The sequence below is a fragment of the Pinus tabuliformis genome, chromosome 6 (genome assembly GCF_031772625.1).
Source record: "Pinus tabuliformis cultivar Carrire ecotype Pingquan chromosome 6, CPIR1, whole genome shotgun sequence".
NCBI lineage: Eukaryota > Viridiplantae > Streptophyta > Pinopsida > Pinales > Pinaceae > Pinus > Pinus tabuliformis.
The window spans coordinates 362,824,407-362,968,585 of record NC_142292.1 but is presented as its reverse complement, the minus strand read 5'-3'; the positions used below and the strand labels follow the sequence as shown (position 1 = coordinate 362,968,585).

The window sequence follows — 144,179 nt, the reverse complement described above, 5'->3', positions numbered from 1 at the left end:
TGGACATCTAATCCAAAATGTAGTGCTATGTATGGATTTCATAATTTCTTCGTTCATTTTTGAATTAGACTCTATATTTCTTCTTTAAAATAAGTGTCATTTTGTTTGATAAACTTGAACACCTTTATAAATTCCTTTAACTTTTATTTTCCTCAATTATATATTTTTCCCCCTTTAAAATAAGTTAATATAACTCCATTATTTAAATAAACTGCATCTTATATTTATTATAATGCTTTTAAAAAACATTCTTCATTTTTTATAACTTGTTATCCTTATGTCTCTTTATAGTTCTAGATATAATCCTTTATATACTTTAATATATGGATCTTTTAAGTAACCTTTTATAATAATATCCACTTTGTACTAATATATATTTTCAATAATTTTATGAGTTGAAATACCCCTTATATAATATAAAGTTTCTCTTACATATCTTTTATTTATAATCTTTTTTTTTTCTTTTTTAAAAGTTACAACCCTAGTGAAACATGGCTATTCACCTCTTTGGAGTATAATATAAAATATATGTCCACTTATGTGTCTTTGACTTGGTTAATTTTCTCTATGTAAAAAATAAAACTTATCATTCACATATAGAGTTTTTATATTCTTTTTGTTTTTCTTTTACTTTGAAAATACCATGGACAATTACCATGGGTTGCTAAAACCACGGGCTTGTAAACTACTTAATGAATAATCAAGATAACATTATATACTCTTCATTCTCTTATGTATAGTTTTAAAGATATTTGGAAATATTCTCTCTTAACTTTATCATGCACTTTTTATCAATAATGTATAACATTTATATATATATGAATGTTCTCCTTCAAAATTTACATCAGACTATATTTTTTTTTAAATCGTTATATGTACTTTTTTTATTTTCTTTTTTCTTCAACTATCTTATTTTTTTCTTCCTTTTTTTTGTTTAATGGCCAAAACGTTGAATGACTAAACTAGCAAAACAGAGAACTCTGACTTTGTGTAGCGAAATGCTTCAATTGTGACAACGACACGGTTGACGAATGATTAATGGCCAAAAGTTGGATCAGACTGATTTTCTTCAACAGTGGAGTGTCTAGAGGATCAAACACCTCTGATACCAATGTAACAACCAAAAGTCATATACGCAGTGGAAATATTTACAATACTTCATAGACAAAAACATCTATCATAGGATAGTAATTGTAAATTGTATATTCTATAAGAATTGATATAGGATGATTACAAATGAGAATGAATGTCTTGTATATATATCCAAGTAAGTACCCTTTCACGAGCAAGCATGTCTCTAAGACATGCTTTTTCATAATTAACTAACCAATCATTAGTTAATTTACTTATTATTTATTATCTATTTTTATTTATTTTCACATAATTTATGTTCATAACACACCCTAGTTTGTAACCTTTCATTTTCATTAGAAATTTGATTATATGTCTTGCGGGCGTAGTATAAATCACAGAGTGAACATGTAATGACATGGAACCTCCATGTCCTATTTAAATTTATATGCCCCAACTAACCATACCTACCCAACTTTGAAATTTCTCGTTTCTCACTTTCTCCTTGTCATGGCAATGAGACAGCAACAGCACCGAGGACCCTTTTCAATAAGGGCTTGTGGGATTCCATGTACGAAAGGAATGGAACAAAAAGTAAAGCAAAGCAAGAGAATCCAACAAGATTTTCATGCAAAAAGAGAAGACAGGTAGTTGCTAACATACAGTCTTGAATGTAGTTCTCAACATTTAAACGTAATACTTTTACAAAGCAAAACAAATGTTCTCAATCTGCCCCTAAAATTACTTTTAGTCACCAGTATCGGTGATTAGATATGAATCAAAATTTTAATGAATGTAAAGTACTGCTAACACGGAATTTGAGTTTCACGACTACCACTTACTTTAAGAAGAACTAAATGTAACGATATCAAACCAATGAAACTAACAATTTTGTTATTACAAGTACACAGAGCATATTTACTAATGGAATCCAGAGAAATAGGAAATATACTAACAACTCTACGGATATGAAGATTGCTCTCAAAAATAATAAATATAATAGCTATATAGGAATAGGGGGCTTCAGGTGCAAAGAGATAACCCTGCCATACATCTATTCCTTCTTCATCTCAAGCGAAATGAGTGACCAAGTTATACGAGGACATTGTCGTCTCGTCTCCACCAGAAACACAACACCGCCTCCTATACTCTAGGATGATCTGATCTACTCATTGTTTCTCTAGATATACCACACAAACACAAATAGATTTATATATATCTACTTGTATGTTTTTGAATGGGGTGTCTCTACATATTTATAAGCAAACATTTAACTTGATTTGATTTTTCTATTGACTATAGACTATTCTTATAGATTAAGGATGTAGTCAATGTGACTAGAGAGATTCATTTTAATCATACTCATCTTATATACTTTTCAATGATTGAACAACCTAATCGCATCTTGGTAGGGTACGATTGGACCATGCATGTTGATAATTAATAATGTTTTTCCTGATTGATCAAGGCTTCTAGAAGATAGTCTTTCATCACACAAATATCCCTTGATGACATTACATTGAAAAGAAACTTGGAATGAGGCCAATAACAGTATCCATCTCCCCACGAGAATAGAATTGAGTTGTAAAAGGTCCCAACTAACATATGTAGAATTCGACCACCATGTACTTGTTACTAGGTCTCTACTTGTATTACGCGTTGAACATAATTATTTTAATTCATTCGAATTGATGTTTTGGAGTTGTGGAATAGCTAGTATGATAATTTAATTTTCAAGGTTGAGATAAATGGCTTCAGAATAGAAGAAAGCAAGAAAACCTTTTGGCCAAGAGGTAGAGGGGGGATAGGAGAATGTCTATGATAACTTACAGTCTAGAAAATGGATAGCACATGTTGCTAATGATGCCAATACAGAGTCTACCTCTTCTGCATTGGGTAGTCTCAAGAAAGGAACCATGTCATCTCTCAAAGGCCTCCATGATAATATTGAGAATGGCAAGGAAGTAATTCCACTACCTAGGTTTGGTAGTTTGTTTCCTTCACCTTGAGAAATTAAATGATTTGCATCATTGTTTCATGGACTGTCAATAGGGAGGCAAATCAAAGAGGAAGAGGAATTGTTTAATTGTTCATGCAACTATTGCATAGGCACCTAGAATTAGCTATGATAAGAATCCGTAGAGTGTTCCCTTGCGAGCTTGGGTGAAAATGGCTCAACTTAGTTGTGAAAAGAACAATCATTTTCTCGGCCAATGAATTAAATTGGATTCACCTTTATGATAGTGTGAATACTAGTATTATTTCAGTGATTTCTGAGGCATTTCCATTCACATTTTACGATAAATAAGTGCCTTTCAACTATTTTAATCATGGTAAAAGCACTACCTTGATTGCTTTAAAGGAAATCCACTACTCAAATAGATTTGGTTAGCCCTCCCTAGATACGATTGTTGGAAGATATGTTTGGCATGAAATAGGGCTAATTAATAATTCTTAATCCCAGCCTTTAATCATCGCAGAACATGCCAAATGCTATTGGCATAGCATATCCAATCAAGGAAGTCCAAGCCATCAAGGTCAAAAGTCTTAGCCTTTAATCATCATAGAACATGCCAAATTGCTATTGGCATAGCATATCCCATCAAGGAAGTCCAATCCATCAAGGTCAAAAGTCCTCAATTCTTTTGAAAAAGGATGGTTTTTGTAGTTCAATCTCCATCCATTGCATAATCATTATTGGTTAGTCCTCCCTAAATCTGATTTTCGTAAGATTTGCTTGGCATAAAATAAGGCTATTTAATAATCCTTAATCCTAGCCTTTAATTATCGTAGAGCATGCCAAATTGTTATTGGAAAAGCATATCCAATCAAGGAATTCCACGCCTTCAAGGCCAAAATTCTTGGATTATTTTGAAAAAATATGGCTTTTGCAGGTCAATATCCAACCATCTGTTAAAGGCTCCTTTCCACATAAGAAAAGCCAACAACTCTACTTTTTCAAGGAGGAACTTCAACCGTAGTTATTATCACAAGAATTATATGTACTATGCTTTGATAGGGCATCCAAAAAAAATTCGAGCATAATAGGTGCATGGGGGCGTTGTTTCACCCCAAAGTACAAATCAAAATTAATGTTTTCTTGGAGTTTGGGCACATATTCTAATAGCCAAGCGGAGCTTGATGCATTATTCATATGGATTGACCTTGTTAGAAGTTTGCATCATCCTTTGGGACTCTAATAACACCATCTAGCATGTGTATCTAGGCACTTCTCCCAAGGATCCAAACCTCTAGTCCATCTATTGAAGAATTTGAACTGGCTTGATTTGAAACTCTAGTCCATCTATTGAAGAATTTGAACTGCCCTAGCCTTTATCTAAGAGGTGTGCTCCTTCCATGTCTTAAGCATTTATAATTGGCTCACATACTTCTTTGCATGTCAGGTGGAAAGTCAAACTTATGCAACCTTGCCACTGAATTAGCAAGTTTTGTCATAACAAATGATTTTATTATTGGACATCCCCTATGTTAGAATTGGTTTTTCCAACACTTTATTTCCCTATGAGCTAAGTATGGTGAGTTGTAAGCTCACATAAGAACTTGTATTTACCCAATTTTCGTAGTTATCCTAGGCTAGAATTGGTTTTTCCAACACTTTATTTCCCTATGAGCTAAGTATGGTGAGTTGTAAGCTCACATAAGGACTTGTATTACCCAATTTTCGTAGTTATCCTAAGCTTCTACCATTGTTATATATAGAGGCTTTCTATATACATTAACAAAGGAAGCTTTATATAGATTAACACAATATTGTGAATATTTCAATACTCTTACGTGGTATCATTGAGGGCGATACCTGTTCTGCTGAATTCTTTTTTGAGTTTTTTAATGATCTGAATGGGGTTTTAGTTTTAGTGTCTTCTCCAAAAAAAATTATTACAAATATGTTTAAGTGATAATGGTTTTGATGTAATATGAATTATCGTTGTTGTGATAAGTTCGTAGTTTTTAGAGAGACATCGAGTTTATGTTTCAAATCGCGAGTGATGAGAATCTTGGACAAGCGTCGATAACACATATTGCACACCGCTTGGTACTATAATGGCGGTGTCTTTTCCGGTGGCGTTGAGATCGTGCAGCGCCCTTCATTAAATGTGAGGTCGTCAAATTTGGCGGTGAATCTAAGAATCACTCTCGAAAATCAAACCCATTAAATTCTGGAGAGGATCATCGTATTTTCGCACCAAAGACTCCAGATCGGTTATGCACTCCTCCAAAACTGCCTTGCCCTGGACACCTTCTTTCTAGCAGCAAGCAACCATCTGGTGGCCAAGGCCATCAAGTTCTCAGCTGACAGTCAAAGGCGTGGCAACGACAGCTCTCTCGGCCTGCAGATTTGTTGAGCACTCATGAGGTCGTAAGGGGATTCAATTTGGTCACTCTCTTTCATTCTCTCTTTGAATGGTTTCAATTGGAGTATTTAGCTCATCACCGTGGGCAATGTGTTGCCCCTCAAATCTATTCTCGGTGGAGAAAATTTGTAACCCTGCGCAGTGGAAGCTTTGAGCATCCTGAAGCAAAGCACGCGCCCACAAGCGTCTCTAGGTTCAACCAAACAACGTTCTGCTAACATCACTTTCCTTGCAAGGAGACCTTCTCCATACAAGGAATCACCATGTTGGGTGTATTGGTATTGCGCTTCTTCAACCTAAATTTTGTCTTCGTTTTAACTCTTTTCTGGCATATATTGTGCACAACCTCTTCTCCAACATCTATTGGACCAGTCTAGTATGTGATTTCGTCCTCTATGAATCTACAATGAAGATTCAAATCACAACACTCTAAGTTTGGAAGGCGTTGTAATTCTAGAATTTGGCACAGCACGTTTGTATGAAGTTCTGGCCATTTTTTAATTTGCCCACATATTTATTTTTAAGAGAAAGGTCGTATGCACTTTATAAAAATATTTTCTTTTGGATATCATAAAAGGGGAAGTGGATTGAAAAGTGTGAGGCAAATTTTAATTCACCCACATAAAGAAAACAAAGAAAAGAAAATTATTTTAACGTCTACCATGTTAAAAAACGCTTATGGGACAAATTGTTTCTTTATCTAGTTGATGTATTCGACCTTTTTCTTGTGAAACCTCATAATAATAACTCTCAAATGAAGTGTTTTTTATTTCCACCTTTCCAGAAGAACAAAAAATACATACTATTTCATCCCACATTTCTTTTGGCCTTTTCTAGTGTTGTGTTTCAATGGAGTTGATGAGAAGTAGTCTTTAACTGAGCAATAAGAATTTTGGCTCACCAAGAAATATTGGCCTCTATGTACGCTTTTTTTTTATGATTATGAATAGGATTAAACACTTCTATTTAGTATTTTTTCTTCCCCCCTAACTCCTTATTCCAAGTATGCTTGTGGAACTTATCCATAACAAAAGTTTTTTTTCTCTTTATTATTTATGGGACACGTGTTCAAGCAAATACCCCGTTTACAAAACCATTTGTTGTTTTGTTGCATCCAAGTCTTCTTTTTTTCGCACAATATGTCATTAAAGACAACCTTAGGCCATCTGCCCTCTTCCATTTGCTCAATTTTTTTTAAATACCTTATGACTCACATCATAACAATTGCTTCAATAAGAACAACCCTTGTCTCACTTAACAATATAGCATGAGGAACTGCACTTTTAATTTTGAATTTGTTTGTAATCAAACGCTTCTGAACTTTCTCAATTTGTTTCCACTGCATGTCGGATGTACTGCTGGCCCACATTTCACAATCATAGAGAATCAATGGAATCACTAGAAGCCCAAAAAGAGTTTGAGTGGTTTTCCAGTCCCATAACTTTGTCTCTCTACACCTATTTTGAAAAGCATAAAATGCTTTCAACCCCCCAAAATTCATTTCTTTCTACAGCCTTCCTAACTTAAATTTTTGTTGAAGTCAATTCCGAAGTATTTGTAATCCGCAACTTCTTTCAAAATGTTGTCTTCAAAATAGAACTTATGTTGGTTATGTTTTCTATTTTTAGAGAACCGCTACTTTTGTTTTGCTAATATTAATTTGCATCCCTACCCTACTACAAAAATGTTCAAGGGATAGTAAGTGTTCTTGCAAACCAAGAGCAGCTTTAGCAATCAGAATAAGGTCATCTGCATACAAAAGAAGTCTTATAACAAACTTGCCCAAATGGATACCATCACCCCCTTGTGAAATTAACCACTCCTCAAACTTGTAGATATATAAACCAAAAAATGTAGGAGACAGTGGGCAACCTTGCTTGACCCCGATATCGCTTCTAAAACTTTCAGAAATGTCTGTTGAAGTCCTAATTTTGACTTTCACCTTTTCATGCATCCTATGCACCATTGCTCTCAAATGTTTAGGAACCCCAAGTTCCTCCATTATGTGCCAAAGCTTATCCCTAAGAACCGTGTCAAATGCTTTTCTAAAATCAACAAAGCAACAACAACAACAAAAAATTTGTTTTCTCCCAAGCTTTTTCAATGATTTGCCTTAAATTTATGCAATGATCAACTGTGGAATGTTTAGGTATAAAACCTGCTTTCCCTTTAGCACGCTTATCTATTTTTTCTTCCCACTTGTTGATTTTATTTTCTAGCATGCTTCCAAATAACTTTGCAAACAAAAGGTTTATCATTATAGTCCTATAATTGGAGGTATTATTGACGTCACCACTCTTGAAAAGAGGTATTGCCAAACTAGTTGTCCAATCTGTGGGGAACCCCTATTGTATAATTTTATTGAAATTTTTTGTAATGTGAGGTGAAAGAATTTTTGAGCCCCACTTTAGATACTTTGCTTGGAGTTTAGATAAGTATTTTACTTTTCCAACACACAACTTCTTGATACCCATCTCTACCTCTTGCACCGTGAAGAGTTCAGTAATAGTGTTGACCAAGACGGGAGGGTCAACATTGGGATATTGCTCATAGAGTTGTCTTGCATAGTCAAACCACTTAGAAGTTGTATCATTATTTTCAGTTTGCATCTTTCTCAGTTGGAGCTCCTTCCAAAATAATTTGGAATTATTTTTCCCAATGAAGATTAGTTCTTCCCTCCTTGAAACCATGAAATCGACATTTTTCTTTCTTAATCTCTGTTTGTAAGCCTTGAGCTTTATGCTATCCTTGTTTGACTATTTCCACATTCTCCTTTCCTTTTTGCATTCCTTGTCAAACCAAGCATTAACTCAAAAGCAATTTGATTCAGACTTCTTAGATTTTGCTTTTTGCATTCTGTAAGTGCGCTTTGAATTAAATGTTTTAATTCATGGCTATGAAGGTCGTGAATCGGGATTTTCTCCTTCTCGAAGATACTCTCTAGCGTCATCTTAAAGGTATTGCAATTTTTTGGAGTCAAAAGAATTCTGCCCTTTGAGAGATTTTGTTGAACACACTTTGTTTTTTACTCTAAATGTTATTTTCAGTCCAACATAAACTTAAATAAATTGGCTTGTGATCTGATTTTAAATCTCAACGTTGATCTCAATCAAAACTTTCTTCATTTTCTCACACAAACCATGCTAGCACCTTACATAATCTACTACACTTGCTCCATTGTAAGTATTGCAAGTGAAATTATTGGACTTTGTCCATATAGTCAAGCCATTACAAATGACTAAATCAAAAGCCCCACATAAAGTAAGCAATTGTTCACCAAAAATATTGCAGCCCTTGTCCTTTGAAATTCTTCCCACTGATGATTACTCTCTTTTGTAAGCCAAATAGGGTCGCAATCTTTTTTAAAACAAAGAATGCTAGCTTGCTCATTTGCAGTCCTAGCATTGAAATCACCCACTATAAGCACTTCACCTAGCTGAGAATATGTTGCAATATCTGTTTTTAAGGATGCAAAGGGACATTTGTGGTCAAACCCTCTACTTTTGTATATTTTTGAAGCTTGCAGCGCAAAATAGCATGTTGCAATTCTAATGTGATTTCCATTTTCTGATATTTTAAACCAAATGAATTGTTTATTTGAGTCTTCTTTTTCTAACTGAATAAGATAGCCTTCTTTTTCCCTCACTAATACCATGATACCCACGTGTCATTATTCCCTGCTGCCTTATTCCACACTGTCATCTTCCAATGTCCTTCAAAGAAAGGTGTCTTGCACCCTTCATGCGCATGTTTTTCTATGATGCAAATAATGTCTCTATCTTCCGCAATAGGCCCCAACCCAGGGCCTTGTCTCCATGGGTAACCTCTGCAGTTCCATAATCTCAAGGAAACTTGGGTATGACTTGATTGCTATTTATTTTGACATGCAACACTCACAGTTGAGTCTTTGTCCTTGCTTTCCCATACTCACCTTGCTTCACGGTTTCCTGTTGAAGAGTTTGTTTCTTCTTCTTTATTACCATCTTGTTGTTCTATTTTGGAAGGAGGTCCAAATCGCGCCATCATAACTTTACCTTTATAAATCCATGCTCTCTTTCCTCCATCTCTTGTTGCCCTAACCTTTGACATTTCCTCTCTCCTTTCCTCTTGTTGTCTTAAAGTTAAATATTCTTCTAGAAAAAAGCAAGAACCCCTCTAGAAATGCCTTTTGCTTAAAATGATATATTTATCATGCAAACTAGGCATGATGACTTTTATGGGCCTTTCTTTCTCACAGTTAAACTTATCCACCCTCCATGCTTGGCATATTTTTCCTTGCCATAGCAACTTGTCTTTCAAGAAATCCCTTGCAAGGTCAAAAGTACATTCATTTTTTCCATAGTCTTTCACCCCTTTAATAATTATGTTTGCTGCTTTATTTTGTCTTTCCTTGATTTCTCTATCTTGCATGTTGTCAACTTGAATGTTTGTTTCTCCTTCCCTATTAGTAGCATTGCTAATCTCCTTTCCTTTCTTCTCTAGCTTTCTCTTCATGGTTGTTTATTTGGGCAACCGCTTTTCCTTTATCCTGGGATTGTTCCACATTCACCACCTTTGTATTGTCCACTACAGATTTCTTTATGTTTTGCACATCTGCCTCCATGCGATGTCATTCTTTCTCCCCTATCAAAAGAGCTTCCTACAGCAATGTCAATTGTTCTTTCAAAACTTTATTGCTTTCTGCTAAAGCCTTGTTTTCAGTTGTTATTTGCTAGGCCATGCAGTAACTTCATAAGGCAAAAATGATTCGTCTATTATTCCATCAGGTAGGTCTTCATTATATACATGAGAGAGAGACTGTTTAGTTCATCTCCCGATGATTATTCATATTTCTTATTTATCTATTTACATATATTCACTCAATCACAAGGATTAGGTGTCAACAATCCCCCCTTAATCTGAAGGGATGTTGGTGAGTCCAAGCATCATTCTGAATCGTTCAAGCTTTTCTCTTCCAAGTGCTTTGGTGAAGATGTCTGTAATTTGCTCATTTGTGGAACAATGATGGAGATGGATTGTTTTGGCCTCAACATGATGTCGAATTAGATAATATTTAGTATTGATGTGCTTCATTCGATCATGGAACTTTGGGTTGTTGGCCAACTTTATTGCAGAGGTATTGTCAATCATGAGTGGAGTTGATTGTACTTGTCTTACCTGCAAATCTTCAAGAATTTTCCTGAGCCACACAATTTCTTTTGTTGCTTCAGCGACTGCCACGTATTCTGCTTCTGTTGTGTAATCTGTTGATCCAAGACTCATAGCATATCCTGAAGTAGATACCCCAGTTTCTTTGTCTCCATCGAAATCTGAATCAGAGTATCCCATCACGCTGAATTCGTCCACCTGTGTATACTTGATTCCAAAATCTTGAGTTCCCTTCAAGTACCTTAGAACTCTTTTTGCAGCAGACCAATGTCCCTCACAAGGCTTTTGCATAACGAAATGTCTGGCCTGGTAGTAGTTAGGTAGTTGAGACTTCCTACAAATTGTCTATACTTTGTTGCATCCTCAAATTCTTTTCCTTCAATAGATGTGAGCTTTAAGTTTTGTTCCATTGGAGTAGTAAGAGGATTGCATTCTGTCATGCCAAACCTATTCAACAGATCTCCAATGTATTTCTTTTGAGAAAGAAATATGGACTTCGAATGTTGAGTTACTTCAATGCCAAGATAGTAATGAACATAGCCCAAAATAGTCATTTCAAAACTTTTCCCCAATTCCTTATTTATGGATGCAATGTAGTTTTTATTGTTCCCTGACATCAAAAGATCATCTACATATACCACAAGATATACAACTATTTTGCCAACTTTCTGGACAAATAAAGTTGCATCATCGAGATCATAATGTTTGAAATTGAGTTTCAGAAGATGCTCAGTTAATTTTTCATACCAGACTCGCGGTGCTTGTTTAAGGCCATACAAAGGCTTCACTAGTGTGCATACTTTATGTTCGTGTCCTTTCACAGCAAATCCTTCAAGCTGGGACATAAAAACATTCTCTTTTAGATCTCCATTTAAGAAATCAATTTTTACATCCATTTGGTGGACTTTCCAACCGTTCTGAGCTGCTAGTGCAAAGAATGTCCGGATGGTAGCCCATTTTGTTGTGGGGGCAAAAGTCTCCTCATAATCGACCCCTTCCTTCTGTGCAAAACCTTTTTCCACAAGCCTAGCTTTGTGCTTGTCAAGTGAGCCATCAGCTTTATACTTATTCTTGTAGACCTACTTGCAGCCAATTGGTTTGGTTGCTAATGGAGGATCAACCAGCTTCCAAGTGTCGTTATTTATAAGGGCATCATACTCCTTTTGCATTGCTTCTTTCCATTCATTATGAGAAGCAGCTTCTTTGAAGGAAGTTGGTTCAAAATCTGTAGACAAGTTCAATTCACAATCATAAGAAACATCCATATCAACAGGTGAATTAGAATCATCCACATCACCTCCATTTTGTCGGTTTGAATTTCTAGTTCCTATCTTTCCAACCTCATCAGGATAAACACTTTCAAGTGTCTTTGTCAGCCACTTTGGGGGACCTTTTTCAGATGGTCCAAGCTGAGTCTCCCAATTCTATCAATCACATCACTTAAAGCATCATCCGTTGTTGGAGTTTCATGTGGGGGAGAGTGTTCTTCAGAAGAAAATTCCACATGTTGATCTAGTATAGGAATCCCCCCTTCAAGATGTAGAATCTGATTATCAAATTCTTGAAATGATTTTGCTTTTGCGAATCTATCCAAGCGATCAAGTTGCCGCTCAACAACATTGTCAGTTTTGGATGATTCAAGAAACATTACATCTCTAAATACAACAAACTTCTTATTTACTTCATCATAGAGGCAGTATGCTTTGGAGGTGTTTGAATACCCCAAAAGGATACACTTACGACTTTTAGCACCAAATTTGTTTATATGTACCTTTGGTATCAAGGCATAACAGGTGGAATCAAAGACCCTGAGATGTTTTACCAAAAGAACATGTCCATACCACATTTCATATAGAGTCTTGTTTCTTATAGCATTAGATGGACATCTATTCTTTATATATGCAGCGCATATAACAGCATCAGCCCAAAACATTATCTTTACATTTTTAAAGAAGAGCATGGATCGTACCATATTTAAGATTGTCCTATTCATTCTTTCAGCTACACCATTCTGTTGGGGATTATTAGGCATGGTTGTTTATGTTTGATCCCATGTTGGTGAAGATAATTTTCAAATTCATTTGATGTGTATTCTTTTCCATTATCAGTGCGAGTAGACCCAATATGAGATTGTGCATCATTTCAATCCATTTATGAAAATTCTTGAATGTTTGAAAAGCATTAGATTTGTTCTTCAATAAATAAACCCAACACATTCTGATGTAGTCATCAATAAATCTCATGATATATTTATTTCCATTTGCAGAAGGAATAAGGATTGGACCACATAAATCTGAATGAATGAGTTCAAGTTTTCTCTGTGCTATTGAATGTGAATCATGAAAACACTGTTTGCTATGCTTTCCTAGAATGCAAGCATCACATTGCTTAAATTTCCTAGGAATTGTAGGCAAACCAACAACACCATTTTTCTTCAATAAGCAGAGACTGTCATAGTTCAAATGTCCAAATCTAGCATGGCATAATAAACTTGATCGAAGTGTACCTTCTTCATGATGAGAATTGTATGAGAAATGTTGTGTATGAGCAGAGGTTCATTGTAGCTTGAGAAGTCTTTCTTCTTCTATTCCCCTCATGACAAGTGAGTGGTCAGATGCTTTTCTTACCTCAAGCTTACCATCAAACATATGAATGGAGTGACCTTGCTAGCGAATGTGGACCAAGGACAGCAAGTTTCTCGAGCTGTGGAAAATATAGAACATGATGCAGAAGAAAATATGGAAGACCAGGCAGTTTAACCCTGATTGTGCCAAGCCCTGATGGCTTGATTTTTTATTGGTCTCCAAAGTATACTGCCCCATCAACATTATCAGTGAAATCTTCCAAAAAAATATGTTTTCTGAGTCATGTGGCAAGTTGCTCCTGAATCAAGCAACCAATCATTTTTCCAAGAAGCAAGTGAAGCATTAAATAAATCTTCATTTACTCCAATGTTACATTGTGCCACAACATAGTGAGCAGATTCAGGTGTTTTACCTTTATCTGTATCATCAGTTTTACCTTTCTGTTGGTTTCTTTTCTGCTCAATTTTATCCCATGGTAGCTTGCATGTAGAGGCATCATGTGATCCATTTCTTTTGCAGCGTATGCAATGCAAATCTACCTTTTCTCCTTGAGAATGTCTGCCCCCCTGCCTCTGAAATATATTCCTCTTCCTCTTCGACCACCTCTTCCTCTTGTAGAATCTTGAGCAGGATGATTTTCTTTATGAGCTAGGCACACAGTCTCTTAAGAAGATTCAGGGGCTATCTTCTTTCCAAAAGCTTTCTCTCTTTCAACAAACTTTTTCACAAGAGAGTCAAAGGTTATATCTTTGAAATTTCCATTTGCTTGCAATGACTCAAAATAATTGGAGTAAGTAGGAAAAGTGCCTTGAGAAAAGCAATAAGAGGAATATCCAATTCAACCTTAGTGGGTTTGATATCATGCATTATAGACTTTACTTCAGATGCAAGAGCAAGAGGATCATTATTTTGCAGTTCAAGAGTGAAGAGTTTAATCATGAGTTGAACAACTTCAAGTGCAGAATGTGAGTCATAGAGTTCTTTTAGCTTTTGTAAGGCTTCAAAGGCAATTGAATATGACACAATATGGCGATTCACCTCTTATTTACAGATGTTGCGCTTAATGCATAAGCTTTGTTGTTCTTGTTTTCCCAAATGACGAGTTCTTTGTTTGAGGTAGGTTGTACTAGTTCATTGTCTCTGTCTCCGACACACACTCCTTTCCACAACTCATTGAAAATGAGGGTGTGCTTTATCATCCGGGACCATTCAAGATAGTTTTCCTTGCCAGTGAAAACTATTCCCACCATGGATATGATTGAATGAATTCTGTAAAGAAAAACTTTTTCTGATAGAAAAATACTTATGCAATATATAGTAAAATTGTACTTCTTGTGGTAATTTTTTTTTAACATTTCAAAAGGGAATTTTCTCCATGTATAGTGTTTGTCTTTCATGAAAATATAAAACTTAGATCAGCTATGCATTCTCAAAAAAATTTCAAATTTCATCCTCATCATTTTTCTGCAACGTTCTTGAATTGTTTTACATGAAAAGGCAACAGAAAAAGGTGGAAGATTGCAGCGACCATATGGACCCTTTTAAAAATATTCAACGCACAATATATATCGAATATGTTTTGCTGCAATATATATTGAATACCATACAACATACCCACTTCACTCACAAAACGACCTTCAAGAAAGAAAGGAACACCAGCACACAACAACCATGTATAAAAGGATTGCAGCGATCATATGGCTTTCAAGGATTCATGCAGCATATCATTTAAAATTTCCCAGCATAACATTAACGCAGGATTCACACAGTGATTTGAACGAACCGTTCCATTTCAAAGAAGAAGCATTCCATCATACATTTCTCTCTTCAGCACATACAAACCAAAGCAGGAGTTTCGACCAGCATTCATTCAATAAAATAAAATGATCTTCACCCCCACGACTGTGCACGATTGTTATGGCAACTTCAACTCATTACTCAGGGCAACAATCAACTTCATACATTTCAGAAATTTTCTTTCAAAGAATTAACACAGAGTTTCCAGAGTTTATAGGGGAAGTTTCATCGGACATCAATGGAAAAAGGTGGAAGATGTCGTGACAGAGAAAAATGACAGAGAAATCGAAACCATCTCAGCATTGGAACTAAAATTGGTTTTGGAATATTCAACAAAGGAACCTGATAACCTGCATGGAGCAACGTTTTGGTGACTGTGGCAACAACGTTCAGGTGACTGTCGCAGTAGCGTTAAGGTGACTGCGTGGAGCAAACTACCAACATTTATGAACAGGAAACGTTTAAAATGGAAAAATAGTGCTTTGTATGGAAGGCTATTTTGAATGGAGAGCAAAGGAGCAGAGGAGCAAAATAAAGAGTTACAAAGGGCATAAAAACTAAAAAAAGGAGTTGGCTTTGATACCATGTTAGGCCAAGCAGTAACTCCATAAGGCAAAAATGATTCGTGTATTATTCCATTAGGTAGGTCTTCATTATATACATGAGGGAGAGACTGTTCAGTTCATCTCTTGATGACTATTCATATTCCTTATTTATCTATTTACATATCTTCACCCAATCACAAGGATTAGGTGTCAACATTTTATGATCTCTTTCCTACTCTTTAACTTCTACAACCTTCAACTTATGTTTTGCATTTAACAATTCTTTCACATAAAGATCAAATGACCAAGTGAGTGGTGTGGCTTATAAATCCTAAATGGAGAAAGGTGTATATTTAAAAATGGAGAAAAGGAATTAATTAAAGTTTTTTTAAAATTTCAAAAGGGGAGAGAAAACCTATTAAAAAGTAAAACAGGAACCTCCTAAAAGAGGAACTATTTAATTTCCCGACTAAATTATTTTATGAAGAACCATGTGCATCATTAGTTTTCAATGGAAGAAAAAGTCACATTTTGATTAAAAATAAAATCTTTTGAAGGTTTTCAAGTTTCTTCAAAAAAAATAATTGGGCTAAAGGTTTTAAAGAGATATTAATCCCTAAAATTTTCAAATTGTGATGGCTTTTTTGGAAAATGACCATATACCTATTTGGTTGATGTATTTGGTGGTTATAAAAAACCTTCTTGTTGGTTAGTCATCCAAATTTAGGTGAATTTCTTTTATTTGCCTTGTAATTAGAAGCTTCAAGCTATTGTTGTCATCATTAATCCTCTTTTTTAGCAATTTTTAATTTGCCAACTTGGGCTTTTCAAGATGGGTAAAAAATTGCAAGAGCTTCATGAGAAGAAAGTAGCGGATGAACTTCGTAAAGAGGTTCTTCAATTGCAGTTTGTGATAGTTATCTTGCAAGCAGAAAATGCAACACTTAAAAATAGGTTGCAAACATTAGTAGTTGAAAAAAACCAAAAGGTTGACCATTTGTAATCAACCATGGGAAAATACTTCCAAATGCTTGCAAATGAATGTCAAGAGAAGATTGATCTCCTTGATGACTTGCAGGAGGAAGATGAGTCTCTTTCCAACTCAAATTTGAAAACGTAGCTAAAAGAGCAAAACAATCAACATGTTAGGGAGATTGATTGTTTAAAAAAAACAATGTTAGAGCAATATCAACTTTTGAGGCAAGATTATGATGCCTTATCTCAACAGCTAATTGAGAAGGATGAGGTTATTCAACAACTGCAAAAGTCTAAGCAAGAACTTGAATTGGAAGTTAGTCGTCTTCAAAAATTTGAGATAAAGACACTTGATGTTGAGCTATCAAGCTCTCCTTCTTCCACACTTGATGATGTTGAATGCCAGAGGCCTAATGTCGATGATCATGAATCATCACATGCCTTTATCACCCCCAGTTTTGAAAACCATGCTATTTATATTAGATCTCTATTACCGAGTAAAATGGGATATACCTGAGGACTTGGGAAGAATGGACAGGGAATTATTGCTCCTATTAACCATGTAGTGCAGACATCAAGAGCATGTCTGGGATATGATACCGCTACTACCTCATCAGCTACATCCAACTATGAGGTGCTTCAAGATGAAAATGTTGTGACACCCAACTTTCAGTCTGCAAAAATAAAGACTAAGGCATCTTCACATCCTCATCAAAGGAAATCATTCAGGCCCCAGCATTCTTGGTCAACTACTAGTCCTGCATTCATATCGTTACAAAAGAGATGTGAAAGAATGAATCGCAGACCACTGCCAACCATCATGATCGACTATGGATGGATTGATGGATGGTCATGGCGTCATTTGAATCAATGCTTGCCTCATAGTGTCATGTTAGATCAGTGGTTCATTGTTGATTGCCACTGTTCCCTTAATCGTGCTCCAGGAGGGGAATTTGCTGACCATGAAGATTGTTGATTTTTACGCCTTTCGCAGTTGTGTTTTAGGGGGGCAGTTAGATGTTGACAAATATTGTTGCCATTTCCTTGTTGACAATTGTCATCTTTTGTGTTTGATCAATGTGATGGTGACAGTGTTCAAACAACTTCAGGAGTGTTTTTGTACGACATTTGCTATACATACAGGCCTCATTGTTTGTTTGTTGGTTGATGGTGTTGCTTTTGTTTGAAGCCTTTGTCATGGTTCTTTACCGACCCTTATTTTTTCTTAAGTTTTTTGGGAGAAGTTGACAGTGTTTGCCACCCTTGTGTCTCTGCAACAATCCTACCCCAGAGATCGACAGACTCATTGAGGTATCATGGCTCTCATCTTCAGAGTTTTAGTACTTCAGCATTATGTACTTCTTGATTGGAGCGGACCTGTGTTCGTTTCATTCAATGGATCGTTATGGGATCTAGAATTTCAACTCCATGATAATTTGAGCACTGGCATCTTCCTCTCTTTTGGGGAGGAGTTTTTTCCTACGAGTTTTTCTATCTCCGCTTATGAGAGTTTGTACATGGGTACCTAATTAGGCCTTGTTGTTAGGACCCATTCTTTGGTTTTTCTTTAGGTACTCCCTAAGTTTCGGTTAAGAGGTGAGTTAGAGTTGATTTTTCCAACGCTTCATTTACCTATGAGCTAAGTATATTTAGTTGTAAGCTCACACAGGGACTTGTATTTACCCAATTGTCGTAGTTATATTTAAGCAGCACTGGGCTTCCTCCATTGTTATATGATGGAGGCTCTCTATGTACATTAACACAATATTATGGGTATTTCAATACTCTTACAACCTGTGCACTTGGACAATCACCTCGTGGATTTGATCGGCAAAAGGAATGGTGGCTCTCTTTAAGATGATTATCATAAGAAGTATTAGCTTTCCTACCTCACTAGTGTGGCAGATATGGTGAAGTATGAAAGTGTTAATGGTTAGTCATGGGAGTTGTTAATGGCTTGGATCTTAGGGCTACTTCACGTGAGGCCTTCCATTGTTATGGCTCTTACGAGATCATTTTCTGCAATTGATCGACAAAAGGAATGGTGGCTCTCTTTAAGATGATTATCATAAGAAGTATTAGTTTTCCTACCTCACTAGTGTGGCAGATATGGTAAAGTATGAAGGTGTTAATGGTTAGTCACGGGAGTTGTTAATGGCTTGGATCTTAGGGCTTACTCACGTGAGGCCTTCCATTGTTATGGCTCTTACAGGATCATTTTCTGCAGGCGGTTATTGAGTGTGAAGTGACGGGTCTTCTTGCCATTGTACGGTTGACAAACATGGCTTGCCAACAGACTCCGAGTTGGCAGGAGGAGGCATGCCTTCTGCTCTAGAGACGTCTGAACTACAACACAATTTTAATATCTCCAAATACGTTTTCCCCAAATGGCGATGCAACTATCCTCCACTATGGAAATTTTAATTGAACCTGGCCAATTGTTTCTATGGATGATGAATCTGTAGCCTTCAAAATTCCCCATCAGTATATTTGGATCACCCCTCCATAATTCAGCCCCATTTCGCATCAGTATATCTTTTTGCTCCTCCAAAATTTAGTTTAATATTCTAGGATTTTGTCCTTTTCGCATCAGTATATCTTTTTGCTCCTCCAAAATTTAGTTTAATATTCTAGGATTTTGTCCTCTTTTTGGTTATGGTATACTAATACATGTTAAACAACTATTTCTAATACATATTTATATGCAAAAGAATGGCAATAACATAATATTTTTTACAAGCATGCATCTTATTCTTAGATTTATATATTAATAAATCATATTTTTTGTTTTTGCATGTCATTCTACTAAAACAACTTAGTAGACACTTGATGAAGATTCGTTGGAACAGGTTAGTAGACATTGACACTTGCAATTTAATAGGTACACAATATACATGCCACCATTTACAATTGCATGACATAATAAACATCGCCATGTGTACATCATCTCAAAAACATAAATTGGCATTTATCTTGGAAAAGATTCTCATGTGTGATTGGACAATGTTTGTTTGATAGTTTACAACTTTTACTACATGTACATATACATCAATAGAATTAAGAAAAGGAATAGTGAAGTATTTTAGAAAATGTTTGGCGGAAAAAGATAAGGAAGCAATTATGTCTTATCAACATGAACTCCACAAAGAGTCATTAACAAAAACGCACAACATCAATGATCACGATTTGTATTTAGCAAAAATGTCTATATCAACTTCAATTAACATACCTTTAGAATCTCGAGGACTATGGGGAGACATTTTTTGTATACATTGGTTATCAAATTGGTTGAAAAATCCAGTTAGAATTTGCTCCAAAACAAAAATGAAAATGTATTTGAACTTTAATTCAACAATTGCAACAAATACTTATGACATACTATTTCATGATGAAGATCATATAAATGGCCACTTTGAGCCATTGCTTTACAAAAAAGACTCTATCATGGATTCTGCCACTTCTAGTAGCAAACCAACAATGTGTATGAAAACATTAACTTATCCATCTTTGAACATCGAACATTTAGGGTCATAACCAACCTCAGTAGAGTGCCCATGTTCAATAGCATATATGTTGAGACTGCATTTGAAACATATTGTTATCTTTTAGATAATGAATATAATGTGCCATGCCTTCGACTTTCATTGCACAAACATTTTGCAATGTAGTTGTTCAAAATGACCCATTTGCAATTAGATGCATAGTAGAGCATATATACTTTAGTTTCATAGAAAAGAACAAAACAATAACTACTTGGCAAGAATACAAACAATTAACATTGCCCTATAACAAAGGAAATATTGAAAGTGATCTATTTGTCTTTGCTTGGTTAGGCAAAATGCTAAACATACATTTTGTCATTTGGTCTGCCATTACAATGTCCATATTCAAGAAAATATGTAATTCAAAAACAATACTTAGAACTTTGAACATATTGCAATATGAAACAAGTATAAGTCATCTCTACTATGAACCTTTACAACAAATAGGCAAAATTTAAAGTCAGAGAATAGGTGAACTTGGCGCAACCGAATTCAAAGCATGTGAAGCAATAGCTTATCTTGGTGCAACCCAATTCAAACCATATTGTACTAGCTTAAACAAGTACAACAAAAGTTTAACTTTGCATCTTGTTAAAGACATTATTCGAAGGAAGTTGAAAACACAAAAAATCAAACATACCTATAACACAACAATAATGAAACAACACATGGTGCTAAAAGATTTAGAGCATCCCTGCACAAAAACATCTCATTGTCCAAGTGACATTAACGCTCAAGATAGTGTCATCTTTGAATCAATGCAATGTTTGAAAAACAATGCTGCGAACAAGTCTGAAGCAATAGACCAATTAAATGCACGCAAATTCAAACCATCTTCTTCCTTAAACAAGAAGAAGGAAAACTCGTTTTTGCATCTGCTTAAAGCCGCTATTCAAAGAAACTCGACAACACATAAAATAAAGCTTGCATATAATACAACAACAATGAAACAACAAGTAGTACTAAAAGATTTGTGTCAATCAAGATCAAGAAAAAGATATAGGAACAAGTCCGCAAAATTATCAATGTCTGAATAAAAATATTGAGAACAAATAAATGATACACCTATCTTTCATTATTCAATATGTCAAAGAACTTTCTTTAAAAGAGATGTTTTGTCGATGAAACAAGTGAACCAAAAAACACATGCAAAGAACATTAGCAAACCACTAGATTGTTCCCATGAATTTGAAAAACCTAGTTTTGAACATGTCAAAAATATTAGTCGCTTCATTTGTAGGATTTGCAAAAAAAACATTTTCAAATGACACAATTCCTAAATATGCAATTCCTGCAAAAATAAGAAGAAATAAAGGCACTATAACACTTAGTCAACTCACTGAACTAGAAGAAAGACTAGTGGAATTATGATTTCCCTTTTTGCAAACACACAAAATGAACCATGGACATAAAAAACCACAACTAGGTTTAACTAGAGGAGTCATCAATGTCCCAACTAACAAATGTAGAATTCAATTTGCATTGCCTCGAAACATAAAAGACACTAACACAATGGCAGTTGTGCTAAAAAAGCATTTAAAATTCAAAAGTGCATACGCATTTGGTCGAATTTGAGTTCACATAGTCATGAAAGCATTAAAACAATTATGCAAAACAACGTTGTAAAAGTTAGAAAATGCCAACATAGACGACAATTGGAAACAAGTGTTCATAGAACCAAGGAGCATACGACAATACATCTGCCATTGAAAATAGTGAAAATGATAATCAAGATATTGATGAACCAATCACAAAAACATTGGTTCAAGGTTCACTGATCCACATACTATCCATGACCTTCTAAATAGGCAAATTAATATTGCACCTGTTGCAGGCTATGTGCCATTAGGAATTTCCCAAGATAAATACTCGAAAGAAATGAATTTTCATCATTATTCTATGGAAACAAACACCTAAGTGATCTGTTGAAAAACTCTACATATCAAAAAATCTATAATAGGAAGTCCTGTAGTCCTACATAAAAATCAGGGCTTTTCTTACCATAAAACTAACCTATTTTATAAAGCAATTCGCATTATCATAAACCAAGTATTGAATGTTCTGTGGATTAGAATTAGAAAAGGTCAGTTAAAAGGAAGAAAACTACTTGCACATGTCAAATCCAAACCAAATTTGGATTGCAATTTGAAATATGACATTGGGTACAAGGACTTGAAAATAATTCGCACTTCACCAAACTACCATCAAAAAATACATGAAAAAAACTATATGCAACGATTCGACAACTAGATCCCCCTACTTTCTTCGTGTCCTTTAGTAGCATAGAGCATCTTTGGGAGCCTTTTGATGAATGCATTGAAACATATAACGAAAAACACAAGACCAAACAAAAATGAATTAGAAGAAAATGAGCAACACTCGTTAATAAGAAATGACCATGTAACTTGTGCATGTTATTATAGATCTAGGATGGATTCTTTGTGTCAATTAATAGCGCACGATTATAAGTATTATGGAGAAATTGATGACTACTTCTACATCACGGAATTTTAAAACAAAAGAAGTGAGCATGAACATGGCTTATTAGCTTATTATGGATAGAATCTACACCAATCTATGGTAAAGACAAACATTAATGTTGAAAATTTTGTTCATAAATACTTGTCCACGAATTCATCGGTTCTAACAAAAGACCTTAGAACCAACCAACATCATTGTCACACAAAAACCTGTAGGGAACATAAAAATTCTAATTACAAATTTAATTTCCCAATACCTCCAATGAAAACAACAAAAATACTTGAACCTCTTGAATTTGATATCGTTAAAACGAAAACAAATCCAAAGCTAATATTTGACACAATAAACGATGTCAATTATGATGAAAATGTAGAAAGAACAGCAAGAAAAATAGGAGAAGAAAACACAACAGAATGACCAAGAGATACGAAACTGAATTTGGATCGGACTTTATTAAACAATGATTCTCCATCTTACATTTCATGAGCATTCGATAGTTTTATGTCACCAACTACTGTTATATAACTAACTATTCGGTATACAACCGTCTATTTACAATTTTACCTAATTCGTTGTCAAACTAACAAACTCCACCTTGACAACAATTTTCCCATTCATTATCTTTCATGCAAGCCAAGAGAAGCTAAACACCACCGCAGCTTCTCTACTGTAACTGGCTTTGTGAATATGTCTGCACAATTCTCTCGTGTATGGACCTTTTTAAGAGCTACTTTTCCGCCATCGATCACATGTCTCAGAAAATGATACCTTACATCAATGTGCTTGGTTCTGCTACGATAGGCAGGGTTTGTAGCCAAGTGAATAGCGCTTTGACTGTCACAAAGTACATTCACTTTCTCTTGCGTCCTTCCAATCTCATCGAGCAGACCCTTTAACCAGATTGCTTCTTTACTGGCATCTGAAGCAGCTATATATTCAGCGTCGGTAGTGGACAACGCAACTGTTTCTTGAAGCTTTGACATCCAACTAATTGCTCCACCTGCAAGAGTAAAGACATAACCTGTAGTAGATCTTCTTTTGTCCAAATCACCTGCATAGTCAGCATCTACATATCCACAAACTGATCCTTCACTACCATTAAAGACGATGCAATGGTCACTTGTGCCTCTTAGATATCGAAGCACCCATTTCACTGCTTGCCAATGTTCTTTACCTGGATTTGCCATGAACCTGCTGACAACTCCGACTGCATGTGAAATGTCAGGTCTTGTAGATATCATCGCATACATTAAGTTTCCTACATCGTTTGCATATGGTACATGAGACAAATATTGCTTTTCTTCATCAGCTCTAGGACTCAAAACCGAAGAAAGCTTAAAATGGGAAGCTAAAGGAACATTAACAGGTTTCACATTATTCATAGAGAACTTTTCAAGTACCTTCTCCACATACTTCTGCTGTGACAACCAAAGCTTACCATTTTTCCTGTCTCTGTGTATCTCCATGCCCAAGATATGTTTTGCTGCTCCAAGATCCTTCATATCAAACGTCCTAGAGAGTTGAGCCTTTAACCTGTTGATCTCTTCCATGCTTTTGCTTGCAATAAGCATATCGTCAACATACAAAGCTAAGATAATGAATATGCCATTGAAACTTTTGAAGTACACACAATGATCATACTCACTTCTTATAAAGTTCTGGCTCACCATGAAGGAATCAAACTTCTTGTACCATTGTCTGGGAGACTGCCTCAGACCATACAATGACTTCCTGAGCTTGCAAACTAATCTTCTACTGCGACCTCGTACAAAACCTTCTGGTTGTTCCATATATATCTCTTCGTTCAAATCACCATGTAGAAAAGTTGTTTTAACATCTAACTGTTCTAACTCAAGATTAAGCAACGCAGTTAGTGCCAACACAGTACGTATAGAGACAAGTTTTACAACTGGAGAAAAAATCTCATGAAAGTCTATACCTTCAACCTGAGAATACCCTTTTGCTACCAGTCGCGCCTTATACCTTTCAATACTACCATCAACTTTCTGTTTCAGCTTGAAGACCCATTTACGTCCAACAACACTTCTCCCTTCAGGAAGCTCTACAAGATCCCAGGTATTGTTTTTGGCTAAGGAGTCCATTTCTTCTTCCATAGCCATTTTCCATTTCTCGCTATTTGTATCATCTACTGCTTCCTGATAACAAGAAGGTTCCCCATCTTCAGTAACCAAAGCAACAGATGAAGCAGAATCTTCATACCTTTTGGGAGTTTTCCTTTCCCTTGTAGACCTTCTCAGAGCGACTGGTTGTTGAACTGGTTCAGAAACTTGCACTGGTTTAGAAGCTTCAACAGCTTCCTTTGTGTCTTCAACACCTTTGTCTCCAGAAGTCCCTCCTTCCTTTCGACTGTCACCGAAAGTTCTAGCCTCCAACTGAACTTGTTGACTCGGCGATACCTGTTCCTGTTCAATTCTTTCAACATTTGATTTTAACAAAGAGGATTCATCAAATGTTACATCTCTATTGATGACTATCTTCCGCAATGTAGGATCCCACAACCTATATCCTTTCACTGCATAGTCATACCCAACAAAGACATAACATTTCGACTTTGGATCTAATTTTGAACGCTGATTTTTCGGAATAAGAGAATAAGCATCACATCCAAATATCCTCAAATGAGAATAGTCACAAGACTGACCTGTCCAGACTTCTTCAGGAATTTTACAATCAATTTCTACTGAAGGTGACCTGTTAACTAAATAACAAGCAGTAGATACTGCTTCTGCCCACAACTCCTTTTGCAAGTTAGCATTACTGATCATGCTTCTGGCTCTTTCCATAAGAGTCCGATTCATACGCTCAGCAACACCATTTTGCTGAGGAGTATAAACAGCAGTTTTGTGTCTAACAATGCCCTCATCCTTACAGTATTGTTCAAATTCAACAGAAGTGAACTCACCACGATTGTCAGTTCTTAGACATTTAATAGATTTGCATGTTCTTTTCTCTACCATTACTTTAAATTGTTTAAATACATTTAATACATCAGCTTTCATTTTTAGCATATAGACCCAAACTCTACGAGAGTAATCATCAATGAACGTTAAAAAATACAATGCACCTCCATATGACACAACAGGGGAAGGCCCCCACAGATCAGAATGGATGTAGTCTAAAACATCTTTACTACTATGATTGCCAACTTTAAATCTCTGTTTACACTGTTTTCCATACACACAATGTTTACAGAAATCTAAATTCAAGGATTTCAGACCGAGAAGAGATTTACGTTTCTTCAGTATGTGAAGACCTTTCTCGCTCATATGACCCAAACGCTAATGCCACAGACGAGTACCTGCTTCTTCCTTTTCTCACGCAACTGCTGCTTCACCGACCTGAGTACTTCCTTTTAACCTGTAAAGATTTCCGACCTTTTCTGCCTTCATAACCATAAGGGCACCTTTGAAGACTTTCAAGACGCCATCCTGACCTGTAAACTTATAACCATCTGAATCCAACACTCCCAAAGAGATTAAATTTTCTTCAAATCAGGTACATGTCTAACACTAGTTAATGTCCTAACTGTGTTATCATACATCTTAATCCTGATATCTCCCATCCCAACAGTCTGACATGACATATTGTTACCCATAAACACAGAACTACCATTTACATTTTCATACGAAGTAAACCAATTTCTATGTGGGCACATGTGATGTGAAGCACCAGAGTCTAACAGCCGGCTATCAAAACTCTGAGAGACATTACATTCAGGTGAAGTTTCATCTATCATACACAATTCTTCAGCAGATAAAACTTCGTCTACCATACCTGAATTAGCCTGATTCGCTTCGTTCTTTGGGTTTTCGGATTCCTTCCGTTTCCAACAGTCCTTCTTCAAGTGTCCAACTTTACCGCGGTTCCAACATTTTGCCTTACACTTCTTGCCCTTCGATTTCGACCTGGAAGACCCCCTTGGTTTTTCTCCTCTTTCCTTTGAGCGTCCTCTAGCGACCATGGCTTCTGATGCAGCTGTTTCAGTGCTGGATTTCCTTCGTACTTCTTCAAACAGAAGAGCTCCCACGACTGATTCAAACTTCAAAGAATCAGCAGAGCTGAAACTGATTGAAGTTACGAAGTGATCCCATGATTCAGGCAGAGAACACAGCAAGGTTATGGCTTTATCTTCTTCCTGTATCTTGACTTCCATATCTGTTAATTGACAAATTAGTGTATTTGTATTAAAAACATTCAAATGTTCTGCAATGTTTGAACCTTCTTTCATTCGAAGACTGTATAACTGTCGTTTCAGATAAATTCTGTTGGTTAACGATTTTGTCATATAGAGTTTTTCAAGTTTTTCCCACAATCCTGACATTGTAGTCTCTTCAACAATGTTGAAGAGAACTTCATCCGCTAGGCATAACCGGATGGTACTGAGAGCTCGGGCATCCAAGTCCTCCCAGTTTGAAGTAGTCATGGTTGTAGGTTTCTTAGTTACCCCATCCAATGCCTTGTGCAACCCTTGTTGCACCAGCAAATCCTTAACCTTCAGTTTCCAAAGAGAAAAATTGCTCTTTCCGGTGAATTTCTCCACCTCGAATCTTGCATTTGACATCTTGGCCATTTTCCTCCTTCCTAGAGTTTCAGTCTTTCTAGGGTTTTTGCTTTAAAAAAAAAAAAAAAAAAAATCTTAACCTCTGGTGATTTAAACAAACAATGAAACCCTTCCTGAATCCTTTCTTTTCCTCCAATTTGTATAAAAAACCACCACTTTTTTTAAAAAACTTGACTTGATTTCAATATTTCAATCTGTTGTTTTGTTTCAAAACAAAAGTTCTGCTGAAAATAAAAAACGTTCTGGAAATTTTAATAAATACCCGGGTTCAACAGGCAACAGCAGCTTGATGGGGTTCCTCTTCACGTGGCTCTGGCTTTGCACACAGGCAAGTCACTCTTGTATGCGCAGATCTGGCAGCACTTATGGCTGCAACTGTGGCAGCAAACATGCCTCCTCCTCGACCAACGAACACTCACCACTCAGATAGCAAATACACGCAGGTCTAGCGCTGGTTCAAGCAACACACAGAACTGGTTCAGGCAACACACGGAACGATCCTTCACGCAGAGAAATCTTCCACAATATCGAACGTTTATTTTTTTTTCCACCAGCGCGAGGTCTTTCACCTCTGCATCAACCCTTCACGCAGAGAATTCCGCTCCATGCTTACAAAGTTCTAGGACAAAACAGCAATATCGAACGTTTATGTCTTTCACCTCTGCATCATAGAGGTAGACAGTTATCCACAACGATGCACCGGCCTCCTCTGCACCGACACGCAGGGGTCTCCACCTCTCCAGAGTCACCTGCACACTACGTTCAAACCGGCCTCCTCTGCACCGACACGCAAGGGTCTCCACCTCTCCAAAGTCACCCGCACACTACGTTCAAACCGCCTCCTCTGGATTAGCGCTCTTCAAGACCTCCCACAGCAACCTCATAGCTCTGATACCAATTGTAGAAAGAACAGCAGGAAAAATAAGAGAAGAAAACACAACAGAATGACCAAGAGATACGAAACTGAATTTGGATCGGACTTTATTAAACAATGATTCTCCGTCTTACATTTCATGAGCATTCGATAGTTTTATGTCACCAACTACTGTTATATAAATACAACCATCTATTTACAATTTTACCTAATTCGTTGTCAAACTAACAGAAAATGATACATTTGATAGCTTCTTCCATAGCATTGAATTAACAAATGATGAATACATACATGTTGTCCAGCGTACACTAAATCGCCCAACTTTACTGCTACAAAGAAAGCCAGCGAACACTTGGACAAATAGCTTTGCTCAACACAACCTGATAGTGTACACTAAATCGCACAACTTCACTGCTACAAAAAAAGATGGTTGACACTTTGACAAATAGCTTTGCTCAACACATCCCAGCAATTTGGATTGCAAATATTGACTCCACTTTGTACTTGATTCATATGTCGTCGTGATGTACTAGTTCCTATATGACAAAAGAAGATAAAACACCGCACAACTTCACTGCTACAAAAAAAGATGGTTGACACTTTGACAAATAGCTTTGCTCAACACATCCCAGCAATTTGGATTGCAAATATTGACTCCACTTTGTACTTGATTCATATGTCGTCGTGATGTACTAGTTCCTATATGACAAAAGAAGATAAAACACTTACATCAACATTCAAGAACATACGTGAAAATCACCTTAAAACAAAATATGATATCATGAATACTATTAACTGTTTTGGAAAAGTTCTAGTACACATGAAACAAATGTTTGCACAAGAAGCACTGCACATTGTGCTATTGCTTCCATTAAACTATAGTTCACGAAAATGTATTTTCATTAACACATATCCCATTGCTTCCATTAAACTATAGTTCACGAAAATGCATTTTCATTAACACATATCCCATAGAGGAAAGTGCTATTGCTTCCATTAAACTATAGTTCACTAAAATGTATTTTCATTAACACATATCCCATAGAGGAAAGTGCATTTGTTTTGAAAGGGAAAAACGACTTGCAAAGGGAACGAGATGACTATGAAGACATAATGTAACCATAAATTATTGACTATTATATTCTACGATCTATAGCTATTAATGCTATATGTTTAGCAAAATTTGCATCTAATTATAGAAACAAAGGACAAAAACGCAAACAAACAAATAAGCCATATGTCATTTGGTGTGTGAGATATAACAAATACAAAGACATTGAAAATTATTGTAGAGGACAATTAATGTTACACTATCCAATTAATGTTACACTATTCGTATAATGCGACTACGATCAAGCAACATCACCCAAGTTGGCAATCTGCATATGTTGCATTGAAAAATACAATTAGGAAAAATGAACAAAAACTTAGAATTGTTACCAGACCTACATGGCGTGACATGGATGATGCAATCCATGCAATAGAAATACAGACTGAACAATTATTTGACATAGATAGTTTAAAAGCAAATAAAACAGAGAATACAATATTCTCTAAATCCATCAACGAAAAATACGATACCTATGATTTCCAAAGTGATTTGCAACATTTTCAACATACAAAGAACTTGACTCTAATATCTACAAGGCCATATGAAATTGTCAAACAACCAAATATACTAGAAGACATAAGAGTATTATAAGTTAATATGACAATTAAACCCAAAACAAGTAAAATTAGTAGTTGACGTGATAGCAAGAAAACCCTATAGGCCAAATGAACCAATCCATTTGTTCTTGATAAGAGGTGCAAGAAGAGGAAAAACATTTACAGCACTAGCAATTTTCCAATCCTTAGTACGCATGCATAATGGCACATTGGCTTATAATCCATCACAGCTAAAAGGAATAATCACAGCGCATACATTAAACGTTGCATTCAATGCAGGCGATGTCACATTACATTTTGCATTCTATTTACCCTTTCACAACATTGATTGGCCTTAACTAAACAATGAAAAGTTAGATACATTATCAAAGCACTTTGAACAACTTCGTGTACTTATATACGAGGCATCACTTGTTGGTGTAACAACGCTTTATCGGATTGATGAGGGACTCCGCCAAATCTTGCATACACCAACTTCATATTTTGCTAATGTTGACATGATATTCTCTGGTGATCTCTACCAAGTAAGCCCTGAAGAGACCCTCTTATATTTGAAAACCCAAGAATCAACAAAAACATAATTCCATATGGCTTTTGGTTTTGGATAGTGAAAATAAAATGTTATCAACTATATACATCAACGCGTCAAAAAGGCCCAATCTTCATCAATGTCTTAAATAGGATGAGATTAAACACGCAAGCTGATTAAAATATTGCATACATTAATGAAAATTGTCATAGGCTGCAACCTTTAAATCCACTTTCCATTACATTTTGTACGTTTTGTACTGAAAAAAGGATGTTCATAATCATAATACAAAAAAAAAAAATCACTAGCACATGGACAACAAATAACATTGAATGTTATTAATGAGCATGAAATTGTTGGATCAAATTATTTTGCTTTTGAAAAGATAATAACATTGTCATCAACAATAATAGTCAAAAAAAAAAAAAAACATGTTAGTTGAGTTATATGTAGGAAACTACAATAGCAATTGATGGATTAGTCAATTGTGTTGAAGGCATTTTCAAAGGTTATTCATTCAATAACAATGGAACTGGCATTGTTTGGATAGAATTTCCAGACATAGACATTGGAAAGCATCAAAGAAACAAATTCAAAGAGCTATATGAGATAAATATCTTGTCAACTTGGACACCAATTTTTCGAATTGCAAAAGCATTAGCAATGTCTCACAACAAATCGCAAATCACAATACGAAAACAATTCCCAATACAAGGAGCTATATGAGATAATATAAACAATTCCCAATACAAGGAGCTATATGAGATAAATATATTGTCAACTTGGACACCAATTTTTCGAATTGCAAAAGCATTAGCAATGTCTCACAACAAATCGCAAATCACAATACGAAAACAATTCCCAATACAATTAGCTTGTGAAAACAATTCCCAATACAATTAGCTTGTGCACGAACAATACACCGAACACAAAGACTAACATTGGATCAACTTGCATTTGACCCAACTGATGTCACCAAACATGGGTTAGTATATACTGCACTATCACGTGTTACAACCATTGACTCATTATATTTGATTAACAAACTAACACCCCAAAAATTTCATGTACATTTCATGTACAGAAACTAGAAACAATTGTTTCATGGAAACTGAAATTTACCAAAAAAAAAAAAGCCTAGCAACCCAAATGTTTTATCAACTGCGACTTTAAATACAAGTAGTCTACATGCACATCTTAGTGACATCGCCCATGACACATACTTATTGGACAATATGATTCTATGTTTTGAAGAAACACACTCGTACATTCCACCCAAAAACAAACAATTTCTACCATTCCAACTTTGCCATAGCAAATTACATGCATGGCATCCTCACTTGTGTAAAGAAGAAGATATTGATCAAAGCAACAAAAACATTTTGTAACAATAAAATTGAACTCACACTAATTGACATCTACTTCCAACACCCAATTTGCTTAATAAACATTTATAAGCGCCATTTGAACAAGTGTCTACAATAATAGAAATGATTACAAAAGAAAAATCACAACCCACATATGTTAATTGTGTCTTCTTAATCAGTAGTGATTTTAACATTGATATTCAATTAGAAACAACTCACAAACTACATATGTTAATTGTGTCTTCTTAATCAGCGGTGATTTTAACATTGATATTCAATTAAAAACAGCTCACAGTTAAGCTCTTACATAATATATGAAAACTAGGAACTTGCAAGAAATAACAAGTTATGTCCACGATCAAAAACAACAACGATAAATCATATCTAAACAAATTTTCCTATTGAGCAATGTGAAATCAATCTTGCAAATGCATGATTGTACCATAATTTATGCTTTGCTACAACAAAAATCAAAACATGTTATATGCTTTGTTGCATTTCTGATCACAACAAAAGCTAAATTTGTTTGCATCCCTCGTTTGCAACAATCCAAGTACAATAATGTGCTTGCCTTAGAATTGTCAGTGCATCTAATTTATTCTTTGTCTTTTGGTTTCATAACTTTCTATTTTCATTAGGAAATTTGCGGTGTCAAAACTGAAATGTGTTTCAGTTACACAAGTAGTGTTTCAAACATCTAACTCTTGTGAAATGTTTTCAATAAATGATTTACAATATATTCATTTCCTTTGTGTTTTCATACATGTACCAATAGAAAAAATGTCAACTTGTAGAGCAGATAGTGCAACAAGTTGTTGCGCAAATGAATAGAGTCATTAAGCAGATAGTGCAACAAGCAGAAACGAATACAGTCATAAAGCATATAGTGCAACAAGCAGAAATGAATCTAGCCATTTGGACAAACGGTTCACCTTTTTTCCTTTCACAATCAAGAATGAACCAACCAGACTTTGCATTTTTACATTAATTAATTTTTACATTTTCTTTGCCATTTTAGTGTTTTTCGTCTTTGTATTTATACACTAATCAATTTCGCTTTTTCTTTTGTCATTTTACTCTTTCTAAAATAGCAAGCAAGCAAAAGAAAAAACAACAAAGCGAGAAATAGTGGCATCGTCCATAATGGACATTTGCATGGGAAGTTTAACAACTATTTTTGAAGGTTATGTGTTTGTGTTATATGGTCCTGCTTCTACTCCAGTACCCTTCTCACCACCGAAGGCACAACTTAACAACTATTTTTGAAGGTGATGTGTTTGTGTTATATGGTCCTGCTTCTACTCCAGTACCCTTCTCACCACCAAAGGCACAAGTTGTACACGCCGACCTTGTTGATGTGCATGGACAGCTTACAATAACCATCAACATAACTGATAAACTAATCACTCAATTTGCCTCGTATTTCTCTGCCGGCAAAAGTGTTCGCATAACAAGATTCAACGTCACTGAGAAAAGCAAATATGAAAGAGGTGATGCTAGCCACTGCGTCTCGTTGAGAGAAGCAAATATAAAAGAGGTGATGCTAGCCACTGCGTCTCGTTGACTTCAACATCTGTCGTTGAGACAATACCCATGCTTTGTTCTGAACGTTCTATGCTTTTGGAAGCAAATATAGATTATTCAGTTGGAAGCTTCACAACACTTGTCATAGGATGCCAGCAAAACAATTGTCGATTTGAAATATATGTCAAAGACGGTGAAACAAACAGTGACTTTGCCACATTTTCGTGTCAGATTTTCTGTTTTATTATGCTTTGCTTTTATGGTGTCCATTTTTGCTTTTTCTTGCTAAAAGAATTTATGTTTTGATGTTTTTTTTGTTACAGCTACTCAAAATTTTCACTTGAATTTTTTTCAAGGTGTATTAGGTGTATTTGACCAAACAGCACAAACAAAAATGTGTTGAACTGCAATAAGATATAGTAAGGGGAAAGACAGTCTTGCTTCTTTTCAAAAACACGGTTCGAAGTGGACCAAGAGTCGAACCAAGAGAATCGCATACCATATATACATGGTTCGAAGTGGACCAAGAGACTTCGAACCAAGAGAATCGCATACCATACATACATGTTTATCAGGGTTTTTTAAGCCACTTAATGATGAATTGACAAAATCTTATCTATAGACTCTAAAACAAAACTCTAGGCAAGTTTTGAATTGCATTTCAACTACTTATATATAGACTCTACCAAAAACAAATGTTCAACAAAGTTTTCAATTGCATTTGAACTTTTTATAAGCATTTCTTTATTTCTTCTTGAATTATTCGCTTTTTCTCCTACTGTTTTTTCTTTTCCTTACATTATTCATCTACTATAAACCTAACAAAAATATTTGTATTCCCAATTGAACTACTGCAGATTATTGGAATTCTCAAAATAGTTATCTGTTTTGCTTGCCATACAAGCCATTCAGCGGCGAGTGTAAACAGCTAATTAGAACAACGGAGGACTGTCCAGTTGATAACTTGCTTTATTGCACAAACTGTGGTGACAAAAAGCTATTGTCTTATGAACACAATCTACAATGTAGAATAAAAGATGCAGATGGCAAGCTAGATTGCATCCTTAAGCATCCTTTCAAAAGACCACCTTCAAATCTTCTTTCCAAGTCTTCTGCAAATATCCTTTGCATAATATAAACAAAACATCTCTACAACTGTTTTCATGTTACGTGCATTTTCACTCAAGTGAACCTTCACAATTTCGATAGACAATATCATTCTCGATATCAAGAAGATTTGATATCTTCAATTACTTTGTTAATCTTAAGTTTTGTAATATGCATGTTGACAGTTCCATTAAGCCTCAGTTTTGTAACATGCATCTTAACAGTTGTAAATATGAAAAATTTTGTATATGTCTTCAGAGTTTTGTTGTTCAATGAAAAAAGATGTATCTTCTTTCTCTTTGTTTTTAGCCTATCTCTCCATTATAATGCTTGTTTTTTGCCATCAGTGCGATTTTTATTGTTTCAATTTTTTTCCACTTCCATTTGCATTTTATTCTATTTATTATAATTTAAATAGTGACATCAATCCTAACCACTAGACCATATAATCGCCTGATTATTAGTTGTTACCCTAATCTTATTTGGCAGCAGTTGCGAACCAATTTCTTTAAAATCCCACAGAAAATAATTTTCCAAGTTCCTCCTTTATGCCCCAGCTGACCATACCTACCCAACTTTGAAATTTCTCACTTTCTCCCTGTCATGCCAATGAGACAGTAGCAGCGCCCAGGGCCCTTTTCACTAAGGGCTTGTGGAATTCCCGATACGAAAGGAATGAATCATAAAGCAAAGCAAGGGAATCCAACAAGATTTTCACACAGAGAGAAGACGGGGAGTTCCTGTGACCCAAAAAAAATTATATTTTATGGGGTCATAATTGCTGGAGGAGGAGGAATAATTAGCCTTCTTGTTTACACTTGTTCTCACAGTCTCCATCTCCCCACAGCAATAAAATTGATAATCTTTTGAGTTGGACCGGAATAATTAGCCTTCTTGTTTACACTTGTTCTCACAGTCTCCATCTCCCCACAGCAATAAAATTGATAATCTTTTGAGTTGTAAAAGGTCCAACTGCTATCAATGGCTCCACATGCATGGTGCCTTAACTTGCTTCAAAGGTTTTCCTTCTCTGACAGCTTTTGCTAAAAAAAAACAAATCAATATAGTTGGTAATGGCCATGTGATGTCCTATATTGAGGATGATGATATTATAGAACTGTAAATGATCTCAGCCACTTCAATGCGTTAATGCTCTTGGCCCACAGGCAAACCAAGTTTCTTGACCGACCATCCAAAATCTGCTGAAGACATACATACAGATAGACTTGTATCTGTAATTTGGTGTTGTGGAATTTAGTTTTCTCTGTTATTGGAGATTGATCCAGACTATTTATGATCTTATCTGCACAGAGGGATTAGTTTTGCTGCAGCCAGGATCGGACAGAGGTGCAGTGAAAGAATCCAAGTTTTTGTTTTGCTTATTGGCGTTTCTCAGCACTTGGGCAAATTTTCTTATGTCTGGTAGTGAGACAACTGTGTTTTTTAAGTTGCACAGAGCAATAATCCTCATAGAAATAGTTGTAGGTGAAGGTCAAACTAACAGAATTAGGGTGGAATTGGAATTCAACATCTGTGTTATTGGTAGAAGTTGATCCGAGAGGACAATATGGCTTTGAATTCAAAGAAAACAACCCACTTGGCATTGGATTCAACTAAGGCAGCCTCTTTGGCATCGAATTCAAAGAGTTTGTGTTCTAAAGAATGGTATCGTTATATTCTCGGTGTTTTGTACACATTTGCTCCCAAACATCCGATAATCTCATCTATGCTCTTTTGTTTTGGGCTATTGTATGTTGTTTATCCTCGGCTCTTTTTCTTCTAGTGTCCTCTTCACCTATGCTTATCTTCACTGCCCTGTTCCTGGAAACACTGCTCAGCCTTGGGCAACCTCACATACCCCAGATTGGTGACATAGAAGAAGAAGTTTATGTCACAAAGTTGTCGAACTGAAGATTCAAAGAAGGTATTGATGATTTCTCTACCAGAAGATATATTGATGCAGAGAATCTTCTCTACTTCAATTTCCAACCTCTCATGGTACCATTTATGTTGGTTCTCCTCCTAAATAAGGTACAAGTCCTTATATTCCTTAGAAGCCATTGAAAACTCAGGTTCAAGACCTGGGAGCAACCTAGTAAAGCCTTTCAGGAACAAATAAAGCTGGTGCATATCCTCATATTAAAGGGATCATTCATATATACAAACTTTAGTTTGAATCCAAGGTAAAGCTTCAAGGAGTGTTGTTTTTTCATGATGGAGAAACTCGCTTTAAGCTTTACAAAATACATTAAGGCACTTTATGATCCATCACAGGAAACAATGCTTTTTGTTAACAATGCTATATAAAACAGAAAATGTGCGACTCTTTACCCAAATAAGGATAGAGCCCACTGCAGGAAACTGCTGCCTAAACATCCTAAAGAGGAGTAGAGGCAAAGAAACGGAGACAGGGGACAGAGCTACTAACTACACCAAACAGAGCTAGCCTAGGCATGCACACTTCTACCACACCTTATTTGTAGAGGAAATCATTGGGCTTAAGAACCTCATGGCTTGCTTGCATTTCTACTTCAACATGTGTCCATTCTTTGACTACATCTTGCACTACAAAACCACCAAAGTGACAGGTAATCTAAAAAAGGTTATGGCATTCCTTGTAGGTAGACATTGAATAATAGCATTTTGGCAACTTCACCATGAGTTACAACGAGAATTTCAATCTTGCAATATATCGTCTCTGCAACACTCAATTTTATTCTCTCAAATGCTCTCCTTACTGGTTATATGTCTAGTTACATGAAATAGATAATTGCTTCAGAAATTAAATCTCTGTCGATCTTGGAAATGTTGCACTAATTTGAATTTCCATGTTTAATTCTATGCTGCAGTAATATGTTGTTGTTGTGATATTGTACCCTATTGCCAAAATCTGCTGCAAATGTCTCTTAGAGGCTTAAAAAAGTGTTTTGTTTAGATCTTTTCTTAGAGGTTAAGAAAAGATGTATCCCTTGGCAGATTCAAGTTGGCATGTCTTTTGTTTAAATATTTTCTGCTCGAGAATGACACTGCTCTTTTGATTTTTAAGCTTTTGCAAATTTGCAGCATTTTCAACATGTTATGAACGGTGTACATTAATTTCAAGATATTAGAATAGAATTGTAATTTTGATAGGTTCATGTTTATTTTTAATTTTATCTTTAAGCAATACTATATCTTGATCTCTGAGGTTTTTTTTACTGCAGCTTTTGGTTGTTCGCAAATAATGATTTATGTTCTTAAACAGGCCATTGGGCTCCTAATCATTTCTATTCTGCAGCTCTCTTCATTGTTTGTTGACATCCATTGGGCTCCTAATCATTTCTATTCTGCAATTGTCTTCGTTGTTTGTATGTTTGCTCTTTATCATAATTATATGATTTAAAGGCATCAATGAAATTGAGTGCTTGCTCATTTGCAGTGTGAGCAAGTTCCTCCCATGAATAATCCATACAAATATTCCAAATTTCCAGATATCAGTTTTGCAAACTTGCAGAGTGCTCATTGAGAAATTCATAAGCACTTTGTCAAGGACCATGGCAGAGATAGCACTAGTCAAGACATTTATTGCAGAGCAAGTTCCTCCCATGAATAATCCATACAAATATTCCAAATTTCCAGATATCAGTTTTGCAAACTTGCAGAGTGCTCATTGAGAAATTCATAAGCACTTTGTCAAGGACCATGGCAGAGATAGCACTAGTCAAGACATTTATTGCAGAAACTTACAGTAGTTGCAATTTGAAAAATTATGAGTGGTTCTAACTAGCTGTGAACTTTTATGATTATAAAATTTGTTTTTTGTTTATGATTTGAAATATTACTTTGGCAGACTTGACTTATTGCAGCATTTTCAACATGTTATGAACTATGTATGTTATTTGGATACAATTGTATAATCTGGAGCTCTTGTTACTGGGTTGTACTTGAAAATTCTGCAAGTAGCGATTTATGTTCTTGGAGTTTTTCACTATTCCTGTTTATGCCCGAAGGGCTCCTAATCATTTCTATTCTGCAGCTGCCTTTGTTCTTAATTTATGCGTTGGCATGTTGTCTTGATAATGTAATTCCCTGCAACCTTAGAAATGAACCTTTTATTAAACTATGTAGAGAAGCACCTAAGACAGTCATGAAGGTCAAATGTTGTAACTGTATTTAAGCTGCCCTCGGCATGCACCAAGTGATACTGACACTAATGATCATGTCAACATGGCATAAGTAGAGTTCACTTCAAGTACATTTGCAGGGACTTACTGCTTCGCAGCTCGACTTGTTTATAATTTGAATTAGTCCTCTCATGTCAATTAATAATATGGTGAGTCATGTCCCTTCAATTGTTCACTTTTATAATCTCTTTATACTCTAATATAGAGTATTTAAATATTTTCTCAACTATAGGATATATATGATAATCTTTATTACAATTTGAATTAATCCTGTCGTGTCAATTAATAATATGGTGAATGTCCCTTCAATTGTTTAATTGACACCTTTTCACATCACACAAATCTTATGCCAATAGTGGCGGCTTGAATGGATCGGTAGATTGATTTGTTTAGGCAGTGAATCTAATAGACACCACTGGAACAATTATTTCCCTGTTTCAGGGGACGTCATGGGACAGGTTATTGGCAAGTCAATTGGTGGCGCATCGGTTTAAGGTTGATGCAGACGACAAGTCAACACTGTGGAGGGGTAGACGACTGGCTGATGGCCAACAGTGGTCGTCGTCAATCACATTGTGTGTGGCAGCTCGCAAACAGAGTTGGCATGGGAGATGGCAGCAGATTGGGGATATCGCAGAATAGTTGACGTCAACTACAACTATGATGGAAGCTGCAAGAGAATTGAGTAGTGGTGGCGACTTAGGTCGAGGCAATTGTTTATGGCTGATCGGAGGCAGCGGCGGCAGGCTGTGGCAGCATATAGCAACTGGCCAGAGGCTTTGGCAGTCGAATTGTCTTTATGTTTTTGTTTTATCTATATATATATATATATATTTATTTATTTTTATTTTTTTTTATTTTTTTTAATAATTCTCGTTTTTTCCAATTTTTTTCTATATATATATATATAGCCAAAGGCTTGAATGACAACACTGGAAAAATGGAGAAACTCCAAAAACTATGTAGCAAAACACTTTAATCGCAACAACATCAAAGTTGACGAAGAGTTGATGGCCAAAGACCGGAATCGGAGAACAAGGCTTTGATATCAATGTAACGAACAACTTTGTTTACACTCTGATACCAATGTAACAAATAGAATATGTATATTGGTTAAGTAATCCAAAATAATTGGAAACTAAAGACATCCATCGAGGATAAGAATATTTATATTGAATAGTGTAATAAAATATTTGATATGAGATATGTTTACAAATGAGGGTTTGCTCATATACCTAGGCAAGTGCCCCTTCGTGAATGGTCATGTCCTTAGAGACACGCCTCTTCAATAACTAATTATTGTTTAATTTAATCATTATTTATGATTATTATTATTATTATTTATATTTTTTTATATTTTTAATTCATAATAGAGTGTTGAAATGTAGCGAGTAAAGGTCTTTTGGGTTGTCCCTTAACCATTGAAGACCTCAATTTGTCCTTCTCTCAGTGTGAGTGCAAGCTCATGAGTTAGATTTCAGTTAGGTTGAGTTTATTTCCAGTTTACTGAAATAATCATCAAGATGGCATGCGTAGAATTGGAGCATCAATTAAGTGGAGTCTTCATCATTTTGACTACAAAACAAGGGGCCAGTTACAAGTTCTGTTAAAATTGGCAACTAGGGCCAAATTCCACTTTAGACAACTCATTTGATGGAGATAATGATTGCATTAAATTCCTCTTTACGAGAGGACCAAAATTGATCTAAAGATCATCAAATTTGGACAGGCATAAATGTGTTTTTGAATTTATGCCCACACGTGTAAATTGTCAAGGTTGGCCACAGCATCATGTAGGCTCCTGAAGCCCAAGAGACATGTCACTTCACCCTCAACGACTTGTATAAATACAAGTGACTTCTCACCTCATTTGGCATCATCATCACTCACACATTATTTTCTCTCCTTCTCTCAATGGTTCATACAACTATTGGGCAGCTCTACTTTCTCACACGTGGCAAGGAGGACAAGTTTTCTGATTATAGGGCCGATTTTTCAAAGTTGTTGCAAGGTTTGACCAATGTTGACCAGGCACTTTGACTCATCCTTTGACTATGATTTTTGTGGGAAAAAATCGTTTTTAGCAGACCGTATTGTTTGGCACAGAAACCGAGAAATTTTGGGTTGTTTGACACAATGTTGCAGTTATCGTTATCAGGATATTATTGGCGAGGGGAAAAATCGGAAAAAAAATCATAAAAATCAACAAATAATTGAAAAAAAAATGTAAAATACAAAAATATTCATTTTTTTTCAATTTTTTTAACATCTAAAGCATCTACAACATAAAATAAATATATTGACACATAAATATGATAAAAGAACTAATATATAAGATGTGTAATATCATTTCTAGTGCTACATCACATATAACAGTGAATCATGCCCTGAATAGTAAGTCATGACTCCTGAGTCCCAACTCATCCTCAAAATATCAACAAAAAATATAATAATGTATCTCATATCACCAGTCATAATGTCATATACAATGAAATGAACCAAATAACTAAAGTCTAATACTACTAATTTCCTCTTACGAGAAAATGCAATAGCTTTCCCTTTCCCTCTAGATGTAGATGTCGGTGGAGTTGGCAATGGACTCTGTTGTGCTCTAGAAGCTAAAGAACTAGGAGCTATAAGAGGTAGACCACGTCCTTTACAGTAGCAGGGGTAGCCCGGGTAGGTGGTGTCACCTCCTCCTCCTCCTCCACTACCTCCTGCTCTAACCAATCATTGGCATACTCCATGAGAGGCCTCTCAGCCTCAACCCTCCATGCAACAGTGGTGTCAATCCCATCCAATGAGATGGCCTCCATATCAGGTATCCTCTCAAGTTTCCTCACCCACAATCAAAGATTGTAGTAGACGTAGACCTTGTCATTAAGTCGTTGGGACTCTAACCGGTACAAAGATCATGAAACAATAATTATAAAAAAAATTATTGTTTAATGAATTCAAAAAATTATTTGAAAATTTGCAGTATTTTAAGTTTTAAGTTTAACTTGTTGCGCTTCTTGTTGTGTATTTTTTCAAATACACTCTTGTTGTGCTCGCATCCTGCGGAGCTACATGTTCGGCTGAGGATTCGAATGGCAATCTTTTGCAAAAGGGGTACCCTGGCACCATACATTCTCCACCATGCATCTACAACAAAATTACAAATAAAATTTTAAATAAACATCAGAAAAATAAAAAAATAAAAAATAAAAAATAAAAAATGAAATTTGAAAGTTAAAGCAAAGTATGAAGTTATGTACTTGAAGAGACAATGAAATTTGAAACAAACTAAAAAATACCTGGCATTTTAGTCGTCCTATCAGTCATAGCCATGTCAAAGCCAAATGTGCCACCTGCCATCCTATATGTCTCAATTTATTTGAAGATTTATGTACGTTCTGCTGAAGATCGCACCATCCTCTGAACACAGGTTAAGAATCCATCCATGATCTCAGCATCAAATACGAACCCACGTGGGTAAGAAAATATGGGGTTCAGGTGGATCCATGCAGCATGAATGGGACGATGGAGTGTTTTGTTCCATCGTTCATCAATCACTTCCCATAGGAGGAGTTGTCTCTAAAACCGCTCATCTCCCTTATCATCATAGTAGGCCCAAATGGATTCTTTGGCCCTGTCCATGGCCTCATACCAATAGCCCATTACGGACTTCTCACCATCAACTAATCAAAGAATGTAAATTTATGGTATGTTCTATGCTTAGAGCAGTTTACTTATTTTTCTTATTATTATCCATAGATTAGCAATCACATGTACATTAAGTAAAGTGCAGATAGAACATTAAACGATCGACAGAAAACAAGCCAAAACAAGAGACACAAGATGTGGCGGCTAGCCAGGGACAAACCCCAATATGGGGAAACCCTTTGATCAAATCTTCTTTTATCTTCAATAATTCAGCAAAGAGAAATAGTACAAAAATCTGATTTACATCAGCAGCAACAAACCCTAGATCAGCCCTAAACTAGGGCAGTCGATATCTGTCAAACCGGTGGTCGGATCTCCTTGATTCCTTCACCAGAAAATGCAACCTTCCAAGGAGAGTTAGGTTCACCCACTGCGCAGTCCAGAGAGAGAGAATGATGGTCAACGTTGGTCAAACTTCCGATATGCAGTTGCAGCCCTAAAATCTATGTCATTCCTTTCACACGTGTGAGAGAAAAGTCTTTTCTGCGCAAGAGAGAAAAGAGACTCTTCTCGGCACAGGAGAGAGAGAGATGTGATGAGAGTGAAGTGTGCAAATAAGGAGAATACTCCTTGTATTTATATGCAAAACGTTGGGGTTGAATAGATGCGATTGTTGGGCTTCTGACCCTACATAAGTTGCTGGCCAACTTTGACAATTAGTCCATAATCAAAATAAATTCATATCTCCATAAATACTTATCGGAATCAGATGATCTTTAGATCAATCCTACACCTCTCGATGAGAGGAATTAGTAAAAATATTATCATCCATGAATAAGGTGACCCACATGAAGTTTGGCCCTAGTTTCCAACTTTAACACTCCCTCTCAACTAGGGAAAACTTCATCTGCAATCTGTCGGACCGTCATCAAATGCATTGTCCTATATGGCTTGACCCTTCTTGCTCTGCTCTGCTTTACGCTGCTTGGTTCTGCTCTACTTTGCTCGAATTATGAAGAAGAAGAAATGATCGAGGATGTATCATACCATCCTCCACTGACCGAAGTCAATCTCAGAGTGTGTACGACTCTCACTGGTCCCAGACCAATATCATTGATCCCAGATCAATGAAGGTCATCCTAGCATAGGCAATACGGTAGATACAACGATGCGTCCATCAGTACTACTATGGTCCCTATCCTCATTTCCCTGCTCATTGATCAAATGAGAGGTACTCCCCATGAGTCCCAGACTGCATGGGTAGGATGCCTCGACAGGAGAACTAATCATCCTGTCCACAGGAGAACGAATCATCCTGTCCCACAAGAGAGCGAACTTGTCCACGGGAGAGCGAATCATCCTGTCCTCAATCTCCATTGAGAACACATCATCCAGGCCCACAGGAGAACTAATCATCCTGTTCCATAGTCGCCAAGGGCTGTCACAGGGAAAGGTTGAACCCTTTTACCCTGTACCGAGTGCATCAACAGGGGATGGTGAGTCACCCTTTGTTCATGTGTCATTCCAAGAAGTACCTCGCGCTGCCCTGGAGCTCCTAGAGCTCAGTACATCATACTTGACCCTCGTCATAGGGTCTCTAAATGACACCAAATCGTTCTCGGAAAGTCAGGAATTTGACCTTTCCTAGGGCCTTTGTCAAAATGTCGACGACCTGTTCATCTATACCGATATGTTGGAGCCTTATTGCTCCTCGCTGCACCGTATCTCAAATATAGCGGTACCTGATATCAATATGCTTGGAGCGATCATGAAATACGGGATTTTCTGATAAACCGGTCCCGCTCTGGTTGTCACATAGAATCACGGTGGTATCCAATGTAAATCCAAATAGCTCACTGAAGAGATTTAGCAACCAAACTGCCTCACAGGAGGCCATGCTAGCAGCAATATACTCTGCCTTAGCGGTGCTCAAAGCCACAGACTTCTGCTTCCTACTCATCCAAGATATTGAAGCAGATTCCAAGGAAAAACAGCGCTCGGAAGTGCTCTTACGGTCCACCACACTGCCTGCCCAATCACCATCAGTATATCCAAGTAGTCTCACATCTCCGGCAATGTATCTTAACCCATAAATAATTGTGCCACGAAGATATCTCAACAGATTCTTGGCACCAATCCAATGTATGCGGTGACGTTCAACCATATGTGGACTCAATGTGTTGACTACAAAGCATATGTCTGGACGGAAGTTCACTAAAAACATTAATGCTTCGATGAGTTGACGATACTCAGTGGCATTTCATAAAACAGGACCAACAGCACTACCTCTTACCTTTTTGAATTCAAGCTCCATCGGGGTAGTTACGGGCTTGTAATCCACCATATCGAGTCTTTCCAATATCTTGACCACATATTTTCCTTGAGATAGGAAAACTTCCCCTAGCTTCTGCCAAACTTCGAGTCCTAGGAAATAGTGCATCAGTCCTAGGTCCTTCATTTCAAATTCAGAAGCGGACTCCCTCTTACATTTGTGAATGAGAGGGTATGCACCCGTTAGAAAGAGGTCATCAACATACAGCACCAGTATGAGAGGTTTTTCATCTTCAACCTTGAAGTAAAGGTTGGGGTCGGCTTCACTCCTAGTGAATCCTAGCTTCATCAAATAGCTATTGATCCTCTCATACCATGCTCAGGGTGCTTGTTTCAGCCCACAGAGGGCCTTCTTCAACCTGCACACATGAGATTTTCTATCATAAATCTCAAATCCTTCAGGTTGCTCCACGTAGACCTCTTCTTTGATTGAACCATGCAAGAACGCGGTCTTAACATCCATCTGATGAGTTTCCATCCTTGTGAAGCCGCAAAGGCTATGATCGGGCAGATAGTGATAGATCTAGCAACGAGTGCAAATATCTCATCATAGTCTATACCTTCCTTCTAGGAGAAGCCACGAGCAACAAAACGAGCCTTGTACTTTTCAATACTTCCATCAGCTGCATGCTTTATCTTGTAAAGCCATTTAGAGTGACAATTATCTTGTCCAGGGGTCTGGGAACTACTTCCCAAACATCATTCTTCATAATAGACTCATATTCTTTTGTCATAGCATCCTTCCATACTTGATGCTTGACGGCATCTGAGAATGATGAAGGCTCATTTTGAATGATCGTGCTCGTGATGGTCAGGTATCCCTAATACCTGTTTGGTTTCTTACTTTCACGGGAGGTTCTTTGGGGTACAGTGTGTCCTTCAGCGTCATCAAGTGTCACCCTAAGCCATGAAGGCCTCTTCCTAAAAGAGGAAGGCTCAGGTGGAGGAGGATGAATAGGGTCCATGGGTTCTTCCACATCGGGTATTGTTTCATCATCTTTTTCTTTCGATTCCTTGGTGTCAGCTTCTTGAGAGCTCCTCACAGTAGGAAGATTGTTCACCTTGCTGAGAGCCATATCTTCGTCAAAGGTGACATCATGACTAATCACGACTTCCCTTTGACCGACTACATAGATACCAACTACATAGATTCTATAGCCCTTAGTAATTTCACTATAGCCCACGAAGATTCCTTTCTTTCGATATGCACTCAATTTGTTCCTTTTTTCTTTCGGCACATGAAAATATACAGGGCTTCCAAAATTTCTAAAATGAGATATGTCAAGTTTCTTACCGATGAACATTTCTTCGGGAGTCTTGGAACCCAATGTTTGTTGGGGGCATCGGTTTTGTACATATACAGCGGTATTTGTGGCTTTGACCCATAGAAACTTCGGAAGTCTTTGATCATGGAGCATAGCACAAACAGCTTCCACAATCGTACAGTTCTTCCTTTCTGCCACACCATTCTGTTCAAGAGTGTACAGTGTAGTAGTCTACCTCTTAATGCCAACCTCTTTACAAAAGTCATGAAACTCATTAGATTCATATTCAGTCCCATTATCAGACCTTAATATCTTTGATATTTTTTTCGGTTTGATTCTCGATCAAGGCTTTGAAGTGTCAAAACCAGGAGAACACTTCACCTTCTTTTTCAAGAAGTATATCCAAGTCTTGCGAGAATAGTCATCTGTAAAAGTGAGGTAATATGAATATCCTCCCAAGGAGTTCACAAGCATCATACGAAATATGTTTGAGTGAACTAACTGCAATATATCGGAAATCTTGCTTTGGCTCGAAGGGAATGGTCCCCTTTTTAGCTTTCCTTCAGCACACATCCAGGACATACACCTTCTTGCTCTGATCTGAACTCAAGCATCCCGATCACCATTTTTCTTACATCAAGTAGAGCTTTATAATGAAGGTGAGTAAACCTCCGATGCCATAGTTCGGATTGAAAAGATGTGTCAGAAGACATGACACCTAGCAGACTTCCTCCGACCTGATATAATGAATCAACTCGAAACCCAAGAGTGAAGGCATATTTAATATTGTTTTTCAAGGCACGTACCTTGCCATCGCTAAAATCCACCTTGTAGCCTTTGTCTTCCATTGCCGAAATGGACACCAAGTTCTTTTTGAGATCAAGTACATATAATACATACATCCTGTAGGTGGATTGTATTACCTTGATTCAATTTAAGAGAGACACTACCTACACCTTTCACGGGATATTTCATATTATCTCCAAGGACAATTTCCAGGTTGGTTTCTTTCTCCATCAGATTATGGAGAACTTCTTTGTAACCAGTGAAGTGCCTTGAGGCACCACTATCAATAAGCCAATTTCCTAGCGAGTCCGGAGGAGCAAAGGTAGATAGAGTGGCTCGTAGATAATATTCATCCTGCTTATTGTCAACAGTGTTAGATTCATACCTGGAATTTCTTGGCTTCTTGAATGGTTGTCCTCTTCCTTGATTTCCAGCACTCCTTTTACCTCGGCCATTTGACCTGCCATTTCTTTGATTGCCTTGAGAGGGATTTTGATCATCATCCCGGTGTGAGTTCCTTTTATCAGGACACTCCCTTGCATAATGACCTGGTTTATTGCAATGATAACATTGTCCTTTTCCACCCTTTGGTCCATTCTTCCTTTTCGAATGGTTTCTTCTTTTAGCATGAGAAGAAAAGGCAATGGGATGACCTTTAAGTGTGGGCATTTCCTATTCTTCCATTCTTGCTTCTTCTTGAATGCATCTAGCCATTAATTTCTCAAATCCAGGAATTACATTATTGTTGAGGAGAGTAGCCCTGAATATATACCATTCAGATGGTAGTCCTCCAAGAGTTGTGAGTGCCATTTCCCTGTCAAGAATTACTTCCCCAATAGATACGAGATCGTTCTTGATCTCGTTGATTCTTAAGAAATATGGTTGCATATTTTCATCTTTGCCCTTCTTAATTTCCTTCAGCTTATTTTTAAGAAACAGAACTTGATTTGCATCATTAACTTTAAATAAACTCACCAGTCTATCGTAGATTTCCTTGGAGGTGTTTAGCTCAGAAACATAGGCCACCAAGCGCTTGTCGATAGAGTCTCGAATGATCTTCTTTGCTTTGACTTCTCCGGATTTCCATTTGTTCCTGGCAGCAGCAGGTGCATTTGATGGAGGCTCAACAATATTGCCTCTCACATGGTCCAACACTCTCTAATCTTCTAAAGTCAGATCAAAAGACATCTTCCATCCGTGATAGTCAAACTTCTCACAAAGCTTGTCTTCAGCGGGGAAGAGTGTTGAGGACCCCATAGTTCTTTTAGGAGCCTTGCCAATCTTCTCTTCGATGATTGCTCTTGCTCAGGCTTTGTCTTCACCTTAGCTCTGATACCATGTTAATTTATGGTATGTTCTATGCTTAGAGCAATTTACTTATTTTTCTTAGTATTATCCACAAATTAGCAATCACATGTACATTAAGTAAAGTGCAGATAGAACAGTAAACGATCGACAAAAAAAAAAAAGCCAAGACAAAAGACACAAGATGTGGCGGCTAGCCAGGGACAAACCCCAATATGGGGAACCCTTTGATCAAATCTTCTTTTATCTTCAATAATTCAGCAGAGAGAAATAGTACAAAAATCTGATTTACATCAACAGCAGGAAACCCTAAATCAGCCCTAAACTAGGGCAATCGATATTTGTCAAACCGGTGGTCGAATCTCCTTGATTCCTTCACCAAAAAATGCAGCCTTCCAAGGAGAGTCAGGTTCACCTACTGCGCAGTCCAGAGAGAGAGAATGATGGTCAACACTGGTCAAACTTCCGATCTGCAGTTGCAGCCCTAAAATCTGCGTCCTTCCTTTCACACGTGTAAGAGAAGAGTCTTTTCTGCACAAGAGAGAAAAGATACTCTTTTCTGGGCAGGAGAGGGAGAGAGAGATGTGATGAGAGTGAAGTGTGCAAATGAGGAAAATACTCCTTGTATTTATATGCAAAACGTTGGGGTTGAATAGATGCGACTGTTGGGCTTCTGAGCCTACATAAGTTGCTGGCCAACTTTGACAATTAGTCCATAATCAAAATAAATTCATATCTCCATAAATACTTATGGGAATCAGATGATCTTTAGATCAATCCTACACCTCTCGGCGAGAGGAATCTAGCAAAAATATTATCATCCATGAATAAGGTGACCCACATGAAGTTTGGCTCTAGTTGTCAATTTTAACAAAGAACCTTTACCAAAGGTTCAATAACGGTTCACACCTCCTACACTCCCGCCCAAAAGTCTTCCTGGTATGAAACTAATCTGCATATGGTCTCTCCCTCTAGTTTGTGGCTTATTGTCAAAGCACGCCACTCCTCTGAAAAAACATTCTCTTCACATCCCACAGAGAATTCAAGAGGGATTGAAGAGATATGAAACTGGTGGCAAACCGTGTAATGGCGGGGCGCACCAACTCTTTGTTGTTGGTGAATTTTCTCATCAAGCTAAGCACAGATGTATGATTATATATAAATTTTGTAATGCTTTTTGATGACTCAACAATATCTTTGACAAAAGAAATTTTTCCTATGCCCTCCAACATCAAATCAATACAATATGCAGCACAAGGTGTCCAAAATAAAGTAGGATGTCCCTCCATAAGCATCCTGCCAGCAGCAACATAATTTGCAACATCGTCCGTTATGACTTGGACAACATGTTCTGCACGCACCTCCAAAATAAATACATCCAGCAAATCACATAAAGTTTTTGCATTTTTGATATGTGAAGATGCATCAATAGATTTCATAAACATTGTCCCCTTGCGACAACTAACCAAGAAGTTTATAAGGGTTCTCCCCTTTTGGTCGATCCAACCCTCTGACATCACAGTGCATCTTGTTTGTGCCCATGATGCCCTAAACTCCTCCAATCTTTTGGTGCAGTCAACCTTTTTATTTTGAAGAATCTGGCCTCTAAATTCATCATAAAAAGGGATTTTGTACCCTGAGCCAACAGTTGCAATAGCATCAACAGCAGGCTGAAAAAATGGATTGTTCCTTGCAACGCTGAAAGGAATATCACTCCAAAGGAAAAATTTGACCAACAACTTGTCAGCTTGTTCTTTCTCAGTTTTTTTAAACATTGAAATGATAGATGGTTGTAAACCAAGCGTGGTTCTAGGAACAAAAAATGATGAGGCAACTACCAGGTTGGTTGTAGATATTGATGCTAAAGTAGAACCAGTGCCACTTCTTTGTTCACCTGAGCCTAACACCCTCTTTGCTATTTGTTTCTTCATTTCTGCTTTGGCCTCTCTATTGTGTTCTAAATTTTCCAATGATCTCATGGCTCTTCCGTTGATTTCCGGATTTGTATTTGAGAAAGGCCCTACATCAAATCCAGGGATTTGTACAAGGTAATACTTCAATCTATAAACCCCCCCTGACATATGATGCCCACACAATTTGCAACTCAAGCTTATTCTATCAAACCCTCCATCAGATTCATCAAATTCTCACAAAGGGTCCAATTTCCTTGACATGTTTATAACTTGGTTGAACTCTTGACTTTTGAGTTTTAAATTTGTAAGATGAAGTTTGAACTTTGAACTCTGAACTTGAATGGTGAACCTATAGCAAAATAGGGATTGCAAGTTAAAAAATTTAAAAAAAAAATTACATACATGAGTAACACGACAAAACACATTGAATTTTTCACAATTTAACAAACAAAAACACCATCAAATCAACTCAAAAATATTTAATAAACCAATGGGTTATCAAAACCCAACCAAGAACAAAACAAAAAAAACAAAACAAAACACATAAATTTGGTGCCCATACCGTTTTGTCAAAGAAAATTGATCCTCTCCTCCTCAGCGCTTAATCCACCAGGGTTTTGAGTCATTTTCTCCTCCAATCAGCGCCCAATCGACCAAGGTTTTTCTCCTAGGTCACTCCCAATCCACCACTGCCACTATCTGTAGAAATGAATAAAAAAAATCAATTTTTGTGGTGTTTATAACCCATTGTCCATTGACCCGACGATAAAAACGATATCAAATCACAATAAAAACGAAATTATCGCAATTTTTTTAAATTATCACGATTTTTTCCGAAAAAAAATAGCGAATAAAAAAAAGTACGCATAGAAATCGGGCAATTATATCGTTGTTTTTTAAAAACCGCAATAATACGATAAAATCGCAACTTTCGCATCACTGGTTTGACATGTGTTGACCATAGGTTTGTTTGACTGCAAATTTGACTACATCTTGACCAAGTTTGACTATTGATTCATTCACTATTTTGGGTTGATTTTGATCTCCTATTCAGGGCGAGTTTGACTAGGTTTGACCGAGCTTCAAAGGAGATATTTTGTTGTTGATTTGACAACCATTGACCCATTGACCTTTTGGGTAGGGCTGAATTTGACAGCGTTTTTTGACTTTGATTTGGCAAGTTAACTTTGACTTTTTGTACCATCTCTCTATTGAACATTTGATATAATAATAAGAAGAACTGATCAAAGGGTTTCCCCACATTGGGGCTTTTTTCCCTGGCATCCGCCAAATCTGGTGTTCTCTTGTCTTGGCTTATCTTCTGCATTTTGTTTCATGTTCTATCTACTTTTACTGTCACTGTGATTAATGGTTAGAGGGATTATTACTGGAAACTAAATTGGAAATTGGAAATTATGTTGCTAAAGTACATTGGAGTAATTATGTTAAGCATAGAACATACCATTGTTAACTAAAATTAGCATGGAATCAAAACTCAGCTGAAGAAAAAGCCCAAGCAAGAGAGAGAAACGCAATAACTAAGAGAGATCTATTGGATAGGTCCCCATGGCTTCTACCTCTTACTTCAAGACCGAGGACAAGCTCAATGACAAATCTGACTATCATGCATGGAAGATGACTTTGGACTTGACTTTGGAAAATCGTGATGCAATGGACTATGTGCAGGGAAATGTGATGGAGCCTCCTTCAAATGCACCTGCTGCAACAAAGATGTAGCATAAGAAAGGTGAGGCCAAAGCTATGAAAATTATCAAGACTCCATTCAAAAGCATTTGGTTGCCTACATTTTTTATTTGGGAACATCTAAAGAGATGTATGAAAGCTTGTTGGGATGTTCAAAGTGAACAATGCAAATCAAATCCTCTTTCTCAAGAACAAGTTGCAAGGACATCAATATGGATAAAGTGGAGTCTATCCAACCCTACTTTATGATAATATCTCAAATCAAGAATGACTTGTTATCTATTGGAGAAGTTATTTGTGACAAGGAGCTCTTGCTCAAAGCTCTTGGAGGTTTTCCAAGACCATGGGAGGTATTTGTCACCACCATTCTCAACAATGAGAGGAGATAAGGTTTCGAAGAGTTATTGGCTAAAAGCACTCAAGAGGAAACAAGGATAATGGAGAGAGACAAGCCCTCAAATGGAAATGAACCAACTGCTTTCCCTGCTCATGCAAAGAGGAAAAACAATGTTGGTCCAAAGAGACAGGGTCAAGGATTCAGGCAAATATTCAAAGAAGGAAGAAAAGGAAGGTGCTACAATTGCAACAGGTTTGGCCACTGTGCTAGAGAGTGTCCTCACAAAAAAAATTCTCCAAAGTATGATGACAACAACAGCCACAACAATTTCAAAGGCCATGGCAATCAAAGAACAACAGGTTCAACAATAAAGGAAACTCTGAAACAAGAATGCTCCCGCTACTCGATATGGAAATGGTTGACCTCCCAAAAGAACGAGAAACTTTAGGTATGAGGAAAGTAATGTTCTAGAAAAACAAAATGAATTTTATCTTATTTTAGCACTATCTACTGCCTCTCCTCTGGACACATTGGATCATTGGGTGATTGATAGTGGAGCCTCAAGGCACTTCACTAGGTACAAGGAGGCCCTCTCAAATTTGGTTGAAAAGAAGACTAATTTGGAGATCATACTTGGAGACAATGCCACCTACCCCATGAAAGGGATAGGTATTGTCACTCTTCACTTAAATCAAGGTCAAACCATTCATCTACAAGAAGTGTTGTATGTGCTTGATTTGAAGAAGAACCTGGTGTCTATTTCTCCGATGGAATATAAAGGCTTCAAGGTAGCATTCATTGATGGAAAGGTACGTAATTGGCAAAGAAACCCTAAAGATGCATTCACCCTTGGAATTAGGGTTGATGGTCTATATCAAATTGGAAAAACCCCTTTTGGGCCCTTCACTTGCGACACTTCTCTTCAATCTAAATTATGGCACCAGAGATTTGCCCACCTTCATTACAAAGCCTTACCTGAATATGGAAGGAAAACGGTCACAAGTATCCATGAGTTCAACATGAATCATGAAGGAGTTTGTCAGGGTTGTGTAGTTGGGAAACTTACAAGGGGGCCATTCCCTTCTAATGAAAGCCAAATTACCGATGTTCTTCAATTGGTCCATTTCGACCTATCTGGTATGTTGCTCGTGACATCATGTGGAGGATACTTATACTATGCAATCTTTGTGGATGACTTCTCACGCAAAACATGGATATATTTCTTAAAGAAGAAGGATGAAGTGTTCAAATGGTTTTGTTCTGAATTGGTGAAGAATCAAACCAAGAAGAAAATCAAGATATTGAGGACTGACAATGGAACCAAATATGAATAAAATGAATTCAATGATTTTTGCAGAGAGGTTGGCATTAAGAGGGAGAACCGTTCCATACACTCTCAAAATGGAGTTGTTGAAAGGAAGAATCGAACAATCATGGAAGCCACTCATTCCATGCTCCATGATCAAGGCATATAGAATTTCTTATGGGGAGAAGCTGCCAAAACTTATGCATGTTCAAAATAAGAGACCACATCAAGCATTGGATTTCAAGACACCCAAGAAAGTTTTCACTGGTAAGAAACTTGATGCTTTTCATTTTAGAATATTTGGTTCCCATGTATTTTCATGTGCCTAAAGAGAAAAGAAACAAGTTGGAAGCCGCTGGGAAGAAAGGTATATTTGTTGGCTGCAATGAAAATTCAAAGGCATATAGATTCTAGAATCTATGTGCCTGGTCAAAGGGATTTGGAAGTAAGCCATGATGTAACCTTCGATGAAGATACTGCCCTTGGGAAAGCCAGAGATCTCCCTATCCCAAAGAAGGATAATGATGATGTTGCGGAAAAACAAAATGAACATCCGACAGATGAGACTATACCCGATGTTGAAGGTCTGATGGATCCCACTGATCCATCTCTTGGTGATCCCTCTTCCTCAAAGAGAATGAACATCCGACAGACGAGACTATGCCCGATGTTGAAGGTCCGATGGATCCCACTGATCCATCTCTTGGTGATCCCTCTTCCTCAAAGAAAAGACTTTTTGGCTCAAAGATACACTCAAAGACGTTGAAAAACATATTGCTCCAAGAAGAACATTTCGTGAAAGTAAGAGGTTCAACAGGTATTGAGGGTACTTAACTACTACGAGTATTAATGTTCAAGATGAGCCATGTACATTCGAAGACGTCGTAAAGCACCAAGTCTAGAAGGATGCGATGAATTAGGAATATGAGTCTATCATGAAGAATCATTTATGGGAAGTGGTGCCTAGACCCAAGGACAAGTTTGTAGTCACCTCAAAAAGGCTATACAAAATTAAACATGGAGTTGATGGGAGTGTTGAAAAATATAAGGGCAGCTTCGTTGATCGAGGCTTCTCTCAAAAGGGAGTGGACTATGACGAGATATTTGCACTGGTTGCCCGAATACCACTATTTGATCTATTATTGCTCTCGGTGCCTCTCAAGAATGGAGTCTACATCAAATGGATGTTAAAATTCTTTCTTCCATGGTTCACTTAAGGTGGAAGTCTACTTGGAACAACCTCAGGGGTTTGAAGTACAAGATCGAAGGACACAGGTATGTAGGTTGAAGAAATCCCTCTATGGGTTGAAGAAAGCCCCTAGGGCTTGGTATGAGAAGATTGATAGTTATCTTATGAAGTTGGGATTTACAAGAAGTAATGTTAATCCTAACCTATACTTCAAGGTTGAAAAGGGCATGCCTCTCATTTTGGTCCCTTATGTAGATGACCTCATTCTGATAGGTGTCAACCCTCTCATTTATCAATGCAAGAGGGAGTTGGCTTTCGAGTTCGAGATGAAGGACCTAAGACTGATGCACTACTTCCTAAGCTTGGAACTCTGGCAAAAGCCAAGTGAGATTTTCCATTCTCAAGGAAAATACATTGTGAAGTTGCTCGAGAGATGTGGGATGGTGGATTGCAAGTCTGTGTCTACTCTAATGGAACTCAAATTCGAGACGCTATATGGAAGTGTTGCTAGGCCCAAATTGGCAAACCCTTCTAAATATAGACAACTTGTGGGGGATCTAATGTTCTTTGTAAACTCTCGTCTAGACATATTGTTAATTTTAGGTATGTTCTATGCAAATAGCAAATTTACTTTAATTTTCCACAATAGCTCAATATCAATTCCAGATTAGCAATCACATTTAGCATGATAGTAAAATGCCAATAGAACATAAACATAGATCGCAGAAGACAAGCTAAGGCAAGAGGACACAAGATGTGGCGCCAGCCAGGGACAAACCCCAATGTGGGGAAACCCTTGATCAATTCTTCTCATGTTCTTCAATAGTTCAGCAGAAAGAGAGAGATAGTACATATACATCAGAAGTCAACACTTTGACTTGTCAAAATAAGAGTAGAGATCTTCTCTAAGAAGATGTCACATGAGGTAGATGATCTGAACACAAGTGATTCCATCACCTTATTGTACCTATCATTGTGTTGCACCATCATACCATGTCCGTCATCATTGTGCTACACCATGTTGCACCATCACTGAGTTGTACCCAACATGTTGCTCTTCATCATCATGTTGCATTATGCATCATTGTGCTGCACCATTGTCACTGTGCACTATGTTGCACCATTCATTGTTGTACCCATCATTGTGCATTGTGTTGCACCATTCGCTGTTGTACCCATCACTGTGCACTGTGCTGCACCATTCACTGTTGTACCCATCACTGTGCACTATGTTGCCTTATTCATCATGTTGCATTATGCATCACTGTGCTACACCATTGTCACTGTGCACTATGTTGCACCATTCACTGTTGCACCCATCACTGTGCACTATGCTAGACCTCAGGGCAACGTTAGCTGCTTGCTATGGCTTGCAACCTAGCAAAGCAGCAAGTTGTAACTTGTAAATTCTTTCAACAGGCCTAAATAAATCTTGGAACAAGCTTATTAGTTACCTTGGTACAACATTGTCATCTATTGTGAATTTAGAACCCCTTAACAACACCTTGAGGCCTCAGGTCACTTCAACGTTGAAACCTCTTTTATTGTGGCCAAGTGACCTTTCACTTGATGAGGTTATGCATTGTTCCTTACAACAGATGGGCCAGATATGACAGCATTGTAGCCAACCTGTTTGGACTAAGAGTGAGGGTTGTATAATAGCTACGAATAAGGCCTGTGGTTAGTGCAGCTAGGGCTGCGTATCTTCAGCTGAGAGTGGACCTCCTTTATTGCAGATAGGGCTAGATGAAAGCCTCTTCAAACTGCGGTTTAAGGCCTTCCCTTCACAGAGTATAAGTGTCCCTTCTTGCTGCGTGTATTGCGGCCTAGGGCAACCTTCAGTGTTGCAGCTAGGATACTGCATTTAGGGTTAGGGCATTGGCTAGATCTCTGTGTTTAGGACACTTCCTTATTGTGGCTAAGATCCCTTCCTTTAGGACAGTGTTAGGAAGCCTTTTAGGACAACGAATAGGGTCTCTCCTAGTCCTGCAATTAGATCTCTCCTCGTTGCGTTATTGTAGCTTTACTAAAGCCTCCTCAATGACAGCATTAGGGTCTAGGGCATCCATTAGGGCAGCGTATACTCTTAGTGACTTTTTCTTTCACCAAAACCCAAACGAGTGGAGAGGAAAAGATCACATGAGATAAGTGACAAATGACTTGCAAGCCACCTCCTTTTATAGTAAAAGGTTGATGATAGATGGGGGCAATTTGGTTGTTTGATGACCTTGACGAATTGTCCCATAACACAAATAAATTCATATCTCCATGAATATTTATTGGAATCGAATGATCTTTAGATCAATCCTACACCTCTCGATGAGAGGAATCCAAGAAAATAGCAATTGCCATGAATAAGAAGACCCACATGGAGTTTGGCCCTAGTTGCCAATTTTAACACATATGCTTCATTGTGAATATGTTTAGTCAATTTATGTTCAAGCCTCATCACATATATTGGATTGTTGCTTAGAATCTCTTGAGATATCTCTATAGCACAATCAACTATGGACTAAGACACACTTCAGAGAACCTGAGGCTACATGGATATACTAATTCTAACTAGGCTGATGGTGTGGTGGATCGAAAGAGCACGTCTAGATGTTGCTTCTCATTAGGGTCTGCATCAATTTCTTGGATGAGCAAGAAGTAGAAATCGGTTGCTCTAACCACCGCCGAGGTCGAATATATTGCAGCTAGTATGGCCTATTGTGAGGCTATTTGGTTGAGGAAGCTCTTTAGTGAGCTATTTGAGCACGTGTTGGATATTGTCGTGATCTACTGTGACAACCAAAGTGGGATTCACCTTTTAGATAATCTCGTGTTCCACGACCACTCCAAGCACATTCATATCAAGTACCACTTTATCTGAGATATGGTACAACGGGGAGCAATAAGGCTCCAACACATCAGCGCTGATGAGCAAGTCACAGACATCCTCGTGAAGCCCTTAGGGAAGGTCAAATTCTTAGCCTTCCAAGAGAGACTTGGAGTCGTGGAAAGACCTTCTCATGAGGGTCCCGCTTGAGTTGGATGTTGAGCTCTTGGAGCTCTTGGGGGCTTGGGGTACTTATTGGAGCTATGAGCGACCATAGGGTGAGTCGTTCACCTTCCACTATTGGTGCGTTGTGTACAGGGTGAGTGGTTCACCTTCCCTTGTGATACCCCATAATGGTTGACATGTGTATAGGGTGAGTGATTCACCTTCTCTTATGTCATATGAGCACGATTAGTGGTTCACCTTCCCCTACGATTGGCATATGCATAGGATGAGTGATTCACCTTCTCCTATGGCATATGAGCACAATTAGTGGTTCACCTTCTCCTTCAGATACCCCAGGATACATCCTACCCATGTAGTTCGAAACTCATGGGAAGTACCTATCATCTAGCCAATGTTTTGGGAAAAGTGGATAGGGACCATAGCACTATCGATGGACACTCGTGTACTGTCATACTCCCTTTGTCTAGGATGGATGGTGTTCAACAACTTGATCTAAGATCAAGTCTGATTGAGGTTCTACCTCTGGACTGACTTTTATCAGTGGAGAGTGGTAAGGTCTTGTGATTCTCTCAATCGATTCTTCTTCATTATTCATATCAGTGTTCAGCAGAGTAGAGATGAGATACAGAGATGGTACATGATGATCGATGATGATGGATGGATTGGGAGGTCGAATTTTCCCTAGTTGAGAAGGAGTGTTAAATTGGCAAGTAGAGCCAAATTCCACTCTAGATAGTTCACTTGATGGTGATGATGATTGCATTGGATTCTTCTTTTCAACAAGACCAAAATTATGTTGAAATTTGGTACCGGAGGACAGGTGGTTCACTTAGGCTTTGACCTTTGGCCTAGGGAAAAGTGTCCAAAAGAATTTAATTTTTCTCCTATAGTGACTTTATAATTTTATAAAGTTAAATCTAATTTAAAAGTGACTTTGGAAATAAATGACTAAGTGGTCTTTATTAAAGTGGGGTGAATTAAAAAATAAAAACTGCTTACGCATCCTCTCCCTATGGTCGAGCACCTAAAGGTCCTTTTGGTCGAGCACCTAAAGGTCCTCTTCTGCCAACCCTCGTTTTCGACCAGCTTCGAGTGATTTCGTCAAGCCTCGGGTTCAACCAGCAAGCGAGAACAAGCCCTTGGTTCATCGACCAGCCTTTTGAATTGAGGGGAAGAAATCGATCTATCATTCATGGCATAATAACGGGTGAATTAAAAAATAAAAAGTGAGATTTCAATGAGCATTTAATCTCAGCCTTAGATCTCAATCTATTTCAGCCATTGGATTTAAGGATCACCCAAAAGTCACTTGGATCACCCAAAAGTCACTTGGGGTTAGGAAAAGGTCATTAATTCTTTCATGAGCAGATTGGGAGAAGGAGAGCAAGAGAGCAAGAGAGATTTCTGAGCAGGGAGGAGAATGAGACAGCAGCTTGGCACACATTCCAAAGCAGCAATTGAGCAGATTTGTACAGCTGGTTTAGCACACAGTGAAAGGCAGATTTTGGCACGATTTTGGAGTGGTTTGCACAAAAATAGAGTAGTTTGTTGATTTTTCTGCACGCAAAACGAGGGTCGTACAGCGCATTTATTGCAGTCCGTACAGCAGCATTTAATGCTGAAAGTGGGCACAAAAATCGAGGAGGCCGTACACCATTTATTGCTGTCCTGTTTGCTGTAATTTCCAGTTTGCTGTGAGGCATGGGAAAAGAGACAAGTTGTAAATTTGCTTTCTGATTTTTTTGCTGAATATTTCTCACTGTGAAAAAGGCATTTTCAGAAATAAAGAAGAGCTCTCGAACTGGTTTTCCCCAAGAGTTGTAAGGGGTTATTCCAGGGTCACATTGACCAAAAATCTCAGTGTTTAAATGTGTTTTAATGGCTGTTTATTACTACTGATTTTTATTTCTGCAATTTCCAGCATTTTGTAAAATTTCCAGAATTTGTGTTTTCAGCAAATTTATTTTTTCCAGCTTGTTAAATGTATGGTTATGGAAAAGGGCATTTAACTATATGGGAGAAATAAGGAGAAACTGAAAACCAGGGTGAGAAAACAGAAATTTTTACAAATTAATCTAAAGTTCATCAAATTTGGACAAGCAAAAATGTGTTTTTGAATTTATGCCCACACGTGTAAATTGTCAAGGTTGAACGCATCATCATGTAGGCTCATGAAGCCCAAGAGACATGTCACTTCACCCTAGGTGACTTGTATAAATATAAGTGACCTCTCACCTCATTTGGCATCATCATCACTCACACATTCTTCTCTCTCCTTCTCTCATTGGTTTGTACAGTTATTGGGTAGCTCTTCTCTATCACACCTGTGGCAAGAAGGATGAGTTTTTTGGGCAGATTACAAGATTGAAATTTCAAAGTTGTTGTAGGGTTTGACTAAAGTTGACCAAGCACTTGTCTGTGATTTTTGTGGGAAAAAATCGTTTTTGGCAAGTTGCATTCTTAGCAAAGAAACCGAGAAATTCTTGGTCGTTTGACCTGCATTGACTACAGGTAGTTTGACTGCAAATTTGACTACAAGTTGACCAAGTTTGATTGTTGATTCATGGACTATTTTGGGCTGATTTTGACCTCCTATCCAGGCCGAGTTTGATTGGGTTTGACCAAGCTTCAAAGGAGACATTTTGCTGTTGATTTGACCACCATTGAATTTTTGGTTAGGGCTAAATTTCACTGCAATTGATTGCAGATTTGACTTGGTTGTTTTCACTTTGATTTGGCAAGTCAACTTTGACTTTTTGTACTCTCTCTCTGTTGAACATTTCATATAATAATATGAAGAACTAATCAATGGGGATTTTCCCCACAATGGGGATTTTCCCTAGCATCCGCCAAATCTGGTGTTCTCTTGTCTTCGCTTGTCTTTTGTGAAGAAATTTCAACTCCCACTCCGGTTATCAGTTTTCCTTATCACTCCAGGCATTTACTTTTAAATCCAAGCATGATAAAAATTCAAAAATCTGGAAATGACAATTTTCTGAAAACACAAATTTAGAGATTTCACAACTGCGGAAAGTGCAGAGATAAAACACAACAAAATTATGACAGCCACACACAGAAAATAACCCAGTGATTTTTGGTCAATGTGACCCTGAGAAAACCCCCTACAACTCTGGGGGAAAACCAGTTTGAGAGCTCCTTTATTTCTAAAAATGCTTTTACATAGAAACTGAAATATACAATAAAAATTCTAGCAACCACAAATTACAACTTATCTCGATTTCCATGCTTGAACTCCACCTCGAAAATCATGCCAATCAGCAAACAGCGAAAACAAAAAAATTTACAGCAATAAAACAACATTAAATGTTGTACGGACAGCCTCGAAAAATGTGCCCAGAACTTGCTAGCCCTCTTCCTCAATTTTTGTGCCTTTCTGCTGTTGTACGGTTTTTCCTTGGGATGCGTGCCAATAAATGTTGGTGCCCAAATTTGTTGAAATGTCTTCTTGTTGCTCTCCTTCACTTCCTCACTGCTCAGAAATTTTATCCTTGCTCTCTCTTCTCTTTCTCTCAAATGCTCATGAAAAAATGAATTATCTTTTCCTCCTCTTCTCCTTTTATTCTCTAAATGACCTTTTGGGTTACCCTAACATCTAGTTGAGATTCATTTAGATCTAGAAATGAGAATAAATGTGCATTTAATTCTCACTTTCTATTTTTTAACTCACCCACTTAAATAAAAACCCACTTAGCCTTTCATTTCCATAGTCACTTTTTCACTTTCTAATTCTTCATTGACTTTAATAAAGTCACTTTTAAATTAGAATGCAACTTTACCACTTAGAAAGTCACTTTTAAATTAAATTGACTTTAACACTTATAAAGTCACTTTAGCAAAAAAGTAAAAAATAAATTTGGACACTTTTCCCTAGGCCAAATATCAAAGCCTTAGGGAACCACTTGTCCTCTGGTACCCAAATTTTAACACTCCCTCTTACTGAGAAAGTGTTCCTCACCACTCCCATCTTGTCTCTGAAGTAGACATGCTTGCCCGTGGTAAGGCTTTGGTGAAAATGTCCGCTACTTGCTCATTTGTGGAAATGTACTCAAGCTTGACAGCTGCCTTCTAGACATAGTCTCTAATGAAGTGATACTTGATCTCAATATTCTTTGACCTGTCATGAAAAACTAGATTCTCTGTGAGTTTTATGAAACTTGGATTATCACAGTAAATTATTGAAGGTCTCAATGCCTAACCAAATAGACCAAACAACATCTTGCGAAGCCATATGGCCTCACACCTAGCCAAACTAGCAGCCATATGCTCTGCCTCAACTGAACTCGATGCCACTGATTATTGTTTCCGACTGATCCACGACACAACTGCGAAACCCAACCCAAAACAACACCCAAAAGTACTCTTCCTATCTGAAGCACAACCTGCCCAATCTGAATCCGTGTACCCTGCCAGTCTCACTCCATCACCCTATCTATAATCCAGACCAAAATCCACAGTCCCCTGCAAATAACGAAGAATGTGTTTTGCAACCACCCAATGCACTCTCCTGGGCTCACACATGAACTAACTCATAGTGTTAACTGCAAAACATACATCTGGTCGAGTGTTGACCAAATACATCAAACAACCAATCAACTGTCTATATAGAGTAGGATCCACCAACTCGGAATCAGAAGCGTGAAGCTTCTTCCAATTAGTGATCATAGGTTTAGACATGGGTTTGAAGTCCTCCATGTGAAATCTGCTAAGAATATCCACAATGTACTTCCCTTGTCCCAGGAAGAAATGTCCCTCCTCCTGCCACACCTCCAATCCCAGAAAATAATGCATCAAGCCGATATCCTTCATCTCAAACTCTCAAGCAAGATCTCTCTTGCAGCTCTCAATGAGTCTCTCTGCACCAATGATGACCAAGTCATCAACATACAACACCAGAATGAGAGGCTCCTCACCCACCACAATGAAGTATAGGTTCGGATCAGCCTCACTCTTTGTGAAACCCAACTGCTGCAAGTATGTATCAATCCTAGAGTACCAAGCTCTAGGAGCTTGCTTCAGGCCATAGAGTACCTTTTTCAATCTACATACATGGGACTCCTTCCCATGCACCTCAAAGCCCTGCGGCTGCTCAATATAAACCTCCTCCTAAATGAAGCCATTGAGAAATGTGGTCTTCACATCCATCTGGTGGATCTTCCAACCCATCTTAGCTGCAATCGATATAATGGCGCAAATAGATGTATACCGAGCTATTGGAGCGAAGGTCTCCTCATAGTCAACTCCCTCTACCTGTGAGAACCCTCTCGCCATAAATCGAGCCTTGAACTTCTCGATGCTGCCATCTGCAGCATGCTTTATCTTCTAGAGCCATCTGGAAGTAACCACTGATTTACCTTCAGGCCTCAGCACTACCTCCCAAACATCATTCTTCATAATAGAAGAATACTCCTCCATCATGGCCTCTCTCCAAACCTATTGGTTGGCTGCCTCCTCATAACTAGAAGGCTCGGAGTCAATAATGCTTGTTACCAATGCCATGTAACTACAAAACCGCTTAGGTGGTTTACTCTCTCTAACCTGTCTCTTTGGCCAAGCAACTGATGTGGTCTCACACAAGGTATCTTGATGCCACTTGGGCTTCCTCTTCCCTAAGCATACTTCTCCCACCAGAGTGAAAGAATCCTCATCATCATCAGAAGCCTAAACTCCTAAAGGCCTGCCAACTAACCTCATGCCTAAATCTGGGCCTGTAGATGTTGAAGTACCATGCGAACTATCCATTAGTGGACTACCCTATGAACTGCTCTGCGGACTGCCCTGCATGTTGCCCGAAGAACCACCCACCTGACTCTGACAGCCACCACTCACTGATGGACCTAACAGATGACCTCCTGATCCTTGACCACTGGATCCCTGTGACAAACTCAACTGCTCCTGAGGGTCTGGTGACTCTAGATACTCTAACTCCCGTGACCTCCTGAAAGCTCTCTCCTCCTCGAACTTCACATCCCGCCTAGCAACCACTTCCTCTGTGCAGGAATATAAATTCGATAAGCTTTCGAGGTCTCGCTATAACCCACAAAGATGCCCTTGTCTGCAGTGGGCTCTAGCTTGGTCTTGTTCTCCTTGGGGACATAGGAATATGTAAGGCACCCAAAGATACGAAAGTGCCCAACATCACACTTCTTCCCAAAAAAAGCCTCCTCTGCATTCACATTCCCCAAGGCACAATGTGGACCCCTGTTCTACAAGTACACAGCAATGTTGCAAGCCTCTGCCCACAAAAATAAAGGTAATTCCTGATCATGAAGCATGGCTTTGGCAGCCCCTGCAATGGATCTTTTCTAACTCTCTGCAACCCCATTCTGCTAGGGGTAGTAAGGAACTATGAACTCCCTCCTAATACCTGCCTGAGCACAAAAATCAACAAACTCACCAAGCGTATACTCCCCTCCATTGTCCGACCTGAGGACCTTGATCTTCCTACCTGTCTGGGTCTCCACAAGAGCTTTGAACTCTTGAAACCGCTTGAAGACCTCACTCTTGATCTTCAAGAAATAAATCTAGGTCTTCCTGGAATGGTCATCAATGAATAAAACATAGTACTCATAGCCACTCAAGGATACATGAGACATCCGACCACTCACATTTGTATGAATCAAGTCAAGGATCCCGATCGCTCTGTTGTCACTGTTGGGAAAAGGGGATCTGGCAAACTTCCCCATAGCACATCCTCTCCATACATCAAGGTGATCAGAACTAAAATCTGGAACACTAGTGATGATCTCCCGCAATGTACTCAAGGCCCCATGATACATGTGCCCCATCCTGCGGTACCAAATCTCACACAAATCTGAACTGCTAGATCTAAATTCGGTCCTATCTCGGGTGCTGCTACTCAATGCCATCAGAGGTTGGAATGAGAACTTGACACCTTGGCATGGCGCACACCAATCTCTCTAGCTGAAGAAGTTGGAGTTCCCCTATGATATATAAGCACCTGCCCTCTCCTGAACAACACATCATACCCTCTGTCCTCAAGTGTTGAGACAGATATCAGGTTCTTCTTCATTCCAGGCGCATATAGAACATCTGACACTTCCAAGAGAGGTTTGGGTCCCCTATCAAATGTCAATGTCCCCACACTGACTGCTCTAACAATGTTGTCATCACCAAGTACTACCTCCATACCAGTATCACCCTCTGAAAGCTCTGAGAAATACTCTCTGACTTCTGTCATGTGGCGGGAAGCACCACTGTCAACTACCAAATGCTAAAAGATGCTCTGCTAATAGCGAGGAATGCACACTCCCTCTAAACCTGTATGGCAGGTGATCCTGCACTAGTGGCCTCACAAGCTATGAACCCAAACTCCCGATCAAAGCTCTTTGAGAAGCTCTCTCTCTCTGCAAAAGCTACCATGGGTTTGTCTTTCTCTTTCTTGTTCTTCTTCTCCGGACACACAACAGCATAGTGTCCCAACTTTTGACAATTCCAACATTTGACTTTGGAATAGTCCTTCTCCTTGTTTTGTTGCTTGCCTTTACCTTTGCCTTTGCCTCCACTGTTGGAAGCTTGCTTCTTTGCTTTGCCCTTCTTGCCTCTCACTAACAATGCCACATTTTCATCCTCCTCCACTTGTTTGGCAGCGCCAAGATGGTTCTTTCTAATCTCATTCTGAATGCAATCATCCCACAACCTCTCCCAATCAGGAAGGTTTTCCCATGCGACAATGCCATCCACAAAATTCTCCCCAAGTCTTGGGAAGACCATTCAAAGCAATCCTCACCAACTCAGTGGGTGCAATGATCTCACCTACGATTACCAACTCATCTCTCACTAAAGTGATCTTTGTGAGGTATGTTGTAGCAATATCAGTCTTAGCCATTTTAATGGCCTTCAGTTTCTCCTTTAGAACCATTTTTCTGTTTTCATTTGAGCTCTGGTAAAGACTGGTCAAGCTTGTCCACATCTCATGTGCATGAGTCTTTCCTCTCACATGAGGAATGACATGGCCTTTGATTCTTTCAAGAATCAATCTTTTTGCCTTAGCATTCTTTTTGTTAAACTCTGCCAACTATACAGCGTCAGCAGGTACTACTACTGGGTTCTGTTTTGTATTTACCATAATGCCCCAGACTTCTGCTTCCTCAAAGATGCTCTGGATTCTCTCCTTCCATGCATTGTAGTTATTCTGCCCATCCAACCTGTCTTCAACTCTCAAACCCAAAGACATGTAACTGAAATTTTCAACTCTATGGTAAAGGATTCTGTTTTATGTGTAAATATTAGCGTGCTGTAATTTTCACTTTGTTGTCCCAAACTGCACTTCTCAGCCAACCAAGCGCTGATACCATGAAGAAATTTCAACTCCCACTTCGGTTATCAGTTTTCCTTATCACTCCATGCATTTAGTTTTAAATCCAAGCATGACAAAAATTCAAAATCTGGAAATGACAATAATTTTCTAAAAACACATTTAGAAATTTCACAACTGCTGAAATTGTAGAGGAGATAAAACACAACAAAATTATGATAGTCACATAAAGAAAATAACAATGATTTTTTACCAATGTGACCCTAGAAAACCCCCCTACAACTCTTGGGGAAAACTAGTTTGAGAGCTCTTCTTTATTTCTGAAAATGCTTTTATAGAGAAACTGAAATTCACAGTAAAAATTCCAGCAACCACAAATTACAACTTATCTCGATTTTCGTGCTTGAACTCCACCTTGAAAATCGTGCCAATTAGCAAACAGCCAAAACAAAAAAAATTATAGCATTAAATGTTGTACGGCCAGCCTCGAAAAACATGCTGAAAACTTAATGTCCCTCTTCCTCGATTTTTGTGTCTTCCTCTTGTACAATTTTTCCTTGAGATGCGTGCCAATAAATGTTGCTACCCAAATGAAATGTCTTCTTGCTGCTCTCCTTCACTTCCTCACTGCTCATAAATTTTCTCCTTGCTCTCTCCTCTTTCTCTCAAATGCTCATGAAAGAATGAATGATCTTTTCCTCTTCTCTTCTACTTTTATTCTCTAAATGACCTTTTGGGTTACCTTAAGATCTAATGGTTGAGATTCATTTAGATCTAGGGATGAGAATAAATGTGCATTTAATTCTCACTTTTTATTTTTTAACTCACCCACTTAAATAAAGACCCACTTAGCTTTTTATTTCCATAGTCACTTTTTCACTTTCTAATTCTTCATTGACTTCAATAAAATCACTTTTAAATTAGAATGTAACTTTACCACTTATAAAGTCACTTCTAAATTAAATTGACTTTACCACTTGTAAAGTCACTTTAAGAGAAAAGTAAAAAACAAATTTGGACACTTTTCCCTAGGCCAAAGATCAAAGCCTTAAGGAAACACTTGTCCTCTAGTACCCAGATTTTAACATTCTGCATTTTGTTTCATGTTTTATCTACTTTTACTGTCAATGTGATTAATGGTTAAAGTGATTGCTATTGGAAGCGAAATTGGAAATTGTCATTGGGCTGCTAAAGTACATTGAAGTAATTGTGCTAAACGTAGAACATAACATTGTTAACTAAAATTAACAAGTTCACTTAGAGCGAGCTAGTCATCAGTGTTGATTGAAGCAAGAAAGACTTAAGACTCTAAGTGGTGATTGAAGAGAGAAAGAGCATCACTCTCTGATAACTCGCTATCAGAACTCGAGCTTCTTAATTGAGTTAAGCCACTTGCATGCTCGAATTGGGTTTATAAAAAGGAGGACAAAGGCAAAGGAAATCACAAGTTTATTCATGAGTGAGATCTTCCTTGATTGTGGAGAGCACAGAATTAAGAGCTTGTGTCCTAAGAAATAGGAGATCACAAGTGTGCAAGGGTTTAGAAGATTGCACGCAGATTAAAGAGCTTATGTCCTAAGGAATAGGAGATCACAAGTGCGCTAGGAAATAAGGATTTTCCCTATAAAATAGGCGCTATAAGCGTTGATCTTTGATTGGATTTAGGAGCCTCTTGTGCGCTAGGAAATAATGAACCTAGTGTGCAAAGAAATAAGAAGCTCAAGTGCACGAAGATCAAGGAGCACGGATCAGGGATTGCAGCGCAAGTCAAGGTATTCAACAGAGGAACAAGTGCGTGCTAAAGGGTTGAGATTAAGCAATGATCAAGGCAAATCGAGATCAATTGTATCAGTTGAGATTAGCGAGAAAAAGCAAAACACTTTCTCAAAGATAAATTGTTGTGTAGTAGATCCAATTGCTCAAGAACAAACAATAAAATACCACAACAAAGAAAGCAGGTTTCCTCTTTTGGGTTTCCTGAGTAAACAAGCGTGTTAATTTGTGTGATGTGTTCTTATCTCTCGATTATTGTCTGCCGCTTATAAATTATTAAGAGACTGTATCTTGGTGAAAGTGTTAAAATTGGCAACTAGGGCCAAACTCCATGTGGATCGCCTTATTTATGGCTTTTGATATTTTTCCTAGATTCCTCTCATGGAGAGGTGTAGGATTGATCTAAAGATCATCCGATTCCAATAAGTATTTAACGAGATATGAATTTATTTTGATTATGGACAAATTGTCAAAGTCAGCGAACAAACTTCTATAAGCTCAGAAGCCCAACATTCATGTCTATTCAACCTCAACATTTGCATATAAATACAAGGAGTGTCTATTCAACCTCAACATTTGCATATAAATACAAGGAGCATTCTCCTCATTTGGAGAATTCAATTCACTCATCTTCTCTCTCTCTCCTACACATAAAAAGAGCCTCTCTCTCACACATGTGGCTGAAAGAAAGACGTCCTAGGGCAAGGAAGACGCAAAAAGAAGGACGCTAGGACAGCAGGTCATCTCTTTGACCAAGGTTGACCTTCTAGAAGTGCGGATAGGGTGTGGTTTCCTCTCCTAGGCAAGCCGCAATTTTTGGCATGAAAATCGAGGTGATCTGACCTCTGGTTTGACCAGTGTTGATTGTCCTAGTTTTGGGCTGCAAGTTGACTTCAGAAATCTGCAAATTGACTGAACTTTTGGGGCTGTTCAAGGACTGTTTCTTCAAGCTGTTCGAGGACAAGTTGACTGGAAATTGACCAAGTATTTTAGAGGTCAATTTCAGCTAGTTTGACCAAGTTTGACTTTGCTTATCTAGGGTTTGCTGCTGCTGATATAAAATTACAAAATTCAGATTCTGTATTATTTATCTCTACTGAACTATTGAAGATAAAAAAAGATTTGATCAAAGGGTTTCCCCGCATTGGGGTTTGTCCCTAGCTAGCCGCCACATCTTGTGTCTCTTGTCTTGGCTTGTTTTCTGTTGATCATTTAATGTCTATCTGCACTTTACTTAATGTATATGTGATTGCTAATTTGTGGCTAATAAGAAAAAAATTAAGTAAACTACTCTAAGCATAGAACATACCATAATTTAACAATGATTAAGCAATGATCAAGGCAAGTCATGATCAATTGTATCAGTTGAGACTTCCTCAGAGATAAATTGCTTTGTCGTAGATCCAGTTGCTCCAGAACAAACAATAAAATACCACAACAAAGAAAGCAGGTTTCCTCTTTTGGGTTTCCTGAGTAAACAAGCGTGTTAATTTGTGTGATGTGTTTTTATCTCTCAATTATTGTCTGCTGCTTATAAATTGTTAAGAGACTATATCTTGGTGAAAGTAAATTAGGTTTCAGTTTTCAATTGCCTTGTTTTCAGTTATTCATCTAAGTAGTTACAAGGTCTCAAGAAAAAATTAACAACATTATATCCTAACCTATACACAAGACAAAACACCCAACAAACATATAATGTTGAACCTACATAAAAAACTGCAGCTTGGAGGGTTAGGGATGACCTCTGTTCCAAGGTATCATGAATTCTATATTTTAGTCTTTCCCATTATCACTTTTTTATCAACTAGTGTTCTATCACACTTTTTAATCAACTAGTTTTCTCTCCAATATTATATATACATTAAGAGCAACTTAATCACCGCCTTTTCTCTAATGGATGTATTGTTCTACCAGAAGTGGCAGCACTTGTTGCTCCACCAATTTGCCTTTCTATTCCGTTTATATATATCAGTTAACTCTCCCATCCTCCATAGCCAATTCTCGAGTTAAATCAACGGTGTATCATTATCCATGTAGGTAATAATTTTCAATCACCGTTTATCATTATCCATGTAGGTAATAATTTTCAATCACCGTTTAACTTTCGTTTTTCTTGTTTTTTTTTCACAAAACTTTACCCTGAAAACAAGGTATCAATCAATCCTTTCCTTTGGTAGTTGTTGTGAACAATTACACATCCTACTGCTTTTAGAACACTAAGTCATCCATCCATGCAAGAAAAGAATTATTCATTGTAGCAGCCATGGAGCACAAGCAATAGTAGGTTTACCTCCAGGAAGCTGAGGAAATGTGGCATGGTTGGTTTGTTTTTCTTGAAAAGGTGAAATCCACTAGATTTTGTCTCAATGATTAATGGACTGATTCTTACGAGGGATGAGAAGGGAAAAAATGAATGTTGATAAATCACAATAAATCTATATAGAATGCAGAAAAAATTCCAGCCCAACACTGTAAAAATGCTGAGACTAATTCTTTTTAAACACAGAATTTAACAAAGAAATCTGATCTTGGCTGATTAAAAATATAAATAGGTTAAACAAAATATAATAAATTACAAGACAAATATAATAACAATAGAGACAATTGAGAGAATAATCATCTTATGCTTATAAGAATAAATCTGAACTTGGTGATTAATAATATACATACATCCAATAAAATATGGTAATTTTCAAGACAAATATAGTAACAGTAGAGAATAATTGAGAGAATAATTGTCTTATGCTTCTAAGAGTAATATACTTTTTAAACTTTTTGACAGAAACCTGCAAAGAACGCAAGATTTTGCAAATTAGTGGCCATACTTTATCTCTTTAAATGATGGTGTTTGCAAAGTATGAAAATCTCCAACAGGAAAAAGAGAATTTACATGTCACAAACATATTCAAACATATCTAGCTTGCAAGAGTACATGTCACAGAAAAGCAAAGCAGAATGCAGCCATGTGCAAAGATGAACAGACATCTCGAAATCAAATACAGAAATCAAATTCAAAAACATGAAATTTTCTTTACAATTAACTGAGTCTCCTCTTTGATTTTTTTTTCCTTCTTCTTGTAGTGCGATGTGAACTTTGGAGCGACTTCTCACAGTGTCCATGGTCGAAACCTTAGCTTGTTAGTTTTTCTTCTAGAGGTAAATTAAGGCTTGATCGCTTGAGCTTGAACAAAATCCAAGGCCTAAACCCGTCTGTTCTTAATCTAGAGTTCTAATTATTAATTAAGGTTTGATCACTTAAGCATGAGTAAAATTTTGAACACGTGGAAGAGCATCAAGGAAATTATTGCATGCAATTGAAGAATAATGAGCACATTTAGAACTTTAATGAATATTTCAAACAAGCTTACAATTATGCAACAATTCTTGAACATATCTAATCATTTCCTATGACGCTATTCTTGATAAGTAGCATTCGTATGGCCTTACTATCATTAACATGGTATTATTTTACTAGTCTTTCAAGATTATGTAACCACATAGTTTGGCTTCAATTGCTGGTTATTGTGTAACTAGAGTGCATCTTTAAGTAACAGTTCTCTTCTTATGACATTATTGAATCTTAGTTGGATGTAAGATTTTCTCATAACAAGATTTACTCCTAAGTTGAGGTGGAGTGGGTAAATGATTGAGATAATTTTTTCATCTCTCTATCCTTAGTTAAGAAGTGGTTGAATATGTTTCCTTCACGATATCATGACAATATGTATCGACATGAGGACACTTGTCCTCAAACTAATTGACCAAATCGTTGGTCCAGTATTTTTCTACCCTTAGAAACTTGTAATATAATTTGAGATTACTAGCTTCATAAGAAGCTATACAACTCCCAGTTTTGGACATTATCTAGCTCTTCTTACATATATGTGCTCTACTAGCCATTGAATCACCAAACAAGGGAAAACTCCTCTAGCTACAATGTCGTGTAATTGGGATCTTCTAATATTGTAATCATAACAACATTTTGTGCAGTTGGGTTGGTAAATGGTGGTTCTAAGCATCCTATCCAATTCTGTTGGTAAATGGTCGTCCTAGACATTTTGTGCAGTTGACTTGGTAAATGGTGGTTGCCTCGTCGCTTCTTTGTACATTCAAGCAATTTCCCAATACTCAAAATTATGAAGGAAGCCAGTTTTGCAAGAGGTATTAGTATAAGTCATAGCAGCCTATTTTGCCTTTGGTTCGGTGCTTTAAATTCTTTCCTTCGATCTTGCTTCATGGAAAACATTGGGAAGAACATGTCATTATACATTTACAACAACACTTGGTTTAATGGGAGAATAAAATAAAAGACTTTGATTTTAATGAATTTCTTCGTTCGAATGCTTTGAAGCCTCTCCTAATTGTTTTTCTAATTGCATGCCCAAGGAATGATGGGATTGGCGCTCTGGTGCAACTGAGCTTGAGTGTTGGATTTTCACACTCACCTCATTGGGAATCAATCATGTGGACTAACAGCCACTCTGGAATCCACCCTGGGACCACTCAAAAAAGTAATAATAATGGTTTGGAAGTTTACTATTGCATGTGGGTTTTGGTGTAACGGAAAACCTCAACATGGCATCAGAGTCTTGGCCTAGGTTTGATTCCCCAATTTGTATTTGAGGGGGGTGTTGGATTTTCACACTTGCCTCATTGGGAATCGATCATGTGGACTAACCGCCACTCTGGGATCCAGCATGGGACCACTCAAAAAAGTAATGATAATGGTTTGGAAGTTTACTAATGCCTATGGGTTTTGGTGTAATGGAAAACCTCAACACTAGTATAGTCATTCAAATATTGGCTTTTGAACAAACCCCGAGAAGCCATAACTCACAAGTGAACTTGCCACTAAGAAATTGCCTACTAACTCAGCTAATGACCAAGAATGGTTTGGAGTGTTGCACTTATCAATATGTTGTTGGAATTATTGTGATAATATCGCCAAAACCAACCTCAAGGATAATATCGACAATAATTATCACGATAATTTGCCCTTTTGAAATTATCACGATAATTTATGTAATTATCGTGATAATTTCGAAACTACGGCCTTGTTTTTGTCAATTTCAACTTATTACCATTTATTTTTTTTACCTTAATTTTTTATAAGTGAGGTAGGGGATTGAGCTATGAGGGTACTCTAACTATTTCCATCAGGGTAACAAGGGGAAATTTGTTGTTTTCACTTCCCATGATTCATCCCATGGGATACATACCCTAGCAGTTATTGGTAATATTAACTTTTTAAAGTGTCACTTTTATCATTAATTGATTTAGGAAGTTTGAGAGTGGTTCCGACCTCTTTGGATCTCATATGGAGAAAGTAGAATTTTAAATCCCATTCAAAATCAAGTAGACTAAACAGTTTCAGGGATTTTAGGATTGGCCGGATTGCAATGTTTCTACAACATTTTGTGATGTACGAGGGTATGGAACTAACATTTAATCAAGATCACCAAGCCCTCTATGTACCTCAATGTTGGTGGCACTAACTGTTGAGCTCCTCCTTCATGACCCTAGTAAAAATGTACACTTCACTCAATTATTCATGACCCTAGTAAAAATGTACACTTCACTCAAGCAAAATCATTGATTAGGATGTTAAGCTTTTTCTATCTTATTTTAATGCTCAAAGGGTGATCTTGATGAGGAGGATCCCAATATAGGCAATGATTTTGATGTTATGTAGCTATTTGTTGTAGCATGATTTTCTTTGGATTTCGGAGGCCATCTAGAGCCTCATTATTGATCAATTTTGATTCAACGATGGATTGCACTCAGTGAAATTTTGGTTATATGCACCCTCGCTATATACATGAGAAATTTTGCACATTTGTGTATAATAATTTGGATTCATATGTGGCTACACATGAATTAAATGTTCTTTTCAAAATTTGAATATTTTATGTATTTTTTGGTTGACCAATCTTTTGGTCCAGTTCTGAGAACATTGTTGAGGATGTTGTGACCATTCCCATCAAGCAAACAAGGAGAAATTTGTTGTTTTCATTGTCGTGATTCATCTCATGAGATACATTTATTTTTGTTTCGTTATTATTTTGTATAATTTCATTAGATCTTATGACTTTGGACGAATATCATATTCAATATCTGTCTAATGTACCACTTGATATCTTATACATGTTAAATTTAGGTAGCTCAAAAGGTATTTCCGAGAGAGTTTTTTGTTAGGCGATTTACCCAAAATGGGGTTTTGAACCCAAGATGGGGTTTAGGACCAAAAGAGAAACTAATTATTTATTTTTAAGATCAAAGAAGCAAAAACGCTAGATCTAGCAGGTTCCTATGTGACCAAAAGAGAAGTATAAAGAGGGGCCTAAGAGGAGGTCTCAACACGCAAGATGGAAACTCATTCTTAAAGAGAGATTTGGCCAAGGAGAACTCAAGAACCTTAGGAAGCCACAGCAAGAAGTGGAGCAAGTATGGTTTGATCTGGTTATGCAAAGGACGTTGAGTCTGCTCAACTTGGAGGCAAGGTTCTATAGCTCTTACAGAGCCAAGAAACCGGTCGAGGAAAGCCTAGAAGAAGGCCAAGCCTGATCTGCTATGTGGAAGAGGGTCGAAGCCCTAGAACCGTGGAAAAGGAGGGTTGTAAGGCCTGTTATGTTGCAGATAAGAAGGTCAAGCTACCTCAGGACTCACAGCAGGAGTTAGACAAGCCTTAGGCCAAGTTATGAAAGGTTGCAGACCTAGTGGGAGGACCATTGGTCGAGTTTGTAAGGCCACAAGTGGTCTGAAAAGAGGTCGAGCTGGATTAGGTCTGTAGAAGAGGCCAAAAAGGGTTGGTGTGGTGTATACGTGAGGGTTACATCCAAGAGCATCTTCTTAAGAGCATCAAAAGCCAAGAAAGGGGAAGAACTACCTCAAGAGAGGCCAAGCTTGAATATGAGTGTTAATTTTCCATTGTTCTACACTTAGCCCAATTTTTTCTTCAATTAGCAGCCACTTTTAAACAAATTCAATCTTCCAATGTAATAGCAATTGTAGATAGAATAATAAATGCAATGCACAATACGAGACAGCCAAGACCAATAACAAGAGACATAATATTTGGTCAAAGACCAGGGAAAAAACCCACAAAGGGAAAACCCTTTTAAATTCTTCTTCTATTAGATTGCCATCAAATGTTCAACAAAAAGATACAATATTCTTTGACCAACCAATTCAAATAACAAATATCCAATGAGAGATGAGCCCAAAAGTCAAATCTGATCCAAAGTCAAAGTCTGCAATTTTTTGTCAAAGTCAACAACAATCAAAGATGCCCTAACCAACCAACAATCAACAGTCAAATCAGCTCCAAATCAACTCGGTCAGTAGTCAAAGAATTCAACCTTCCTTTATTGGTCAAAGTCAAATCAAAACAACCCCAAAAACAGCTTGGTCAAAGGAGAGAGAATTTGCGGTCAAACTGCAATCAAGGGTCTCCAGTCAACCCTAGCCAAACAACCCAAAAAAATTCCTTTCTTCACCAAAGAATTTGGCATCCCAAGATCGAAATTTTAAGTCAAAGTGAAATTCAATGTAGAATTTCAAATTGCCCTTCTGTCCTTCACACGTGTCAACTCGGCTTCCTTCAAACCTATATGAACCAACCACAAGAGGAGAGAGAAGAGAAGATGTGTTGTGACGTTCAAATGAGGTTGCCTTGAAGTGTATTTATATGCTTCTCTGGAGACGCAATTATGACTTTAGGCCGACCTATAGTTTTGTGTACCTGTGGGTTTTCCATTAAACATAATATTTTCCTTGACCAAATTAAATTATTCCAAGAGCAAAGAGGGTCTTCTTTGGATAAGGAAGGTTGTCCAAAGGAGGGAATTTGTCCCTGAGTTGGCAAATTAATAAGGAGCAGATTTCTGGTTTTTTTAGTGATTGGAGAATGTTATGTCCCTATAATACTAGTGTAGCCGCCATATTGTTATTATTGTGCCCCATGTAACCCCCATATTGTTATTGTTGTGTTTCATAGAAGCCCATTATTTTTATTGTTGTGTTGTTACATTATTATTGTTATGTAGGCCCTTGTTATATTGCGACCTTTTAGACTCCTATATATACCAAGGAGGCCTTGTCATTTGTATCATCCAAGAATTGTTCATTTATGTGATGTAAAAGGAGGTTGCCCCCTTGAAGAGGCTTATTTTCAAGTCGTTGATCCATCTCTTCTTTTGTTTTGTGATTTGGTTACATAACATTTGGTATTAAAGCTTTGTATCCTAGGGTTCCGCTACTTCAAACAAATCATCTTCGCATTTTCGCTATAACTTTTATTTTGCAAGGCTTTAGAAGTTGAAATTTCAACCACGTGGAACCCAAATCTTGGTAAACATCGTGTAAAAATTGCAGAGCTTGGTTCACTATATTCTAGGAGATGTGATTCAAGGAAGTTAAGGTTTTGGTATGCTCCAAAATTTTGTTTGAAACAAGGGTCTTGGGGAAAATCATCATAACTTTCGTTTAGGGCATCCAAATTGAATTTCGTAAGAAGTAACTCAAAGTGCACAAACAGTAGTTTCTTGGGTACCATTTTTAGGGCCGAAGGCTGAAACATTGACACGCAGAATTTTGTACAAGCTAATTCTACTAAGCCAATCCATAAGCAAGTCATCTTGGGAGATTTGGCCTAACTTTACCTTGAAGAAGCCAATCTCGGTCTAACCGGTGGTGTTGGAAAGATGACACAGAGCGCTACCACAAGACAACATTTCAAACTACCACAGGACAAAATTTTAGACCTTGGGAGGTCGAAATTATAGATATACAAGAGTTTCAAGATCAAGCTCCTAAAAGCAAGAAAAATGTGTGTATTTTTTAAAATTTGCATAACTTTTGTTTGAAAAACAGTTTGAAGTGATTCAAAGGGCATATTGAAGAATAGTTTATCATTATTTGATTCTAAAATGCTTCGAAACAAAAGAATGGATACACCCAGTAAGCCAATAGGAAGCTCTACCATGACACATGAAGAAGAGGAAAAAATGCAACATGATATAACAAAATTACAAGACCAAGTGCAACAAATTTCGCTCTCGCAAAGAGTAACCAAAAATGAATTGGAAGCAAATGATGAATGTTGGTTTAAAAGGGGACATTGTGTTGAAGAATCTAGAGCAAAGTAGTGTAGTATGACTCTTCGTTACTTGATAACAATTTGTGGAGTATTTTTACTTTTCCTTATTATTCTTCTTCTTATTATTATTAGTGCATATGTGTGTACTTCATCAAACTGCTACCAAAAAACATAAGAACAAGAACACAAGATGTTGGCTCTCTGCCAGGGCCAAAACCTCTCTTCTCTTGAGAGGAAAACCCTTTAGTGAATTTCTCTTATTGAAGCTTCTATTGATCAATGTCAAACCCTAGACCCTTGACTAAAAGATCCTCCAAGCACAAGTCAAGTCCTTTCAAGATCACTTCCTCTTGCAACACTTCGTCCTCTTCCTTCCAGCACTTTGTCTTCCTCCCTTCGGCACTTCTTCCTGCAACTGTAGAGACCTTAGATTGTGTTCTAGGATGAACCTTGTCCTTTTCTTACTTCGCTTGAGATGGAGTTTTTCTATCTTAGGATGATGACCTTCTAGCCTCCCAACCGAGCCTTCTTTTCTCTTGACAATTATTGCAGACTTAGGGCAGCAGCAATGCAGCCCTAATTCTTCACACATGTGGGAGATTTTCTTCACAAAACTCTGTTAGACTTATTATCCACCCTTCACTTGCATACCCTTCTTCCACGCTTGAGAGATAGGCCTTGTAGGCCTAGTTTGCACCCAAAACAATGAGATATGGTGAACTGTAATTTGTTGTTGTCTCCTTTCCTCACACGTGTGACTGTAACTGGTCCTTTAGCCCTTTGGATTTACCCTTCCTTTCTTCATTGCCGTGGAGACCTTCTTCTTGTCTTTTTGGTGCCCTTAAACTTACCTTGTACCTTTGCATATTTCATAGGAATGCGTTGTCCTTTTTGAGGGAGTGGACAGCCTCTATATATAGAGGTTTGTCCCTCCTTTTAGGCTGACTTGCAGCTTTGAGGCCGACTTCATTTTCTTGCTGCAACAAGTGCTTTTAATGGTGTCATTGCTTCTTTTGAGCTAGGAGGAGACTTGACTTTGCTTGGAGGTGTCTTCTTTGACTCTTATACATAAACATACAAGGTCTTCAACCTTTTCTTTTGACCATTTGACTCACCTATAGCACTTTAACTAGTGCTAGACTTATTTCAATGAGTAAGAAACTCATTGACATATATTATAAAAAAAAGATTTCTTTTCTTGAATAAATACAAATATCAAAAGTATATTTATGAAGATCGTACGTAGTTACATTTCCTTCAACACATTGATGGCTTAGAATTAAAAATAAAAAGGGACATGGAAGGTTTGAAGGATCGTTTAAACGCAGAAATGGAAGGTTTGAAGGAAGGTTTGACAAAGTTGCTACGAGAAATGTTTCCTAATCCCGACAAGGTATTCCATGAAACTTGTGATGAGAACAAAAAGATTGTGAATCATGATTTTAGATACTCTAGATTGAAGACCAACCACATTTCAAAGATCGATATGAGGAAGGTTGAAGGCAAGGATACAGTAACATGGATACTATAAATGGAGCAGCTCTTTGATCTACATGATGTGCAACACACACAAAAGGTACATTTGCATCTTTATATTTAAAACCCATTCAATTTGTATGGTATTGATGGCTTTGTTCTTGTAAAGCGCTACTCACTTGGACAATTTTATGGAGGAATTGATAGCACATTATGACGATACAAAGAGCAATACATTCTTTAGCCAATTGATAAATATAAAACCAAAGGGTTCAATGGAAGAGCACATTGAGGAATTCCAATGATTGAATATCAAGGTAATTGATATTCCAGAGGAGCATATGATTGATGTCATCATAGGGACTTTTAAGGATAACATCCAACATGAGGTTTGCCTTTAGGAACCTAATTCATCGGAAAATGCATTCAAGGTGGCAAAAAAAGTTGAAAGCAAAATTATGGCAACAAGGTGGTCTCAATGAATTTTATCACAAGTTTACCCAAGTTCGAAGAAAAGACTGTCATCCAGTGTTCCACAGGGACTCGCCCCCCCCCAGGGGTCTAGTTTCCTCGCTCCCCCGCGCTCCGGGGACTTGGGGACGAGTAGGGGACGTTTCCCCACGCTCCCAAAATGGAGGAAACTCGGGGGGACATGCCAGGGAAACGTTTCCCTTCCCTAAGGGGACGTTTCCCCATGCTCCCAAAAAAAATGGCCTTGCTTATAGTTTATGATCTAATAGACCTAAAGTGGTACAAAGTTACTCATGTTCTGTATGGGGATAACGTCTTGTGCTGTCTTTTGGTTTCAACAAGCGTTATTTTAGAGGGTCAGTATCATGGAAATTTGCTGGACCATATAGCACGTACATGAATTTTCCCTTTTAAAACTTCTCCTTTTTTTCTCAAGTGATGGCTGGATTACAATGGGGAGATAACTGGAGTGACAGGCAAAGAATATGAGACATTCAGTTTGTGTTTTTAATTTGCATGACATTTGACATACAAACTATGGAAGCAGCACCTATGTCATGTGGGAAATAATTGGGTGGACTATAGACTAACATGCGTTTACTGCAAGCATGACAAAATACTATGGGCAGCAAGAAATCTCAGGAACTATCGTTATATATGAATTTATACAGTTACAAAATTTACACAGAGCACAGTTGCTCAGCTTGAATTCTCAGGTCTGAAAATTATTTTCACCCCTGAAATACACTGCTAGTTTGAAGTTTGAACTGCATGGCATTGCTCTAATAAGGTAGACAAATTATCCATGCCATCGTTGGTCACCCAAGTTGGTTCGTAGATGGTCATCCTGCAGTCAATGTCATTTGATAGTAAACTGTCAAAAACTCTTTCATGTGATCTTCTCATCTCTCCTGGAACTAAAACTCTTCTTTTAACATATGGTGTACTGTCTATATTATATATAATATAACAAACTTTCTAGTTGTTGGATCCAATACAGCTGGACAACCCATTGTAGTTGCCCCTTCTACTGCCAATGCAGTGTTCCTGATCTGTTCATTTACCTTTTCACAGAATTCAATGGCTACCTTATCAAGCTGAAGCTCTCCCTCTGTCAGACCAAAATCTAAATTAGAGTTTGACCAAGCTGAATTAGAATTTTAAATTTATTATTTTATATGATATTATAAATTTGGATAATGTCAAATGATATTCATATCAATGATCATGCTTTGCAGCTTTTCAATTCAAACCAGATTGTCATAGTGGACTCAATTAATAAATTATATTTTATATTTATAAATTTTTAAGACCCTGACGCTCCCCCACGTTTCCTAAAAAATGGTAGGGAGCTTTTGCATAGGCCGCTCCCTCGCCCCCTCGTCCCGGAACCTTGGTGGAACATTGGTGTCATCACGGTGGTAGTTGATAGACTTACCAACCAAGTATGCACACTTTTGTGCACTATCTCATCCTTTCAAAGCCAATACAATCTTTACTACATTTATGGAAACAGTTCAAAAGCTACATGGAAACCCAAAGATTATTGTAAGTGATAAAGATCCCATTTTCACTAAAAATTTTTGGACACAAGTATTTTCTTGTCTTTGTACTCAATTAGCTCATAACTCATCTAATCATCCTCGATCTAACGGGCAAAGTGAAATAGTGAACAAATGTTTGGAAGGATATCTTTGTTGCTTTGTATTTGATAAAGGATAACTTGACTCTGGCACAAAATCAAATGAAACAACAGGTAGATCAGCATCACAATAAAAAGTTTTGACATAGACGATTGGGTATTTTTAAAGCTACAACCATATAAACAAATGTCCCTCAAGCTAGCTAAGAAGGATAATAAATTATCACCCAAGTACTATGGTCCTTACAAGGTGTTACAAAATATCAGTATTATGGCATACAAATTGGAGCTACCTATATCTTCTCGAGTACACCCAGTTTTCCATGTTTCATGCTTAAAGAAGGTTATAAGTGACAAGCTTCTAGTTCAAACAATATTGCCAGAACTTGACGAAGAAGGAAGAATCATATTGGAGCCTAAAGCAATCACGAAAACAAAAACCAAGAAGCTACGGAATTGATCAATTTCATAGTATCTCATTAAGTGGAAGAACTTGCTGAAGATTCCACATGGGAGGATGAGTATTTTATACAGAAGCATCCAGAACTACTCAGGCATTGAGGACAACACTTTTTTGAAGGAGAGGGGCATGTTACGTCCCTATAATACTCGTGTAGATCCCATATTATTATTGTTGTGCCCCATGTAGCCCCCATATTGTTATTGTTGTGTCCCATAGAAGCCCACTATTGTTATTGGTGTGCCCTTACATTATTATTGTTATGTAAGCCCTTATTATATTATGACCCTTTAGACTCCTATATATAGTATATACCAAGAGGTCTTGTCATTTGTATCTATTGAAGAATGTAACTAGTGTCGATCTTCATAATTGTACCTGTCAAGAAAAAAAAATTATTATTAGATAAAATGAATTATTAAAGGATGAGTTTCATGCTTGGGTCAATGTTCTAGGTCAAAGCCTTCATTGAAGGCTTCTAGGTTTTGTCTTGAGTCATTAGAGTCATTGCCATTTTTATTAGACCCTTCTTGGGCTTTTGTATCACGTAAAAAGAAGTATTTTTTAGTCAAAAAGGTTATTTGTCACGTCCACACCAAGTCAGCCCTGTCCCCGTGAAGTTGACCTACATTAGGGCAATTTGACCCAACAGAAAGATAGAGAGACAATTCGAACTATTTGGAGCATTCACTCAACAATTTTGATTTTCAAGGAAGAGAGGCAGAAAAGAACGCAAAATAACTAGATAAGGAAGAAATTTATCAGGCATACCTGATTTGAGTTTCTGGGCTATCTATCTCTCACACGTGCAAAGTTTGTGGGCAATTGCTAGGGCCGAAATTCTGTGTCTACTGCAAGTCTGAAATTTTGTTGTTGGGGGGTCAAAGTTCTACTGCTGGGAAGCCGAAATTTTGGATCGAATTTGCTGTTGGGGAGTTGTTACTTGGAGACTTTGACAGGGATCATCTATTGAAGGGAAGGGCTGACTTGGTGGTTGGAGGAGGTCTTTGTCTAGGTCTAAGAAGTCTGGAAGTGTCTCATCTTGATTTGAATCTACTGAAGGAAGAGTTTGATTGGGTTTTCCCCTTATAGGGGTTTTGCCCTAGCTGAGCGCCTACATCTTGTGTCTCTTGTTCTTGTGATCTTCATATACATATAATTTGGTAATTGCTTGATGAAAGATAAATTAATAAAGCCGATAATGGCTTAGATATCCGGCACTGGAAGGAGGATAACAGCGGGGAAGAGCACACCTGCGACAGAGTTAAAGGTATGATTGATCGCAAAGGGAGAGGGGTTAAATGGCGGCGGCAGACCAGCCAACCTAGCGATCACTACAGATCGTGCCACAAGTTTCAAAGCACCAAGAGAATTAATACCAGATCACCTGGAAGAAAACCGTATCAAAAGAAATCAGTAACATTTATGCTCGCGGTGATTCAGTCAGGAAGGCTCAAGGTACACAGCATGGGGAATCGGAAGGAGGGCAAACAGGGTCTGTCCGACTCCATCAGTTTCCATAACGATCGATCAGAGGTACATTACACTTGGCAAATTGATCAATGGTTCACACGCCACCACATTCATTTTAAATCGACCGGCATCAGCCTCGCGTGTGTGAACCTCAATCGATTTGATGGTAACAGTACTCTTATCTTCAGCAAGATCCAGACCGACTTCAGAAGGATCAACACCCGCAAAGGCTATAAAGCTAAGGGTCTTCACTCTGTTCTCATTACTGTGTCTTTTCATAGTGCAGACTTACCTTCAGGGAGCGAGAGGAATTCTGGTTGGAGGAAACATAGCGAGGTCAGGATGGAAGCCAGCGGTTGCCGGAGTGATGCAGCAAATCAGGACCTGTTGGAGGCGAGGCAAGGATATGAAACCCGGGCTGCCGCGAGGAACAAGCGCAAGGTTGAGGAGCTGGAAGCGAAGGTGAAGCAAGCGGAGGATGGGCGCACAGTTGAGGAGATTGCCGCGGAGGTTGATTGGTTAAGGGACCCTGGCACACCGTCGAAAAGGGCCACGCAATTCGTGAGGACGAAGGCCGAAAGTTGGCGAACCAAAATGCTAATTGCCAAAGCCCTGGAAACTGTGGAGAATGAGAAGCAGAACATAGTTACTGAAGTGATTCTTACGGAGGAGCAGATGGGGAAGATAATAAACTATAACAATACTCTGGAAGGGCGGATTAACAAAGTTCATGAAGCAGTTCAAGTTGTCAACAGGAAGCTCACCCTCCTCATCCAGATTCTGAGAGACACGGTCAATGCAGCTCCCGGAACCTCGCAACCTGCCAAAACAGGGGCAGAGGAAAATGAAACTATTGAAGCAATGCAAGCCAGGATGGACACCCATATGCGGCAGATGGGACTGGATACCATCAGCCAGATGGGAAAATATATCTAGCTTCATTCCCGGTGTGGCTCTCTTCGGCTTTATATATGTCTCTGTTACAGTTTGTCTATGTCTCTGTTTCAGTTTGTCTATGTGTTTGTCATACTATGTTCTGTCTTAGTTGTGTCGGCTGATAGGAACAAGTTAAGGTCAAGCTGCCCTGCGAGGTATGCTGTTTACAGTCCTGTTTTGATGAAAACTCTGAGCAGATGTTTAGTCATGGTTCACTGTAATTTCCTGCTCTCGATCCGCCATCGCGGATTTTTTGTACTATATTCTGTTATATAATATAATCTCCTGACTTACAAAAAAAAAAAAAAAAAAAAGATAAATTAATAAAGAAGTGAAAGAAGCCAACATAATTCACAAGTAATTAAGAGGAATCAAACCCTCCTATAAGCATTGATTTCTCAACATGGTGTCAGAGCTAAGGTGAACAAGAAGGAAAAAGGCAGACTGAAGATCTATTGAAGAAAAGGGGATCAAACAAAGGTCATTAAGGAATAGGATTATATAAGAGGAGAAGCCTATTGTCTACAGGAACTATGTCAACTTCAATGAAGGGAGAAAACAAGCTAGAAGGAGCCTCCTACTACCGGGCATGGAAAAAGGGGATAGATCTTATCCTCGAAAAGCACAAAATTTTGAATCTTGTTCAAGGAAAAGTTAAAAAGCCTATTGATGGTGCAGACAAAGAGAGAAGTTCAAAGCAACCGAAATCTTGGCCATGAACGTAATAGTGGATGTAATAAAGGACAACCTAATTCCATACATATCCAACATAGATTTCGCTCAAGAAATGTACAAGGCTCTCTTCAAATTATTCACCATCAAGAACATTGCTCAAATAGCAAACCTCAAGAAATGAATTAAGAACTATCAGATGACGAAAGAACTGTATCATCCTACTTTATAAGGATATCTAGAATCAGATATGAACTCCAAGCAATAGATGAAGTGGTATCAGAAAAAGAGCTCATAATTACTGCTCTTCTAGGACTACATGGAGTGCTTTTGCATCAGGAATTAACAGTCGGAAGGATTCGAATATTTGAACAAATGTGGAATGCATGCAGTCAAGCAAAAGCCCAAATATCATTAGTAAACAACAAGAAGGAAGATGAAGAAGAAATTACCTCTAATGCCTATTTTGCTCATCACAAGAAAAAGGGAAAATTACCTCTAATGCCTATTTTGCTCATCACAAGAAAAAGGGAACCTTCAAGAAGTTCAAAGGAACAAAGAAGAAAGTTGACCTATCCAAAATTGAACATTACAATGGTCATAAGATGGGCCCTTACAAGAATCAATGTCCTAAGAATCCAAGGAATAAGAAGAGAGATAGGGAACAAGCAAATATTATTAATGAAGCTCCACCTAAGAAGAACAAGATTGAGGAATCAGAAGTCAAGGACTTATACTACTAAGTCCTCTCCTACATATCCTTCTTAATCTTGTATTGTTTTCCTCTATGTTTTGATTTCTAAAGTTTGGAGGTCTAATATGTCTTCTTAGCACATTTTTTAATTATTTTGATAAGTTGTAGGTGTCCCTCAGAAAGATTAAATTAAGAGGAAGCCTCCACCATTTTACCAAAAAGATAAGTATTTTGCTCTTTGTTTCATCTTTTCGTGTTTAGTTTCCTCCTCACATTATGATTTGTTTATATTGCATGCTAATAACATTTCCTTTATATTTTCCTTGGTAGGAAAGGTTGCAAAATACATAAAGGTTATGGAGGATACTTGAAGCATGGAAGAAATTTGTTACAAAGAAAGCCCGTCAAGAATTGATCTCCTACAAGGTTTGTTAAAGAAAAATTCAAGGTATGTCTTAAACTACAAGTTGTGTTACAAAGTTATCTTCATAGAAAAGGTATGTTCATTCTCTTTTGAAATTTGCTCTACAGTATTGACTTCATTACGTCTAGGGTTTTGAATCTTAAAGATTCCTGTTAGGATGATTAATCATTAGATTGAATCTACCCTCGTTATACTATCATTTTGATCATTCTTGTGAAACCCTAACCTCTAAGGGTTCACTATAAAACCCTAGCTTCTTGTTGTTAAGGGTATGATAACATTGATTATGAAGCCCTAGTCTACTTAGAGTTGTTAATGAAGTCTAGAAATCCTATTCTTTTGATGTTTAGAGTTTCGGTATTGTTTTGATAGAAACCCTAGTCTTTAGGGATTGTTGTTATTGTCCAAGTTACAAACTAAAACCCTAGATCTTTAAGATTTTGATAAGTTAAGGTTTGTTGTTAATAAATCGAAATCCTAGATTTTAGGGATTTGATAAATTAAGGTTTATAAGACCCTTGTATTAGCTAAAATAAGGTCCTAGGAATGAAACCCGAGGTGTGTATTCTTCCGCATAATCGAAACCCTAGCTTGATTGAAATTGTTGCATATCTAATTTTGATCTAGTGTTCACCCAAGTAAGTATTGATACAAGTATCTAATATATGATAATGCATCCTAGATATGTATATGCGAGTATGCTAACCTAATTGTTGATGCTCATGTTTTAGTTTGTAAAATCTAGGGTTTGTAATAAAATCTAGGGTTTGTAATAAAATCTAAGGTTTGTAATTAAGCCCTAGTAGAGATTGATATTCTCGAATATGATGATATTGTTTTGTTGAAACCTTAGCTGTATAGTAGAATTGTTATTTGATTGAATTGTTGATATCTAAGGCTTTGTGTCTCGAAGATGAAGTCTAGGGTTTATGACAAAACTCTAGCAAAAAGTTGAAGTCTAGTATGTAAAAAAATGTCAGGCCAGGGTAACTCCAGAATGAATGAGCGGAAGAAAAAACTGATTGCTTTATTCATTAGCTAACTATCAGTTATATACATAAATATGACAGATCAGTTCATCTTCTTGATGACTGTCCAGTTCACCCATCCGTTGAGGATTAGGTGTCAACATTCCCCCCCTTCATCTGAAGGGATGTTGGTGAGTCCAAGCATCGTTTTGAATCTTTCAAGCTTTCCTCTTCCAAGCGCTTTGGTGAAGATGTTTGCAATTTGCTCGTTTGTGGAACAATGACGGAGATGGATTGTTTTGGCTTCAACACGATGTCGGATCAGATGATATTTAGTATTGATGTGCTTAGTACGATCATGGAACTTTGGGTTCTTGGCCAACTTTATTTCAGAGGTGTTATCAATCATGAGTGGAGTTGATTGTATTTGTTTTACCTGCAAATCTTCAAGAATTTTCCTGAGCCACACAATTTCTTTCGTTGCTTCAGCTGCTGCCACATATTCTGCTTCTGTTGTGGAATCTGCTGGTACTGATTATTTGCGTGATCTCCAGGAGACAGCTCCTGATCCAAGACTCATAGCATATCCTGAAGTAGATACCCCAGTTTCTTTGTCTCCATCGAAGTCTGAATCAGAGTATCCAATCAAGTTGATGTCGTCCACCTGTGTATACTTGATTCCAAGGTCTCGAGTTCCCTTCAAGTACCTTGGAACTCTTTTTGCAGCAGACCAATGTCCCTCACAACGCTTTTGCATAAACCTGGAGAGGATTCCAACAGCAAATGAAATGTCTGGTCTGGTAGTAGTGAGGTAGATGAGACTTCCTACAAGCTGTCTATACTTTGTTGCATCCTCAAATTCCTTTCGTTCAATAGATGTGAGCTTCAAGTTTTGTTCCATTGGAGTAGAAAGAGGATTACACTATGTCATGCCAAATCTGTTTAACAAATCTCCAATGTATTTCTTTTGAGAAAGAAATATGGACTTTGGATGTTGGGTTACTTCAATGCCAAGATAGTAATGAACATAGCCCAAATCAGTCATTTCAAAAAAATTTCCTAATTCTTTCTTTATGGATGCAATATAGCTTTCATTGTTCCCTGTCATTAAAAGATCATCTACATATACCACAAGATATACAACTGTTTTGCCAACTTTCTTGACAAATAAAGTTGCATCATCAAGATCAAAATGATTGAAGTTGAGTTTCAGAAGATGCTCAGTTAGTTTTTCATACCAGGCTCGTGGTGCTTGTTTGAGGCCATACAAGGACTTCACAAGTTTGCATACTTTATGTTCATGTCCTTTCACAGCAAATCCTTCAGGCTGGGACATAAAAACATTCTCTTTTAGATCTCCATTCAAGAATGCAGTTTTTACATCCATTTGATGGACTTTCCAACCGTTCTGAGCAGCTAGTGCAAAGAGTGTCCGGATGGTGGCCCATTTTGCTGTGAGGGCAAAAGTTTCCTCATAATCGACCCCTTCCTTCTGTGCAAAACCTTTTGCCACAAGCCTAGCTTTGTGCTTGTCAAGTGAGCCATCAGCTTTGTATTTGTTCTTGTAGACCCACTTGCAGCCAATTGGTTTGGTTCCAAATGGAGGATCAACCAGCTTCCAAGTGCCATTCTTTATGAGGGCATCATACTCCTTCTGCATCGCTTCTTTCCATTCATCATGAGAAGCAGCTTCTTTGAAGGAAGTTGGTTCAAAATCTGTAGACAAGTTCAATTCACAATCATAAGTAACATCCATATCAACAGGTGAATTAGAGTTATCTACATCACCTCCATCTTGTCGGTTTGTATTTCTGGTTCCTGTTTTTCCAATTTCATCAGGATGAACACTTTCAAGTGTCTTTGTCAGCCACTTTGGGGGACCTTTCTGAGATGGTCCAAGCTGCTCTGTTGATTGAGTTGGGTCTGAATCAAGATTGAGTCTCCCAATTCTATCAATTACATCACTTAAAGCATCATCCGTTGTTGGAGTGTCATGCAGGGGAGATTGTTCTTCAGAAGAAGATTCCACATGTTGATCTAGTATAGGAATCCCCACTTCAGGATGTGGAATCTGATTATCAAACTCTTGGAATGATTTCGGTTTTGTGAATCTATCAAAGCGATCAAGTTGCCGCTCAACAACACTGTCAGATTTGGATGATTCAAGAAAAATGACATCTCTAGATACAACAAACTTTTTATTTACTTCATCATAGAGACGGTATGCTTTAGAGGTGTTTGAGTACCCCAGGAAGATACACTTACGACTTCTAGCACCAAGTTTGTTTCTATGTACCTTTGGTATTAAAGCATAACAGGTGGAACCAAAAATCCTAAGATGTTTTACCAAAGGAACATGTCCATACCACAATTCATAAGGAGTTTTGTTTCTTATAGCACTAGATGGACATCTATCCTTTATATATGCAGCACATAGAACAGCATCAGCCCAAAAAATTATCTTTACATTTTTGAAGAAAAGCATGGATCGTACCATATTCAAAATTGTTCTGTTCATTCTTTCAGCTACACCATCCTGTTGAGGATTATAAGGCACAGTTGTTTGATGTTTGATCCCATGTTGGCGAAGATAGTTTTCAAATTCATTTGATGTATATTCTTTTCCATTATCAGTGCGAATAGACCCAATATGAGATTGTGCATCATTTTCAATCCACTTATGAAAATTCTTGAATGTTTGAAAAGCTTCAGATTTGTTCTTCAATAAATAAACCCAACACATTCTGGTGTAATCATCAATAAATGTCATGATATATTTATTTCCATTTGCAGAAGGAACAGGCATTGGACCACATAAATCTGAATGAATGAGTTCAAGCTTCCTATGTGCTCTTGAATGTGAATCATGAAAAGACTGTTTGCTATGCCTTTCTAGAATGCAAGCATCACATTGCTTATGTTTTCTAGGAATTGTAGACAAACCAGCAACACCATTTTTCTTCAACAAGCGGAGACTATCATAGTTTAAATGTCCAAATCTAGCATGCCATAATAAACTTGATGGAAGTGTACCTTCTTCATGATGAGAAATATATGAGAAATGTTGTGCATAAGCAGAAGTTCCTTGCAATTTAAGAAGTCTTTCTTCTTCTATACCCCTCATAACAAGTGAGTGGTCATATGCCTTTCTTACCTCAAGCTTTCCATCAAACATATGAATGGAGTGACCTTGCTGGCGGATGTGGACCAAGGACAGCAAGTTTCTCTTGAGCTGTGGGAGATATAGAACATGATCCAGAAGAAAGTCTGGAAGACCAGGCAATTTAAGCCTGATTGTGCCAAGCCCTGATGGCCTGATTTTTGACTAATCTGCAAAGTATACTGCTCCATCAACATTGTCAGTGAAATCTTCAAAAAAAATCTTTCCTATGAGTCATATGACAGGTTACTCCTGAATCAAGAAACCAATCATTTTTCGAAGAAGCAAGTGAAGCATTAAACAAATCTTCATTTACTCCAATGTTACATTGTGCCTCAATATAGTGAGCGGATTCAGGTGCTTTACCTTTGTCTGTGTCATCAGTTTTACCTTTCTGCTGGTTTCTTCTATGCTCAATTTTGTCCCATGGTAGCTTGCATGTAGAAGCATCATGTGATCCATTTCGTTTGCAGCGAATGCAATGCAGATCTGCCTTTTCTGCTTGAGAATGTCTGCCCCCCCTGCCTCTGAAGTATCTTCCTCTTCCTCTTCATCCACCTCTTCCTCTTGTAGAATCTTGAGCAGGATGCTTTTCTTTATGAGCAAGGCAAACAGTCCCTTCAGAAGTTCACGGATTGTTTTCTTTCCAAAGGCTTTCTCTCTTTCAGCAAACTTTTTCACAAGAGACTCAAAGGTTATGTCTTTAAGATTTCCATTTGCTTGTAAAGACTCAAGATAATTAGAGTAGGTAGGATAGAGTGCTTTGAGAAAGGCAATAAGAGAGATATCCAGCTCAACCTTAGTGGATTTAATATCATGCATTATAGACTTTATTTCAGATGCAAGAGCAAGGGGATCATTATTTTTCAGTTCAAGAGTGAAGAGTTTAATCATGAGCTGAACAACTTCAAGTGCAGAATGTGAATCATAGAGTTCTTTCAACTTTTGTAAAGCTTCAAAGGCAGTGGAATAGGATGAAATATGACGACTTACTTCTTCATTTACAGATGCTGCAATCAATGCATAGGCTTTACTGTTCTTGTTTTCCCAAATGACAAGTTCTTTGTCTGATGTAGGCTGCACAGGGTCTTTGTCTTCTTCTCCGACACACACTCCTTTCCACAACTCATTGTAGATGAGGGTGTGTTTTACCATCCGAGACCATTCAGAATAGTTCTCCTTGCCAGTGAGAACTATTCCTACCATAGAAATGATTGAATGCATTCTGTAAAAGAATATCTCTGCTAAAAAAAACTTCTGTTGATAAAAAAAACTTCTGCTAAAAAAATTCTTATGCCACAGCCTTATGCACTTTATTTTCTTCTAACGTTTGATAGAAGCATCAGCATTTCTTATATCACTGCAATATCACTATGTTTTGAAAAATGCGCAATAGATCACTTCAATATATATCACTTCATTCTATTAATATATCACTTCAATATATTAAAATATATCATGCAATACTACAAATGCTTTGATATATAAACACTCTGACTGATATAACTTTGAATGCTTTGAAAACTGCTTATATGAATGCTTTGGATGATATATATAAACTGCGCAATACTATTTGAACTACTAAACACAGTTTTGTTACCATACGGCGCCAGATGTTACAATCTTCCCACAACAACCATATTTGACTCCATCCTCTGTATGTAACAATGCATCAGTTATGTAATTATCTGTTTAAAAACAGTCTTTTACTTGAGAACAGATTCAATGGTGTTCCATTTTCCTTCATACATCAAAGGCTCTAAAACATTTCACTTGAAATAGATGAAGAGCACTACTGGAAAAACTTTGAAATAGAGAATGAAACGGGAAAATCTCATTTCTATGAACTGCTTTACTACTGAAGTAGTTTGAACAGCGCATTCAAAACAGCACATTCAAAGACTATTCAAACAGCTTCGTGTTTCAACGAATGTATGAAAAACGACCTTAAGCAATCAAACCAATACACTCTTCTCGCTTCAGAATACAAGTGCCGAACCTCTGCATCACACTGCTTCTGCCATTGCTGTCTCTGGCAAACGTCAACCCTATTCCAGGAACATCAATCCCAACGCTTTCGCTTTTGTTTTGCAGGCTTGTACCCACATAGAGCAACTGCAACAGCTTCATGCCCGCATGATCACAACGGTCCCAGGACCAGAAAGCACTCGAATTCTAGCAAAGCGCTGGCGGAGTTTAGTGGGTGTGGCACCCGGTGATGGGAAAAAAAGGGCCTGCGTGAAGCCCCTGAAGGGACGGTGGACGAAAGGAGCAGCGTACTCACAAGAGGCAAGGACCCCAATGACCCAGTTCATCGGTACTTGAAAAGAGATTACGAGTATGGTTTTGTATCGAAAATTAAATCCGATTCCATACCCAAAGAACTTTCTGAGGAAACCATTAGGTTAATTTCAAGGGCAAGCCCACAGGGCGCAAACACTTCTCAACAGTTGAGGAAATACATGCAAGGACTTCTGCCAAACCTCGTGGCTTCAGGCAGGAAGAAGAGCCGAGTGAAGATGGAGGTGAATTAGAGATTCGTATCAAGGCAGACAAGGAAAATGAAACAATTACCTTGATTGATACCACAATGGCTCATGATCTGAGAACAACGCACATTCAGCAGCGCATAATTATGGATAGTGCGCAGTCTTCAGGACAGAGGCGCTCAGTCTCAGGACAGTGCGCAGTCTCAGGACAGAGGGCGCAGTCTCAGGACAGAGGGCGCAGTCTTAGGACAGACATAGGAGTTACAAATATTTTTAGAACCTGGGACCTGTGCTCTGATACCATGTCAGGCCAGGGTAACTCCAGAATGAATGAGCGGAAGAAAAAAATGATTTCTTTATTCATTAGCTAACTATCAGTTATATACATAAATATGACGGATCAGTTCATCTTCTTGATGACTGTCCAGTTCACCCATCCGTTGAGGATTAGGTGTCAACAAAAAATGTGTCCCTTATTGAACCTAACTAAGTTTAGGTATTTGTTGTCTAAATTCTAAATGCTTCCATTATAGTAATATGGTTTTGATATAGTTAACACCATGCTTTTGTATGTTTGTATTTGGTTGTACTTGCTATTAAAGTTTTGCAGGTACATAATCTTCAAGATGATGAAGATGTTCATATGATAATAATAAACATGATGAAGGAAGTTATATGAATGATGATGATCAAGATGACCTTGATGTCGTAAGAAGGAATGAAGCCATGAAAGGCTCTCCAATGTTACAAAAGAAGGAAGTAGTTGATCTCCCTAAGTTAAGAGGGAGCCTGGATAGAAGAAAGGGTATATCTCCCTAGTTGAGAGGGAGGGCATATTATGACAATGAATACCTTGAAGAAAGAAAAAGTACTATAGATGAATGTTCATGTTTCATAAAGTTGCAAACAAAAATACTTGAGAAGATTTGAGGATGTATTTGGTGTTCCTGAAGAAATGAAAGAAGAAGAAAGCTTTCAACAAATTGTTACTTGATGATGAAAGTAGCATTAGAACGATTGAGGACCCTGAAGGTTTGTGTTTACTTATATTTGAAAGTTTATTGTTGATTGGGGTTTGTGTTTGTACAGGTAAATCTCTCCATAAAAAGGTTGAACACTCTGGAAGCATGCTTGGACAAATGGATATATCTGATTTAGTTGATAGGGAGAGATGAAGCATCTTATGGAAAGATGTTTGGGAGGACATCTGGTCGGCCTATGTGTTAATGTCTAGATCCTGAAGAGGGAGGGGGTAGCTTTGGTCATGGAGCTCTGACCTTGGATACACACCTAGATCCCTAGGTTGGTGGTAGAACTTAAAATCCTTATGGTACCTAGAGTGAATAAAGCTTGAGTCCCCTTAGTCCCACCGGGATAGGATACCCTGTTCCGTAGCACTAAGTGTGCTAGAACTCTTCGTAGTTCATTTCATTTTGAAATCTTCCATGTACTCATATATGTGTGTAATTATAAATACCTCCCTAGTTAAGAGGGAGTGTTGTGTTGGCATTATGAGACAAGTATTGTCCTTGATGGCAAATCACATTGATAACAAATCATAGTGCAAGGAATTGATGATCAGTCTACAAGTATGAAGAAAAATATATACACGCTGGTTCACTATATACCAAGTCGCGTATACAAGCAGGTTCACTATATACCAAGTCGCGTATACGCAGGTTCGCTATATACCAAGTCGCGTGTACACGCTGGTTGGCTTCAGTAAAAGCGCGTGTATGTGGAAAACTTATCTTTGGTCCACGGCGGTTATTCCTTGGAAGTTGTGCCTATGGTTTTGGACCTTGGTGTCTCGACGGACGTGTTGATCCCTAGTTTTGAAGATGATGGTATTGGATTTCTATGGTTTTGGCTCTTGGTATTGAACAAGGCCTAAGGCTATATAAGGAGAAGGAAATCATTAGGCAAGTGCATCCGAAAAAGTCTTGAATATCTGATGAAGTATTAGATCCAGTATGCAGGTTATTGGTTGATGATGTATTGCTTGATCTGAGCTAAGGAGAGATCTCATCGGTTGATGGAGAACAAGATCTAAGGAGAGATCGGGATCAAATGGTTTGAAATGAACTATCTTTATATGGTTGATTATGCGAATTTCTAGATCTGCATACTGACGCAATGTTATGTTCTGGGTATAACTGAAATCTGGTACAGCTGCAAGTTATGAAAAATTATTTTTAGATCTGTACGCAGGTTGTCTTCGGTAAAACTGCGTGTATACGCGGGTTGCCTTCATTGTAGTAGCGTATATCTTTTGGAGCTTGATTTTTGGGTTGCAGCTGGGTCTGACTGTTATTGCAGAGTTCTGTAGTCTGCTCTGTGTTCTGGTGACTGGGTTTGACAGGGTTTCAGTGGTTCAGTGATTCAAAGATTGATGATGCTAGTATTGGTTGTTTTATGCTTCAATGATTTGTGAATGAATCATGGTCTTCAGATTGTAATGTTGTGCTTCAGGAGTATCCAGTCTGAAAATTGATGAAAAGTGGTACCTGAAGGAAAGAAGATTGTAGGCCAGCACCTACGTACTAGTATCTTAGCTAGTACAAGAGCAAAGGGGGTTGGAGCTCCCTTCCAAGGAAGTTTGGAGAACGAGAGAAGGTTGAAGCCTTCTGCAGGTTGTAGCCTGCGTACTGGTATAAGGCTGCGCCAGTACAAAAGATTGTAAACTGAAGTTCTTATTAAAGAAAGATAGAGACGACTTGCAGCAGGTGGTTTTCACCCACATTGGGTTTCCACCTTATATCATGGTGTTCATGTGTGTGGCTTTTGTGTGATGATCTGTTCTGTTATACTGCATCTGTTTACTCTTAATATGATGAATAATGTCCTGATGCATTTAACTGAAGATAAACTAACTGAATTATAAGATTTATGGTTATACGTTGGTTTCTTTAGACACAGTAGCGTGTACACGCTGGTTCACTTAACTGAAGTAGCGTCTATGTTTCTGAGCATTGAAAAAGTTTTATTGATCTGATAATACTGATTCACCCCCCCTCTCAGTATTATTTCCAACATGTTGAAGAATGTAACTAGTGTTAGTCTGCATAATTGTACTTGTCAAAAGAAAATTTATTATTAAAGAAAATGACTTATTAAAGCATGGGTTTCATGCTTGGGTCAATGTTTTCTAGGTCAAAGCCTCCAAACCTCCATTGAAGGTTTCTAGGTTTTGTCTCGAGTCATTAGAGTCATTGCCATTTTTATTAGACCCTTCTTGGGCTTTTATATCATGTACAAAGAATTATTTTTAAGTCAAAAAGGTTATTTGTCACCTCCACACCAAGTCAGCTCTATCCCCATGAATTCAGCCTACATTAGAGCAATTCAACCTAGTAGAAAGGCTATATATAGAGAAGCAATTCAACCTAATTGGAGCATTCACTCAACAAGTTTGATCTTCAAGGAAGAGAGGCAGAAAAGAGAGCGAAATAGTTGGAGAAGGACAAAACTTGTTGGGCAAACCTAATTCGAGTTTCTGGGCTATCTATCTCTCACAAGTGCAAAGTTTATGGGCAATTGTTGGGGCCAAAATTCTATGTCTACTGCAAGTCCGAAATTTTGTTGTTGGGGGGTCGAAGTTCTATTGCTGGGAAGCCCAAATTCTGGATCAAAGTTACTATTGGGGAGTTGTTACTTGGAGACTTTGACAGGGATCATTTATTGAAGGGAAGGGCTGACTTGGCGGTTGGAGGAGGTCTTGGTCTAGGTTTAAGAAGTCTAGAAGTGTCCCATCTTGACTTAAATCTACTAAAGGAAGAGTTTGACTGGGTTTTCCCCTGTCTGAGCACCTACATCTTGTGTCTCTTGTTTTTGTGATCTCCATATACATATAATTTGGTAATTGCTTGATGAAAGATAAACTAATAAAAGAATGAAAGAAGCCAACATGATTCATAAGTAATTATCAAGAAAGAGGAATCAAACCCTAATTCCTATAAGCATTGATTTCTCAACAATATCATCCAAGAATTGTTCATTTATGTGATGTAAAAGGAGGTTCCCCCTTGAAGAGTCTTATTTTCAAGTCGTTTATCTATCACTTCTTCGGTTTTGTGATCTAGTTACATAACAGAGAAGGTCAGGTTAGCTCAGCAAGTTATGACGAAGTCTGAGGTAAGTCTTTGTGTTATTGTTGATTGTTTCAGGGTTGCGTTAAGGAGAAGAGAAGGTTGAAGTTCAGGGTTTCTATTCAGCTAGGTTAGGGTGAGGGTTGAGCCCTGGAAGGAGGCCCTAATAGGCCTTGGATGTCCTATTGTGTGAGGCCGTAAGGGTTCTATGTTAGCGTAAGGAATTTCTAGGGAGGTCATGACCTCTAGGGACACCTAGTCTGACTTGTGATCTTGTACAAGAACAACGTTAACCCTTAGAAGAAAAGTGAGGTTTGAAACAATGGTGTGTGGTTTGTATGCATGGAAGAAGAATATTGTAACTAATGGTTTGAACTCTATCCAACAAAGGGTGCTTCTACAACATGGTTTATGCCTATGTTGACGATAAATTCTAGGGTAGAATTGTTGTATGTTGTAGACCTTGATATAGAAGTTGTGTACAGTCACTTGGATGGAGCAAGGGACTGTGAAAGGCTGAGCTTGATGAATACATTATGTGCAGTGATATTTGGTGTGACAAGTCATTGCAAGAAGGTAGTTTGTTGAAGCCCTACGTACAGTGAGATTTGGAGAAGCAATCCAATATTCGAGATTTGATCTTTGTAGCCCATGAACAATGATCTAAGGAGCAACATAGACATTGTGTGGAGACGGAGTTTTAGAGCCTAAATTCAGTGACATTTGGAGCAATATAGTCACTGTAAGAAAGTTGACTATTGAAGTTGATATGTGCAAGCAAATCTGACGCAGTTGAGGACCTTGTGAGCAATTGAGGCAGAGGTATTGGAGTAACAATAGTCTCTATATGTATAGGAGGTAAAGGAATTGCGAGATGATTAGGACAACAAGAGCAGAAAGGGTTGATCTAGAGCAAAGATGGTGAGGCAAAGGAAAACTAGTTATTAAGCACTCTTGGGGACTCGGAAAGAAGACCAATAATCAAGCTAAAATGTTTGGCCTCGTGCTTAGATCAACATTGGCCAAAGATATGGGAATCTCTAAAGATCGTAATCCTAGGAGACTCTCTCCTCACTACTCAACACTTGCATAAAGGCTCATCTCCTAAAGAGAACCACCTCAAACTCCTCCTTCAAAGAATTGCATGTGCATTGGAACACAACATCTTGAAGTCCTTTCTTCATATACTCACAAGTCAAAACATGGAAGCAGATAGATAGGCTAATCTGGCCTACCTTCTAAAAGTGGATCAGACAGAGATAAATGATTCCCCTAGATTGAGAAAAATACCTTAGGTTTAATCAAAATGCAATGATCTCCTATGTTAAGGCCACGTAACTATAGTTTGGTAGAAATATGAACAAAAACATTATACTTTATAATCCAACGAAGGGGCATACCAAAATGGACATTGTGGCTCTAAGAGCGACACAACCTCTTAGAAAATCAAAAGGTAGAAATATTTTCTTATCTTTGGTAATTACTTATTATGTTTTTCTTATCTTCTTTAGGTCTTCTTTCATCTTTCTTATGTCTTCTTTAACTTCTTATCATCAAGTAAATATCAAAATCAAATGAATGAAGATCAAGACAACAAAAACACAAGATATAGGCTCTCAGCTAGGGCAAAACCCCTCTCATAGGGGAAAACCCAACAAAATCTCTTCTTTTCGTCTAGAACCAAGTCAAACGAGACAACCAAGACCTTTTGGGCTAACAACAAGACCTCCTTCATTCCTCCAAGTCAGCCTCCCAACTCTTCAAACATCAACATAAGATAACCTTCCAAAAAGCTGATCAACCAGGGTCTCGACCCTTTCTTCACTTCTAAAGTTCAACCTGTAGTATCTCAAACCTGCAGAAAACCTAACCAGTCCTCCTTCTTGCATGTGTGAGCCAAAAAGACAAGAAAAGCATCCTTCCTTTCTTTGCTAGACCTCTTCCTTTTCTTTGCTAGAGTTTACACTTCCATTACAAGCCTTTCCATCTTCCTTACTAGCCTTCGTACTTCTTCTGAATTGCAAATTGAATGTGTAGAATATCTCCTAAGTGAGGTTGAATGAGTTATTAATATATAGTGGTTCGAGCTCCCAATTGTAGCTAACTTGACTGCACTTGAGGCCGACTTGGAGGAGGATTTTTGCATGACCAATTACATCAAAATAAATTTTATTTTCTCGACTTAATAAACCTCAAGAAGGGTCTAATATAATGACAAAGACTGTGACCCAAGACACAAATCCTAGGGGCAGACAATGGATGCCAATATCTAGAAATAGAATCAATAAGGCTTGAAACCCATGCTCAAAATATTTTTCTTTTACAATAAATTTCCTCTTTCTTTCTTTTGACAAATACAAAGTAGTTACATCATGTCAACAAATACAAATATGAAGACCAATACTAGTTACATTTCTCAACATGGCCCATGCATGTGAATTCTTCCCAATAACTCCACATGCTCTAATAGTCAAGACCAGAGGACACAACCATTCCCGATCTGACCTTGCACCTGATTTAGTGATGGATTCAAGAAGGTTGGCCATAATGAAAAGTAATGGTGATAGGACTCACACTAAGTGTGGGATCTCTGGCCTGCGCTTGGCTTTTCCACTGTAGTTCCCAATTGCATATACAGTGGGAGTTGTTGCTCAATTGCTCCCAATGGTGTCTTATGCATGCTAATTCTAGACGAGCTACATTTTTTGAATTTCTTGGTGATAATTAACACTATGACTTACTCTTACACATTTGTGGCAAAGGGATGAACCTGCATAGTGTAAATTAGGGAAAATTAGATAGCTCATCCATCTATGGGGCTTGTGAGGTCTCACAATCTGCCTAGGGAAACTACTTCTATCGAGTTTGAGAATGCTCCAGTGGTCAAGATGTCCAAGCTTGTGAGCATTTCGTTTGGCAGATATACCTTACTCAACTAGGCCCTTTAATTTTCAGGTATCTCTTGTTCCCTTATGTGAATTTCCTGTTGTTTCTTCCATTAGTCACTCTTGGTTTCCTTTCTCCTTCATTTGGAATTTTCCCTTGCTCTTTGTCCGCTTTGCACTGTATGTTCTCGATCTTGTGAATTTATGAAGAAGCCTTGATCTTCCCAGTGAGAAGATACCGGTCTCCCATGGCAATGCTCCTACTCTCAATCTGACTTATGCCTGCTCTGAGACCATTGACGACCTCTGTGCTTTTCTTGACAACTATGTCATCAACCTTCTAACCCCTCCGAGCCTTGTCTTCTTTGACACCTTGGCCCCTTTTCCCTAGCACTCCAACTATATTGACCAAGGGGATTTAGTTGTTGTCAGGGACAATAGCATGTGCAAAGTATTCTCACAGCAAATTGAAGCCCTACAGCTGGAGAATATGGACATTAATTGGAAACTTCACCAATAGATGACATCCTCCATCTCTCTCATGGATGAGATTCAGTCCTTGAAAGACAAGATAACTCATCAAGATGATGAAATTGACACACTTCAATGGTAGATTGAGGCCCTGCAACAACAGATCAAAGCAAACAAAAACCAAAATATAACTAGCACTACATCTAGCTAACCCACAGGCAAATTGTAGTTAGACGTCAAAAGACCTCCAGACGAAGCTTTCTCTCCTCTTTACTGATGTTTTCTTATTGTAAATGAGCCCTTCTGCTTGACCAATTCTGCAAAGTCTATGTACACTAATCTATTGTAGCAATTTGTTTTCGATAGTCTTTTCGTTACACTAAACAATACCTCCTTGGAGTACACTAAAAGAAGAAGCAATGTACTTGATTTCCAATGTAGTTGTTGCATTCAGGCTCAAATTTTAATAGAATCCTTACTCATTTTTGTATTAAAAAGAATTAAACAAAATTGTCCAACCTGGAATTAAAAATCTACCATTTTTTGGTCTTGGGAGGAGAAATATTATATGTTTTACTATGGTTCCTGGGTGATGGTCACTAGAACATACTAAATTTCAATTGTACGGCCCGACTAGAGTAGTATGGATGTACAAACTCGATCATACAATTATGTATTACCTTGCGTTGTTGTATGGCAACCATTATGCTTTGGTGGCTATATGACAAGGGAAATGTGACTATGTTCAATCGTGTTTGCAGAAAATGGATTGTTCCTAGGTGCAAGAATGGTGGTTGGTATGATAGCATGACTAAGATGGCAACGATTCATACAAATTCACTGGTGTATATTAGTCGTATGACAAGATGTAACAAGAAGTCCGAACAATTAAGGGAATGATACAATGTACATAAATAAAATATTGGTGGTTGCATGAGTAGAAGCAATGTACGACAATAGCATATGATAGATCAATACAATATTACAGCAACAGCTCCCTGTATGGGACAATGTTATCAGAACCGGCAGAACTAGCCAATCCAATCGATTTGGGCCCAAAACAAGTCCAATTCAAGCTTTGAAACCGGAATAGAATGGTTGGTACCAACCTAGCCGATTGTGTAGCGGAACCGTCAAATTTAGTATCGAACTGACTTATTTCACCAAACCAACCGGTTTAGGACTGGTCCCTTGTGGTCCATACCCGCGTGGGCCACCTTTAAAAAATTGACTTTTTTCATTTTGTTGGCCCACTTCTAATTTTCCCCTAGGCCAACCTAATATTCAAGCCTATGGCCCTAGTATTGCTATGCAACTCATGGTAATGTTAAATTCTTAAAGTAAATTTTTAACATTACCATGTAATGACTCGGGATGTTTGAGAGTGGTTCCAAACTCATTGGTTTTCATATGGAGAAAGTCGAATTTTAGATCTCACTCAAAATCCAGCAGACTTGACAGTTTTTCAGAATTTCAAGATTGGGGGGGCGGGGGTGGGAGATTGCAATGTTTCCATTGGATTTTGTCATGTACAAGGATATGAAACTAGTATTTAATCAATAGCACCAAGCCCTCTCTGTACATTGATGTTAGTGACATTGGTTGTCAAACCCTTCTATCATGACTACTAAAAATGTACCCATCACTCAAACAAAATCTCGACTTGACATGCTATGTTTTTTCTATATTATTTTAATGCTTAAAGGGTTACGTTGATGATAAGATCCAAACATAGGCAATGATTTTGATGATAAGCAGGTATTTGTTGTAGCATGATTATTTTTGGATGCTAGAGGCCATCTAAAGCTTATTTGTTGATGTATTTTCGGTTGAGAGATAGATTGCAGTCAATGCTATTTTGGTTACATGCTATATAAATGAGAATTTTTGCCTATTTGTGTATAAATGGTTTGGACTCACATGGATGCACATGAATATATATGTTTTTCTTTAAAATTTGAATACTTTATTTGTTTTTGGTCAACCGGATTTTTGGTCCCGTTCTTTTACCGGTTCTGGTCAAGTTCTGACTGATTCTCAATCCACAAGGTTTTCTGGTTCAGTCCCTGGTTCAGTTCTGGAAGCATACAACAGATTACAGCGGATGACGTCCACTTATACAGATGGTTGCATAATCACTTTGTACGTACCTGTACGGTCAGCTATGATAAGCTCAAGAAAATTCAAGTTCAAAAATTGGATAAAAATTTAATAATATATATATATATAATAAATGATGATTTTTACATGAGAGATCCCAGTGTTAATAAAACCAAACGGGCGCCTTGATACCCTTTCAAGAAGGGTTATGAATCTTTATTTACTTTATAATTTTTTTTATTTCCTAGTTATTAGTATTTGTGTACATATAACACAACCCAATGTCCCCACCATGTCCGGAGCTGTAATCAATGCTAACAGGTTGACACTGGGTATTACTTGCACAATGTGGGGAAGTGCCCAGGTTTACCCACGAGGTTTTGCTTTGGGAAAGAATCAAACTATGGGCTACCCTCCATCCAACCAATTGTTTGTAATCATGAGTGCAGATCACTTATCTTGAAACAGCAATTGACTGCTGCATTTAGATATTAACAGTTGATAAACAGCTTAAATCAATAGTATGCTGTTTCACTTTATATGCTATAGCTTCTAATTGATTCGCTTATTATAGTGTTCTTTATCTCCTAGATCCTGGCATCTAAATAGTTAAAACTTGAATACAGATTTTTATCATCACTGTTATAATGACACGTCTGGAAAAGGTTTCCAAAGCTAGATCAGGTTTGAACACATGATAACCAGCAATTGCTAGAATGTAATGACACACGAATAATGCCAGCACAGAATCATAAATATGAGATCCATACATGCCAAGTCCAAATTTTCCATAAAACTCATCATTTTCTCACAAAAGAATCAAAAGTTCGACATAAATTGAACAGCTCATATAAGCATAAAAGCAATGAAAACCTACTCATCCAACCCATCATATTAATCCAATCTCCCAACATTCTCTAACTGGAAGAAAAACTTTACTTGCTGAAAACAAAGAGTGGAAGCTTAATACTTCTGAAGTTTAAACATAGAATATATATTCTCATTTTTCATTCGTTATTGGCAGAGGCAAAGAGCAGCTAAGAATGGTATGCCTAAGATCTTGCAGAGCCCGACAAAACCCCAAATAAAATACCTAAAGTGTTATCCATAACAACAAAGGGATAGCACACACTGTGGTACGCTTTGGTATGCCTAAAATGTTAATTGGACAATTTAACAACAATGTTGCAGGGTGTATTCTCTGTAACTTAAACTTCAGTTTACTGATCCTAAAAAGACATCTTCCCTAACTATTGAAACAGAATTTTTAAGCTTACTATTTTCAAGCACATGCAATCAAATGTGACACACCACTGTCTGCGGCAGAGTTCTTGGCTTCAATAGATATTGAAAATTGTTCAAGCCGCTGATCATAACGAAACAAGGCCAACAGATGAAGCATGGAAGGTAAAACATGCACCTATGGAATGATCAAAAAAATTTAAGCAATGTAAAGTGGCAAACCATTTTACAATGTTTATTGGCATGTCAATCATTTATAACTGCATAACTGGGCTCTGTTAAGGACTCGTCAAGTCAGGAGCGTAAGAATATCACTCGAAATTTACTTTATAATAAATATTTAATAAATGTATGATTTTATTAATAAATATCACTCTGTTAATGATTTTATAATAAATATTTAATGAATTTATAATTTTATATTTGTATAAAAAGGTATTGTCGATTTTGAATTCAGATATTCAGGTGAATTCAGATAATATGATGACGTTTTGTTCCATGGAAGAACAATCTGTCCAACAGCAAAATGCTGTAACAAGATTGTAACAGACTCAGTCCAGCCTTGACAACCACCCCTAGGCTAGGACAGTTTAAACCCACTGGACCACCCTTAGGACAGTGTAAACCCCATACACTGGATGCCGCCTTGGTACATACTACAGTGTAATCTCCACTGGATGCCATAATTGGCTCCCCCCTCAGTCCCTCAAAAACCTTGCAAAAACCGTCAACCCCCTATCAGATTTGAACCTGAAACTTGAGACTAAAAGATAATATGATTATGTAAAAAGGTGATGCGATTGAGTGGACTTTCGACCAGTACCATTTGGAATTGACAAATCTTTTTGTCCAATATTGGAAAAGATGGCTAAAATTTAGCATAAACTGTAAGATCCCATTCTAATAAACTAATGCTCATTGATAACATTCTTGTTGCCACCATCGTAAACCCAAATAGTCTTTCGTAAATGGAAATGTGTTTCTGCCATTTCGGCTTCTACGATTTTTTACAAGATGCAAACCCTAATTGACACACTTCGAAAAATTAACAAAGAAAACAAAGCAATTTGCTTGCCTCTATACATATGTTTCTGCAAGAATCGGAGTTGGACCCTCTTCTTCCCTGTTATCAGCACGGTCGCCATCTTCCTCCAATTCCTCAAGGCCTTGAACACATGCCCCATCTTCCCCAGGATGTTTAATAGATAACTGTGCATCAATCACCTCATCCTGGGGCGCTTCATCCCCTAAATCGACCAGCTTATCCGTGCCTTCTTCCACAAGCCCACCGACGCGAGAACCCACACAGCTCTGGGACTTATCTGGCTCAGTGGGTATCTGAGAGTTGCCTTCCAGGGAATCAGTCCATTCCCCGTTGGAAGGCCCTGCATCTTCTACGCATCCCCCGCCATGAAAAACGTGGGAGGCCTTGTATTTCACAGCCTCTGCTGCCTTCAGAAAGGCTTCCTTGATGCCTTCTACAGACAGTGCACAGTCTTCTAAGCCTGCGTCCTCCAGCTTGGGAGGAATGATGCTTGTGATGGTGTTGTTGCTTCCATATTTAATCTCATTGAGCTCTGCTTCCATCTCTACTGAAACACGAAACAAAAATATTCAAATGACGTATATAGTGAATGAAATGGTTTTGGATCAATGTTTTCAGAGACCGTAAGGGGCACATGATCCTTCTAGAGCCAAACTGATAAATAAGCATTAATTTCGCTACAGTCCGTGGATCCTTCTAGAGCCAAACTGATAAATAAGCATTAATTTCGCTACAGTCCCGAGGATAGTTTCACATTGCGTAAAGCATATTTTTCATTAATCTATATGAACTATGAATTTTAGTATAATCTTTTATGTAATTACGCCTAAGCGTTTCTATTCTGAGGTTTATTCTCAGGACACGCTTCAGATTTTGTGTGTCTTGTTACGCGTGTCCTCCTCTCCATTAACCCCGTCAGCGTTGCAAAAATTTTGAACAGTGTCTTGTTACGCGTGTCCCTCCATTTAACCCCGTCGGCTTTTCTTTGTACGGTAATCATAAGGGATTTGATTAGTGGCTGTTCTCCATCTTGAAAAGTGAGGAGAGGATTTATAGAAATTGGCATAATGGTAAGGAGAGGATTGCATCCTATTTGAAATGCATAATGCTAAATCAAACCAGCGAGAAACTATATTTATATAATTTATATTCAATGAATATGCCTTAATGAGTTTCCACATGAATAGCAAGGCTTTTACCCACATAATGAGTTGTTGTACCTCTTCCTTTCGACAGTAAATGAATCATCAACTAATCAGCATAGCATACAATATCATTGGTGGGCAAATGTTGAGGTAATGATTAATAATAGTAATAAGGTAATATTGTTTTATAAAATATTAAGTATATTATATGTTGAGTTTTTAATGAGTATGTTATTATATTGGATTTTAAGCTCTAAATAATTTAGTTTATTATGAACATTATTTTTGGAATGAGGAGAAGTTTACAGTGAGTTTCATCATGAAATGTATTTCAAGAAAAAAATTGTAATCATATTACACATAGTCTGACTCGACGTAAAGTTTTTAAGTGTTCTTCTTCCTCCAGTTGCAGAAATCCAAGTGCCCAACTCCTTTCAATTTCAATTCCCTTCTCTTGCATGCCCCTCGTCGAACATATTTAATGCCACTTCCAGTAGCCTTCAAGTTTAATGTCAATATTACTTTAAGTTTAATGCCTTATGTTGATCATAGGGTTAGAATATCTCTAATAGAAACAAGGGTTTGTGTTCCCACTACGAAGCTAACCAATCCAAGTTGGTATTCAATCTCGCTGCTTTCAAGAACAGGGAAGTGGCGTTCCTCAAATGTCCTCTACAGAGCGTTAGCATCATTAAATGTAGTGCCAAATTTATTGCCTGGCTTATGCATTCAACAGTTTTTTATTTTTTTTAGCAGGGGGGGCAGGGGGGTTAAAATTCATTGTTTCAAGTATCGAAGAATCAAATTGGCTAGAAATGCATTCAAACATGACAACGGGACAAGAAATTTCAGAACTTGTGGAAACAAATGATCTAGGACAAGTGAAAATTGCCTCATCCACCAAAACTGGGAAGTGGGTTTGGGTCAATGCCAAACAGTATTGGGGCATTTTAAAACGAAGACTAGCCCGTCTAAAATGGGAGTAGACAAGGAAAAAATGGTCTCAAAGGGAAAGTACTCAGGCCCTTCGCAATAAGCATTCAAACAAGTCCCCTATGCAAGCATGTGGAAACAACAAGTCCAGAGGAAAAGTCATTGATGATTCTGCCTTCTATAGTCCCACATCCACACCTCTCACCTAGTCATCTAATCTTTATGTGAAAGAATTGTTAAATGCAAAACAGAGGTTGGAGGTTTTAGAAGCTAAAGAGCAGGAAACAGATCATAAAATTCATATAATAATAATTGAAAACAAGGCTTTACCAGAAAGCAATAAATTTTTGAAAGAACAAGTGGCACTGCTACAGGAAGCTCTCCTGACAGGGAAGATAAAATGGCAACGCATGAAGGCGGATGTGAAAAACATAAAGAAATCTGTAGTGGAAAGTACAGAGTTGGTGAATGCGAAACCATCCTATGATAAAGGGAAAGTGGTTGCCCAAATAGACAACCATTAAGAGAAAGCAAGAGAAGAAAGGAAAGGAGATTCCACAAAAGTTTCTAAAACTTGGGCTCAAGTTATTAGCGATTATGCTAATAGGGAAGGAGAAACAAACATTCGAGTTGACAACTAAGATTGAGAAAGCAACGAAAGACAAAATATAGCAGCAAACATAATTATTAAAGGGGTGAAAGACTATGGGAAAAAAGAGTGTACTCTTGACCTTGCAAGGGACTTCTTGAAAGATAAGTTGTTATGGCAAGCACAAATATGCCAAGCATGGAGGGTAGGTAAGTTTAACGGTGAGAGAGTCAAGCCCATAAAAGTCATCATGCCTCGCTTGCGTGATAAATATATCATTATAAGCAAGAAGCATCTCTTGAGGGGTTCTCGCTTTCTCTAGAAGAAGATTTAACTGTAAGACAATAGGAGGAAAGGAGGGAGGAAATGTCAAAGGTTAGGGTAGCAAGTGATGAAGTCAAGAGAGCATAGATTTATAAAGGTAAAGCTATGATAGCGTGATTTGGACCTCCTTCCAAAACAGAGCAGCAAGATGGTAATAAAGAAGAGGCAACAAACTCTTCAACGGGAAATCAAGAAGTAGAGTCAGTATGGGAAAGTAGGGACAAAGACTCAACTGTGAGTCTTGCATGTCAAACTAAATAGCAATCAAGTCATACCGAAGTTTCCTTAAGCTTAGTTGGTTGGAACTGCAGAGGTTACCCATGGAGACGAGGACCTAGGTTAGGGCCTATTGTGGAAGATAGAGACATAATTTGCCTCATAGAAACACATGAGCATGAAGGATGCAAGACACCTTTGTTTGAATGATACTGGAAGATGGCAGTGTGGAACAAGGCAGCAGGGAATGGAAAAGAACACAAGGGTATCATGGTATTAGTGAAGGAAAAATAAGGTCGTCTCATTCAATTAGAAAAAGAAGACTCAAATAAACAGTTCATTTAGTTTAAAATATCAGAAGATGGAAATCACATCAGAATTGCAACATGCTATTTTGAGCTGCAAGTTTCAAAAATCTACAAAAGTATAGGGCTTGACCACAAAGATCCATTTGCAGCCTTAAAAGCATATATTGCAACATATTCTTAGCTAGGTGAAGTCCTTATAGTGGGTGATTTCAATGTTGGGACTACAAGTGAGCAAGCTAGCTTTCTTTGATGTAAATAAGACTATGACCCTATTTGGCTTACAAAATAGAGTAATCATCAATGGGATGGAATTTCAAAGGATAAGGGCTACAATCTCTTTGGTGAACAATTGCTTACTCTATCTGGGGCCTTCGATTTACTCATTTTTATTGGCTTGACTAGGTGGGCAAAGTCCAGTAATTTCACTTGAAATACTTACAATGGAGCAACTGTAGTAGATTATGTAATTTGGTTGTATGGTTTGTGTGAGAAAATGGAGGAAGTTTTGATTGGAGATCAACTTTGGGACTTGAAATCATATCACAAGCCAATTTATTTAAGTTTCTCTTGGACTAGAAAGAAGCAATTAGAGTCAAAAAACCCAGTGTGTTCAACAAAATCTCCCAAAGGGCATAATTCTTTTGACTCCAGAAAATTGCAATACCTTCAAAATGACGCTAGAGAGGCTCTTCGAGAAGGAGAAAATCCCAAGCCACGACCTTAATAGTCACTAACTAACACATTTAATTCAAAGCACACTTGCAGAGTGCAAAAGAGCAAAAGTTAAGAAGTCTAAAACAAATTTCTTTCTAGTTAATGGTTGGTTTGACGAGGAATGCAAAAAGGCAAGGAGAATGTGGAAAGAGTCAAACAAGGATAACATAAATCTCAGAGCTTACAAGTAGATATTAAGAAAGAAAAAGACTGATTTCGTGGTTTCAAGGAGGGAAGAACTAATCTTCCTTGGGAAAAATAATCCCAAATTATTTTGGAAGGAACTCCAACCGAGAAAGATGCAAACTGAAAATAGTATTACAGCTTCTAAATGGTTTGATTATGCAAGACAACTCTATGAGCAGGATCCCAAGGTTGACCCTACCCCCTTGGTCAACACTGATATTGAAATCTCCACGGTGCAAGAGTTAGAGATGGGTATCAAGAAGTTGGGTGTTGGAAAAGAAAAAGACTTAGCTAAACTCCAAGTAGGGTATCTAAAGTGGGGCTCAAATATTCTTGAACCTTACATTACAAAAAATTTCAACAACGTCATACAATAGGGGTTCCCCACAGATTGGACAACTAGTATGGAAATACCTCTTTTCAAGAGTGGTGACGTCAATAATCCCTCCAATTATAGGACCATAATGATAAACCCCTTGTTTGCAAAGTTATTTGGAAGCATGCTAGAAAATAAAATCAGCAAGTGGGAAGAAGAAAGAGATATGCGTGCTAAAGGGAAAGCAAGTTTTAGACCTAAACATTCCACAGTTGATCATTGTATAACTTTAAGGCACATCAATGAAAAAGTTTGGGAGAAAAATGAAGAAGTCTTTTGTTTCTTTGTTGATTTCATAAAAGTGTTTGGCACAGTTTCTATGGATAAGCTTTGGCACAGAATGGCAAAACTTGGGGTTCCTAAACATTTGAGAGAAGTTGTGCATAGGATGTATGAAGAGGTGAAAAGCAAAATTAGAACTTCAGCAAGCATTTCTGAAAGTTTTAGAAGCAATATCGGGGTCAAGCAAGGTTGCCCATTGTCTCCTACTGTTTTTTGTTTATATATCGACAAGCTTGAGGAATGGTTAAATTCGCAAGGGGGTGATGGTATCCATTTGGGTAAGTTTGTTATAAGGCTTCTTTTGTATTCAGGTGACCTTATTTTGATTGCTAAATCTGTTCTTGGTTTGTAATAGAACTTACTATCCCTTAAGCATTTTTGTATAAGGGTGGGGATGCAAGTCAATATTAGCAAAATGAAAGTAGTGGTTTTCTCTAAAATAAAAATAAAAATAAAAACATAACCAACATAAGTTCTACTTTGAAGGCAACATTCTGGAAGAAGTTGTGGATTACAAATACCTCAGAATTAACTTCAACAAAAATCTAAGTTAGGATGGTTCTAGAAAGAAAAAACTTCCGGGGCTTGGAAAGCATTTTATGTTTTTCAAAATAGGTGTAGAGAGGCAGAGTTATGGGAGTGGAAAGCCACTGAAACTCTTTTTGGGCTTCTAGTGATTTTGGTGATTCTCTATGGTTGTGAACTGTGGGCCAACAATACATTTGACATGCAGTGGAAACAAATTGAGAAAGCTCAGAAGCGTTTGATTACAAAAAAATTCAGATTTAAAAGTGCAATTCCTTATGTTGTCTAGTTAAGTGAAACGGGGGTTTCTCCTATTGAAGCAATTGATATGGTGCGAGTCATAAGGTATTAAAAAAAAAAAGAGCAAATGGAAGAGGGTAGATGGCCTAAGGTTGTCTTTAATGACATGATGTGCAAAAGAAAGAAAACTTGGATGCAGCAAAATAACAAATGGTCTAGTAAATGGGGTATTTGCTTGAACACGTGTCCCATAAACAGTAAAGAGATAAAATATTTTGTTATGGATAAGTTCCACAAGCGTACTTGGGATAAGGAGCTAGGGAGAAAGAAAAAATACAATATTGAAGTGTTTAATCCCACTCATAATCATCAACAAAACACGTACATAGAGACCAATATTTCTTCGAGAGCCAAAATTCTTATTGCTAAGTTAAGGACTAATTCTCGTCAACTCCGTTGTGAAATAGGGCACTAGAAAACGCAAAAAGAAGTGTGGGAGGAAAGAGTATGTATTTTTTGTTCTTCCGAAAAAGTGGAAACAATAAATAATTTCATTTTAGAAAGCGGGGCCTTCAAAAACAACAGGGAAAGTTATGCAGATATTCTGGCAGCTAGCTCTTGGGATAATCTATTAAGTGGGGGGTTTGTCTAGATGTTGGGAGTGTTTATTGTGAGGCTTCATAGGAAAACGGCCAAACACATCAACCAAATGAAGAAGCAATATGTCCCATAAGCTATCTTTAGCCTCGTGGATGTTAAAATAATTTCTTTCTTTCTTTCTTTCTTCTTTATAGTTATTATTTTGTAATGTTTATTTTAATTGTAGCAATCTATATCTATGACCCTGTTACATAGCATTTTGACAAGTTAAGATCTCTAAGGGATGTAAGCAATAATTATGTGAAGTTGTTAGACACCTAATCCTCTTGGGATTGGGTGAATAACTTTTAAATATGTAAATAAAGGGAAATATGAATAGTTAAAATAAGAATTGACCTTGAAAGATGAATCTCAAGGGTCGCTCTTTTATGCTATATAATTCAATTCTCATCAATGCAATAACATCCAAATTTCAGGAGTTACCCTCGTGGCCTGACAAGGTATCAAGGCCAAGTTTGGACATCACTATTGCTCGACATAACTCCATTTCCCTAGGCTCATACCTATCTCTCTGTTTTCTCTGCCATTCTGGCTTGTTTGCTATTTATTCCCTCTGCCCAGAAAACCCTTGCACATGTCCATTTCTTGTTGTGAGTTTCCATGGTATTGCTTTGATTGTTCATAGAACTTAATGCTCCCTACATACCAACAATCATGTCCTTGTTGCTTGACATATGAACGATGCAAGTTTGTCTCTCTATGTATGCATGAAAAACCTTGGTTGCATCACTCGTCATGCTATAATCCCTTGTTCTTTAATTCACACCATTGGAAATCCTAGAAAACTCTCTTGTGTGATATCTCTCATGTTGAAACCCTCTCTATCTCACATTGAAAATAATTAGCATTTACTCGACCCTTCCATGGCTTCATATTATTTGTATCTATTGTTGCTCTGGTTGAAAAGAATATACTTCTAATGAATTTGAAAATTATCTTCACCGACAATGGTATTCAACATCAAACTATTGTTCCATAAAATCCTCAACAAAATGGTGTAGCTAGAAGAATGAATAAGAATATACTAAATATGGTTTTCGAAATGATGTTTTTCAAAAACGTTAGGTTGTTGTTTTCGATTGATGAAGTTCTATGTGTTGTATATGTCAAAAATAGTTGTCCATCTCGTGCTCTTAGAAATAAGACTCCTTGTGGAATGTGGTATGACCATATTCCTTTTGTAAGGCATCTCAAGGTCTTTGGTTCCACCTGTTATTCCTTGATCCCCAAGGAACAAAGGAGCAATCTTGATGCAAGGAATTGAATATGCATCTTCTTGGGGTATTCATGTACCACCAAAGTATGTTGTCTTTACCATGAGGTAAATAAGAAGTTTTTTTTGTCTAGAGATGTGATTTTTCCTTAATCTTCCAAGATTGACAACATTGTTGAGCGGCAACTTGATCACTTGGTGTTGAAAATAACAAGAAGAAATGTTAAAAATAGAATCAAGAAATTCCAATTTAATTTGTCCTTGAATTAAATTGTGAATTAAAATCAAATTCTATTCTCATAGCAACTTGTAAATAGTTAATTAAGCTTAATTAACTTAATTAGCTTAGGAATTTCGAGTTGGAAGTCTTTCTGTAGTCATGCATATGTTCTCCCTAAAATTTAGGGGTCCAGTATGAGTTTAATTGTGAGTTGTAATTAGATAACTCAGTTTACTGAGTTATGTTCAGTTAAATTAGTTCCAAAATGTTTTTGGAACTAATAGAGAGTTAACACTTAATTGATGCACTAATGCATTCACTAGTGCTACTCAAGTTAACTAAATATTCCCTCATCAGAAACTCATGCATGTCGATTCTAAGAAAGACCCAGTTGAGACTAGAGTACAGGGACAGTGCACTATCAGTTGTAAGATTTACTGAGTTGTACAGATCATGCATGCAATTAGGAACTCGACCTAGGTTGGATTGTGCAATTTTGGATGCACTGGATTCCCATTAATATGGGCTATTCAGCCATAGGAATTGCACAAGGAAATAGGGGCTTGGAGAGCAACAGAAGAGGATGAGGTTTGGCTTGAGCTAGCTTGTGAGCTAGGAGATTGATCATATTGAGTGTTGGGATTTTTCTTGTGAGAACAAGCATTGTATTATCATCTTGGATTTCTGATTAATGCAATAGAGATAAAATGGGTTTTGAGTTGTGGCTTTCCCCGGGAAAACTTATTGTGTTATGTGTCATTGATTTTTCTTCCTCTTGCTATTATTGTTTTCATTGATCTATTAGATTTTGTTGGTTGAAAGTAGAAGTAGATTCATGTCCCGTGCTTTAGTTAAATGCATGAGCTTGTGAATCTATAGGAAAATTCTACATGGTATTGGAGCTGAGAATAATATACTAGAGAAGATTTCGAAGTTTTGAGTTATGGGTTGCAAGTGAAATTCGAATTTGCAATACATACTTCAGGATTGACATATGGCTTTCTATGGTTTGCGACTCGAGTATGCCTTGGATGGCAGCTCGAAGTATATAGCCTGGAAGGACAAGATGGAAGTCGTGTTGGAGGATAATGGCTTGAAGGAATTCATTGGTCAGGACATTCCTAAGCCACCAACATCGGATGCTCAAAATCTGGTTGAATGGAAGAAGTGTGTGGTAAGGGCGAGACAGATAATCCTTGAGGGAGTTCGAGACCACATTGTCTTGAGTCTCCATGGGAAGGAAACTCCGCATGCTATGTGGAAAGCATTAGAGGACCTTTTCCAGAGTAACAGTGACCAAAGGAAGTTGGCACTGAAAGATAAACTTCAAAAAATCAAGATGAAGGCGAGCGACTCAATTCCAAATTACTTGACCAAGTTCACTCAATGCAGGGATGAACTTGGAAGTGTTGGAATCACGGTTGCCGAGGAGGATATGGTGAGTCTTGCTCTTCTTGGACTCCCAAAGAGTTGGTATAGTTATCAAGATTTTTTCAATGGTTGGGAGAAGCTGCCAGATTGGGAACGACTATGGTTGGATTTGATGTAGGATGAGATCAGGAGGAACACCAGAGATGGGACCTCTTCCAAGGAAGTGGAAGAGGATTTTGCCTTAGCGAGTAAGGCAAAGTGGGCCAAGGGAAAGAAGTCCCAAGGCAAGGAGGGCAGAAAGAAGATGGACTTAATGAAAGTCAAGTGTTTTCATTGTCACGAGCACAAGCACTATGCCAAGAATTGCCCACAGAAGAAAGCAAGCAAGAAGGAGCCGATAATAACAGCAGTAGGTGAAGCTCTAGCTTCACAATTCGAACTTGATTTCTATATCATTGCATGCATGGCCAACACTTCCGTGGGAGGTGTGTGGTATCTGATAAGCCTAGGTATTGCAACAAGAATGTTGCAACTCCCAGGGCTACCAGCTTTACTTATCAACGCGGGGTTCGTACAAACTTGGAGGTGACAGTGCTATATGCACAAGTAAAAGTGAAAGTGCTGCCTGTTGTCACTGCTCATCTGGAAAGAGACCCCAGGGGTTCCAAGCCAGACTTCTATAGGGTCAAAAGAAGCTTAATTCTTTGATGGAATAAGAGCAAATCTATTCTAAGAGAGAGCTACTCTACTACGGTGATGAAGAAAACAACATGTAATGCTAAACCACACCATAACCTAACTAACCATCTAAACAACGATGCTAAACATAATTGCTAAATCAACACTAACCTACTGTTGCTATATAAGTTGTAGAGGTAAAGGGCATTAAACTATACTAAGGTGTAAGCAAAGGAACTATACTAAATATGTTTTCAAGCGGAAGAGCAGTCGGAGATCGAAATTGGTGAAAGGAGGACGTAAGGACGCAGTAGTGCATAGGGACCGTTGGATCGATCAACGACCAGAAGATGGACGGTGGAGATCTTATCGCGGGGGCTTAAGTGAATAGATGGATGAACAGGGTTAACGAACAGGATGAACGACAGAGATCTTATCATGGGTGATTTAGTGAATAGGTGAACGAACAGGGTAACAAAGCAGATGAACGATGGAGATCTTATCGCGAGGAATTAAGTGAATGGATGGACAAACAAGGTTAACAGGAGATGAATGGCAGAGATCTTATTGCGAAGATTAAGTCAAGAGATGGATGAACAGGATTAATCGGAGGATGGATGGCGGAGATCGTATCGCAAGAAGAAAACATGCGGAAATGATGGAGTGGGTTTCGAAGGCAATAAGCAGTTTCTCACACGCCCTCGAAGTTGTAAGCTGTATTTCTAAATTTCACACAATTAGCCTAATTGAGCGACACGTAGCATGAGAAAACCACTTTTATCGCGTGCTCTCGAGCAGATAATAGTCGTGCAAGAATCCGCGCGAGTTTGAGCAATAGCTGTCGGATCAGGCTAGACCGATCGACGATGGAGATTAGCCAAGCTAGTTGGCAAACGGGTGACGCGATAGCCGTTGGATCAAGACACAGATCGACGATAGAGATTAGAGCGCATAAAGTAGGTGGAAGACTTCGCGTGCCATGGTCGTTGGGTAAACTAATGAATTGGACGGTGATTGGTGGTGAGCTCCAGTATTGCAACAATGATGCTGCAACTCTTGGGACTCCCTACTTTACTTTTATCAACCTGGTAGTTCGTAACAAACTTGGAAGCGACAGTGCTATATGCACAAGTAATAGATCTTACTGCAGGCTGTCACTTGATCAGCTGACACAAGTTCGCTAGGAGCTTAAGCCAACTTCTATGAGTTCTTAGAAGAAGCTTTTAACTGTGATGGATGAAAGCTAACTCAAAAGAGGCTAGTCTACTTGTAGAAAGAAGATGAAAGCTGAAAGGAAATGCAAACCCTAGTTTTACCGACTAACCCTACTTGTGCAAGAAAAGAGATGTAAGCTACTGAAATGGATGCCATTGACTATTGCAAAGGTAAAATGCATGTGTTTAAGCTACTTCTGAAGGAAAATATGGAAAAATCATCTTTTTGTATTTTTGAGTAATTTTATGCAGAATTATTATGCATGTGTTTTAACTATTTTTTACTGTGCAAAGGTTTATTGGCGAAAGGAAATGGAGTGGGCGTTTGCAAGAGGTTGGGAAGGTGTGAGAGGACCTAAGGGGTCCCTAGCACCCTTCTGGAGATTTCCACCGTGCTCAGATCTCAAAAAATCGCTCGCGTGAACTTCTATACGAGGCTACAGGGGATCTACAGGAAATTCTACAGGAACAGGTCGAAAGTGGTTTTCAGAGGGTTGATGCAGGAAAAACGGTGGGAAAGTGGAAATAAAGGATGGATAAGGATGTTAAGGGGTCTAGGACCTGGTAAATGAAGCTCAAGAGTGATTAAGATGGTTGTATTTGTTCAAGGATGAGGAAAGCAATGTTGCACAAAAATGTGGAAATTAGGGCAAGTTGGGAAAGTGTGGTGAATGAGGGAAAGAAATCTTGAGTGAGGGATTGGAGCAGGTTGTATGATGGAGGAAGGATAGGCTAGAGTGTCTTATAGGTGTTCTACACACCACTTACCAAAACTAATCCAAGCAAAGACTAAAAAAACAAAGATTTATCTACTTTGACCTAATTTTCACCTAGAAACCAGAAACATGATGAACAAAAGTTTATAGACAGGAAATCATGCAAGAAAGCTATGGAAACTAAGCAAGAACAGATCTAAGCATAAAAACACAACTGATATCAAATTTTCCAACTCAAAATCTAACACTAGAAATTGCATTGGAAGGCAAAAACAGTGTTTTTGTGGCAGCAAGTGTGCCTTGGTCTCAATTCATGGTCCCAAGGAGGGAGAAAGGAGATCAAGGATTTCTTGGTAGCCTTTTTGTGGATCTTTTCTGTTATCAAACTATCAAATCAACCTGAAGCATGAACAACTATCTTAATCATCAAAAACAACCTAAGTAACAAAGCAAGATTTTAACCTAAATAATAGAAATTATTCTATGAATGCAAGAAAAACACATAAAAGTACACAAAGGAGGTACTTGGTGTTAGTGTCGGTCTTGAGCCCTCCATCGGTGATCAAAAGCTCTTTGCATTTTGCATAAGTAGGTGTCTCATCAGTGTCAGTCTTGCATCCCATTAGGCATGCCATAACACTGATGGAGGAGCTGGTTTTTTGTTCCCTTCTTGGTTTTGCTGGAGCAGGTCATGTCATTTAATGAGCTTGTGTTATACTTGTTTATTTTGGTCTTGAGATCCCAAGTCTTAGGTCTAGGGTTTTAAGTCAAAAATCACTGCAAGGTCATGAGTCAAAGGTTCATGTGCCCAGCAAACCAGAAGGAAGCATGTACATATGTTTCATTAATATTTTTCATCAGTTGCAGCTCATTTATACCTTGGTTTTAAAAACTCTGTTTTTAAACCCAAGGTCATGTGAAATTTGCAAAAATAAAGAAAATTTTCAAAATTCTCCAAAATGCCGGCAATAACCCTGGTCTCCTCACTAGCATCCCTCAGATGGCTAACCTGCAAAAAGAACGGAGTTAAAACATTCAAAAGGCCAAAATCAGGACAAAATGAACTCAAAAACAGTGTTAAAATGAATGCCAAAGGAAAAACATTACAAAGTGGGTTTGGTGAGTTAATTTTTTCAATTTTGGGCATATAAAGGCCAAATTTCCCTCTAAGGAGCCTCATTATGCATTTGAGAGCAAGCAAACACACTTGAGAGGTCGAAGAAGGCGATTTGCAGCAAAATTGGGTATTTCCCTGGTGCGCGACCACTCAGGCAGGGTGCGCGACCACTTGGGTGGGGCGCGACCACTCAGCGCAATTTTTGCTGTGTAAATTTACAAGGGCGCGACCACTCAGCAGGGGCGCGACCACTCAGCACGGGGGCGCGACCACTCAGCAGGGGCGCGACCACTCAGGCCGATTTGCCCAAGAACCTCCAAAATCGACCCAAACTCTCTCTCATTCACTCAATCGGTCGAGGTAGGGTCTCTTTATACATTTGAAAGCTAGAGGTATGAATTCATGGGCTAGATATGTATGTTATCACAGAAAAAATGCATGGAGAAAGGATAGGAATGATTGTTTGTGTTGTAGGCATTATGCTAGGGTTATGTTTGTTTTTCAAGGTTTATAATTCCTTTTTCCCTCCTTGGTTTCCCATTTTGGTTCACAAATGTCAGTGTGTCTCTCTCTTTGATCTCATTTGCAAACTATACTAAAAATCCCATCCCAAAGTTCCTAAAACCCTAATGCCTATCTTTCCTTCCCAAACCCTAATGCCTATATACCCTACTCAAACCCTAAAGCATTATCACACAGCAGTTAATAAAACAAAAGATATATAAAAACACAGCAAAGATAAAAAGAAATGTTATGAAAAAGAAAAGAGTATATATATGGCAAATGCATGTGCATGTTCACCACAAAAACAGAGTCAAGTATTACCATGCCATAGCCTAGCCACTACAAGAGCAAAAAGACATATTGTTGTGTAAAAATCTAAGGCAAGGATGCTGTGTAAACATTCATGCCAAAATAAACAATATACAGCTGTACATGATGCTCAAAACGGACAGTTTGCTGTGATAGGGTTTGCACAGGAACAATTGTTGCATCTCCCCAATTTTAAACTCTGTTTTCCCTACTTTTCCCTTCATTAAAATCCCAGTTCAATTGCTCTATTCCTTCCCTAAAAATCCCAGTGCAATTGAAATCCCTCTTCCCTTTTGTCAACATGTAACTAAAGCCCCTTTTTCCCTCATGACAAATACAAACTAATGCTTTGTTTCCCCTTAGCATCAAAAGCACATAAACTTGAAAAAACAGAGTATGATTATAAAGTACATTCAAAGACAAATTAAAGGAGCAGCCTGTTGATACTAATGATTGATGCTACCCCATACCCCTATGATCATGTTGTCCTTTACCCCATGTTTAAAAAAAAAAAAATATTGTCCTTTCCCTTGGTGATCATTACACATATTTTCCCTAATAAAGTATTTATTTGCAAATGATTTCCAAATGATAAGAGATGAGGAACATGTTTGATATTTTTGTGAATTAGTCCTTTAAATCCCCTGTTTTTATATATTTCCCTTTCCTTATTAAAAGTCCCCACCCCTAACATTTCCTTCATGATTTTTTCCCCTTGAAAACAGCATACTTCTCAGCATTTTGCAGGCAGGGCAGCAATCAGTTGTGTTCTTTTTCTCCACCTTGCTCAATAACATCATGTCAACCACTGAAACTAATGAGCAAGGTGATGACCGGTCTTCTTCTTCGGAGTCTGAGGTACAGAGGCCTCGGAAGGGTGGCAAAGGTGGTCATCATAAGAGAGAAGAGCCCACTTCTCTAGCAGAGTTACAGGCTTGCCCTTTGGCAGTGACTTTTTTCCGGTACATGTCATGTCTGGAGTTTTGTGAGAGACTGGCCCAGATTCAGCACCACAGGGAGTTGGCCCGATTATTCGTTTTGCACCTTCATGACGGGCAGGTCACTCTTGCAGGGGTGAATTTTGTATTCTCTCCTGAGATGATTTCAGAGGCTACCGGGATACCCAATGTGGGTGAGGTGTGGTCAAAGCGCAAGATGCTGGACTATGTATATTTCGAGCCATATGTCAGGCCAGCATTCATGAGTCATTTGTCGGAGATCTTTCCTTTTAGGTTGCTCCGGGCGGAGTATGCTTCTATTATGCGGCTTATCATGCACTACTTCACATGCGAGGGGAGATTTTCTCGGGTCTTCTCTTATCACATTCGCTTGCTGATGCACTTCACCCGGGTGAGGATGATGAACATCCCGGTTTTCTTTTTCCATGATATTCAGAGGATGGTGTCAGTGTTCCAGAGGTGGTCTCCAGCTCAGCAGTATCGGAGTTTGTGCCATCACGGTCTTATCCAGCTTATTGTTGCCCATCAGTTGACTCAGCAGGGCATTGCATGGGCAGACTTCATTTCTCGGGATTTCTTTACACAGCCACAGCCACAGCCAGAGACCATTTATGAGGAGGGAGGTCCATCACACCAGCCCGAGATTATTGTTCCGAGACATGTGGCTTCTTCACCTCGGGTCACCTATCAGAGAGGTCCTAGGACCTTATTTGCAACAGCTCAACGAGTATTTTCTCCACAACAGGTGGAAGGGGTCTCATCATCTTCTTCAGATCAGCGAGTGTTATCTCCACACCAGGTGGAAGGGGCCTCGCATTCTTCATCAGCAGAGGCAGTACGGGAGGGCAAGCAGCCCATGATTGAGGATGAGAGAGCTGGTGATACACATGATGATTTCATTGGTCGTGATGCTCGCTCTCCTTCTTCATATTTTTATGACATTATCAGGCAGAGAGAGGAGGAGAACCTCGTGTTGCAGCAAAAGCTCCAAATGGCTCAATGGACCATCACTTATCTAGAACAGCACACCAAACAATTAGAAGAAGAAAAAGAACTTGATGAGCATTGGAGGATCCGCAGTGATCGAACTTTGAACCGTAGGAGGCCGGGTGACTTGTGGCCTAGGGACCGGGAATCAAGGCTCATCAGTTCAAATGTACACTTGCAGCAGCTATTGGAGAGAGCCAACCGAGACAAAAGGTTTCTCAGACACATGAAGGATCATTATTGGGCAAGAATGCATGTTTGCAAAGCAAGGATGAAGATCCTTCAACGGCGGTTGAACGAGGCTCTTTCGAGGAAGAAGAAGGCCAACCCACTCCGCATCTTGGCTGAGGCTTCTCTCACTCACCATGATACTCATTAGTATCCTCCCAGCAGCAAACACAAGAAATTTTGAGGATTTTGAGGCATTTTTGGTATTTTTTTGGCATTTTACAGGTTTTGGTCATCTGAGTGGTCTCACCCCCCGCGCTATCACTCATGGGGACAGCTCAGATTGAGAAAAACTCTACATATTTGGATTTTCATGATAAAATACACTTGGATATGGATGGGTTTCAAATTTTATGGAGATTTGGGCCTCCAAAAGCTCAAAATACATGCAAATTTTGACTTTCTGCCCCTTTTTTGAGTTGCAGAAAGCTGCCTTGGGAGAAATGATTTTTGAGGGGTCAAATCAACTCCAAATTCAGAAATTCCACTTGGGTTGGAAGGTAGACTCCCAGACCTTTCAAACGAGCTATCTTGCACCTGATTTGGACATCGGGAAGGCCTTCAACCAGAGCTGCAAAGGGGCGCGACCACTCAGGATCAGGGGCGCGACCACTTAGGGAAAATTGCCAGATTTGACCATTTCGGCCAGCAAAACACTGTTTTTACTCTTGGATGACTTTTGGGCATGTAAATAAGAAACTTTGGTGTAATTTTCATGGCACATGGATGCATTTACTCTCCTTTGACACTTCTAGAACTTTCTTTGATGTAAATAGTGAAAATTTAATGCATGGATTAGTTTCCTAAGTTTTAGAGGCAAGTTGTTTTGACTGCCTATTATCTAGTTCTTAGTTTAGAATTAGTTCAAACTGCTCCTAGGAAGCTGAGCTCGACCCCTAGAGGTGGGGAAAGGAGTTAGATCAGCTATATGATGCCTTCTCATCCTCATTTTGATGGTTGGACTCTTGAGGGAGAAGCTCCTATTGTATATTTTACTTGTATCTCTGCAATTTGAGGAAAAAGGAAGGCCAGGGTTTTGCAGACTTCATTGTGGATTCTTGTGGATCATTGTGTTGATGGTGTGTCTCCTACTTGTTACTGTAAGTTTGTTTATGTGTTACATCTCTTAATCTATTGCTGCTGATTAAACAAAAGAAGTGATAAAGTTTGAACTCATGTTTACATGCTCAGCTTTCAATTTTGTTTAATATTGATGTTTTCCACTGTCTAAAGAGGATTCAAAGTCCTTGTTTGCCCTCTTTAGCCCCCCTCTCTTTCTTCCCTGATCACTCATCCAAGCCAAAGGCATCAGCACAAGTTCCTACCTTGCCCCAAAGACCCCCCTGCAAAAACTGAGTCCAATCCCCGCACCCTGAATTGCACTCCCTCCAATTGCCACCAAAAACCCCAAAAAACTTTAAATCAACCCTCCTTATCAGTTTACTAGCCTAATATCTTTGATCCTAATTGGTCAGCTCACCCCATTGAGAAAATACCTTGAGTCTGACCGGAGAGAGCCTTCTCCTTCCTCGTAGGGCTAGCTACGAGGTGTAATGGTTTGATGTAGCCTTGAGATTTGTCTATCTCAGCCTAGGTGAAATTTCAAGCGCTAACATACTGGCGACCATACTGGGGAGAACAACTGATTGTTTGCTCATTGACGTGTTATTTCATAAGTCTTAGACGGAGCCTGAAGTTACGCCAGGTAGCCTTCGAAAACGCTCTTGTTTTACATCAGCGTTAGTAGATAAATGTTGCTTCAGTCAATCTCCGTGAGCTTGTGAATACAACACTTCATTTTCATTTTACCCCAGTACATGTATCAAGTTCAGATCTGATTGTTGATGGTGGACAACGATCAGACACTTGACAGGCTGAAATCATTCACTTGGCGACTCTAAATCAGTTTTGAAGATCAGATCCAAAGACTCCACTGGAGGATGATCCCGACCATCAGAAACATGAAAGGAGAATATGGCAAAATCAGGTATTCAAGTTGGAATTTCATCCAAGACATTTTGTTCTTTGTCATAAATTATTTCTTCTCTTTTCCCACGAATGTCAAGAAGGCTTTGCAAAGTATATTGTATTTGAGAAGAGATCCTCGGCCTGCAGTTGATTCTTTCCCTTTGAAGATTGTGAATACCAAAGATTTGCATGCCTTTGAGCTTGATCAAGATCCTTTTTCCGAATTTTGTGATGATCATATTCAAATTGATGAATCTCAAAAGACCAAGTCTGATTCTATACCTGCTGTACATACCCCTATACCTTGTAAAATTCCAGATCGGTATAAACCTCTTGTTTTACCTTCTATTCTTCATGCTTTCCCCAAAAACTATGATCTATACTTGCCGATGTTTGATGGTGAATGTAAGAATGTCAACGCTGAGCAACATGTCCAGAATTTTGAGAATTTTCTAGATCTTTTTGAAGTTGATGATGAAGATGTTAGTATAAGGCTTTTTGCTCTTTCTTTGCAAGCCAAAGTGAAGAGTTGGTTCAAAGCCCTGCCGGATGCAAGCATTTCAGATTTCCAGCAGTTTGTCAAAGTTTTTCTCGACAGGTGGATGATTGGGCAGAACCTTTTCTTGATTGTAGAAGAGTATAACCATCTGAAAAGATTGCCAGGGGAGACAGTACAACAGTTTTCAGCCAGATTTAACCAAGTTTATTATTCAATGCCAGTTGATATAAGGCCTACTCCTAGATCTGCTCTCTTGCACTATCCGGGTGCCTTTGATCCGGAGATGGAGTTTCAGTTGAGAGAAAGAGATATTGCAACACTTCACGAGATGCAAAACAGTGCAGTAAGTGTAGAGGCGCATCTGCTGATCCGAAGGGCAAGAATGAAGGAAGAAGAGATGAAAAGCATAGATCTGGAAAAATCAACATCTCTAGAGGTAAAGCTTGACATTTTGGTAAGTGCAGTGGAAAAGATGATGGAGAAGGTCACCTCAAGGAATGATTATGATGCTCATGGCTTGCTGATTGAAGAAGAACAAGTTGCTGATCCAAAACATTTTGTTTCTTACCCTAGTTGTCGTAGTGATTGTTTTATAGATAATTGTGAAGAAGAGAGAGCTGTTGATATGATGTGTATGTTTGATGATGATTTGCCTCATTATGATCAGTATGATGATGATTATGTTCTCCAAAAAGAAGCCAATCTTGCAATCAAATCAGCAGCTAGTTTGTGGGAGGAAAAAGTTCATTTTCAACAGCTTGAATTCAATGTTCAGCCATCACATATCAGCTATGACATTGACGAGGAAAGTGCAGCACAGTTTGAAGTAAGTGGCGGATCTTTGCCTTTTTGTTTTGATTCATGTCAGTTCAATAGAGACAACTTCCATGAAATTAGAAATCAGCTGTCATCAAGTCTTGATCTAGACCATCTTGGAGGCAATAAAAACCTTGTTCCAGAATTCTCATATTCAAATTTGCAGCCCCCAAATGCCATTGGTTGTCAAGTTGCAGATGAAAGCATGGAAGCTGACATATTTGATCAAATGATACAAGAAGGTTCCCTACCTTTTTGTTTCGAATCATTTCAGTTTTTGAAGGGTAGATTGCATAGTAAATCTTCAAATGAACAGCCTATAACAAATCAGCAATCTCTCAGTGTAAATGTTGAGGATGAGACAGATGACAACATTCTTGAGGGGCCTGTAGCATCAGATTTGCAGCCACCAAATGAACTTGAAGGGCAGATTACAGATGAAGGTATGGCAGCCGAAATACATGATTTGATGATACAGGAAGATTCTATACCCTTTTGTTTCGAAGCATTTCAGTTTATAAGGTAGAATTCTCATAGAATCTCTCAAGAACAAGATGAACAGCTAGAAGGATGTCATACATTTTCAATGGATACATTGCAGCAGTCTTTTCAAGTTTTTCATGATCCAATAGCTGATGTTTTGGATGAGGTTTGCAGTCAAAGTCTTTCTCCATTGACCACATGTGAGCTGGAAACATGTGCTGATATGAATTTGATCCGGCAGCCGGTTTCTTTGTCATTTTCAGCAGAGGTCTCATCACCAGGCTCAGATCAAAGTTTGCATTCATGGTATGAGGAAAAGAGAAGTAATCTATTAGATGAGCTAAGTTCCAGTGTGCTTGAATTTCATGATCCTTATGCAGTGTTTTTGGAGGCGGATAGAGAATTTATATCATTCAATGGATCTGTTTCTAAGTTGTCATGGGAGTTGCCTTTCAGTAGTTCTCTCTTGTTGGTCATAAGTGAGAACTTGCGGAGATTTCAAACAACAGATGAGATACTTACTTGGTTGCATTGGTTGTTTCATTTCACTTGATCAGGTGATGAATGAAACTGTTAGAGTAGGTTGTGATGAATAAGCTCCACTTTGAGCATCATTTTCAGTTGCTCGATTGTGTTTAAGTATTGAGTCAGTTTTTAGTTGAGTCATGAGTCCTTTGTTAGTCCATTTTCAGTCTTGTTGTTAAGTCAGTTTGAGTCGGTTTTCAGTCATGCATTTCAGCTTGAGTTTTTGACTCCATTGCCCAATGAATAAAGCACTGGTCTGCTCTCCCAGAGGTCTAAGGTTCTTGGCACCTCCAAGGAGCTACCATCCCCAAACGGATCCAATGTTAGTCTCGGTCTTGAGCCCTCCATCGGTGATCAAAAGCTCTTTGCATTTTGCATAAGTAGGTGTCTCATCAGTGTCAGTCTTGCATCCCATTAGGCATGCCATAACACTGATGGAGGAGCTGGTCTTTTGTTCCCTTCTTGGTTTTGCTGGAGCAGGTCATGTCATTTAATGAGCTTTTGTTATACTTGTTTATTTTGGTCTTGAGATCCCAAGTCTTAGGTCTAGGGTTTTAAGTCAAAAATCACTGCAAGGTCATGAGTCAAAGGTTCATGTGCCCAGCAAACCAGAAGGAAGCATGTACATATGTTTCATTAATATTTTTCATCAGTTGCAGCTCATTTATACCTTGGTTTTAAAAACTCTGTTTTTAAACCCAAGGTCATGTGAAATTTGCAAAAATAAAGAAAATTTTCAAAATTCTCCAAAATGCCGGCAATAACCCTGGTCTCCTCACTAGCATCCCTCAGATGGCTAACCTGCAAAAAGAACGGAGTTAAAACATTCAAAAGGCCAAAATCAGGACAAAATGAACTCAAAAACAGTGTTAAAATGAATGCCAAAGCAAAAACATTACAAAGTGGGTTTGGTGAGTTAATTTTTTCAAATTTGGGCATATAAAGGCCAAATTTCCCTCTAAGGAGCCTCATTATGCATTTGAGAGCAAGCAAACACACTTGAGAGGTCGAAGAAGGCAATTTGCAGCAAAATTGGGTATTTGCCTGGTGCGCGACCACTCAGGCAGGGTGCGCGACCACTTGGGTGGGGCGCGACCACTCAGCGCAATTTTTGCTGTGTAAATTTACAAGGGCGCGACCACTCAGCAGGGGCGCGACCACTCAGCACGGGGGCGCGACCACTCAGCAGGGGCGCGACCACTCAGCACGGGGGCGCGACCACTCAGGCCGATTTGCCCAAGAACCTCCAAAATCGACCCAAACTCTCTCTCATTCACTCAATCGGTCGAGGTAGGGTCTCTTTATACATTTGAAAGCTAGAGGTATGAATTCATGGGCTTGATATGTATGTTATCACAGAAAAAAATGCATGGAGAAAGGATAGGAATGATTGTTTGTGTTGTAGGCATTATGCTAGGGTTATGTTTGTTTTTCAAGGTTTATAATTCCTTTTTCCCTCCTTGGTTTCCCATTTTGGTTCACAAATGTCAGTGTGTCTCTCTCTTTTATCTCATTTGCAAACTATACTAAAAATCCCATCCCAAAGTTCCTAAAACCCTAATGCCTATCTTTCCTTCCCAAACCCTAATGCCTATATACCCTACTCAAACCCTAAAGCATTATCACACAGCAGTTAATAAAACAAAAGATATATAAAAACACAGCAAAGATAAAAAGAAATGTTATGAAAAAGAAAAGAGTATATATATATGGCAAATGCATGTGCATGTTCACCACAAAAACAGAGTCAAGTATTACCATGCCATAGCCTAGCCACTACAAGAGCAAAAAGACATATTGTTGTGTAAAAATCTAAGGCAAGGATGCTGTGTAAACATTCATGCCAAAATCAACAATATACAGCTATACATGATGCTCAAAACGGACAGTTTGCTGTGATAGGGTTTGCACAGGAACAATTGTTGCATCTCCCCAATTTTAAACTCTGTTTTCCCTACTTTTCCCTTCATTAAAATCCCAGTTCAATTGCTCTATTCCTTCCCTAAAAATCCCAGGGCAATTGAAATCCCTCTTCCCTTTTGTCAACATGTAACTAAAGCCCCTTTTTCCCTCATGACAAATACAAACTAATGCTTTGTTTCCCCTTAGCATCAAAAGCACATAAACTTGAAAAAACAGAGTATGCTTATAAAGTACATTCAAAGGCAAATTAAAGGAGCAGCCTGTTGATACTAATGATTGATGCTACCCCATACCCCTATGATCATGTTGTCCTTTACCGCATGTTTAAAAAAAAATATATATTGTCCTTTCCCTTGGTGATCATTACACATATTTTCCCTAATAAAGTATTTATTTGCAAATGATTTCCAAATGATAAGAGATGAGGAACATGTTTGATATTTTGTGAATTAGTCCTTTAAATTCCCTGTTTTTATATATTTCCCTTTCCTTATTAAAAGTCCCCACCCCTAACATTTCCTTCATGATTTTTTTTTCCCCTTGAAAACAGCATACTTCTCAGCATTTTACAGGCAGGGCAGCAATCAGTCGTGTTCTTTTTCTCCACCTTGCTCAATAACATCATGTCAACCACTAAAACTAATGAGCAAGGTGATGACCGGTCTTCTTCTTTGGAGTCTGAGGTACAGAGGCCTCGGAAGGGTGGCAAAGGTGGTCATCATAAGAGAGAAGAGCCCACTTCTCTAGCAGAGTTACAGGCTTGCCCTTTGGCAGTGACTTTTTTCCGGTACATGTCATGTCTGGAGTTTTGTGAGAGACTGGCCCAGATTCAGCACCACAGGGAGTTGGCCCGATTATTTGTTTTGCACCTTCATGACGGGCATGTCACTCTTGCAGGGGTGAATTTTGTGTTCTCTCCTGAGATGATTTCAGAGGCTACCGGGATACCCAATGTGGGTGAGGTGTGGTCAAAGCGCAAGATGCTGGACTATGTATATTTCGAGCCATATGTCAGGCTAGCATTCATGAGTCATTTGTCGGGGATCTTTCCTTTCAGGTTCCTCTGGGCGGAGTATGCTTCTATTATGCGGCTTATCATGCACTACTTCACATGCGAGGGGAGATTTTCTCGGGTCTTCTCTTATCACATTCGCTTGCTGATGCACTTCACCCGGGTGAGGATGATGAACATCCCGGTTTTCTTTTTCCATGATATTCAGAGGATGGTGTCAGTGTTCCAGAGGCGGTCTCCAGCTCAGCAGTATCGGAGTTTGTGCCATCACGGTCTTATCCAGCTTATTGTTGCCCATCAGTTGACTCATCAGGGCATTGCATGGGCAGACTTCATTTCTCGGGATTTCTTTACACAGCCAGAGCCAGAGCCAGAGACCATTTATGAGGAGGTAGGTCCATCACACCAGCCCGAGATTATTGTTCCGAGACATGTGGCTTCTTCACCTCGGGTCACCTATCAGAGAGGTCCTAGGACCTTATTTGCAACAGCTCAACGAGTATTTTCTCCATAGCAGGTGGAAGGGGTCTCGTCATCTTATTCAGATCAGCGAGTGTTATCTCCACACCAGGTGGAAGGGGCCTCGCATTCTTCATCAGCAGAGGCAGTACGGGAGGGAAAGCAGCCCATGATTGAGGATGAGAGAGCTGGTGATACACATGATGATTTCATTGGTCGTGATGCTCGCTCTCCTTCTTCAGATTTTTATGAGATTATCAGGCAGAGAGAGGAGGAGAACCTTGTGTTGCAGCAAAAGCTCCAAATGGCTCAATGGACCATCACTTATCTAGAACAGCACACCAAACAATTAGAAGAAGAAAAATAACTTGATGAGCATTGGAGGATCCGCAGTGATCGAACTTTGAACCGTAGGAGGCCGGGTGACTTGTGGCCTAGGGACCGGGAATCAAGGCTCATCAGTTCAAATGTACACTTGCAGCAGCTGTTGGAGAGAGCCAACCGAGACAAAAGGTTGCTCAGACACATGAAGGATCATTATTGGGCAAGAATGCATGTTTGCAAAGCAAGGATGAAGATCCTTCAACGGCGGTTGAACGAGGCTCTTTCGAGGAAGAAGAAGGCCAACCCACTCCGCATCTTGGCTGAGGCTTCTCTCACTCACCATGATACTCATTAGTATCCTCCCAGCAGCAAACACAAGAAATTTTGAGGATTTTGAGGCATTTTTGGTATTTTTTTGGCATTTTACAGGTTTTGGTCATCTGAGTGGTCTCACCCCCCGCGCGATCACTCATGGGGACAGCTCAGATTGAGGAAAAATCTACATATTTGGATTTTTCATGACAAAATACACTTGGATATGGATGGGTTTCAAATTTTATGGAGATTTGGGCCTCCAAAAGCTCAAAATACATGTAAATTTTGACTTTCTGCCCCTTTTTTGAGTTGCAGAAAGATGCCTTGGGAGAAATAATTTTTTAGGGGTCAAATCAACTCCAAATGTAGAAATTCCACTTGGGTTGGAAAGTAGACTCCCAGACCTTTCCAACGAGCTATCTTGCACCTAATTTGGACACCGGGAAGGCCTTCAACCAGAGCTGCAAAGGGGCGCGACCACTCAGGATCAGGGGCGCGACCACTCAGGGAAAATTGCCAGATTTGACCATTTCGGCCAGCAAAACACTGTTTTTACCCTTGGATGACTTTTGGGCATGTAAATAAGAAACTTTGGTGTAATTTTCATGACACATGGATGCATTTACTCTCCTTTGACACTTCTAGAACTTTCTTTGATGTAATTAGTGAAAATTTAATGCATGGATTAGTTTCCTAAGTTTTAGAGGCAAGTTGTTTTGACTGCCTATTATCTAGTTCTTAGTTTAGAATTAGTTCAAACTGCTCCTAGGAAGCTGAGCTCGACCCCTAGAGGTGGGGAAAGGAGTTAGATCAGCTATATGATGCCTTCTCATCCTCATTTTGATGGTTGGACTCTTGAGGGAGAAGCTCCTATTGTATATTTTACTTGTATCTCTGCAATTTGAGGAAAAAGGAAGGCCAGGGTTTTGCAGACTTCATTGTGGATTCTTGTGGATCATTGTGTTGATGGTGTGTCTCCTACTTGTTACTGTAAGTTTGTTTATGTGTTACATCTCTTAATCTATTGCTGCTGATTAAACAAAAGAAGTGATAAAGTTTGAACTCATGTTTACATGCTCAGCTTTCAATTTTGTTTAATATTGATGTTTTCCACTGTCTAAAGAGGATTCAAAGTCCTTGTTTTCCCTCTTTAGGCCCCTCTCTTTCTTCCCTGATCACTCATCCAAGCCAAAGGCATCAGCACAAGTTCCTACCTTGCCCCAAAGACCCCCCTGTAAAAACTGAGCCCAATCCCCGCACCCTGAATTGCACTCCCTCCAATTGCCACCAAAAACCCCAAAAAACTTTAAATCAACCCTCCTTATCAGTTTACTAGCCTAATATCTTTGATCCTAATTGGTCAGCTCACCCCATTGAGAAAATACCTTGAGTCTGACCGGAGAGAGCCTTCTCCTTCCTCGTAGGGCTAGCTACGAGGTGTAATGGTTTGATGTAGCCTTGAGATTTGTCTATCTCAGCCTAGGTGAAATTTCAAGCGCTAACACTTGGCACTTGGGTTGGGCCCAACCCCAAGAGCTACAGCCTCCTAAGAAAGCTCAGAGCTGGTTCAAAGCTGGATTCATCTTCATTGATAAAAAATAATAGTCACATCACAAAAACTGTCTGCAAGAAGAAGCTCGAAAATGTGTGGATACAGGGCTGCACTAAAGTATGAAAATAGACTATCAAATGACTAAATTACTAAGGCTTGAAGCCTTCCTATTTATGTCAATGAGGAGTCTCAACAATCCTCCTTAACTTTAGGAGCTTGGCTGCCCAAAACTACAGTTAACAGCCGCTTCACTAGAAGTGCTCGACTGCCCCTTGAAATCATCTTTGGTGGGCTGTTGAACTCCGAGCTAATGGTGGATAACTCGAGGAAGGGGTCATTTAGTGCAGGAGACACCCCTCCTATAAATCCTCAACCTTGTTTCTTCGTGTTTGGCTACCCATCTGCTCATAAATGCCTGATTTTGGTCCAAAAATGTCCAAAAATCTGCAATGAGCACGTATTAGACTCTGTGGTAAAGTGACTATTCCCATTCACTCAATTAACATAAATATATTCAAAAGCATGCATAAAACGATGGAGAATGGTGGATTAAATGAGAATAATAGGCAAAATGAGCCCACATAGTTATTCATTTCCGGGGCTCATCAATTGGTCATGTTTGTTGTGGACTAGACGGTGAGGAAACGATGCATGAAGAATGTGCTGAAGGAGGTTTCAAATGAAAACAACAAAAAAACAAGTGAGGGTGAGGGTGGACCGAGAGTGATGGAAAACGATGACAGTGAAATGAAACAAGTAATTGTGCCAAACAAAAAACTCCAAAGCTCATGCGAGAACTAGAAACCTGTGTTTTGGGGGTTGCTGAAGGGTCTCTTCCTCAAGTCATGGTCCCAGAGGGAGGAGGTGAGGCCGAGACACCTGCAGACAACCTTATGGTGATATTTTTCTCCTAGCTAACCTGTGAACTGAAAGAAGGCACAAATGGAGGTAAACTAAAGTACAACCGATCTACTCTATACTAATATAAGCGGAATGCAGCTACTTAAGCAAATGAATAGAAAAACCATAAATCTACACTATACTGTTGTAATGAAAATGCAGCTACTTAAGCAAATGAACAGAAAACTAGGAAGCTACTTAAGAAAATGAACAGAACCATAAATCTATGCTAGCATACATGTACAATAAAGAGGAGCTTTGGCTGCTCGGGTTGGGCCCTAATCCAAGAGCTTCAGCCCTTTGAGTTAACTCAGTGCTAGCTCAAAACAGAACTCATCTTTATTATAAAAACCATGGATTACATAACAAACTGTCACAAGTCTTGCAGCTCATAGATAAAGTAGAGTTTTAAAATAAGAATCTAAATCCCACTGAGGTCCTAAGCCTCTCTACTTATATCTCTGAAGTCTCCAACAACTTCCTTCCCCTTAGGGAGGCTTGGCTCCCCACTCAAGATAAACTGGTTTCTGTCACTTTCACTTGCTCGGTTGTCTTTTAGTCCTCATGATTTGGTTGTTTGCACTCCAAGATGATGGAGGAATATTCAAATGGAGGGGTAGTAAATGAGGAGGATTAACCTCCTATAATTCCTCTCCCTTGTCCCATTCGAGTTTTGACCAAGGTCTTTGCCACAGTTCCTTGCTTTTATCCTTTATTCCTGCATTACATGCACATCATACCACAAAGCAAAATATCCAACTCTAACTCATCTCATAAACAAAATATAATCAAAAGTATGCAATAAGTTGTGAGAATAGTTGGCTTGAATAAGCTAGGAGGTGAATTAAAGCCAATTAAGGCCCATATAATTACCCAATGATGAGGTTCATCATCAACCCCCTACTGAAAGTGTTGCTCATACTCTGAGCAACTTAGTCAATGTCCATGTCCTTCATGGCTCTGGTAGCCTCTCTGACATCCCATGCTTCTGTTGTGGTCTCTTCTTATTGTTTATAGAAGCCTACTTTCCTTTCTACTTCTTCCCGTTGCCTCTTTTCCTCTTCTTCTTTTCTCCCTTCTATCATCCCTAGGAGTAGTGGTGGACTAAGTTTTAGGCCTATCCATTTGACACTCAACCTTTGCATTGATTGCTTATACATAGGTGTCCTGTTGAGTGCCTCTCTCAACCTTTGAGGGGAGTGATATTCTTTGATCTTATGTGGCAGTGTTTTCCATCTCCTTTAGTAGGAATGTATATTATCATCTCTTAGCAGCGTAAACATATCCTCAAAATGTGAAATTGCTTGCTCTTGGGCAGCAAGATATCTAGGTGCCAGCTGAGGATCATTTTCAATTAGATTATGGGTGTTGATTAGGGCCATGGGATTTGATTGTTCATCTCTAATGAAAAGAGGTTCATTTTGCTCTCTGGCCAATATTCTTTTCATCTCTGCAGCCCTTGACTTATCATGGTTCATCGATGATGCTAAAGCCATTAATTGTAGATCTCCTAGATATGCATTAGGATCCCAAATATTCATGTATGTGAGGGCCATGTTGTGCAAGTAAAACTCAACCATTTTGGCCCTATCCTCTAGTGCACTTTGATCACAAAGATCAATAAATTGCCTACAGTCCTGAAATGGCATGGTGCCCCTTTGTGCTAGTGTTTTAATATGAAATTGCAGCGATTGTTCTCTGAGGTAAATAGCATAGGATTTAGCTAGCATCCTCCACTGGATGGCCTCCAAGGAGAGGTTGGCCATATATGCTATTTGGTTTTCATTTTCTTGTAGTTGTCTTCTCAACCATGCATTTTCCCTCTCTATTTTTCTTATCTTCTTCCTTTTTTCTGTTCTTTCTCATCTCCATCAGTTTCTTCCTTCGTTTCCTCCTCTGTTTCAACATCGTCCTCCTTGTGTCCTCTTTCATCATGTTCCTCTGGATTAGTTTCTTCTTCATCCATTTCATCCCCATCTAGATTTGTATCTTCTTTTTCTTGTTTTGCCTCCTCCTCACTGACAGAAGGACTAACATCACAGATGAGGGTTTTGATGTCATCCTCTGCTGGTAAGTCTCTAAAGATTGACCATTTTATAGGGATCCTGAGGTTTTGGAGGGAATCCTCAATGAGGATTTTGATCAAACCATGGTGAGCCAACTGTTGGGAATTCCCTTCCTTTACTTTGCTGCTGGAGTCTATGAGTGATTGCATCAAGAAATAGGGTATGCTGAGTCTTTGGTGAACTGGTGTTTCTACCCCAAGTCTTAATTCTTCAAGCATTCTAAAATGGTTGCCATAACAACACTGTATCTATGGAATGATGACAGGGTATGGTGAATGAGGTGGACGGTAATGAATGAGGGTGGTGGATGACGTGGAGGAGACGAGATGGAGTGGAGCGATGGTGGTGGCCCGCTGCAGTGGTAGGGAGTGTACAGGATGGTCATCAGGTTTGAACCCCCGCAGCAATCTCAGGCCGTAGATCTTGGTCAAACACCGTGACATCATGGTTAACTGTGGGGGTTGAGCCTGAGTTATAACTCGTGCTCGTTGCTCCCCCGTAGAGCACTTTATCTGCCTCGAACCCACGTTTACTTAAATCTTGTGTTACTGCTCGAAATTTAATATGGGTCGGGGCCCCACCTTACGTCACTGTTTTCGAACTCTTGCATTCTCTTTTGACTTATTAAAGAATTTCCTTTTTGCCACCTTTTCACTTATAAACCAACTACCTCGTACCCTTTACAACTTTTGATCAAATGATGCATATGAGTGAGTGAGTGGGATACTTACCTGTGGTCTCGATGCCATGCTGCAGTTGTTGAAAATCAAAGGTGTTGCTGATGGTCATTCTTATTCCTCCTTTGTTGTTTGCTGATGGTTTATTAGCTTTTGTAGGTGTCTGTGACTGAAGATTTGATGTTGCTACTGCTGCTGTGGATCTCCTGGATCATCCTAGTGAAGACTTTGTAGCTGATGATTGCTATTCTGTGGGATAGGGTGATGATAATAGTTGAGGTGATTGGTTAGATCATGTCTAGTATGAATTTTGGGGACCTAACCAATCTACCATTCAGGGGATCCTATAGAAAACACAATCTTTACCTGAATTGAAGCAATGAATTGAAAAGAAATGGAATTGATGGAGGGATGCATGGTAAGGAGTGGAGGAGATGAATATATGTGAGGCAGGGTTCCCTTTGGATCTTCTCTTTGCTCCTTGATTGTCTTTCTCACCCACCTGCAAATAAAAATTATGTTTTTTTTTCTCTTTTTTCTTTTATTATTATTATTATTATTTTGAAAAACACCTAGGCTGCCTCATAGAGGTTTTCACCCTAGATATCTGACCTGGGCGCCTCAATGAAGGTTTTCACCTAGGCATCTTCTTACTCTTTTTCATTTTTTCTCATCCTTGGGTCGCCTCACGAGGTTTTCAACCCAAATATGGGACTCAGGCACCTCATGGAGGTTTTCATTGCCCTAATGAGGGAGGAGTTGGAACTTGCTCTGTTGGGTTGTGTTATATTCTTTCCACGAATAACCTACGTAGTTAAACGGGGGGTTAGAGGGGGGCGGAAGCCCCCCTTCGTTCCACCGATTGCGCAGCGGGGGGGCGGCAGCCCCCCCTGTCCGGGGGGTTTGAGGGGGGCAGGTAGCCCCCCTCTACGGGGTCCGGGGCAGCGCCCCGGGAAAATGTTTTTTTGGACCCTATATTAGGTTGGGCGAACCTACCTATGGTTTTGTGCATGATTTTCGCACATGGTATTGGACGCGATGGTTTTTCGGTCCATGGTATTGGATGCTTCGGCATGTATAAATATGTATTGTAACATTGCAAGGAACATAATGAAAAATCAAGCTGGTAGTCCCGGTTTTGGGATCCAGGGAAAAATCTCTGTGCATATGTGTTTTATGGGTTATGCTCTCGCATTGTTTATTTTCTTTGTTTAAGAATTCGTATGCAGGTAATTTCTGTACATGGTTAAAACCTACATTTGGTATCAGAGTTGTTTTGGCTTCAAGGGGACGCCTTTGTTGCTGAGGGGTTTCGCTCAGGCCTATGGTAGACCCTGTTCAGTGGGAGATCTGCGAGATCGATTCTGGTGGTGAAAGAAGATGGCGAGCAGTGGAAAGATCGAGATTGAGAAGTTCAATGGTCAGAGTTTTGAGTTGTGGAAACTCAAGATGGAGGATCTGTTGGTCGATAAAGATCAGTGGATCGCGGTAGATCCGGGTACTAAACCATCGGGAGTAACCGATGAAGAATGGAAGAAATTGGATCGGAAGGCAAAGAGCACAATACGATTGTGTGTCTCAGATTCAGTATTGCTGAATGTATCAGGGGAAGCTACGGCAAAGGCTTTGTGGGTCAAGTTAGGGACTTTGCACCAATCTAAGTCTCTGGTGAATAAACTGTTCCTACGGAAAAAGCTGTATAACCTGAGGATGAAAGATGGAGACTCGGTGACAGAGCATCTGAATGCGTTTAATACTGTGGTAAGTCAATTATTATCTGTTGATATTAAAATTTCAGATGAAGATAAGTGCATCAGTCTATTGTGTTCTCTACCAGATTCGTGGGATAGTCTGGTTATTGCAATAGGTAGCAATGCAACTGCTTTGCAGTTTGATGAAATAGTCTCAGCCTTGCTGACGAAGGAGATGAGACGGAAGAATATGGACAACCAGAATGGTGATGCCTTGTTTGTACGAGGATGGTCCCAGAACAGAAACAAAAATAAGTCATCGAGTGGGAGATCTAAATCTAGAGGGAGATCTAAATCTCCAGGAAAACCTACAAAGGTGGTGTGCTGGAAATGCGGAAAGGAAGGGCACTTCAGAAGGGATTGTAAATCTAAAGCTCTTGATAAAGGAAAGGGATCTGATGATGCTCCTTCTGCAGAGGCGAAAACCACCTCAGATGAAGGTGGGGATGTGTACTTGGCTTCTTCAAGTACACATGTAGATCATGAGGCATGGTTGATTGACTAAGGTGCATCCTTTCACTTCACTCCCCATAGAGAGTGGTTCTGCGAGTATGAGAAATACGATGGTGGTGATGTCTTCTTAGGAGATGATAGGAAGGCTAGAATCATTGGTCGGGGAAAAGTAAAGTTGAAGTTGCAAGGTGGAAGGGTTAGAACACTTCCGGGTGTTCTACATATTCCTGCATTGGCCAGAAATCTGATTTCTGTAAGCAAGTTGGATGATGCAGGTGTAAAGACGGTGTTCGAGAAAGATACCTGCAAGATGGTTCGAGGAGCACTGATATTGATGCGGGGAGTTCGGATTGGAACTCTGTACAAGTTGCAAGGTAGCACTGTTGTTGATGGGTGCAATAGTTCTATGGTTCCGGAAAATGGAGAAGAAAATCTAGTGGTCTCTGGAGAGAAGACCATGTTGTGGCATCAAAGGCTTGGACATATTGGAGAGAAGGGCCTTCGAATACTTCATGGTAAAGGTATGGTAGAAGGTATGAATGATAGCTCTCTGGATTTTGATTTCTGTGAAAATTGTGTGTATGGGAAGCAGAATCAAGTGAGTTTCCCCTCTGGTGGTAAGAGGACGAAACAGATATTAGAGCTTGTGCACAGTGATGTGTTTGGACTCGTGAAGGTTCCATCACTGGGTAAGTCTGTGTACTATGTATCATTCATAGATGACTTCTCAAGGAATACATGGATATATTTCCTTAAGAAGAAATATGAAGTCTTTGACAGGTTTAAAGAATTTAAGGCTCTGGTGGAAAATCAGACAGAGAAGAAGATAAAGGTGCTGAGGACAGATAATGGTGGAGAATTTTGCAGCAAGGAATTTGAAGAATTTTGTAAGAAGTGTGGTATAGCACGACAGAAGACTACTCCATATACACCTCAACAAAATGGAGTCGCAGAAAGAATGAACAAGACGTTGATGGAAAGGGCAAGAAGCATGCTCAGTGGTGCTGGGTTAGGACGGGAATTCTGGGCAGAGGCGGTGGATACTGCACGTTACCTGATCAACAGATCACCCTCATCAGCGTTGGAGGATAAGACTCCACAAGAAGTATGGACTGGTAAGAAACCCTCTCTTTCACATCTAAGGGTATTTGGATGTGATGCATATGTACATGTTCCAAAGGAGAAACGAACCAAGTTGGATAGTAAATCTGAAAAGTGCATCTTTATTGGGTATAAGGATGGTTTAAAGGGTTATAAGCTTTGGAACCCAGTCACACGGAAGGTTGTGTACAGCCGAGATGTGGTGTTCAGAGAGGTAAAAGATGTTATTCAATCTGAAGTCCAACCAAAGGAACCTGAGAAGATAGAGTTTGAGCCAAAGGAGGAAGAATCAGACTCTGCAGCAGAGGAGGAATCAGAAGATGAAGAGCCACAAACTCCGGCTGTGAGAAGATCAGGTCGAGAAAGAAGGTAGCCAGAAAGGTATAGTCCATCTGCTTTCAGTTCACATTTTGCTTTGTCTGTTACTGATGATGATCCCAGAACTGTGAAGGAAGCAGTGGATTCAGAGGATGGAAAACTCTGGAAAGAGGCCATGGTTGATGAAATGGCATCTTTGCACAAAAATGAGGCTTGGGATCTGGTAGAGTTGCCGGCTGGAAGGAAACCCATTGGCAGCAAATGGGTGTTCAAGAAGAAGACTAATGCATAAGGAAAGGTGGAGAAATACAAGGCTCGGTTGGTAGCAAAAGGTTATTCCCAGGTGCCGGGAATTGATTTTGGTGATATTTTTTCTCCTGTTGCCAAGGTAGCTTCTATTAGATTACTTTTATCTGTTGCTGCTGCTTTTGATTTTGAGGTAGAACAGATGGATGTGAAGACAACATTTCTTCACGGGGATTTGGAAGAGGAAATCTACATGAGGCAACCTGAAGGCTTTGCGGTGAAGGGTAAGGAAGAACTGGTATGCAAGTTAAAGAAGTCTCTGTATGGGTTAAAATAGTCACCAAGGATGTGGTATCAGAAATTTGATACATTTATACGGGGACTTGGCTTCACCAGAAGCAAAGCAGATCATTGTGTGTATTTTAAATGAATTGGTGACCGTGTTATTTATCTGGTCTTGTATGTGGATGATATGTTGCTGGTTGGAAATGACAAAGAAATTATCCAGGATTTGAAGACCCAATTGTCCTCCAAATTTGACATGAAAGATCTTGGTGCTGCAAACTATATTTTGGGCATGGAAATTAAAAGAGATCGGGCAAAGAGGAAGCTCTGGTTAAACCAGAGGAAGTATGTCGAGACAATACTGTAGAGGTTTAATATGCAGGATAGTAAACCGGTGAAGGTTCCTATTCCTGTAGGTGTGAGGTTATTTGCTGAACAGTGTCCCAAGACACAAGAAGAGGAAGAGGACATGTCCCGTGTTCCATATGCAAGTGCAGTCGGTAGCCTGATGTATGTAATGGTCTGTACTAGACCAGACATTGCACATGCAGTGGGAGTATTGAGCAGGTTTATGTCAAAACCAGGGAAGGAGCACTGGACAACAGTGAAGCGGGTTTTCAGGTATTTGCGTGGCACTAGTGATTATGGTTTGTGCTACCAAGGAAGACCAGGATTGGACAGAGTGTTGGATATTCATGGTTTTGTTGATGCAGACTGGGCTGGAGATCTGGATCAGAGAAGATCTACAAGTGGGTATATGTTTAACCTATTTGGAGGTGCAGTCAGTTGGATGAGTAAGAAACAATCTGTAGTGGCACTATCAACTACAGAGGCAGAATACATGGCAACCACTCATGCAAGCAAGGAAGCAGTTTGGTTGCAGAGATTGTGTTCAAGTATGGGGTTAGTACAGGGAGCTATAAGAATAGACTGTGACAGCCAAAGTGCAATTTTCTTGGCAAAGAAACCTGCTTATCATTCAAAGACAAAGCACATTGATGTTCAGTATCACTTTGTGAGGGATATGATAGAAGACAAAAAGGTGTTGCTGGTAAAGGTGGACACTTTGAAGAATACTGCAGATGCATTGACAAAATCTGTGAGCTCTGAGACTTTCTCTTGGTGTAGAGAAACAATGGGTGTTTCAGGTCTGGAAAAATGACTAAGCTCTCTTGTGGCCCCCTGTGGAAAGAAAACAACAAGTGGGAGATTGTTGGGTTGTGTTATATTCTTTCCACGACTAACCTACGTAGTTAAACGGGGGGTTAGAGGGGGGCAGAAGCCCCCCTTCGTTGCGTCGATTGCGCAGCGGGGGGGTCACAGGGGGGGCGGGTAGCCCCCCTCTACGGGGTTCGGGGTAGCGCCCCGGGAATTTTTTTTTTTGGACCCTATATTAGGTTGGGCGAACCTACCTATGGTTTTGTGCATGATTTTCGCACATGGTATTGGACGCGATGGTTTTTCGGTCCATGGTATTGGATGCTTCGGCATGTATAAATATGTATTGTAACATTGAAAGGAACATAATGAAAAATCAAGCTGGTAGTCCCGGTTTTGGGATCCAGGGAAAAATCTCTGTGCATATGTGTTTATGGGTTATGCTCTCGCATTGTTTATTTTCTTTGTTTAAGAATTCGTATGCAGGTAATTTCTGTACAGGGTTAAAACCTACATGCTCCACCATCATCATTGTCTTATTGATATTATCAACGAACTCTTGTTTTGATAAAGGCCTCTTGTACATTTTCAATCGATGTCCATTAACAAGCAATGGAATGGCTTCTTCATCTATAGTTCTGATTTGCATTGAACCACTGTCATGGCATCTTTCAACCACACAAGGTCTGAGCCATCTTGTCCTTAGCTTGCCCTTGAAGTCTTTATACCTAGAATCATATAACAATGCCCAGTCTCCCTCTTGAAATTGCTTCTCCTTGATATGTTTGTCATGCCAGATCTTCCTCTGAAGCTGAACTATCTCTATATGTAGGAGGGCCTGCATTCTGAATTCATCCAAGCCATTCAAATGGAACAATCTTTCTTTCTGTGCATGACTGAGATCCAAATCTAGTTGGGCTGCCATCCTCAATGTGTTATATTCAAACTCAATGGACAACAAAGCCTTTTTTCCATAGACCATCTCATAGGGTGTAAATCCAGTGGTGGTCTTCCATGTTGTATTATAGGCCCAGGTGGCCTCAACTAGTCTCTCTGCCCAATCCTTCCTGTTGCTGCTCACTACCTTGGTTAAGATGTTCTCCAATGCCCTGTTGGTCACCTCCACTTGCCCATTAGCTTGTGGATGATAAGGAGTGGAGGTCCTATGCTTGATTTTGTGATGGCTGAGCAGTTCTTCAATCATGCTGGAGGTAAATTGGCTGCCTTGGTCTATGATTAGCTCTCTAGGGTACCCAAATTTATAGAATACATTCTCCCTTAGGAACTCAACTACCTTCTCTTCTGTTGCTGCCTTAATCACCTTGGTTTCAGCCCACTTAGTCAAATTATCAGTGCACACAATAATGTACTACTTTTTCTTTGAAGGAGGGTTGATAGGCCCAATGAAGTCCATGCCCCAATTGTCAAATGGCTCGAAAGTCACTTGAGGTTGTAAGGGTATTTCATCTCTCAGAGTAGGTTTTCCCATCCTCTGGCACCGATCACACTGACTAATGTACTTTTTCACACCCTAATGAAGGGTAGGCCAATAATAGCCTGCTTGCAACACTTTGAATGTTGTCCTCTTTGCTACAAAGTGACCTCCACAAGGCCCATCATGATAGGTCAGAAGGATGTCAAAAACTTCCTCTTCCCTTACACACCTTCTCAAGATTTGATCTGGGCCAAGTTTGAACAGATTTCCCCCAATCCAGGTGAAGGGGGTTCTTTTCCTGACTATCTTGCTCTTTTCTTTGGAGGGCAAGTTTGGTGGGAACTGTGTTGATACCAAATAGTTTGCTATATCAACAAACCATGGGGAGAGAACTGAAATGGAAAACAAATGCTCATATGGTAACTAGTCATCCACCATTCCTTCTTCACATGCAGGTAGATTCATCCTAAATAGTAAGTCTGCAACAACATTTTCCTTACCAGGCTTATCAACAATAGTTAGATCAAACTGTTGTAATAAAAGCAACCATCTTATAATTCTAGCATTCACATCTGGTTTGTTCATTAAATATTTGATTGCAACATGATTAGTATGCACAAATGTTTGATAGCCTGTAATGTAATGCCTAAATTTGTTTAATGAATGCACAATAGCCAGGAGTTACTTTTCGGTCATAGTATAGTTTAGCTCAACCTTTGACATGTTCTTACTAATAAAATATATGGCATAGGGCAATTTCTCCTCTTCCTGACCTAAGGCTGCTTCTATGGCTTTGTGTGAGACATCAAAATGAATATGAAAAGGGAGCCCAGTTTGGGCCTCTAAGGATTGGTGCAGTGGTTAACTTACCCTTTAGAATGTCTAAGGCCTCTTGACAACTATTTGACCATATAAACTCAGAATCTTTGGCCAACAACCCAAACAAAGGAGAGGCCAACTTGCTGAAGTCCTTTATGAACCTTCGGTAGTATCCAGCTAACCCTAAGAAACTCCTGACATCTCTTTTCTTTTGTGGAGGTGGGACCCTTTGGATGATTGCTATTTTGTTTGGGTCCACCTATAGCCCTTGCTGAGATATTGGATGACCTAGCATGGTCGCTTCAGTCATTAAAAATTCACATTTTTCTAGACTAAGAGACAGGTTCATTTCAATGCATTTGTGCAATATTTTGCCTAGGTTAGTCAAGGTTTCTTGAAAATCACAACCATAAGGTGTAAAGTCATCCATATACATTTCCACAGCATCATGTACTAATTCAGCAAAATTACTCAAGACTGCCCTCTGGAAAGTGGCAGGAGCATTGCATAGGCCAAAAGGAAGGACCATATAGGCAAAAGTACCCTAAGGATAGGTGAATGTGGTCTTATCCTGGTCTTCTAGGTAGATTTGGATTTGGTTGTACCCACTGAATCCATCTAGGAAGGAAAAAAACTTCTTCCCTGCCAGGCTATCTAGCACTTGGTCAATGAAGGGTAGGGGAAAATGATCATTCTTTGTGGCTTTGTTAAACTCCTTATAATCAACACAAATCCTCCACTTACCATTTTTCTTGGGAACTAACACTAAAGGAGAGAACCACTCACTGTCTGAGATAGGGTTAATGAATCCTGCATCTAGCAGTTTTTGCAGTTCTTCTTTGACTATGTCTTTAAGAGCTAGATTCATCCTCCTTTGTGGTTGCCTGACTGGCTTGCAACCTTCTGTGATGTATATGTGGTGAGTACACACTGAGGGGTGTACTCCCTTCATTTCCTTATAACCCCAAGCGAAGGCTTATAGGTTTTCTCTCAACATGTTGCATAGCTTTTCCTCTTCTAAAGCAGAAAGAGATGGATTAATTTTCAAAGTTTTCTCTGGGACAAATTCTATGGTTTTAACATGGATTGGGTTGGAATTGGCCAAGCATAAGTCAATAGGATGATTTTTCTTGGTTTCCCTTACTTCTTCTTCTAATGGTAGTGAACTAGGAGTTGGACTTTGGAGTAGGTGTTCAATTAAGTCATCCTCATCTTGTTGTATTCCTATGATTGCTTCCAAAGCATAAAGTTGGGCAGAAGAAGTAAATCATGCTCTAAGGTAGGTTGAGTAGGAGGGTAAAAGACTAACTATTTGGACATATGTCCATTCTTGATGGTCATATTCCCAGCTCTGCAGCTAATGTAAGCATCATCTGTGGCCAACCATAGCCTCCCAAGCATGAGAGGGTAACCAGTAAGCTTAGCCTTAGGCTGGAGAACTAGGAAATCTCCAGGGAACTCCAAGGAGTCAATGGAGACCATCACATCCTCCATAATTCCCTCAGGGGTGACTATGGAACGGTTTGCAAGTTGCAGAATTGTTGTGGTCTTCCTCAATGGCCCTTGGAGGTTGAGCTTGAGCATGGTGTCCTTGGTCATCACATTAATGATAGCCCCAAGATCAATTAGAGTGTGTGGGACAATGGTGTCATTGATGTGCACATCTACTACAAGGCTTCCAGGGTCCAAACATTTTGGACATATTACGTGCCCCAACATTAAGTCAGACAACTACCCAATGACATTAATGGTAGGGGCATCCCTTTTTCTTCTTCCTGGATGCTTGAAGCACTTCTCCTTAATCAACTTATTGTAAATGGGAACATCCTTGATTGCCTGGAGAAGGGGGATCTTTGCACATAGATTTTTCAATTCTCTCATAGGTTCAGTTTCTTCTTGGGTAGGCTGGAGTGGTTGGGCTAATCTCTCAGGAAAAAGTGGATTTACTTTAAGGTTGCTTTCCTCTCTTTCTTCCTCAACCTCCCTGTGTGGAGAGGGAGGTTAGTTATCAGGGAGAATTCTCCCAGATCTTAGGTTGATCTCCTGGATTTCTACAACATAAGCTGGGTATGATGTCTCTCCACTATAGACTTGTTGAGCCTGCCTATTGTTCGGGTTCAGATTTGGCTGGGTAGGCATCTGGGGTTGCTTAGGTGGAGCAGAGTGCAGGAGTTGTGGTTGGGTAGGTGGTGGAGGCAATAGGGCTAGAACATTGTTGAATTGGGGCCTCCACCCCTGGAGTGGGGTATTCCACTGAGGTTGTGGCTGAACATAAGGTTGAAATGACTGGCTGGCTGGCTGGGAATGATACTGAGATGCATAGAACCAAGGAGGGGGTTTAGACTAGAAAGGATGAGCAGGGGGTCCCCAAGAAGGTATAGTTGTGGTTTGGTTGGGGTTGTAATATGCATGGGATGACCCTTGCATACCCTACTGGTATAGTCTAGGCCCAGGAGGTCTCCTTTGGTTGATGTAACAAAGCTGATCAGTCACCCCTTCAGCTCCTTGATATACAACTTTGAGTCCAGGTAAATAAAAGCACTTGTCTATGGAGTGATTTTCTTCACAGACTAAGCAAATATTAACACAGTTCAATGGACATTCATTCCTAGGATGCCTACTGGAGCATCTAGGACAAAAGATGGCCAGGGCTCTTTATGCTTCCTCTTGCTTCCTTTTGATGTTCATGGTGTCCAATTGTAAGGTAAGGGTTTGGAGCATATCACTTTTGAAATCTTCCAACATATTTCCAATTTCACCCTTGATGGATGAGTTGGAGGATGATGTACTGGCCATAAGTTGACTACCCCTACCCTTTTTCATGGTTGCCCTAGAATGGTTTCTAAAGACATTCTTTATATCCTCATAGGGTAATTGGTAGATATCTCCTCCTACTATCGTATGTAAGGTATCCAAAAGATCCTCCCTTACTCCTCTAAGCAGGACCAGCTTTAGTGACGTAGGGTCAAGTGTGCACCTCGCCCTTTTGTAACTGAGCTGGAATCTTTCTTCATAGTCTTCTAAGGATTCATCCTGGCCTATGGTCATCCTAAAAATCTTTTCTTTAGTATCCTTTGACCTACAGTAGTCCCTATATTTGTTGTTAAAATCCTGTTGCATCTAAACCCAATTTGTGATGCTATCTCCAGGTAAACCCATGAACCAGCACAATGTTGCATCCTTGAGAGTAGATGGAAACAGTTTTAACTTTTGCTCATCATCTGTATAGTCATAGGTTCGGCATATAACAACAGACTCAAATAGGAAAGTGTCAAGGTCCTCTGTGGTAAGGCCATGGAAATGAGGTAGAGCAGAGGGGTTTATATTCTTCATCTTAGTGTCCCCATTGGTCTCCCTGATGGGGAAGGCACCCTTAATTCTCTCTCTATTTCCTCTGTTATTTTGGTTTTCAACCATTGGTTCAGTAGGAATGGGTTCTTCCTCTTCTTCTTCCCCTGTAGGTTCCTCAAATATGTAAGTTTTCTCACCTAAGGGTCTTCCAATTCACCGTCATTGAAGAAGAGAGAAGGTTGACTGTTGGATGCAGTGGGGGTATTTGACAAGAATTTCCCTAAATTGTCCCTATTCCTACAAGGCATTAAAGGAAATGTTTTTGGGTTGGTTTTTGTAAGAATTATTATTATTATTATTATTTATTTTTTTATTTTTTATTTTTTTAAGCTGGAAGAACTCTGCAAAAAGGAAATTGCTAATTGAATGAAAAACCACTAACAAGAAAAACTACTTGCTGAATTGAAATTCTACTTGCAGAATGAAATTGTTGATTGAAGGAAGACTACTGATAGAAAAAGACTACTTGTTGAATTGAAATTCTACTTGCAGAATGAAAAGGAAAGCAGATAACGAGAAATGAAAGAAAGGAAGAAACTAGATTACTTTTGCAGAAATAAACTAATGGAAGAAAATTGGAGACTAGAAATAGAAGAAAGCAGTAACCACATTCTACTTAGACACCTCCCCGGCAACGGTGCCAAAAAGTGATGATCCTTAGTATTACAACAAGAATTATGTAACTCCCAGGGCTACCAGCTTTACTTATCAACCCGGGGTTCGTACAAACTTGGAGGTGACAGTGCTATAT

At 38.6% G+C, this 144,179-nt stretch overlaps 1 protein-coding gene across 3 annotated transcripts; it reads right to left on the bottom strand.

Annotated features, from left to right (window-relative positions):
- Positions 1-28,419: 28,419 nt before the first annotated feature.
- LOC149258804 (uncharacterized) lies at positions 28,420-103,740 on the bottom strand. Of its 3 annotated transcripts, XR_016256971.1 has the most exons (3): positions 103,009-103,740; positions 50,139-50,275; positions 28,420-28,672 (listed from the first exon to the last, which is right to left on the bottom strand). XR_016256971.1 is itself a non-coding variant. In XM_089416301.1 (2 exons), exon 1 carries the CDS (start codon positions 103,518-103,520, stop codon positions 103,011-103,013), a length of 510 nt encoding a protein of 169 aa, XP_089272427.1. In that variant the 5' UTR covers positions 103,521-103,740; the 3' UTR covers positions 28,420-28,672; positions 103,009-103,010. The 3 variants fall into 3 exon arrangements, 2 of the variants coding, with proteins under 2 accessions (XP_089272427.1, XP_089272419.1); XM_089416301.1 differs by lacking the exon at positions 50,139-50,275; XM_089416293.1 differs by lacking the exons at positions 28,420-28,672; positions 50,139-50,275 and adding an exon at positions 69,790-69,971 and having other exon boundaries at positions 103,009-103,739.
- Between the last annotated feature and the right edge of the window lie 40,439 nt (positions 103,741-144,179).

Excerpts from the sequence above, each read along its gene's own strand:
- LOC149258804 (XM_089416301.1), bottom strand. The coding sequence starts at position 103,520 with ATGGAAGCAGAGCTCAATGAGATTAAATATGGAAGCAACAACACCATC.